At 37.9% G+C, this 119404-nt stretch overlaps 5 protein-coding genes across 7 annotated transcripts; 3 read left to right on the top strand and 2 right to left on the bottom strand.

Moving 5' to 3' along the window:
- Positions 1 to 26934: 26934 nt before the first annotated feature.
- Positions 26935 to 32491, top strand: LOC142611131 (putative galacturonosyltransferase 7). 2 transcript variants are annotated; one of them, XM_075783170.1, is made up of 10 exons: positions 26935 to 27121; positions 27503 to 27534; positions 27622 to 27678; positions 27773 to 27832; positions 28564 to 28645; positions 28750 to 28799; positions 28896 to 29194; positions 30245 to 30602; positions 30695 to 31240; positions 31626 to 32491. In XM_075783170.1, exons 1-10 carry the CDS (start codon positions 26935 to 26937, stop codon positions 31902 to 31904), a joined length of 1950 nt encoding a protein of 649 aa, XP_075639285.1. In that variant the 3' UTR covers positions 31905 to 32491. The 2 variants fall into 2 exon arrangements, with proteins under 2 accessions (XP_075639285.1, XP_075639286.1); XM_075783171.1 differs by having other exon boundaries at positions 26966 to 27121; positions 27773 to 27854.
- Positions 32492 to 36863: 4372 nt separating this feature from the next.
- Positions 36864 to 41154, bottom strand: LOC142609523 (protein SCARECROW-like). The gene is made up of 3 exons (XM_075781120.1): positions 40987 to 41154; positions 38481 to 40459; positions 36864 to 37456 (listed from the first exon to the last, which is right to left on the bottom strand). The coding sequence occupies exons 2-3, from the start codon at positions 40415 to 40417 to the stop codon at positions 37000 to 37002; spliced, it is 2394 nt and encodes a 797-aa protein (XP_075637235.1). The 5' UTR covers positions 40418 to 40459; positions 40987 to 41154; the 3' UTR covers positions 36864 to 36999.
- A 9352-nt stretch (positions 41155 to 50506) lies between these two features.
- On the top strand, positions 50507 to 57361 carry LOC142609413 (bifunctional protein FolD 1, mitochondrial). 2 transcript variants are annotated; one of them, XM_075780997.1, is made up of 6 exons: positions 50507 to 50673; positions 51028 to 51269; positions 55252 to 55568; positions 56112 to 56348; positions 56429 to 56596; positions 57021 to 57157. In XM_075780997.1, the coding sequence occupies exons 2-6, from the start codon at positions 51062 to 51064 to the stop codon at positions 57024 to 57026; spliced, it is 936 nt and encodes a 311-aa protein (XP_075637112.1). In that variant the 5' UTR covers positions 50507 to 50673; positions 51028 to 51061; the 3' UTR covers positions 57027 to 57157. The 2 variants fall into 2 exon arrangements, with proteins under 2 accessions (XP_075637112.1, XP_075637111.1); XM_075780996.1 differs by having other exon boundaries at positions 50509 to 50673; positions 57050 to 57361.
- A 1782-nt stretch (positions 57362 to 59143) lies between these two features.
- Positions 59144 to 76285, bottom strand: LOC142610279 (uncharacterized). Its single transcript, XM_075782058.1, has 15 exons — positions 75748 to 76285; positions 75202 to 75329; positions 74965 to 75097; positions 70988 to 71144; positions 70829 to 70907; positions 70437 to 70477; positions 70172 to 70288; positions 69937 to 70017; positions 66200 to 66262; positions 66068 to 66119; positions 64270 to 64344; positions 60923 to 60970; positions 60699 to 60734; positions 60536 to 60610; positions 59144 to 59513 (listed from the first exon to the last, which is right to left on the bottom strand). The coding sequence occupies exons 1-15, from the start codon at positions 75905 to 75907 to the stop codon at positions 59445 to 59447; spliced, it is 1314 nt and encodes a 437-aa protein (XP_075638173.1). The 5' UTR covers positions 75908 to 76285; the 3' UTR covers positions 59144 to 59444.
- Positions 76286 to 94592: 18307 nt separating this feature from the next.
- On the top strand, positions 94593 to 104225 carry LOC142608877 (zinc finger BED domain-containing protein RICESLEEPER 2-like). The gene is made up of 6 exons (XM_075780536.1): positions 94593 to 94677; positions 101483 to 101676; positions 101823 to 101920; positions 102719 to 103287; positions 103592 to 104005; positions 104125 to 104225. Exons 1-6 carry the CDS (start codon positions 94593 to 94595, stop codon positions 104223 to 104225), a joined length of 1461 nt encoding a protein of 486 aa, XP_075636651.1.
- Positions 104226 to 119404: the final 15179 nt, after the last annotated feature.

Below are 119404 nucleotides of genomic sequence, written 5' to 3'. Positions count from 1 at the left end.
GGAGATGAGAAAAAAAAGAAGAAAAGAAGCAACAGAGATGAGAGAAAAAAAGAAGCAACAGAGAGAATGAAAGAAAAAAAAAATCCGGAGGAGAGAGAGAATTGATATAATAGTAGCTTGTATAATTTTTTAATAAAAAATATTCAATTGCTAATGTACAGTGGCCCATTAGATTTGATGAGCTACTGTTCATAAGCTAAAAAAAAGTTCAGGGTTTAAAGAATCTATTGGAGACCATTTTTTTTGTCTCATTCTCTATTATAGCTATTATTTTGCTTTTAACTACACCATTGGAGATGCTCTTACTTGGTTTAGATTAGCCTTTGTTTTGTTCTTCTAAGTTGGAACAGTATTGTATAAGTGCGGCAAAGTTGGCTATCTTATTTATACGTTTATGTTATTGTCGCACCTACAATTGTGTGCATTCTTTAAAAATTGTGTACATTAAATGTAATCATTGAAACTCTCTCTCAAAAAGAAAAGAAAAATGCAATCATTGAAAAATTATGTATGTTGAACAATTAATTTTATGTATTAAAAAATGTCTAGGTTAAGTATAGATAAGTGTGTACATTCTTTTTAAAATGTGTACAAAAAATGTATAAAATTATGTACATACTTTTAAAAAGAGTGTATGTTTAATGTACATAATGGTGTACAATCTTTAAAAGTTGTGTATGTTAAAGGTACATAATTGTAAACATTCTTTAAAAATTATGTTTGTTGTAAAAACACAATTATATGGATAATGACAGTATCGTTAAATGGTTAATTATGCGCACAATCATGTACATTTTTTTGAATAATGTGTACATTGAGTTTGTGGTAGCAATTGGGTGGGCTAGGATGGGTCCATGTATTTTTTTTTTAAAAATGTGTATGTTGAATACACAATTGTGTAAAAATTATATGTGTTGAAAATACACCAGCCCGTCCAAACTCACCCAACTGCCACTGCAAAGTCAATGTAAACATTTTTCAAAAAAATATACATTTTATGCACATCATTGAGTATTAAACACCCATTTAGCCATTTGTTATCTATTTAACCAAATTGTCATTACTCCTGCCCAATTACCAAATAATCTAAAGAACCATGTAATAATACATAAAATACTATTTTGTAAATTTTACCAAAAGTAGCAAATTTTTATAATACATAAATAACTATTTTGTAAATTTCACCAAAAGTAGCAAATTTTTTATTTAGTCTGTTAGACACGTTAGCAATTTCAGTCCCATACTTAATAGTTAATAGGAAGGACCAAATGGACTCAATTAACATAGCATAAAAAAGTTAAAGACCAAATTGACACAAGGTAATGACCATTTATTTAATTTAGTCTAAAATAAAAATATTCCAGATTGTGTAAACCCCTTTCTGTAAACCTCTCTCTCTCTCTCTCTCAAGTCCCTTCGTCACCACCACCCATCACATTGCCGTAATGGCGCGGTTGCCGGTCCTTGGTTGCTAGTCGTCCGTATGCTCTCTCTCTTTCTTCACTCCCCTCTATCTTCCTTTCTCTCTCTTTCCACCCACTTTCCTGCCCCTGCCATCCTTTATTTCTCTCTCACTTTTCCGCGTGTCGCCTCTCTCTCTCTACTTTTCTCTCTCTTTCAAGCTGACAGCGATTGGCGGTTCACCCAACCTCTAAATTCTCATCTATCTTGCACTCTGGTCAAGTGTCTTACACTCTTTGGCTCTTGTTGTTGAACTTCAAATTCTTGTTTTGGCTCATCAAAGCTTAATTAAGAATAGTCAGTCACATAAAATTGATGAAAATCAACAAAAAAAGGGTCTAACTAGTAAAATCATTACATCCTTCATTTTTAGGCTAAAACTTCTATTGAAATTTAGAGTAGGACAAAATACAGTATCAACACCAAGTGCAACTCCTTTTTCCATTATATTTTTTCTCATGCAAAAGGACACAAAAGAATAACAAAAACACAAAGGGTTAAATATTTTTAAAATAAAAAAAACAATGTCATTTTACAATTTTATTATCTTTGAAGGAAAACCTTTTGTTTTGGCAAATCAAGAAAAAACATTTTTTGTGACCTCAGAGGCCTTTGTGCAATTTTTAAAAATATTTTAGGGTCAAAAAATAAATTTGAAAAAATTTGAGGATCAAAATGTGATTTTTAAAATTTTTATGGTCAAAAGATAATTTTTAAAGTTTTATTATTGAAAGACAATATTGGAAATTGTGTGGGTAAAAATGGTCAGAACACGCATTTGGGCCTTGGGCCTGATTTGGCGGAGTGAGCCAGTCCGAGTAGAGCCTTTGAGGCCCACAAGCCAGTTCTTGCTAGAAAGGTTGATGAGGTTGTCCGAGGAGAGGCATCTCCTAGGCTAAGTCAAGTGAAGATCATGTGACACGTCATGATGTTTGGGGAGAGAATTCTAAAAAGCTTGTTGAGTAAAGATGTCTTCCACACAGTTAGAGAGAGGGGGAATGTATGAGAAATATCAAGGGAAAAGGTTGCTACCACCGCATTAAAGACCCTGCACCTACCTCTTTGGCTGCATTAATGGGGAAATGACCTCTGAACAGTAATGTTCAGCCTTCCAACTATTGTTTGAAGACTTCAAGAAGGTGGTGGATGGGACAAGTATCTAATTAGGTGATCTGTGTTATACGTGGAAGATGAAAGGGAAAGAAAAAAGGGATATAAGAAAGGAAAGAGGCATGAGGAAAGGGGGGATCGGGGAAAAAAGAGAGGAAGAGAGAGAGAGAGCACTGTATATATTATCTTCAGTCTTAATCTTTTATTTAAAGAAGGAAAGGCAATATAAGTGATCATCGGCTTACGTCCGAGGAGAGTTTCCATTATTTTCATCTATTAATTGCGTAGGTAGTGGCGATCTAGCCCACCTATCTGTTGTCCAATATCCGTAAAGCCTAGGTTTCAAGCCCACGCTCTACAAGTTTCATTGTATAAGGCTTTTTGAGCCCGAGCCCATCACTCGTTTGGGTCCAGGTACAATTTGTGCTCCTACAATTGGCGCCGTCTATGGGAAATCTAGTGTGTAAGGAAATGGAACACTATGGCAGGCTCAGTTCCACATTATGCAGAGTCTCAAGGGTCTCAGAGTGAGGATCATTTCCAACGTCTTGAGCGTGAAAAGGATCGAAAGGGCAGTGTACATACGGTGCACACCGGTGTGAGTCATTTGCGGGATGGAAGCAGAATCCCCCATGAGGACGACGTAAAGGCCATGCAAAGGGAGATCGATCACCTTAAGAAGAAGTTGCGTCGTGCTACACAGAGACGAACACCATCTCTTTCTGTTCCTTCCTCTGAGGGCTCCCAAGGCAATAGTTACAGGTCCAGGTTCAGAACTCCTCCTAGTGATACTTTCTCATACGAGAAAGACGATCTTCCTAGTCGTAGGGATAAAAAATCTTCCTCTAGGGGCTTGGGAAACGATGCTATGAGTAGGGCGTTGTACTAGATCTCTAAGTCACCTTTATCACGTAGGATTGAAAAGGAAAAGCTTCCACGACGGTTCACTCAGCCCACGTTCACCATCTATAATGGCAGAACAGACCCAGTGGAGCACATGAGTCATTTCAATCAGAGGATGGTGGTACACTTTAAGAATGAAACCTTAATGTGCAAAGTCTTCCCCTCTAGCTTGGGACCTATTGCTATGAGATGGTTTAACGACCTGAAGGCGAGTTCTATCGATTCTTTCATGGAGCTCACTAGGGCATTTAGGTCTCGATTCATTACATGCAGTAGAGTTCCTCGGCCTTTGGACTTGTTATTGTCCATGGCCATGAGGGAAGGAGAGACCTTGAAAACGTATTCTGATAGATACTGGGAGATGTTTAATGAAATTGATGGCGATTTTGACGAGGTGGAGATTAACACTTTCAAGGTGGGCCTCCTAACTGATCACGACTTAAGGAAACCTCTGACCAAAAGGCCTATACGGAGTGTACGTCGGCTCATGGATCGTATTGACGAGTACAAAAAAGTTGAGGAAGATCAACAGCAAGGTAGGGGGAAGGCGAAGGTTATCCCATAGGAGAGGAGGGATTTCAGGTCGGATAGATACAATAACAACAGGCCGAGGAGAGATTTCACTGGGCAGTCTAGTTCAACCACTCCTCAAGTAGTCAACACCGTATTCCGAGAACCGGTACACTAGTTGCTGGAGAAGATCTGGAAGGAACCGTACTTCAAATGGCCCAACAAGATGGCTGGAGATCCTACGAAGCGGAATCAAAATCTCATTTGTCAATATCATCAGGATGTGGGTCATACTATTGAGAATTGCTGGACGCTATGGAACCATTTGGAGCAGTTGGTTAGTGAAGGAAAGTTGAAGCAATTCTTGTATTAGCCCAATGGACAAGGAAGCCATTCAGGTCTGATTAATCAAAGGAACAACTCATCTCGGCCACCCTTGGGAACGATTAATGTCATTTTCGCTGCTCCTGGCAGGACTGGCTCAGGTCCTACTAGGGTAATGTCTGTGTCACATGTTCTTGCCGAGGAGTTTGGCTTGAAGCCGAACATAAAGGAAGTATTTCATCTATTTTGGGCTTCTCGGATGAAGATAAGGTAGAGACCATTCAACCCCATGATGATGCTCTGGTGGTTACACTGAGGATAGGGGCTATGATGTAAAGAGAGTGATGGTCGATCAGGGTAGTGGTGCGGATATTATGTACCCTGATTTGTTCAAGGGGCTTAATTTAAAGCTCGAAGATCTTACAGCTTATGATTCACCACTAATAAGTTTTGAAGGAAAGACTGTCATACCAAAGGGACAGATTCACTTGCCTGTGCAGTCAAGTCCGGAAACAGTTGATATGGATTTCATTATGATTGATGCTTATTCCCCATACACGGCCATCGTCGCAAGGCCTTGGCTGCATGCTCTGGGTGCTGTTTCCTCAACTCTACATGTCAAGGTGAAGTTCCCATCGGGAGAACTGATTGAAGAAATTCTTGGGAGCCAATCAGTAGCAAGACAATGCATATCGGCTGCAATACTACATCAGGCTGAACTAGAGTCCACGGTCTCGGCTATGGAGGACTTATAGCAATTAACGTCTCTGGATGCGTCCAGTGCGGTGACAACAGAGGAGGCTACATGTGAAGAGTTAGAAAGATTTCTTATAGGTGATAATCCTGAAAAGTTCTTTCAGGTTGGTGTTCGGCTACCACATCAAGAGAAGATGGAGTTGGTTATGTTTTTGAAAAACAACATCGACGTATTTGCCTGGGATCCCTATAAGGCCCCGGGGGTTGATCCGAGTTTCATTTGCCATCATTTGAACATCAATCCTATCGTCGTCCCGAGGAGGCAACCATCTCGGCGTTCTTCTAAAGAACATGCCGAGGCTGTAAAGAAAGAGGTGCTCAAGCTTAAAAGGGCTAGGGCAATTAAAGAAGTCTTTTATTCGAAATGGTTAGCACACACAGTAGTGGTGAAGAAGAAGAACGGAAAGTGGAGAGTGTGTGTGGACTTCATAGACCTGAACAAGGCTTGTCCTAAGGATTCGTTTCCAATGCCTCGCATAGACCAGTTGGTGGATGCTACAGTTGGACATCCTCGGATGAGTTTTTTGGATGCGTTCCAAGGCTATCACCAAATACCTTTGGCACTAGACGATCAGGAGAAAACAACCTTCATTACTCCTATGGGGAATTATCATTACAAGGTGATGCCATTTGGTCTGAAAAACGCAGGGGCTACCTATCAAAGGATGATGACCAGGATGTTTGAGTCACAACTGGGAAAGACTATTGAAGTGTATGTGGATGACATGGTGGTGAAAAGCAAGGTCGTGTCCATGCATGTGAAAGATTTGAATGAAACTTTTCAGACTCTAAGGAGGTACAAGTTGCGCCTTAACGCCTCTAAATGTTCTTTTGGCGTAGGCTCTGGTAAATTCCTAGGCTATATGGTGACTCATAGAGGAATAGAAGTAAATCCGGCACAAGTCAAGGCAATTAACAGCTTGCAACCTCCTCAGAATCCAAAGGAAGTTCAGAAGCTAACGGGGATGACTGCTGCTCTCAACAGGTTTATTTCTCGATCTGCTAATAGGTGTAGGCCTTTCTTTTGCTAAATAAATGGAAGGGATTCGAATGGACCAAGGAGTGTGTCTTAGCTTTTCAACAACTTAAAGAGTATCTTTCTCGACCACCCATCATGTGTCGGCTAGAGGTGGATGAAATCCTATTTGCGTATATAGAGGTGGCTATTCATGCCGTTAACTTGGTTTTAATACGGGATGATAGTGGTATACAAAGACCAGTTTACTATGTGAGTAAATCTCTGCATGAGGCTAAAGTGCATTATTTGCCATTGGAGAAGGCGATTCTGGCTGTAGTGCATGCTACGCATAAGCTTCCTCACTATTTTCAATCCCATACAGTTGTTGTTTTGACCCAGCTCCCTCTTAAGTCGGTATTGCAAAGTGCTGATTACTCGGGAAGGATAGCTAAGTAGGGAACTATCTTGGGGGCTTTTGATATTAAATATATGCCTCGCACTTCTATCAAGGGCCATGTCCTTGATGATTTAGTGGTAGAGTTTGTTGAACCTTCATTAGCGGAGAGTGCAAAGGGGTTGCACATGGATGGAAAATCAGTTGGCATGATTTCGTGTAGGGAACTTTCGATTTGGAAGTGTACGTCGATGGCGCGGCGAACCAAAGAGGATCAGGTGTGGGGCTAGTTTTGGTATCCCCTGAAGGAATTACTTTTAAGAAATCGTTGAGATTGGGGTTCTCGACTACTAATAATGAGGCTGAGTACGAAGCTGTACTGGTTGGGATGGATATGGTTCAGAAAATGGGGGGGAAAGCCAGTTCAAATGTTCTTGGATTCTCAGTTAGTCGTGGGCCAAGTGATGGGGACATTAGAGGCTAGGGATCCAAGAATGCAAGAATATTTGACCCGGGTCAGGTGTTTACAATCCAAACTTGACTCTTTTACCTTGATGCATATATCTAGGAGTGGGAACACACACGCTGATTCATTAGCCACACTTGCAACATCTTCGGCTCAAGATTTGCCCCGAGTCATTCTCGTTGAAGATTTGTTGAAACCTGCTCAGACAACTGTTGATGCTGTCCATATTCATCAAGTTAGGTTCGGACTTAGTTGGATGGACCCCATAGTATCCTTTCTTAAGAGCGATGTCCTGCCCAAGGAGAGATCTGAGGCGGATAAAGTTCGTAGAAAGGCACCCTGCTTCTGGTTGTCTGAGGACCAGAAGCTGTATAAACGCTCCTTTTCTAGGCCGTACTTACTGTGTATACACCCTGAAGCAACGGAGTCACTGTTGGAGGAGTTGTATGAAGGGATTTGTGGAAGTTATATAGGAGGAAGGTCTTTAGCTCATAGAGCTCTGACCCAGGGATATTGGTGGCCCAATATGCAAAGAGAGGCTCAAGATTATGCGAGAAAATGTGACTAATTCCAAAGATTTGCTCCTAACATCCATCAGCCCAGTAGTGTACTTAATCCTTTGTCTAGTCCTTGGCCGTTCACTCAATGGGGATTGGATATAGTAGGCCTTTCCCAAAGGCTGTGGAAAATAAAAGGTGGTTGCTTGTAGGAACCAATTACTTTACCAAATGGGTTGAAGCTGAGCCTTTGTCAAACATTAGAGATGTGGATGCAAAGAAGTTTTTTTGAAAGAATATTATCATTAGGTTTGGGATACCTCATACTCTTGTTTTAGATAATGGCCTGCATTTTGATAGTAAGGCCTTCAGAAAATATTGTTTTGACCTAGGCATCACGAATAGGTACTCCACTCTAGGTTATCCGCAAGGAAATGGGCAGGCCGAGGTAGTTAACAAAGTTATAGTAAGTGGACTCAATAAGAGGCTGAATGATGCAAAGGGAAGGTGGGTGGAAGAATTGCCACATGTTCTGTGGACATATCAGACTACACCACGAAGGTCTACAGGAGAAACGCCTTTCTCCATGACTTATGGGGCCGAGGCCATGATCCCTTTGGAAACGGGATTTCCGACGTTAAGGATAAGCTCTTTCAGCCAAGATAATAATGAGGGTTTACTAGAGAAAAGCCTTGATCTAGTTGAGGAGCGGCGAGAGACCGCTATGGTTCAGCTAGCTTATTATTAGCATAAGCTCAAACGAGAGTATGATGCTCATGTGAAGTTGAGGCCACTTGCACCTAGAGACTTAGTATTGAGAAAGGTCTTGGGCACTGCCAAGAACCCAGCATGGGGAAAGCTAGGACCTACCTGGGAAGGACCATATCGAATCATGTCTGTGACGGGCATAGGGGCATATTATCTAGCAGATTTAGACGAAAAAGTTGTACAACGTCCATGGAATGTAAATAACCTACAAAGGTACTATTATTAATGAAAGACTCTTTTGCCATTCTTTGTTCTATTATTATTGTGTTGTGGTTTGGTTCATTTTTATAAGTATCAAACAAAAACTTGGTCATGCTTGGCTACTTGGACCACATACCTCGTGGAAATTGATATATTATTAAGTGTTAAATAGAACCTTAGTTACGTCTGGTCCTCGGGCCATCTACTTTGGGAAAATTAACATTGCGGTTCATTTTTATAAGTATCAAACAGAAATTTGGTCATGCTTGGCTCCTCGGACCACATACCTCGTGAAAATTGATATATTATTAAGTGTTAAACAGAACCTTAGTTATGTTTGATTCTCGGGCCATCTACTTTGGAGAAATTAACATTGCGGTTCATTTTTATAAGTATCAAACAGAAACTTGGTCATGCTTGGCTCCTCGGACCACATACCTTGTGAAAATTGATATATTATTAAGTGTTAAACAGAACCTTAGTTACGTCTAGTCCTCGGGCTATCTACTTTGGGAAAATTAACATTGCGGTTCATTTTTATAAGTATCAAATAGAAACTTGGTCATGCTTGGCTCCTCAGACCACATACCTTGTGAAAATTGATATATTATTAAGTGTTAAACAGAACCTTAGTTACGTCTGGTCCTTGTGTCATCTACTTTGGAGAAATTAACATTGCGGTTCATATTTATAAGTATCAAACAGAAACTTGGTCATGCTTGGCTCCTCGAACCACATACCTCGTGAAAATTGATATTTTATTAAGTGTTAAACAGAACTTTGGTTACGTCTGGTCTTCAGACCATCTACTTTGGAAAAGTTAACATTTCGTTTTATTTTTCCAAGTATCTAACAGAGGTTTGAATAAGCCTTGATTCTTGGGCCATACACTATAGTAAGTTTACTGGTTTGCTTTATGTCCAAGTTAAACATCAAGTCAAGTCTTAAACTATGTTTCTCTTGTCTTGAGTTCAGATATGTTCATACATATTTAACTATATACTGTTGCACTTCAGATATTACAGTTTCAATACATAGTTTATTTGTTGATAATTTAAGTTGACAAAGTGAGCGTAGTTTCATGTCGGATTATTAGTATTGGCTGAGGCATTAAGAAGATTTCTCTGTACGTTGGGATATTGATTCAATTGTGATATGCATGTAATTGGCATTAAGGTAAAAGAGATAAATACTTCAGTAAAGGAAATTGGTGATACAATAAAGAGCAATCTTTTGAACTTGTCATTAATACTGTCAGTAGGTACATTGAAAATTAAATCTTAGAATAAAAGGATCAAAATAAGAGTCCTGAAACAAAAAAAAACAAAAAACAAAAAAAAGCTACATAAAGAAAAAGTCCTAGATGGCCTATGCCTTAATTTTAGGTGGAGGGTCTTGCTCGGACTTCTTAGCAGTCTCTTTCACTTTACCCTCCTCTCTTGTATGCTTGGGCTCAGCTTCAGACGGGGCTTGGACTCGTGGGAGAACATCTTGTTTAGCGTTCTCTCTCAGGCGCTCCTCAGCCTTGTCACCTTGTTCCCTCTCTTTATCGGAACAAGTAAGTTCTTTAGGAGGTGGAATAGGTTCTTGAATTGGAGATGGCTGTATCGAAGGCGCTGTCTCGGAGGTAGTTGAAATGGGAGGAAGGTCTTCAATCACTCGGATGTCTTGAGGAATCCAGATGTTCTCGGACTTCCTCCATTCAGAAGTTGTAGAGACTCCTGCCACGTTTAGGGCTTCTGCCCAAACTTGTTGACAGTACTCCCTACATAATTCTGCTAGCTCCTCGGTTAGCAGGGTTTCTATTGCCTCAACCCCTTCATTGTAAAAAGCCTTCTTGGCAGCCTCCATGGTTTCCCTGAGGGTACAAGCCTCTTCCTTGGCTTGAGCAAGCTCCTTTTTCAAGTCTAAATTTTCTTGCTGAGCTTTGGATATATCCTCTTATTTTTGGCGCAGAAGTTTGTGTTGCCCCTTCACTTGGGCTTTAGTAGTTTTGAGGCCGGCCTCAGCACTGTTTCTCTCTCTGTTCTTGTCTGCCAATTTTTTTGGCCAGATCCTCGTTGTTTGCCACGACACGGCCTAAGGCCTTCTCGGTCTTGACTCTAATCTGAAGCTCAGCCGTAGCCTGTTTCTGAGAGTCCTCTACCCATTTCTCAGCAACAAAAACTTCTTGGATGGCCTGCGTTGAAATATTGAACAAGCATATTATGACAGAAAAAACATGGAAACACGTATGAAAGACTTTATGTAGAAAGATAATGAAACAGTGAGATAGAAGTAATTAGAGGATACATACCAAAGCCAAGTCTCTTTTTAAGGAGAGGAAAAGGTGGGGTTGGGTCATATTCTCCAAAGCCTCCATATCCTTTGGTAGAAGAAGGAGCTGCTCCAGAGCATTGGCGAGGTGGTGACCATGTCCTCGCTAGAACTCCCTTATGGTGGAGTGGCTGGGAATTGGAGCCCCATCTAGTTCCAATGAAGAAGACCAATTGGCCTGCGTGCGGTGCACCTCGGCCAGATCATGGCTTTCCGCTCTCTCTACAGAGTGGGCGCGCGTTCCACCCTTGGCAACTTTTTATTGTTGTTGTTGCTTGAATTTCTTCTGTTTCACCATTTCAACCTCCTCGGCCAGATCATGGCTTTCCGCTCTCTCTACAGAGTGGGCGCGCGTTCCACCCTTGGCAACTTTTTATTGTTGTTGTTGCTTGAATTTCTTCTGTTTCGCCATTTCAACCTCCTCGGCCTCGTTTTTCCTTTTCTTTTAGGGGTCAGGGGCGTGAATCTTGGGGTCGGAAGGAGGAGGAGGTGGTGGCAGCTTGGGAGGAGGTTGAGATCCAACTGCATCCTTTTTGGGAGCTTGTGTGCCCCTCCTGGTCATCAGTGCTCTTAGGCTGGACATCTCTTCTTCCTTGGCACTGGTATCAACTTGCGTAGTCACTAAGCCCTTTACACCCGAACTCTCGGAAGGTTCGTAATCTTTGTCCGAGATGGTGACAATGTGGCTCTCTATGGGTCTCTCAGCTTCCTCAAGTCGGAACTGATCTATTTCCTCTTCGAGTGACTGTTACGAAGATGTTGACTCATCTCGGATAGCTATTGCCTGAGAGTGCACCGAAAGAGGGACTGCTGTGATCGGGCGTAAGTAGAGGATAACCGAGGGATTGTCCGGTAGTTCGTGGGTAGAAAGAAAGCCAAGTCTCGAAATGTCTATCCTTCTACGTCTCTTGTCACCCGCAATGATCGCGTTGCCGATGTCTTGGAAGTGCTCTGACAATGGGTTGTATACCAATATGAGATGGGCTGCTCTCACTTGCAGGTCTTCGCTCACGAACACCTCAGATCGTAGAACGCGACTGAGGTCCGTGACGCTGCAAAGGCTCAGACGTGGCCGTACGTGTTGTTTGTCTGCAAAAACATCTGAGAATACAAGCATGGTTAGATCAGCAATGAATACTAAATAAAGAAGTAATAACATACAATGTAATCAAAAACGGTAAAGTTAAAACAAGTAAGTTACAGGTTAGGGAATCTAATTCCTTTGGAGTCACACCTGGGGTTCCCCATTTGACTGGGCAATGAGGACCGTCGTGCCATATTCCAGAAGCAATCAGGTAATCGCCCTTTATACCTTTGTTGGATTTGGGAAGACAGGATATGAGCCTAACAATACTAGATCTAGATTTGAGATAGTATCCTACGTCTTTAAGCTTGTGGCACTCGTACATATAAACGAAGTCGTGCCATGTGAGGTTTAGACCCATTTGCTCATTTAGAGCATCGACACAGCCTAAAACTCTAAACACGTTAGGTGTGCATAGGTCTGGGCACATCCTATGGTTGCAAAGGTACTCATTGGTTACATTTTTCATAGGAAGTGTCATCCCGCCCTCTAGAAAGGCGATGATGGGAATGACAACTTCTCCTTCTTCCCTATCGTTAGCTATGGATTCAGGGGGCAATATCTTAAACCTACGTTTTGAGGAATATGATATTTAGCCCGAAAACGCTCCATACCGGCATTGGTATCTACTAGACACTTAAATCTATCCATTTGGTCGGGGCAAGAGTGAAATTTTAGAGAGGGGAAGGATATAATTAATGGCTGAGAACAACAACCGAGGAGAAATGAAATTAAAAGTTTGAGAACTTACGGGAAAGAGGTAGACGATTCTTCACGAGCTTCTTGAGAGGAGAGAGAATAGGAGCTTTTGAGATTTGATAGATTTCTGAAGTGAGAGGTTGAATTTCGGTTTCCTAGATGTTTTGACATATGGGAAGCGGAATTGAATGGGAGTTATCTCGCCCAAATCTGAGTAGAAGACTCGAGCCGTTGGATGTGCATCGCACCGTTGGATGTGGGGGACAGGGCATTACCTACAGCAATTAATGCGCATCTGGCGGATTTCGAAGCATCAGTAGCGGTTTAAAAGAGGCGAGATGATGTTTTCACGCGTGCTGATTTGAAAAGCATGTGAAGGTTGTGGTAATGTGTCAAAACTTCACTTTCCTTCCCAGATGGGAAGAAAAATGAAGTTTTGAGGGGCTATTGTGTGGGTAAAAATGGTAGAACACGCATTTGGGCCTTGGGCCTAATTTGGCGGTGTGAGCCAGTCCGAGCAGAGCCTTTGAGGCCCACAAGCTAGTTCTTGCTAGAAAGGTTGATGAGGTTGTTCGAGGAGAGGCATCTCCTCGACTAAGTCAAGTGAAGGTTGTGTGACACGTCATGATGTTTGGGAAGAGAATTCTGGAAAGCTTGTTGGGTAAAGATGTGTTCCACACAGTTAGAGAGAGGGGGAACGTATGAGAAATATCAAGGAAAAAGGCTGCTACCACCGCATTAAAGACCTTGCACCTACCACTCTGGCTGCATTAATGGAGAAATGACCTCTGAACAGTAATGTTCAGCCTTCCAGCTATTGTTTGAAGACTTCAAGAAGGTGGTGGATGGGATAACTATCTAATTGGGTGATCTATGCTACACGTGGAAGATGAAAGGGAGAGAAAAAGGGATATAAGAAAGGAAAGAGGCATGAGGAAAGGGGGGATCGGGGAAAAAAGAGTGGAAGAGAGAGAGAGAGAGCACTATACATATTATCTTCAGTCTTAATCTTATATTTAAAGAAGGAAAGACAATATAAGTGATCCTCGGCTTACGTCCGAGGAGAGTTTCCGTTATTTTCATCCATTGATTGCGTAGGTAGTGGCGATCTAGCCCACTTATCTGTTGTCTAATATCTGTAAAGCTTAGGTTTCAAGCCCGCGCTCTACAAATTTCATTGTATAAGGTTTTTTGAGCCCAAGCCCATCACTCGTTTGGGTCCGGGTACAAATTGTGCTCCTACAGAAATGTTTTGGGGTTGATAGGTAATTTGTAGAAAAGATTTGTGCTATGGGTGGCGACTCTTAATGGTGAATAACATGGCATATAAGCAATTTATTTTGGAAGAAAAAATTGAAAGTCATAGTTAAACATGTGATTGCATGGCATTAACTTAAAGGTAAATGACTTGATAAATTTAATGAGATTTACTGTTGGATATATTTCAATAATTTACTTTTGTGATAAACAAAATGAACAATACACAGATCTAAGAAAAAATAATAACACAAATAGATGTAAAAGGCAAAAGCAATAAACAAATATTGAATATATATATAAATATATATATATATATATTGTGCGTTCCAAAATAAGGCTACTGGGCCTAAGAGGAGTTTGGGCTCACAATCTATTTGTATGGTGAGCTTTTGGATTTCCTACCACAGGTGGCGCTATGCTTGGCTGCCCCGTTTCTTGAGTCTCCCCTCTTTTCTTACTAACACTCCCTTTTCTTCCTTAGGGATGATTAATATTACTTTCTCTAGTCTTTCCACTTTGGAATTGCCAACCTCCTCAACTGAATCTTCCCTGCCTATTTATAGCCAAACTTAGTAGAACGGTCATGATTATTCCCCTGGTGGGTGGAAGGAGGGGTCCAATACTATTACCCATAAGTGGGGATTTAGTTGGGAGTGGGAGGAAATGAGAGTGGCACTGGAACTGGCTCCACCGCTGGATTTGATACTCGGCAGGGGCGTTCCCTAGGCAATGGAAGGGAGGTCCAATACTGTGTCACCCAAGTGGATCTTTGGTGACGGGAAAGAGAAAATGATAGTGGCATTGGGACCAGCCCCGCCTGTAAGTTTTGTGCTCGGTAAGGGCACGTTGCAGGCTGCTTTGAACACTCTGAGCTCAAACCCCTCGGACGGCACGTGCGTTACCATGTGTGATCAGTGCGGTGCTCTTATAAGAGTTAGTCTTCATGGGCCTTAGGGCGATTGGGCTTGACGGGGGGTGAGGCCTGTACAATAGCCCCCCCTTAATTCATGCTCTGCTTCAGGCGATGAATCAAGGATCCCGGGCAAGTCGTAATGATGGCTTCCCACGGATGTATACTCTTTGCACACGGCCAGGGCGATCGTCATAGCAGATTTCTCAAAAATGGCACAGTATCAGGTCGTCACGTCAGTAATTAATATTTGGTAGTTGGCGAACCGCCCGACGGTTCGTGAACCGTGCCCACGCGTGTGGGGGGTTATCTAAGAAAGGGATTTGGGAGGGTTTTCCCGCTCCTGGCCTCATTGAATGCTTCAAGGTCCTATAAATAGCCCATTCTGGACTCCTTTTTCACTTTTCATGTTCCTCTCGCTCCCAATCCCTCGTTTGCCGAGCATTCTCCTCCTGCGCAAAAACTTCCTCAGTTCTCCACTCCCTAGAGCCCAAAGTAAGTTCTTTCTGTCTCTCTTTCCTTTTCGATTCTCTTCCATTTCATACTTTAGGAATGGGGTTTTCTCACCTACTTACCCCTGGGGCTGCCTTTCAATCCCAGGGGATGTCGACGTTGCGTATTGCAATGTGGGCGACCTCGAACTTCAGAGGGTTGCTGACTCGAACGCGGCGTTCTTTCCACTGATGTCCATACTTGAAGGTGGGGTTAGGTTCCTTGTAGACCCTCTCGTAATAGGTACCCTAGGGTTTTACGGCCTGTGCCTCGACCAGTTTCCCCCCAACTTTTATAGGGTTGTTAGTTGTGTCATCCGGTTAAATCACATGTTCGGGCTGCAGTTGAACCAGCACGACATAAATTTTGTGTATAAACTGTGCGGAAACTTCACACGTGGTTATTACTTGAAAACTAGAGATACATGAGTCCGGCTTATATCCTGCCTGCCCGACTCTAATAGGAACTCGGCTGGAGAGTTCGTTCGGGTGCGTGGTAACTGGCATGCCAGTAAGCTTCTTTGCCCGCTCTCACCACGTGAAGTTGGTCGGTACCAACAATCCCCATTTGATTTGTTCTTGCATCTTATATGTTTTTTTCTTTTATAGCTGATCGGTTTGTTCCCGGACTTGTTGCAAAATCCAAAAGGTTCTTCCCGGACAGTCGAGTTATACACGCGCGAGACCTCAACTTCGTTCTTAGGTCGGAGATCTTCGTGCACGACGACGGGCAACTTAGGGCGTCTTACTTGATCCTCGGCGTCAACCCCGTGTACACCACTTGGCAAAACTTCAGCCAGGCGCTTTTGGTAGACAGCCCACTCCTGTTGTACATCGACGTGTGGTACAAGACATTCCTTCCCCCCGGGCTCACCACAAGCGAGGCTCGAGAACATGGCTTGCGCTATACCACTGCAGACGACATCGTGCCTATAAGGGACGGTTCTGCCGAGCGCGTGTCCTAGAATCGACGGAGGCACGAAGCGATCGGACAACCAGAGGACGCTGCCCCCGTAGCCGAGGAATGAGCTGTAGAGCCAGTAGGTATTCCGAGTGTTACATCCGACCACGCGGAGAGAATGGTGAAGCATAGGGAGATAACCTTTTTTCGGTTCATTCCTGGCACCGGACCTGCGGCTCAAACTCAGTCCCCAAAAGGAACGGGTCAAACTCCTCCCGGGGGCGAAAGCAGGAAGAGAAAGAGGGTTGCCGAGAAGAACCCTCCTGTCCCGGGTGAGACTTTGCCGAAGACCCCTCCCCGTGCAGCAGGCGGTTCCAGGCTTCCAGAGGGGTCGGTGGTCACGCCCCCTGCGGTTCAGGTTGGAACCAACGTGGCATCCTCTTCTAGGTCGGGAGTCGGCTGGTAGCACACCTTCTGGTTAGGTGATGAGTGCTTACCGAAAACCGCCAGCGTCCGGCTATGGGACAGGGGTGCAGGGGAGCGAGTGGCCCGAGGATGTCCATTATTATGTGCAGGGCGATGACAAGACACTTGCTACGCGACTACAATGGCATTCCATTGCGGTAACACTCTATTCCCCTTGGTTGTGTACGTCGTAATAAGTGGTCTTTTTTTTTTTTTTTTTAATTTCACCATTTGGCTACTATCCTATATCTAGGCTGCGCAGATGACCAGCATTGTGAACGGGCGGTTGAAGGATGCGGCTGAGGCCCTGGAGGGGGAAAAGGTGCTAAAGGCTGTTGCTGAGGCCACGGCTAGGGAAAAGGGGAGGCTGCCGCGGCATCGGAGAGGAAAGCGATAGATGCCGAGAACGCCCGGCAGGCCGCCGAGGGAAAGTTGACCGTCTTGGAGGCGAAGCTAAGGGAGACAGAGCTCAAGTTAGCGACAGTGGACAGCTTGAGTCTAGCCCAAGCTAATGAAATCACCGGCCTGAAGGAGTCCCTCGAAGCCTGCGAGGAGAAGTGGTACAATGTCGGCTTCTCGGATGCTGAAAACTCCGCGGAGCCGATCATTCACTAAGCTCGGCGCCATGGATTTGGGGAGGGATGGTTGGCTGCCCTTCAGGCGATAGGAGTAGCCGCGGACTCTCCGCTGTGGGACCCCGAGCAGATCCCTTACCCGGTCCCTCATCCCCCCGTCGTTCAAAGTCGGACCAAGGCTTCAGATGAGGAGGAGACTCCGAGTATGATCGACCTCGTGTGGGATATTGATGCTCACATGGAGGCAGCTGACCCGGAGGTTACAAGCAACATCTGCGTTGGGGCCGAAGCTGCACTAGACCAGGTCCCACCGATAATCCAGACAACTGTGAGTGGAATTGAGCAGCCTGTTCCTCCGCCCGCACCAACCGACCCTGCCGTTTGCAGATCTAGCCTTTCTTTTGTCTCTTTTTTTTTATCACTATTGTTATTGTTATTGTTATTGTTATTGTTGTTGTTGTTGTTGTTGTTGTTCTTGTTCTTTTTATTATTCTTGTTCTTATTATTATTCTTATTCTTATTCTTATTATTATTATTGTTATTATTATTATTATTATTATTGTTGTTGTTGTTGTTATTATTATTATTATTATTGTTGTTGTTCTTATTATTATTGTTATTGTTATTATTATTGTTATTGTTATTGTTATTCTTATTAGTATTATTATTATTATTATTATTAGTATTATTATTATTAGTATTATTATTATTACTATTATTATTATTACTATTATTACTATTATTACTATTATTACTATTATTATTATTATTATTATTATTATTATTATTATTATTATTATTATTATTATTATTATTACTATTACTATTACTATTACTATTACTATTACTATTACTATTATATTATTATTATTATTATTATTATTATTATTATTATTATTATTATTATTATTATTAGTATTACTATTATTATTAGTATTATTATTATTATTATTACTATTATTATTATTATTATTATTATTATTATTATTACTATTATTATTATTATTATTATTATTATTATTATTATTATTATTACTATTATTATTATTATTATTATTACGTTTGATGAGCTTAAATCGCCGGGCTGTGGCGGTGGAACAATTTCCCTGTCTTTATTATTATTACTATTATTATTATTATTATTATTATTATTATTATTATTATTATTATTACGTTTGATGAGCTTAAATCGCCGGGCTGTGGCGGTGGAACAATTTCCCTGTCTTCCGGACAGTTATAATTAATGTTGTTTAAATATCGTTGTTTTAATTAATGCCATTTAAATGTCATTTGTGCTTCCCTGTCGCTTGCTTGGTAACTGTCGATCCTGTACATGATTAAGGTTAGGTTGCCCATCATACCTTACTTTCTCGCTTTTGGGGGCCTGGAGTAGCCCCTTTGAATTCAAGCCGTAGTGGCTTATGTTACTGGACGCTCGGCGTCGCTGGCCATGCTGAGAACGGGTCCTTGTACCTAGGCGAGAATAGCGTAAGGTTTTCACCTGCTCGGTGATAGGAATCGGACCCAGGGCAGGTTTCTGTCCTTAGATGAAATAGCCTAAGGTTTTCACCTTCTTGGTGATAGGAATCGAACCGAGGGCAGGTTTCTGTCCTCAGATAAAATAGCCTAAGGTTTTCACCTTCTCGGTAATAGGAATCGAACCAAGGGTAGATAGCCTAAGGTTTTCACCTTCTTGGTGATAGGAATCGAACCGAGGGCAGGTTTCTGTCCTTAGATAAAATAGCCTAAGGTTTTCACCTTCTCGGTGATACGAATTGAACCGAAGGCAGGTTTTTGTCCTTAAATAAAATAGCCTAAGGTTTTCACCTTCGTGAATGAGTTCTCTTTACCCTCGCGATTCTCTTTATAACTCTTGCTTGGCGATGATAACTTGAAAAAAAAGGGGCATCTAGCTGAATAAATTCCTTCGTATTAAACATGCAATAATGCAAGATTACATTAAGTTTATATCTTTGGAGGGTGTCCAGTCACTGATAAAAAATTTTCAAATTGCGAAAATTCCATGGTCGGTGGAGCGGTTTTTCCTCCAAATCCTCCAGATAGTATGCCCCTGCTCCGGCAATAGCGGTCACACGGTAAGGCCCCTCCCAGGTCGAGGCTAGCTTTCTCGCGCTTGTGTCTCGCGTATTCCCCACGACCTTTCGAAGTACCAGATCTCCTGCAGCGAACTCCCTCCTTCTAACGGCTCTATTGTACCTTTGAGCAAGCTTCTGTTGATACTCTGCCAGCCGAATGGTGGCCACATCTCGGTGCTCCTCCAGCAAGTTCAGCTCCTTGGCCATTAACTTCTCGTTCTCGTCAGAGGCGAATCCGCAACTCGGGCGCTACACAGGTTTACTTTAGCAGGGATGACTGCCTCCACCCCGTAAGTTAGAGAGAATGGTGTTTCTCCCGTGGATATCCTCGGAGTGGTTCGGTATGCCCATAGGACGCTTGGCAACTCCTCGGCCCATCTACCCTTGGCGCCCTCCAATCTTCTTTTCAAACCGCTCACGATAGCCTTATTTGTCGCTTCTGCCTGGCCGTTACTCTGCGGGTAGGCTGGTGTGGAGTATCGATTCCAAATACCGAGGTTCTCGCAGAACTCCCGGAAAGCCCTGCTGTCAAACTGCAGGCCATTGTCCGATATTAAAGATTCCGGCACGCCGAACCTTGTTATAATGTTCCTCCACATGAATCTCTTAACGTCAACGTCTCGGATGTTGGCCAGTGCCTCAGCCTCTGCCCACTTTGTGAAGTAGTCTACTGCCACCAGCACAAACCTTTGGTTGCCCGTTGCTCGGGGAAATGGTCCGACTATATCCAGCCCCAGCGGGCGAATGGCCACGGGCTGTAAACTGGGTTCAAGTTCCCGGCCAGTTGGTAGATCATCGCCGCTTACACCTAACACTGTTCACACCTCTAAGCATACTCAGTAGCTTCCTTCCTCATCTGTGGCCACCAGAACCCCTGGGTCATTGCTCGGTGCGCCAGCGAGCGTCCCCCCACGTGGCTACTGCAGACTCCCTCGTGCAGTTTAGCTAATAGTTCTTTAGCCTGGCTGGGGCAAAGGCACTGCAGGTATGGCCCTTCGAATGATCTGCGATATAGCTTCCGATCGGCAGATAACTAGTACCGAGCGGAAGTTCGCCGTACTCTGGCAGCCTCTTTCTCATCTTCCGGGGCTCGATCTTCTGCAAGAAAGTCGATGATTGGATCCATTCAACACTTCTCGGCTTCAATGACCTGTAGAATCAGTGCCCTAGCAGTAATATTTGGCTCGGGCACCAACTCCACCCTGATCAGCTGAGGTACCTCGTCAGCTATTGATGATGCTAGAGTTGCCAAAGAATCGGCGTGCCGGTTCTGTCCCCGGGCTATCCGCTCGATCTTGACTGTCACAAAGTTACCCATCATCTGCTTTACTAGCCACAGATATTCTATCATCTAGGGATCTTTGGCCTCGAAGTTCCCTTGGACCTGACTTACTACTAGAAGGGAGTCCGAGTACACTTCCACCTCCTTTGCCCCCACATCCATGACAACCCTTAGTCCGGCCAGTAGAGCCTCATATTCGGCCTCATTATTAGAAGCCCTGAAGCCTAATCTGAATGAGTGTTCTAGCTTCAGATCTTCCGGGGTGATGACCACGATCCCTGCCCCCACTCCAGCCGCATTGGACGCTTCGTCCACAAATACCTTCCATGGCTTGACTTCTACTATGTAGGTTATGTCCGTACCTCTCGATGAGAACTCGGCAATAAAATCTGCGAGTACTTGTCCCTTCACTGAGTTCCTCGGCTTGTATCTGATGTCGAAAGAGCCCAGCCGAGTCCCCCACTTGGCTATCCTCCCCGTAAAGTCAGATCTCCTCAACAATGACTAGAGTGGGTACTCGGTCAAGACGTCGACTGTGTGGGCTTGAAAATAATGGGGTAATTTTTGGGTGGAATGCACGAATGCCAACACCAGTTTTTCCAGTGGTAAATACCTGGCCTCCGCGTCGACTAACGTCTTGCTGATGTAATAAACCGGGAGCTGCACACCGCTATCCCTCAGTAGTACGGTGCTCGCTGTGTGCTCGGATACCGAGAGGTACATATACAAGTCTTCTCCTGGTTCTGGGGCTGACAACGTCGGTGCCCACCCAAGGTAATCCTCTAGATCTTGGAAGGCTCCGTCACACTCCTTGTCCCGCTGGAACCCCTTCCACTTCTTCAGAAGTTGGTAAAAGGGCTGGCACCGATTAGTGAACTTGGAAATAAATCGGTTAAGAGCAGCCAGCATACCAGTCAGCTTTTGAACCTCTTTCGAATTGCTCGGGGGTTTGAGACGTTTCACGACTTTAATTTGATCGGGGCTGACTTCAATCCCCCGTTTAGTAATCAAATAACCCAGGAACTTGTCGGATCCAACCCCGAATGCACACTTATCGGAGTTGAGGCGCAGCCGATGTCGTCGGAGTATCTCGAACACTTCTTTCAGGTCGTCAATGTGCTGTCCTTCTTGCTTGCTTTTTATCACCATGTCGTCAATGTACACTTCAACTGTCCGTCCAATCTTATCCCTAAACATCCTCGACATCATTCGTTGATAAGTGGCTCCCGCATTCTTCAAACCGAACGGCATCACGGTATAGTGGTAGTTAGCATTGGGCGTTAAGAATGCCATCTTCTCCTGATCCTCGACGGCTAGGGCAATCTGGTGATAGCCCTGGAAAGCATCGAGGAAACTCATTCTTGGGTGCCCGCACGTAGCGTCCACCAATTGGTCGATTTTCAGCATTGGAAACCGATCCTTCGGACAAGCTCGGTTCAAATTGGTAAAATTAACACATACTCTCCACTTACTGCTCTTCTTTTTCACGACCACCGTGTTTGCGAGCCATTCCAGAAAGAATGTTTCCCTTATGGCCCCCGCCTCTCTCAGCTTCCTAACTTCCTGTCTGACGGGTTCCATATGCTTCTTAGTAGACCTTCTCGGTCTCTATTTCTTGGGAGGGCATAGAGGATCCACATTCAGCTTGTGAACTATGAACTTGGGGTCAACACCGGGCACCTCATATGGATTCCATGCAAACACATCCACGTTTTGTATGAGGAACAGCAGTAGCTGCACCCTTTTCCCATCATTCAAGTTTGCCCCTATTTGAAAACTCCTTTCACTTCTCGATAAGATCTTTACGCTTACCAAATCCTCGGCAGCGTTGGTCCCCTCCACCTGGGGATGGTGTAATTGCTATAGGGGCACCTTCTCGGCAGATTCCCTCTGCTCTGTTTATTTGTTTGCCGCGACTACCAAACATTGTCTGGCCGATTGCTGATCACCCCTTATTACTGTAATCCCTTCGTCAGTTCAGAACTTGACTTTCACATGCAAGGTAGACGATATAGCCCCCATGTCATGTATCCATGGCCTTCCGAATATTGCCGTGTACGGCAAGAAAGAGGCGACCACTATGAATGTCACCATTACCTCCCTGCCTCCCATGATAACCGGGAGCGAAATCTGCCCTTCTAGAGTCACCATATGCTCATCAAATCCCATTAAAGGTGTATCATACTTGGACAAGTCCCCCTTTTTCAGGCTGAGCCCCCTGTATAGGTCCGGTTACATTACGTCTGCGCCACTCCCTTGATCGATCATTATTCTCTTCACTATAAAACCCCTTATTCGGGCCGTGACTATTAAAGCATCGTGGTGGGGTTGAGTAGTACCTTCTAGGTCGTCGTCGTCATTGTCGAACGCTATGGGTTGTCTACTGTACCTCGGCTTCTTCCCCGGGGATTGTTCGCTAGTGCTTCCTTCCGTTGACACCACGGTCAACACCCCTTTTGCTGTGGGTGCTCTAATTGCCCTCGGTGCGGCGTGGATGACCTCTATCACTCCCAAAGGAGGTGGGAGAGGGTTTCGACGCAGCTGATCTACCTGCCCGGTCTCCTGATTCCCTGTCTTCACCATAAACTCTTTCAAATGCCCCACCTTCACCAACTATTCCAGGTGATCTTTCAACACCCTACACTACTCGGTGGTGTGCCCTTTATCTCTGTGATAGGTGCAATACAAATTCTGGTTTCTCCTTGACGGGTCGCCCGCCATCCTGTTTGGCCGCTTAAAATACGACTCATTTTTTATCCTATCAATGATGCGGTGTACAGGCTCCTTGGACGTCGCGTTGACTCCCCCAACCGCCGGGCCTGGCTCTTGAATTCTCAAATCCTTCCTGTGTCCGGGGTTGAAGCCGTTGTTCCGAGGATAACTAATTATCGGCTCCTTCCCTTTGGATTGCAGCCAATCATCTTCTAAGCGCTTGTACCCTTCGATACGCCTCGTCAACTGCCTCATATCCTCGGGAGGCTTTAGGGTCAACGATTCTCTCAGCCCGGATTCTTCGGGTAAGCCCATCCGAAAGGTGTTCGTTATACAACTCCCACTACCGACTAGCGTAGTTGCGAAGGGTCTCTCCAGCCCCCATCTTCATTGATAGTAACACGTCCACGGGCTACGGCACCCGGCTGCAAGTCATGAACCGCACTCCGAACTCCTGGATCAGTTCCGAAAAACTATGGATCGAACCCTTATTCAATCCGTTGAACCACCTCAAAGCAGTAGGGCCAAAGCTTGAGGGGAAAACCTTACACATCAATGCATCGTTATGGGAGTGTAAGGACATCATCTGAATATACTAACTTACATGTTCTACCGGGTCCGTCTTCCGAGTGTAGGAATTGAACGGTGGGCGTGCGAACTGGCTCGGCATAGGTGCGCTCTTGATATCTCTAGAAAATGGAGACTGGGCAGCTTAACGCAATGCTCGGCTCATGGTATCCATGGCCGCATTACGTGGTCACTCCGCGTCAGGGGAAGTCGATTCACGGTCCGCATACTCTCACGAACGGTCGCGGTGCTTACCAGACCCGGATTGATAAGATCCTGCCTCACGACGATTCCCCACACTTACTAACCTTTCCCTTTGTTCTCCCTGGTCCTTTCTCCTGCGTCGACCCCGTGCTTGCAACTCCAAATCCCTGACAGTCCTACGCAGGCGTTCGAGCTCTTGATCCCTCTACTCAAGCTCCTGGTCTCTTCTGTCAAGGTGGCTGCGGCCCGAGGCGTCAGACATTGTCCGGAGGGTTTGGTACAACCCTTCTCTGAGCCTTGATTCTTCTACCTCCTCGTGCCTTCTGTCCTCCTGCCTTTTTTGCCTCCTTTCTCGCCATGTAGACCCCCATGACGACCCTCTAGTGCCGCTCTCTGCATGACTTCCCTGCGCACCTCCAAACATTCTTGCAAGCGTGCCAAGATAGCACTACAGCTACGTAGGAGATTCCCACAGACGGCGCCAATTGTGCGTTCCAAAATAAGGCTACTGGGCCTAAGAGGAGTTTGGGCTCACAATTTACTTGTATGGTGGACTTTTGGATTTCCTACCACGGGTGGCGCTATGCTCGGCTGCCCTGTTTCCTGAGTCTTCCCTCTTTTCTCACTAACACTCCTCTTTCTTCCTTAGGGATGATTAATATTACTTTCTTTAGTCTTTCCACTCTGGAATTGCCAACCTCCTCAACTAAATCTTCCCTGCTTATTTATAGCCAAACTTAGTGGAACGGTCATGATTATTTCCCTGGTGGGTGGAAGGAGGGGTCTAATACTATTACCCATAAGTGGAGGTTTAGTTGGGAGTGGGAGGAAATGAGAGTGGCATTGGAACTGGCTCCACCGCTGGATTTGATGCTCAGCAGGGGCGTTCCCTAGGTAATGGAAGGGAGGTCCAATACTGTTTCACCCAAGTGGATGTTTGGTGACGGGAAGGAGAAAATGATAGTGGCGTTAGGACCAACCCCACCTGTAAGTTCTATGCTCGGCAAGGGCACGCCACAAGCTGCTTTGAGCACTCTGAGCTCAAACCCCTCGGACGGCATGTGCGTTACCATGTGTGATCAGTGCGGTGCTCTTATAAGAGTTAATCTTCATGGGCCTTAGGGAGATTGGGCTTGACGGGGGATGAGGCCCGTACACACACACACATATATAAAGAGAAATCTACAAATAATTAAAAACTCACAGACCAAATGTGTGAAGAATGAATTATTCAGATCAAGTCTTGTATTTGACATAATCTCCTTAAAGCAGATTTCGCTCCTCACACAATCACTTTGGTGCTTTAAGACTTACAGACTTCTGCCTCCCATGATAAAATGATCTACAACATGAAAACGAAACACACAAGGTCGTGCTCTGCGAACTACTCAATGTCTCTTGCTCTCTCTTTAACACAAAATGAAAATGCACAAAAAATTCTCGCAGGGAGAGTTTTTCTTCTAAATTTTTTTTTTTCTATGAATGAGGGACTATGTAAAAATTATACATTATTGAACGGATTCAGATCATCTAGATTTCCTAGGGTACTCTATCAAATAGATTTCCTTAAATCCTAACCACTCTTTAATGATTTAATGGTCAAGATTCTGCCATGTCAGCATTCTACTAACAATAATCTTAATTGTTTTGTTTGCAACATTATTTTATTATTTGAAGAATATTGTTAGTGGATTGCTGACATGGCAGAATCTTGACCATTAAATCATTAAAGAGTGGTTAGGATTTAAGGAAATCTACTGGTAGAGTATCCTAGGAAATCTAGAGGATTTGAATCTGTTATTGAACAGACAATCTGTTTCAGTAATAACTGTTGTGCACAGACTAACTGATTCAAAAAATTAAAATAATAAAATATTATTATTTGGACAAGTAGGCCCGGTCCACATATGCCAAAAGCCCAACCCAATATCCAACTCATGAGCATATAAACCTTATATATTATCTCTTTCCTTTCCTATGCGGGATTTGAGATTTTTACCACTTATAATAACATTTTCAAGTGAACATAAAAAATATTAATTTCTTATTAACCATGCTATGTTTTTCCAACACTTACCTCATTACATGGCATAGCATACCAAGAGCAATTATTTTTCCCAAGTATTTTACCTCATGCAAAAGACAAAGAAATAACAAGGAATACAAAATGAGTAAGTTCCTATAGAATGTGAAAACATAGTCATTTAATAATTTAATTATTTCATTGACCTCAAGGGCTCTTGTGCAATTTTTGAATTTATAAAGGTCACTTTGTAATTTCATGAAAGTTGTGGGGTCAAATTATAATTTTGGAAATTTTAGGGGCCAATTTGTAATTTAGAAAATTTTAGGGCTAAAAATGTGATTTCAAGAAAATTGTTGTGTCAAATGATAATTTTGGAAAAGTTTGGGGTCAATGTTTAATTTTGCAAATTTATGTGCTGATGGGTCCACAGGTTGGGCTTAGGTGAATTTAGTTTGATTTTCAGGTTGGGCTTGTTTGAGGCATGAGTTTGGGCCTAAATGCAAGAGGTTTGGGCTTAAAGGTTGGAAATGATTTTAGTTTTGGGCCCAAATGTTGAAAATGCAAACTCACTTTTTTTTTTTTTTTTTTTATGATAAAGCAAACTCACATGTTGATTGATCCTAAATTTCCCAAAATCTCAACAAAAAAAAAAAAAAAAAATCATGAATTTCTAAAAACAAGAAATCATAAATTTGGTGATATTGATATACTCCATTTGAGGTAAAATAAATCTAATTAGAAAGACGTACAAAAGTGGATTTCACCCAAAGTAAAAATACTCAAAAAGTGATGCGTTTGCAATTGCATTTTGTAGCAAAGTGAAAACTTAAAAATCTAAAAACGGAGCAGAGGGAAAGGGGGGAAAAGAAGAGTGGTTTTAGTGGGTGATGAGACGAGCATTGGCGGTAAATTGGTGGCGGAGGTGGTTGAAATTGTTCGAATATCAATAAACACAGACACGGTGACGGTGGTTGGTTCTTGGGAAAAGAAAGAGAAAAATGAAGGGCGGGGGTGGTTGGGGTGGGGGTGGAGGTGGAGGTGGAGGTGGATTAGGATTAGGGTTGAAAAGCCAAAGGCGATGGAGAGGCCTTGTCATTGGAGTGCTGGGACTCGTTATCCTCTCCATGCTGGTTCCTCTTGCCTTTTTGCTAGGCCTTCACAATGGCTTTCGTCCTGCGCCTCCGGGTACTTTCTACTTTGCTTTTGCTCAATCTAACTTCTTTTAATTTAGATCTGTCTCCTCTTCTTCTTCTTCTTCTTCTTCCTGATTAATTTAGGGCACAATCACAATCTCTCCTTTCTCCATTTCTTTTTTTAGATCGATCCAGATTTCTTTTTCACTTTGCTAGATTCGGGGAAGTCCTAACTTTATTAATTATATTAGCTTCACAATCTTAATTAGTCCCAGATCTCTAATTATCTATTATTATTGTTATTGTTATTATTATCATTATCTGCTGCACTATATATACACTATATGGATGATACTTACTTAGCATGATTATGCTCCATCGCATTACTACATTTTCCCCCATTTTTTATAAAACATTTTCGCATCTGCTGCAGGATATTTGTCTGAACAACAAACTTCAGCTTCAGTAAGTACTTCGCCATAGGGTTTCAAATTTTTTTTGTGCTTTCAATTCTTTTTGGCAATGTTGTTGACTCTCTCTCGTGCAAATCAGAATGGTTTTGGAGAATTTGACCACTACCATGTCAGAAACACTTGGAACGAGTCTGAGGTAATGCATCTTATTCACACCATTACGCCATACTAGCACTTATTTGCAGATTTCATTCGGATGGCTAAAAACACATGCTTTGATTTTTTAACAGGGGGATCAATCCATCCATGTACGTGAACTTATTAGAAAATTGGGACCTACTCTTCCAAAGGTTCATGCATAATGCTCTGATGGTCAATACTTAACTTCTTTCACTGTTAAATCGTTGAAACTGGTATCATTATGCTTAGAAAATTGTCAGACATAAAGCTTGCAGTTTGAATCGTTAGATTGCAACTGGCCTACTTTTACTTTTACTCATTGTTCGATAAGAATTGGAGTTTGTTTTTCCTTACATTAATCTGAAATGTATACATTTTTACAAAGATTAATATTGCTTTTGATGTCATAAGCTACATACATTAACATTAGTCCTGAAAGGCTCTAATTCTGATTTGGGGATATGCTTGATTTGGGGATATATGAGCCACATTCATTCAAGGTGTGGTAGGATGGACGCGACTGCTAAGAGGGACTTCTAGCCATTGCTGGAATTATTCTTAATTTTGATTTTTTTTTTTTTTTTTGGGGTGGGGGTGTTTTGAGTTTCTAGTATTGAATGATATAATGAGAATCATTAAGGTGCATGGACATATGTACAGTAATTATTTCTTTTCTTTTTTTTTGTTGACTTTTTTCTCTTTTTTCCTATGTAATTTTGTTTAGGCGTTCTTATTATTTATGGGAGTGTGTTGCAATTCATTTACTAAAAAAAAAAAAAAAAAAAGAGATTGGCATTCATTCTGATCCCAGAATGTCGATATCTAAGCTTATTGACTTCTATGTTCTGTAATGTAGGCATCTAAAATCATTTTTTTGGTCATCTTCTATTCTGTGTGTCAGGATGTTCTTAGAGACTTTACCAATGACGCAAAGTATAAAACCATTGATAGGGGTTCTGTGAACGATAGTCAGCCAAAAGAAGGTTCTTTTGAACTTCTTATCTGAAAAGTGTTGCTTTCAAAAACCTTTCTTGTTAAAAAGATGTTGATTCAATATTTTCTTGTTTCTATTGTTAATTATCTACAGGCTTTCCAGTGCCTCCACATAACTTTCTGCAATCACCTCCCAGTGCAAATGTAAGAATGCATCACTCTTTCAGTAAACTTCTGTTAAATGCTAATCAATTTCTGGTGCATGTATGGCTTCCTTGATTGATTTGAAATCTGTGACAGAATACTAAAGTTGGTGCTGCAATTGAAGTCCCCTTATATACAAAAGATGTACATGATGTTGGAAAATTATGTGAGTTTAAATTTGGTAGTTATTGCCGTTGGCGTAAAGAACACAGAGAAGATTTGAAGGATTCTATGGTGAAAAAATTGAAGGACCAATTATTTGTAGCTAGAGCATACTATCCTAGTATTGCAAAACTTCCAAGGCAGGACAAGTTGTCTCGTGAATTGAGGCAAAATATTCAAGAACTAGAGCGTGTTCTTAGTGAAAGTTCTACAGATGGTGATCTTCCACCACAGTAAGTGATGGTAACCTTTCATTATTTACCTTATATTTCATCAATAGCAACCAATAAAGCAATGATCATTGCTTTAGCATGGAAAGAAGATTGATTCTTGCCATCTGCAGTCCACTTTCTAAGTGCAAACATCAAATTTACTTAAACAAACTCCTAATTTGTATTAATGTTTTTTTTTTTCTTTTGACACATGTTGTTATCTTTTGTTAGATTCACTTTGTGTTCTTGTAAGACCTTGGAACTGTTTGTCTTTGGGTTTTTGTTAAATATAGACTATAGTGGAAACATATTTGATTAGTGCTTATTCTTTCTCATATGTTCTTTATTTTGATAATATTAGATCTACTTCTGCCAATGCTTTTGGTTTTACTTTCGGTGCTGTTACATCCAACTACAAAGTATACGAGGCCCTTTAAGCCCACTCTGATTATATGTTCTTTTGTGTTATGCTCTATTCTCAACCCCAACAATGTTCTATTGAGCTTCATTTGTTTCTTTTTTTATCATCCTTTTTTCTTTCCAGTTCTACTTGAACTTTTTTATATATAATTGCTTGGTCACTGCAATTTGTAAAACTAAGCTATTTAGATCCCTTTCAAACATATTGCTGACAGTTTCATGCTATGCTAGAGCATGTTGTGGCAGCATTATTTTTTGCACTTTTTTAGATTTTCTGTACTGACCTTGAAATGCTTTGATTTTTGGTCAAGCTGCTGTGACAAGTAACATCTAAAATACTCTGACAGTTATACATAAGAATTGAAAATACTTGCCTGAGAATCTGTATACAAAAACTTCTGTTTAGAACTGTGTCCTAGTAATGCTATGGGATGAGGATAGTCAGACCTTTTAGATTAGCATCTTTATGACTTTGAGATTAATATGACGTAAAATATCTTGTCAATGCAGTAGCTTGTTAGATCTTTTGGCAGATAGTGATCAAAGTTTTCATTCTTTTCATCATTTGTTTCAGCAAGTGCTGCGGATTTCTATTATAAGAAATTTTAACATGGCTTGTTCAACACACTAAGAACAAAATTTTTTTATTAGGATTGCTAAGAAGTTACAGATGATGGAAGCTGCAATAGCCAAAGCCAAATCCTTTCTTGTGGACTGCAACAACGTTGACAAGAAATTGAGACAAATATATGATATGACTGAGGACGAAGCTAACTTCCACATGAAACAGAGTGCCTTCCTCTACCAACTTGCAGTCCAGACTATGCCAAAGAGTCTTCACTGCCTGTCAATGAGATTGACAGTAGAATATTTTGGATCACCTTTAAATGACACAGAACTCCCTTTGGCTGAAAAATATGTAGATCCTACATTGCACCACTATGTCATATTCTCCCATAACGTTCTTGCTTCATCAGTAGTAATCAACTCAACTGTTATGCATGCAAAAGTATGTTTCTGACATTCTACTGAGCACATTTTACTTTTAAATTTTCATCATGTATACTCGCAAAACTGATTGACTATCCTGCTATGTTTCAGGAAAGCAGGAATCAGGTTTTTCATGTGCTTACAGATGGGCAGAATTACTTTGCAATGAAACTATGGTTTCTGAGAAATACCTACAAGGAAGCCACGGTTCAAGTGTTAAACATTGAACATCTTAAGCTGGACAGCCATATCAAGGCAACTCCATCGTATCTTTCCCTGCCTGAGGAATTTCGTGTTTCTTTCCTCAATGTTGATAGTCCACCAATGGCTCCTATTAGAACAGAATACATATCTATTTTTTCTCACTCACACTATCTTCTCCCTGAAATATTCCAGAATTTGAAGAAAGTTGTGGTTCTGGATGATGATGTTATTGTTCAGAAAGACTTGTCAGCACTATGGAGCCTCAACATGGAAGGGAAAGTTAATGGCGCTGTGCAGTTCTGCTCATTGAGGTTGGGTCAACTGAAGAAATATTTGGGTGAAAACAGTTACGATAAAAAATCTTGTGCTTGGATGTCTGGATTGAATGTAATTGATCTGGATAGGTGGAGAGAGCTAGATCTTACTGAAACTTACCGAAAGTTGATGCATGAGGTGAGTGACACTGAATTTATACCTTACAGATTTTGGCGCTTTGAATATGCTGGGAACTATTTGTGGTTTGACAATCCTATAAATTTGACTTAAAAAAATATAAATAAATAATGAAAAAAAGCCAATGGCCCTCAATTTTCTTTAATTGGTCTGGTAAACCCTCGACACCACTGATCTTCTTTTAAATGCTGTGCTTCACTAAGCTACAACAAATCAGGCAAAAGGACTGGTCATTCTGTATTATTTCTGCATGTTCTATTTATTAATAACGTTGAACTTTTCAATTGTTATACAAATAATTATTAGAACAATGGCTGAAGCTACTATACTCTTGAGCAATGTAAATTTTCTGACTCTTTGCCTTCATAATCAACATGAACTGCAGCTGGCCATGCATGAGGGATCAAGTGAAGCTGTTGCATTGCATGCAAGCTTGCTAAGCTTTCAGGACCTAATTTATACCCTTGATGGTACTTGGTTACTGTCTGGGCTAGGACATGACTATGGCATTGATATCCAAGCAATTTCAAAAGCTGCAGTTTTGCACTATAATGGTAATATGAAGCCTTGGCTCGAGCTGGGAATTCCAAAATATAGAGGTTACTGGAAGAAGTATTTGAGTCGAGAAGATCAGTTCTTGAGTCAGTGCAATGTAAATTCATAATGTGCTGATGGTGGGAATTCAATCCTTGAGATTCCTCCAAATATAGTGATCAAGAAGTGGGGATGTCCATTTTCGGGGTGCTGAGAAATTTTCTTTCAGCTAGTTGTTCCAGAGAGTATTGAGTTGAATGGAAGAGAGGGCCATACAAAGACATTGTTCAATTTTTTTGGTAAATAAGAGCACTTGAATATTTTTACTTTTTCCCTGGCAAAGCAGAGGAGATCTAGCTCACTCTTGACAGCTGCAGTTGCTATTATTGGGCATTTAAGGTATGCTATTTGATGGACAATGCGGGGAATGATATGAAGAGCTTTATTCTCTGCTTCTTAGCTTGGTGAAGTGAATGAGTGGAATGGAGGAAGCCATGATAAATTATTTCAACCCAGCAAATGTGTGATTGAGTGTTTGCTCCAAGGGGATTCAATTGTCAGTCATGATGTAAATGATTGTTGGTAGGAAAGCTAGTAGTGTAATGTCTGTCTATCTTTCAGTTTCCACTCATCATTTGAGGCCTTACTTCATCTGATTTGAACGAATCTTTTATTCGGTCATGAGAATGTTAATGGATTAAAAATTTCTTTGCAATATATGTCATGGAGTAACACCCCCCTTCTCCCCCTCAAAAAAAAAAAAAAAAAGGGGGGGGAGGTGTTTGCAACTATCATTACATCTGAATTGGCTATAAGGTTAAGTAAGGTCATTAACAAATTGATCGCATTATAAATAATATGAGGCTTGACTCGGAAAACATGTTTGTTTATATTCAAACTTAAATTTAGACTCAACTATTAAAAGATATGAATTCACACTTAATAATATATTCATGAACAAGCTTATGTATATAAGGATTGATTTAAATATACATGTATAAAAATATATTTACATAAACGTGAAATTATATTTTTCTAAACAAATTCATAAAACATCAAATTATTATTGGTAATTTGAGAACTATAAATATTATATTTTGTTGTAAAAAATATATGAAATTCTTGATAATACAAGCTTGGTGAATCTAGATTTTATAAATTCATAGCGAGAAGCCACTCAATTAAATTAACTTAAATAATATAATTTCATTGCAATTTAGTTATTTATTATTGCATAAGGGTCCATTTGAATATTGTTTATTTTATTGAAAACTGAAAACACTGTAGGAAAATAATTGTTTGTGGGGTGTGGGGGGCAAGAGCCAGGGTTCAAGTTTTCAAAAGGAAGCTTCGTACACATATACACTTAGATTAGGCTAGATTAGAATTCTATCTTGTATCAAAAAAAAGTGTGAATAGTGCCGTGTGACTTATTTTTAATGAAAAAGTTGCTGAAAAAAGAGATTTGTGGGTCTCGTGAACAGTGCACAGGACCTACTGGCAGGTCTGTGTCCCACGTTCATGTGCTTCTCAATAATAAAAAAAAAAAAAGGAAAACGCAAACGCAGTGCACGAAAAATGTAATCCAAACGCTACCTAAATTTGTGAATGGGTGACAAATTTTAGTCATAGTGTTTTCTATATATGAAGGGCAAAAAATAGGTAATCAAGTAGTTTATGAACAAGATGAAGCTTGTTGATTAGAAAATGAATCAAACTTAAATAACTAATCTCATTAAAGTGATGAGATCAAGCATGACTTGTGTTCAAAATAAATTAAATGAACAATCTTAAACTTCTTTTAATTTTTATATTTGAACTTCTAAATTTCAAAGTAAAATGAAATAGTTAGAATTCATTTTCTTACCAAACAATCTCTAACTTATTCGCAAACTAGTTGTTTAACTTTTTCTTTTCCCATATATAGTAAACATCATACTAAAATTTTTACATCTTCACAAATTTATAGTTATAAAATAACGAAATTATATTTAGAATTATATTATTTGATTTAATTAGATAGAAAGGTATTTTTTATAAACTTATAAAATTCATATATAATTTTTTATACAAATTGGACTATATATATATATATATATATATAGTATCAATAAATTAGAAATAATAATTTAATATCTATAAACTTATATACAAACTAATAAAATCTAATCTAAAGTTTATATAAATATATATTTTTTATACATGTTTGCATATAAAAAAATATATTAATATATATTTCACAAATCTGTTCACAAGCATATTATTTTGTTTGAGCAGGACTTGCTTAATAGTTGACACTAACTTAGCTCATTTACCAAATAAAAAAATATGGACAAACTTTTTTCCCGATTCATTTTCGTCTTATGGCCTTTCTCATAGTGTATGTTATGCTTTTATAATAGGCTCTGTGTGAATATTTTGGAGAAGTTACACTTTTCCATCATAAATTATACTTTGCACCATAAACTTTTAAAATGCATGATTAGCACCTTAAACTATAACTCATGTTACACTTTGCACCCCGCCGTTAATTCTACCGTTATTTTGATTGCATTATGTGAAAAGACTAAATTTTCCATCTTCTCAATCCTTAGAAACAAATGAGAAATTACATTTTACTACTCTAAACTATACTCTCAATTACACTTTGCGTTTTTAACTTTGATTTTTCATCCAAGTTAACTGCAAAATTAACGGTAGGGCGCAAAGTGTAATACAGGTTATAGTTTAGGGTGTTAACAGTGCATTCTAAAAGTTTAGGGTGCTAAGTGTAATGTAAGATATAATTTAAAGTGGTCAAGTGTATTTATCTTAAATTTATTTTGTTCTCATGTTGCTATTTTCTTTTGTTCTCTCTTTGTGTACGTGTGGAGTAATCCATTTTGAGTTGAAAGTCAGGTTTTGAAATGAGAAATATTAGTTTTTAAAATGTATTGCATAATTCTATTGTTAGCGATTTTCGTTTTTAACTTAATAATTTGTCTGCTTGAACACGAGGATAAGGTTAGGGAGAAAAAAAAAAAGGGGGGGGGGGGGGGGGGGATGAATAGTAAGACTTGAAGAAATTAGCCCTTTGAAATGAGCGTATTTCATAATATGTAAGACCCCTACTCGACGGATAAACATATGTTGTGAGAAAGAGATTTCTTGAAAGACTCATACTTGAAGGATCAACCATGTTATGAGAAAGAGATTTCATGAGATCATCTCATAAGGAACTTTTTTTTGTTGTTGTTGAAACATAGGCAAATTTAGGGAGTTAGAGAGAGAGTAATAGATAGACAAAGCTACAAACTTAATTATAGTAGTCTAATACTACAACTTCTCTTAACATCTTTTTATTAAATGTGAATTTTAACAAATCTACCATTGGATTACATTTTATTCTTAAATCCACTATGCTTGCAAAATTTCTCAAAAATCAAAGATTAATAGCTGTGTTATCAATGAAATGTTTTAATTTCAAGTTTTTAGTTTAACATTATGCATAAAAAATTAGTTTATGGATCAAATAGTAAATAATATCCGATTGATATGAAATTTGACATGTATGTTAAGAACCTAAAAACATACAATCCAATAGTTACATTTTTAAAATATATAATCATGTTAATTTTTTTAGTAAGAGTTGAGGCTACAACCAAGTTTGGCAAACTTTTTCCGTAATAGATAGTGCTATAAACAAGTCAACCCAAGCTGAATATCAAAAGTTTAAACTTATTTATTTAATTTTATTTCGAACGAGAGCTCATTACCAAACAAGATTACATGTTTGGAACTTGTTTCATTTTCTTGTTAAGCAAACTTGAGCTTGTCCATGAGTTAATTGATTAACTTTTTCCCTTCTATATATGATAATATCATGGTTAAAATGTTTTACTCTTTCATAAATCTCTGAGCTTTTACAATGAATGAACTGTTTATATTATCAATAAACTATACACAATAATTTAATATCATATTAACTTATTTGCAAATTTATACATTCCAATTTCAAGTTTATATAAATATATTTTTAGATAAGTATACGTATAAAAATATACTATAATATATAGTCAAATTGAGCTCTTATATTTACGAGTTTGTTTACTAACAATTATTTGAACTTGGCATATTTCATAACTTGTGATAGAGTTAGGCTTGTTTACTAAACAAATGAACATCAACAAATTTTTCTTGATTCGAGCTCAAGCTTTCCATATACAATTCGTTCATTTATAGCTTAGGCAATATGCTCCCAATTCACCAAAACTAAACAAATTAGTACTTATTAACTTTTACTTTCCGCCCTTCCCGACCACCGCCTAATAATAATTTGAATTTTTTTTTCCTTCTCTTTTGGTTAACTTCTTTTAAGTATATTTCTGTGAATAAATTTCTTTTATATCATAATTAAAATCAAAATGCTATTATCTGTTTTATATTTCAAATTCATTCAAAAAATAAAATCTCCTTAGGTTCAAAAATCTATAAAAGGAAAACAAAGATAAAAACAAACAAAGGAAAATAAAATGTGTGTATTAAAAAGAAAACTAATAGAACCTTAAATCCTTTATGTAATGATTTATTTTCCTTCATAAAAATTTGTATATAATATTAGCAATAAATTTTTGAGAAAATTACATAAACATACCAGTTTAAGTTGAATATTGACATTGAAAAATTTTAAAATATTTTATTCATGAAAAAAAAAAAAAACACCTTATAACATAAAAGAAGTATAATGAATATTATATCTTTCTGTGAGTTTTCTTATATTGGTATATATCATATGTATAAATGTTTTTACCATATTTAAATTTTGCCACTTCCCTAGAATGAAATATTGCTTTGCCACTGCTTTGAAATATGACCATCTCAATTTTACATAAAAAACAGAGACTCATTTCATAGTTTCTTTTTATTGGTTAGAAATTGTCCGACTTCTATCCCCTCCTCACCTTCAACTCCTATGTAGAAATAGAATGAGGTATCACTTGGACCGAATGTCCAGTGATCCATTTCATTATAAAATTATATATATTTTCTTTAAAATTTTAAATAACGGTGACAACGAATACATTTTTAGTGTATAATATTTAATCTAATCTAACAAAAATGAAATCAGTTTGAATTATTAAATCATCAAGGGAGCATAGCTAGTAATAAACTGAACAATGTTGGAAGTAACAAAGAAATAAAGGACAACAGAGCATGAGCATATAGTGAGAATGAGAAAAGTGGAGTCAATAGTGATGGGTAGAGGTAGTAGCAGGAAAAGGAGGCCTCCAGGCAGAAGCAGTGAGCAAGCAAAGGTCTTTCCAACCAAGCTTGAGGGTGCCATTGTCCTCAACCAAGGTGTAACCATCGGAAGGGAACATACCAAGAAGCAGGGTGGCCTGGGTGGCAGCATTCCCAGCCAAAGAGAGGGGCTTGAACCCACACTGCTGCAGCTTCTCCCTCCAGTTATGGAACTTCACCTCTCCACTCCTCGATGGGCCCCCAACAGCCAGCACATTCCGGATCTCCCTCGATAGCAACTGCTGCTCTACCACGTGCCTTTCCTCGCTCTCCTCTCCGTAGCTTGCCCCGAGTGAATCGAACAGTGCCGAGTAGTAGTGTATTGCCTCCACAAACCTTCCCAGGAATGAACCTGCGTGGCTCAGGTCCTGCTCTACCACCGTCACAACTTTTGGTGCCAATCTGTTTAAATTCGTTTCCCCCATATATAAACGTTGTCAAAATCTAACATATACAATCTTTATAAAAGTATTGTGTAGATTTTTTTTGTTTGTTTGTGTGTGTGTGTGTGGATGATATTGAGTGAAAATGACTGCATTACAAGCAAAAGAACTGGGCCTCGGGTCATTTATTGCGTGCATTCAACAAAGGTGTAGATTTTAACATAAAACAAAATATTGTGTAGATTCAATCATAAAACAAAATTTTCTTTTAGTCCCCCAAAAAAAAAAACAAAAAGAGTTAGGATTTTTTAGCAAGAAATTTCTGATAACGTTGTTTAGAAATTACATATAAGTGAAAAAATGTTGTGAAAGTACACGTTGTAATGTTTAAACAATAATATCAAATGGGCCTTAAATTGAACCATCTCCGTGGGAACAGATTAAAATGTCATTTCATAAAACTAGTCAAAATCAATGGGCACGAATATGATGAAAACCATTCTTTTAGTATGTTAAGAAAAATATTAGTGTAGTATAAGCTTAAACATGTGTTTATAAGTGATTGTGTATCGTATTCTTGCAAGCAGATTTTCAAGAATGTATTCTATCTGTACACAGTACCGTCATGCTATATATTTTATTGAAAATGAAACAAAAAACACAATCTATACAGAGACTAAAAGGTCATTCTACTATTGAAACTACTAGGCCAAGAAGCCCACAAAACCAACAAAACCTACCAAAAAGACAAAGTTAACCTGTACATTTAGAAGCACAAGCTAAATAACTATCTGGAACTCTGAACAGGAGAAAACTTATTTAAGCAATCAACCAGCCAATGTAGACAGTAAATGATACAATGTACAGATCTTCCAATGTAACGACAGTAATCCAATGTAAAGATCTTCCACTAGATGTGAATAACGAAAAGGCAAAGATGGAATCGAAAAAGAGGCGATCATCATGATGTGTTTAAAATTAAAAGTAGTTATATATGTAGAACTCGATCATAAGTAGTGTAACTCGTTAGTCATAGTTGTTACCTCTGCAAAAGCCACAGCATATTGGTGTCGGAACCAGTGACATCGTAAAGGGAATGCTGCAACCAGTGAACAGCAACGGCTTCCCTCTTGCTGACATTAAGCCTCTCTGGGTCCAAATTGCCGGGTTTATCTGCGAGAGGAATGAACTCAAAGGGAAGGCCTAATTTCTCGGCGAAATCGGACAAGCGCTTGCCAGTAGCCTCGAGAGCATCCATGGAGGTTCCTAGGCCGGTGAGGCGCACATAAGGTGGTCCGCGGGGTCTAGAAGCAAGGATGTGAAAGAGACCAGGCCACTGGAGACCTTGCATGATGTCTAGATCAATGATGTGAACTCTTTCCTCCCTCTCGAATGCTTCCTGTATAGCCTGATTGGCTGTGAAATGCGAAAACTTGACGAGGGGGCTGATGCCATTGAATACTTGAAAGGCAGAAGCCATCTTTTGGCTATAACTATGGCCTGAATTGGGCAGCGACCCATATATTCCGAGGCACGAGCTCACCAGTCTTGCGGACATGGCCTCGGAGAAATATGCAGCCACACGCTGCGCGGCAGTACCAAAAGGCGTTGAAAGTTCGGAAATCTCCAGAAGCATGTTGTTTGCTTCCTCAAAATTATCAGCGGAAACAGCTTCGGCGCATTGCAAGAGCAAGGTGAGGAGGTGTAAGCCTTGTTCATCCCTCTTCTGCTGACGCATCTCTTCTTTCTTCTCTCTGGTTGTATGGACAATATTAGTTGGGGTGGTCGCACTAGTAGTAGTAGTAGGCGGCATTAATATTGCAGTATCTGGAGGGGGAGAGTTTTCCTGTTGTTGTTGCTCATCTTGCAATTGAACTTGGACGGTAGGGCTAGGGGAAGCGGTAGGGAGGGGTGTAATTCCCCAGTGCAGATACAATTGATTCATTGCTTCAGAAGTCGAAACAGGAAGCTGCAGCGGAGTCTGTTGGCCTGCTTGTTGCTGCACTACAGTAGCCCTTGATCTCCTGAGTTCCGCTGCTGCTGGCACATAATTTGGGATGGGATCGGCTGAAGTTAGGGAGCGAAGCCTGTACTCGAGGACAGCAGCAAGATTAGGATTGCAAGGAAAAATAATCTCTCTCACGTTCTGGATGAGCTGTGGAATAGACACGTTGTTGGAGCTGTGGATTAGATCCTTTATGATGCCGTCGATCCACGCCGAGCCGTCTTCCATGGAAACACCACAAGCACTCGCCTTATTATTATTATTATTAGGAAGGCTTCTGCTGCTGCTGCGGTTGCGGTTGCTGTTGCCGTTGCTGTTGCTGTTGCCGTTGCTGTTGGTTGTAGTATTATTACTAGTATTTTGACTCCTTTCGGAAGGAAACAAGGGCAGGCCTGAGAACCCACACACAGAAACAGAAACAGCAGCAGGGGTAGTGCTTATTTGGGGCTGGGCCGCAGGACTTAAGTTGGGAGGAGTAACACAAGATAAAAACCCACCACCTGACGTCATACTGGTCATATTGGTGGTGGAAGAAGGTAGCATAGTGGAGTAGTTGATGGTCTGACTTGGATTTGGTATAGCGGCTGCAGGGAAGTTGTCCACTGAACCGACATGATTATTATTACCAGCAACTTGAAACGAGCTAGAGCTACCATTCACGGTGGTAGTGTTACTGCCAGCTCGCCGGGAAAACCTAATATAATCATTATTCTTGTTGGTATCAGGGGCTGTACATGTGGAGGATGTCTGAACCTCCATCTCAATCTCAGAAGCCATCCTTTTTCTCAGCATCTTTCCGTTAGACAGCTGATGATGACGATGATTACGTGGTTGTTCCTCGTAGCACCTTGACCTCCTGCTGCTATTATTGTTGTTGTTGGAGGCACTTGTAGTCAAGGGACTATTGTTATCTGTATTTTTGTTGCTATTGTTACCGCCATTGACATCAACATCAAGCCAAGTACAAGCAGTCATGGAGACTCACGGGCTGCTTATCGAATGAGGAAAATAGTGACCCTGGAGATTTTTATGACGAAAGACAAATTAAGGCTCTGTGGTGTAAGTGCTTCCTCATAAGAAGTTACTAGTACTAGTAGTGTATGAGATTTTTAGGAGTACAAATTTGCTAACAATAATGGAGTTTGAAAGAGAGCATTTGTGTGTGTTGCCTGAGATCGATGCAGAGGGCATCCAAGCAGATAACGGTGTGAGGATTGAGACAGCGGCTTTGGGATTCTTTTTTCTCTCTCTTTCTCAAGTCTCAACTTTCAACCTTACCTTTTGGATGCTTCTGTATTTTTTTTCATAACCGAGAAGAAAAGGGTAGGGGGGGTGGGGTGGGGTGGGTGGGTGGGGAAGGCGAGGCTAGCTGGTGTGGTGGTGGTGGTGGTGATGGCAGTTAGCTATGCGTCTTTGTGTGGATGAATTTATTGTAACTGGCAAATAGGAAGTAATGAAATGGTGCACACAGATTGATGTCTTTGTTGGGTTGCATTTGCAAGCGATCCAACTTATACAAACTGATAAGGAAAGAAGTAATTTACCCCGCTAAACGCTGTCTGTGTATATTCCTGTGGGAGATTTGAAATACATAAAAAAATAATGGCCACTTTGTTCCCTGCTTCGTCGTTGAGTGTTTGACGTCTTTTACAATCAGACTTGGAACAATCACAATGAAAAATCCTCAGCTCCAGCGTTTTTGAATGGCCAAACCCGATCTTCCCGTTAATTTAAATAATTACAATTTCATTTATCACCGCTGTCAGCGCACACTGTTCCACACATTTTCCAATACACATCTAAGTATTTAGGCCCAAAAAAAAAAAAAACTGCAGTACAATGCATGAATCAGGATTTAGTGCTTTTACAATGATGCAATCAATCAAGCAATGTTCCAATTACTGTATGACTTGCCTTCCCGCCATAATCGAACACTTCAACGTATCTCTGTTTGCCAGTTGTTTTAAAAATAAAAATAAAAAGCCCTTATTTCTGGCACTCTTTAACTATAGCTCATGACTGGGAGACGTCACGTATTTAGTTGGCAAACCTTATATTACCTTGTGTATGTAACCATTAGGTTTGGACACTGATTTGAAAAAGCCTAACTCATTGCTAACTACTGTTGGATAACCATTGGACTAAGCATTTTTAGCAAATAGAAAATGGATGGACGTACTCATTAGAAAATTGGTTTGAGATTGACAAAGGTCAATCCTTTTGAATGAATAGCATGTGAAACTACTCATGTGTTTAATAGCAGGATAATTTGAGGCGATTTGATTGATGAAACTATTGTGTAACAATTTACTCAAATGACATAATAAAATTCCAAGTCTTCTTATCATCGCCCATCATTCTTTTCTTTTCTTTTCTGTTTTTCCTCTTGTTCTTTTCGGGCGAGGTTGTTTACAATATATGGAAAAACAAATTACTGAGGTTGAACCTTCCAGAACCAGAAGACATAAAATATCAAAGTCTACCTGATTATCACAAATAAATAGTAGACAATAGAAGTGGGTCAATTCTTGGCTGCTGTATAAAAAAAAAAGAAAAAGAAGTTGGTCAGTGAAAATGTAATTCGTGTCATAAGACTGACATGCTGAAGGTAAAATGATCAACCTGTTTCCTTTTTATTTTTACACGGAAGAGATATTCGCAAGTCTGCTATTCTTCAACTAGAATGACATAGCTGGTCAGTTATCACCCCAAAAAAGAAAGGCACATATAGAAGTTCATCAAAAGGAAAGGCGTTGTCCGGAGAATTATTCAACAATTCGCTGGAACAATAAATTGAAAATTATGTAAGATCAATTCATTTTTGGCAACTGCTATTTGAAAACCAGTGTGTTTTGGATGGGGTGAAGCTGTGGGCCAAAAAAACAAATATAGGGTGTGCCTACCCTTCACTTTTTTGCTTGAAGAAAACGATGCGTAATTCAAGCGAAATTTTATGTGTTCGCCTCATAAAGGTCACTTTCGATTTCATTTCCCACACAAACGTTTTAATTTACATTTGGAAGCATATAGCGAAAAACATCTCATGCTAATTCCGAGACGTGGCCCCGTACAACAAAATAATACTATCTGCTCTTTGTTTCTCAAAAATAAAAAATAAAAGATATAATAATATCTTCTCCTTGCTTCGTTATTAGCAAAGTGCAAGACATGTACTAATAGTTCTTTACTTCTCTGTCGTAGAATATTTTCATTTTTGAAAGGGATTATGTTTATTCAAAAAAAAAAAAAAAATTGTGCGATTTGTCCAATAATCCTCGGTCCAACTAAAATTTCTTAAGCTTATCTGCTGTGGTATAAATTTTTCCTCATATCACATGACTCGACTTCAAAAGTAACCAAATCAAATATTTAAAACTTTAGCTTGACTTTAGAATGCCATTAATTGGATCGTCTGCGTAGATCTATGTATATTGACATATTGTTAATATACTACAATATGGTAGGAAATAAAAAAGTGGGTCTAAGAAATGTTGTCAATTTTGTTTTACTTTTTTTTTGGTAATAACGGTGCTCATTTATGTTCTAAAGCTGTCTCACTGGCTAGTCACTACTTTAGAAGCGTTAAAAAGTTGGGAAGTAAAATAAATAGTAAAACAAACAAGAGTGAGTAGAGGAGGCTACAGAAGAAGAAGACAGAAAAGAAATCGGGGGTAGTGCTGTGATCGAGGTAGAGGTAGAGGTATAGGAGGAGAAGGAGGAGATAGGGCTGTCAAACCTCTCTCTCTCAGTTCCCCAAAATTGAAACGTAGTGTTTGACATTTTGCTTTCAGCTGCATCATTACCTGTCAACTTTTTCACCTTGAATATGTACTATGTTTTTTTATTTTATTTTATTTTTTACTAGGTCTTGGGACTTTGTTTGACTCCGGCACACCAGTAGCGATAAAGATATTGCAATAAACAATACTACTGAACTAGAAAAAGTGAGAAGGACAGGTCACATAGGAGACTGAAACTCGCAGAGAACCGGAAAAAGAAACAAAATAATAAAGAGCACACTTTTCAAGAAAAAAGTTGAGTTGAAATATTTATATTATTATTATTTTTTTAATTTTAGGAGTACGAAAAAAAAAGGATACAGTGTAGAAGTTTGGCGTGTAGAAAGTTAGAAGTCTTTTCAACTTTTTTTTTTTTTTTTTTCGCTCTACAGAGAGAGAGGGGTCTGTCAAAGTAAACACGTGAGAGAGAGACACATGGACTGCTCCTCCCAAAATAGGTCCGATCCATCGAGATCAGGAAGATCTCAACCGCATAAATCCTTTTCAGTAATCTTATAAATCTGGCTGATTGTTCTAATTTTTTCCACTCTTCAGAGTGCAAACCTCCCTCGTGTCCACATGGTCCCCGCCCTTTATTCTCTCTCATGAGCTCATCTCTTTTTCTGGATTTTCTTCTTTTTATATATATATATATATATATATATATATATATAATATGTGCTCGTATCATTTATTTTAGCTACAGAATGAGAATGGAGGACTTCTTCGTTTCCAGTTTATTTGTGAACTGGATTATAAAAAAAAAAAAGTTTATTTGTGAACTGTGACGTGTCCTGTGAGCCATTGAAGTGCGGTATGTATGTATGTGCCATGATGTCGCAGTTTTTTATTTTTAGGCAAAGCACATCCACATCCACACCTCACTTTACACAAGTACTTGGTTTATTTTACTGGATCTAATGATAACGATAAAAATCACAGATAGTCTCTATCTCTAAATCAGTATCATCTTTTTTTGATGGATACTCAATCAGGATCATCTAACTGCAAAATAGGTGGAGATTTAGATTATAGACATAGATATTACTCAATCGTCTAAAAAAAAAAATACTCAATCAAGATCATTAAGGGGATAAAATATGAAACTTTTTTTATAAAAATTAAGAATAACAAATATAAGGAGAATTAAAAGATTAAATCACATACCGGACCTTTGGCTGCTAGAGATCATGGAGGTCAATAAGATCAACTTGTTTCTTCTAGACCTTTGGCTGCTAAATAGTCACTCCCTTTTAGATAGGATATGTTCTTTGGAAGTGGCTAGATCTTGAAGGATATTACTTTGATTTATAAAAAATCTATTTGTTAGTATGTCCTTACGTTACTGTTTCTTTTAAGATATAATTGTGTTATTCTAGCTTTTGCTGGTATTGCAAAAGAGAATAAGAAGGTCATTATTGACATTTTTTTCTCTTTCTCGTTGTATAACATGATATTAAATGAATAAAGTCTACTAGCATTTTTTCTCAAAATATAATAAAAATTGGGTTTTAGAAGTTATAAGTGCATCAATTAAATTCTTTATTATTAATTATTAAGATACATTTAAAATAGTTTTTTATTTAATTTATAATATATATTTAATACTTAAAATACATGTTTTTATTTACATATAATTTTTTATTAAAATTTTGCATTGCATATACTGGTATTCTATATACAAAATAAAGCTATTACCCATTCTATTAACAATACATACCAAAGAAAAAGGACACAAAATAATTATTTTTTAATACATTTTCAATTAGTCATTTATTAAAACGAACTTTAGCATTCTTTTAAATTCTAGGAATAATCTATTATTGATTTTATGTATTGAATTTGCAGTAAGTTACCTTTTATGTAAAAAATAAACAGTCCTTTAAAAAAATCATCTTCTCTTTTGTAATTAAAACTAATTTTAATTTTGACAACATTTATGACTAAAAATTTTCAGCTTGTAGTTATAATTAAAACAAGGGTAAATTATGTATTTGGTCCTTATTCTTTACACCATATTTTAATTTGGTCTCTATCCTTTTAATGGTGTCAATTTGGTCCTTAACTTTTCAGTGTTGTGTCAAGTTAGTCCTTATCATTATCTTTTGGATGAAAATTACGACAAAAAAAAATTATTATTTTCCGCTAAAGTGGCAATAAACTAATATTTAGAATTTGCTACCACGTGTCCTTTTTTTAAGAAAATAAAATATTTTGAATTTGTTTATTTTTGTCAAATATGAAAATTTATTTTCTTCATTTTCTTACCTTTGCTTTCTTGAGAACCAAATGGGATTCAAAACCCAGAATTCTAAACTAAATTTCCTTTCTTTTCCCCACGTTTTCCAAGCAACCAAATAAGAAAAAGAAAAAGATCCTCGGAGCCCAGAGAATTCAATTCAAAATCCCCATTCCCACATTAAAAATATTCTTCCTTTTATCGGCTGAATACGAAAATAAAATTCCAAATAAGGTACACAGTCAACCCCAAATTGCTTGCTATTAGCATGAGCACAAGGTTCGATTCGAAGAGTTGCAACTTCAAATCGCAATCACTCTGTAACGTTCCTGACTAAGTCCCCTAAAAATGGCCGGCATCCATTTGATTTTTTTTTTGCTGCCAACAGCTTTACCATTTCATTTTGGTCAAAAGGATTCCGATCTGCTTTGGGTTAGATAGAGAGAAAGAGACAAAAGTGGGGGAAATGGAGAGAGAGGGAGTGGGTTTTGATATTTTATTTTGGGGAAGAAATGAAGAGATTGACGTGATAAGGCTTAGGGAACATGATTTATTTTTGTTTTTTTTAATTATAATAGGAATTTTTTACAGTATGAAATTTTTGAGGAAGGAACTAAACAAACAAAGCGGCAATGCAAATCTAATGAGTGGTACAGTACTAAACCATTTTTTGGTTTGAATTTTTTTGAGCATTGAATTTGGGGATTTTAAGTCCTGTTTGGTTTTGCAGAAAACAAAGAAAAGAAAATGAAACAAAGAAAAAAACTGAATTTTAGTCCATAATAAACTAATTTCAAATATATTATTTTATCTTTTAAAACTAAAGACATGTGGCAGCATATGTGGCTACTGAAGTGGCATAAAAATAGATATTTTGATAATACCGCTAGCCACGTTAGCTTTTTCATTCCACCACTTAACGGCATGAATTATTTTGACACAATACCAAAAGGTTAAGGATTAATCTGACACATTTGAAATGTTAGGAACTATTTTAACATATAGACCAAACGTTAGAGACTAAAAATGTAATTTACCTTTAAAACAAAAAGGTTAAGTATAAGTGCAATCACTCTATAAATAAAGTTGGTATATTGGTAATCTTTTGATCGTTAGTTCGTTACCAAATATTTGGTACCATTCAAAAAGAATTGATCAAGATTTTTTTTAAACGTGAACTTCATCTATTACTGTCTCATCAAATATAGAATGAAAAAAGAGAAGAAAAGAAACAATAGCATGCGTGCACGTTCGCGTGTGCCCACACACACACACACACACACATATATATATATATATATGAATTTTGTTAATGCGTGACAGTTTTTTCAATATTTGAGAAATTTTTTTCAAAAATAATTAATTATTGTGTGCTCTTAAGACATATATTAATCGGACCCTATATATATAAAAGATCAAGAAACCAACCTAGAATTAAAATAAAAGAGAAATTTGTCTTGAAGACTCTTAATCTCTTATCATATCTTAGTTTGCCTTTAATTTTCTACTGATAAAGAAAAGCTTTTTTTTTTTTTTACTTAAGAATTTTAGCTACGTAAAAAAATACACACAAAAACCATAATTAAAACAAAAAAACAATTTTCTACTGATAAAAGATTTTTCTTTTTTTTTTTGCTTTCTGTAATCATCATTCATCATACGAAAATTTTTTAGGAAATCTTCAACTATAGTAAAATTTCGTTTGCCACACAGAAAATGGCATAATTTTTTTGCTGAATATAGTTGTTCAAGCTTTGCATGTTTAGAAAAAGAAATCAGTTTTCCTTTTGTAGGCAACTGCCCCTTGTGTGAGTGATATTCTCAGGGAGGAAGCTAGTTTGCCTTCTGTTTTGTAGCTCTGTGTTTCTCTTTCAATAAAGTCTTTCATTTCATATATATATATATATATATATATTTATAAAAGTCACTTAGTAAGGAGGGGGTGTATATCTATTAAGGGTAGAGAACACATAAATGGTAATGAGTTTTAATATTCACATTTTATCTAGTTAGTGGGTGATATAACAGTTTCTCATTTTAAAAAAAAATTCAATTAAAAAAATAATAAAAGTAAACCAACCCCATTTTATAATAGGGTCTGGTAATAGTATGCCCTAAGGTCACATAATAATTAATTATTTTTTAAAATATTTTTTTCGAGAATTGAAAAAATTATTAATACCTTTTCAATTCTCGAAAAAATATTTTCAAAAATGATTAATTATTGTGTGTCCTAAGGGCATACATTAACAAAATCTTTTATAATATTGAGATTTAGATTTGAAGTTGCATGTTTAATTGCTTTGTCATTGTCAAGATGGCGATTGCACGGGGTTTTGGACCTTTTGGTCTTTGTAGGGTAACTCACCCACCCTGGGAGAATCTAATGGACGGCTTGAGACTTGAGGGTAGTGTTCTTGTTGTTTTAAGCAAACCACACACGCAGTGACGCACTTTTTTCATTTGAAATTTATTAGATTAACTGCTTATTATTAACCAAAGAGAAATGTTTGATCCACATACTTTAACAACATTTTAAAAACAAATTCATTCTAGGCGAGTAAAAAAATGATATTACTCTACCACGTAGAATTTGTTATAAAAATATTGTGAAAGTATTGTGAATTAACATTACTATTAACCAAAACTAGACAAGATATTGAATATCAAATAAAAGTTAAAACCCTTTTGATTCAAAACTGATCTTAAAAAGATGAGTGTATTTATATATTAAGAGTGAATGAGTTTTTGATGTTTGCCAAATATCTTTATTATGTGGGAAATTTTCACAATTTTTTTTTTGAGCAGAAAATTTTCACAATTAATCATGGAGATTAGAAAGAGAGAGACAGGTGGGAAAAGGAGGCAAGAGACAGGCATGGCCAAGTGAGCATGTTGATGTTGGGGCGGTTGGAATTTGGAGGCAGGGTCACATGGAACAAAAATTGAGATTAAGTTAAAACAATTGATGCACAAGCGATCATTTGTATTTGATAGGAAAAAGACGGAATAGGTAGTACCAAACGTTGGAGCTTATATGTAACAAAACAACGGTGTCAATCTAAATTAACAGAGAAAAGTGGAAGAGGCTCACAGCATAGGCCAAAACCATTTCTTAGAACTCCTGTGAAGAAGAATCATGAATGCGTGTAATCCCAATCTCATTACGCCAAACTCCCAGATCCAGATCCAGATCCGCTCCACTTTCTCTCTCTCTCTCTCTCTCTCTCTCTCTCTCTCATATATATATATAAGTTATAACACATGAATTTGCAGACCCTTTTACATATGTTTGATTGATTGATTTGAGTGACACCTGATTGGTTGGATTTTTTGTTTGTAACTACATGATTCCAATCATTTTTGCAATTATTCATCAATGCATTTTCATGTATCTAAAAAAATCATTACGAGGACTCTTCACTCTTATCTTCTCTCCCAAATTTTTCTTTTGCATATTGATATGATGATTTTTTCGCCCCTTCTTCTCAAAAAGTGTCAACTTGTTTTTCAGAATTTCAGGTCACCAAAAAAATACTTCTACTCAATGAATAAGTCTGATGTCACACATTTTGGCACAACAAATGCCACAACTCGCCACATGGTGAGTTGTGGTTGGAGGAGGGGTGTTCCCACATGGACTCACTATCACCCCTCTACTAACCACAACTCGCCATATGAAAAATTGTGATATTTATTGTGTCAAAATGTGTGGCACTAAACTTACTCCTGTTCAATGGACCGGATACATTCTAAACTAGTGCCCACTTGTTACTGTCACTTTCATGCTAGCATTGTCCCCTGGGCGTTAAATATCCAAATCAAATGGATTAGTATTTTTTTTTTTTAATTGATACTTTTAACAAGGAGAATGAAGATTTAAACTTTGGGCATTCCTATTGAAAATAACTAGATGGCCAATTGAGCCACAAGGCTTTTGGTGATCATTTATTTTATTCAATGACTAACATGTAACTACCAGTAAAATTTTATAAATAGTGATTCAAAACATAACAAGAATCATTTGATAGAATATACAGATATTAACTATTTTAAAATTTTAAAAGTTATTCATTATATATGATCTTATAATTTTTTAAAAACCCACAATTTTTTTTTATAGCTAGAATACTCTAAAAATGAACTCTTTTTTGGGATCCCCTGGCAATCCAACTACGTACAATGGAAGTATATATGAGGTATTTTTTTAGTTGCCAAAAATACATGAGTGTTTAAAATAAAAATATTTATTTTTAATAGGGAAAAAAGGGTTCAAAATTGAGGATAAGATGAAAGGTAAATGGATAAATTTTTTTATTTTTAACACATGTATTTTTGGCAACTAAAAAAACACCTCATCTATTAAATTTTTACTAATTACTACAATTAAAATGAACACCTTGAAGATTTGGAGGCACTGGTCCTATAGGCTCATTTAATCTTTACCAAACATGCATCTTACATTTCTTATAGGAAGCTATTCAATTGGAAAATCTACTGAAAAATTGAATCCTAATTTGATTATTTAGCCCGATGAAATCAATTAATTACATCACATGTATAAAAAGTAATGTAGCTTTACTTAGAATGGTGTTTTCCTGATAGTTATAATAGCTGAGAGGGATTTGAACCCTAAACGTCTCCATTGAAAAAACAAAAGTGTCAGTTAGTTGAATTACAAGGTTCTTAGCACTTAGAAATTAAAATAGTGCTTGATGTAATATACCTAAAAGAATATGAAATTTTAATTGATAAATCTAATTAGTATAAATGGTTGAACAATTATGATACATGACATGTTGAATTGTGATTTTAATCATATAAGAGAATTATGAAACAATTTCAAATAATGTAATAAAAAGATTGTGGATCTATATAAAAAAAAAAAAAAAAAACTAACATTTTTGTATAATAAGTTCAAAACCCCCCTATTGAAATTGAAACTATTAACTGTATCCTATAAAAGAGGGAATAGGTGTATTTTTGGGCTAAATAAGTGAGCGAGTGGCCCAATAGAATAGAATAAAGTTAATTAGTGAAAGGGCCTAATCCAGTCTAGTTAGTGAAGCTGAAGAAGTGTTCCACACGCTTGCATTGCAACCTGATCCTTCGAGGGCTTGAGCTTGTGCATAGCTTTTAGTTGCCGCCTGCTGCTTCTTAGTTCTTTCTTTTTCTTTGTTGTTGCAGATTGCAATCGCCCACATACTGGACTGGTATTATTCTATCTTCTCATTCCTCAAGCTCTCGCCAAATTTCTTGTTCTCAATCTCATTTCTGTTGCTACTTTAATTAAACTATTATTATTATTATTATTATTATTATTATTGTGGTAGACTTTTGTTGCTTCTTTCGCTTTTGATAAAATCAATATTCAAAAGACCCAATTCAACATTTAAATTTCACATATTTTTCTTTTCTTTATCTGTGATTGTTTTGTTCCTCGGTGCCAAAACTTGACACAAAAATTCAGTATAGCAGTTGCTTGTACCATGTTTTCCTGTTCCATTACTGTATGTCTTTTGCGCTTATGCCTCAAGTTACTTATGAGTGAAGCTCTGCTCTGGCAGACCGAAATGATGTAGTACTAGGAAAAGGAAGAGAATGATGCTAAGCGTGGCAGTGGCATTGGCATGGCAGAAGAAGAGAGTAGGAGGAATGAGAATGCCATCAACAGCAGCAAGGGCTGTTCATGCCTTAAAGGATGAAAACTGCCCAATTCTGATATCTCCATCTCTTGTCTCATTAGACCTCCCTGATATTTGGGCTTCTAATCCCACCCCACATGACTTTCCTTCCGCTCATAAATGCTGTAAGTACTTTCTTTTACCCATCAATTTGGTTGCTCTGATTTCAGCACTGTGGTATAGCATCAAAGTTGATTGTCATGTATCAGATTCAATGTAAATGACTTTTGGCAGTCTGGTCTTATGAACTGCCCTGGAAACAAATTTATTCTTTTGAATTTTGATTGAAAAAGTTACTTTTTGTTTTGTAGAAATTATCATATTCAATGTTGGTAAAAGCGTCAAGTGCACTTAAGCGCATAGGCCTCTTGGAGCCTAGACACAAAGTGCAAGCGTGCACCTGATTGAAGTAAATCACATATATTTCAAATATAATATCTATTAACCTATAATAGAAATATATGTAACATTTAATTAAAAAATATTAATACTCAAAATTTGTATATTTTACCTATTAGGTAAGAACAATTGTATAATGTTTGTAAGTTCAAATTTTACTTAAGTTATTTCTGTAAGTGCACAATTGCACCTGGCCCCAAGAACAGTTACGGGCTCAGGCCCAATGAGCCTACAGACCCCGATTTGAGACCGTTAAACCATCTCATAGCCACAGGTCCCAAGCTGGAGGGGAAAACTTTACACATTAGAGTCTCGTTGTGAGAGTGCACTGCCATCCTCTGGTTGAAGTGACTCACGTGCTCCACCAGATCAGTCCGGCCATTATAGATGGTAAAGGTGGGCTGGGTGAACCTCCTGGGAAGCCTCCCCCTCTCAATCCTCCGTGAAAACGGAGATTTGGAGAGTTGGTGTAACGCCCTACTCATAGCGTCGTTGCCTAAGCCCCTAGAAGGAAGATTCTTGCGTCTGCGAGCTGGCCGGTCGTCCTCCTCACCGGAGGACACTGAGCTGGCAGGTGAGCACGATCTCGAACTGTAGCCAGCTCGCCTATCCTCTTCCGAGGAAGGATTAGGTGAGGATGATGAAGGCCTACGTTTGGCGCGGCGTAGCTTTCTCTTTAAACGGTTGATCTCCTTCTGCATGGCTTTAGAACCGTCCTCCTGGGGGACGCTACCCCCACCATGAGTATGGCTGGCGCCTGGGTACTCTGTATGGACACTCCCCTCACGATCCCTTCGATGTTCAAGACGCTCGAAATGGTCCTCCGGTTGTGATCCCTGTGACTCTGCATGGTAAGAGCCTAAGCCTGCCATAATATCCCTACCTCTTCTAGACTAAATTTCTCACAGACGGCGCCAATTGTAAGTGCACAATTGCACCTGGCCCCAAGAACAGTTACGGGCTCAGGCCCAATGAGCCTTAAACAATGTGAATTTGTAGAGTGTAGGCTTGAAACCCAGGTTAGAAGGGTCTGAGGATTAAATGACAAACCAAAGCTTGCAAACACTTGAAAACAACAAGGAATACTGTGAATCCACCTACTCGGACGTAAGCCGAGAGCTGTTCTTATATTATCTCTTTCTCTTTTTTCTTTTTCTTTTTGATTACAAAAAAAGGAAGCCTCTCTTTCCTGTTCCAGGTTGCTCCTTAAATACTATTCTTTTTGATACTTTGTACACGTGTTGCCCCAACTCCCCCTTAATCCAGATATTTCTTTTCTCAGTGCCTTTGAATAGTAACCAGAAGTTTCCCTTCCACTGTTCAGGCGTCACTTCCCCATTAATGCGGCCAGGGTGGTAGGTGCAGGGTCTTTAATGTGGAGGTGGCAGCCTTTATCTTTGATATTTCTCTAACATCGGTGCTTCTAGAACATTCGAGGGTTCACCCCCTTTAACCATTGGTCTTGACCGTGTCACTCCCTAACCTTTACCATGAAGTCCCGGGTTCTCCGGTGTCCGTCCGAAGGGAAATTCATCCTCGGCTGGACCCTCGGATCCTCGACATACGGGCCGACCCGTGGTACTAACAAGTTCTGAACCCAAGAGCATGTCGGCCTTCCTTAGCATGGCCCAAAGGCCCACATCCCCATCAGGGCCTTTTTACTCCCCACAATTTCAATTCTTAAAACTTTTATATAGTTGATTGAAAACAATTATCAATGTACAATATCAAAATAATCAAGTTGTAGAAGGTTTAAACATAACATGTTATATAATTCTCGTGTTTTATAAAAATACATAATTATGATGGTTATGATCGAATTGTGTATATGGTTCAATCAACATCTAAAAATTAGAGACCAAAGGGCACAAGAATAGTAAATTATTTTTGTTCGTATCTTTTGACATGTAAACAAATAAATGTTTGCATAATACACCTTAAGAATAGTGTTTGTATAGTAAATCATTGGTCCATGTCATTTCTTCATGACCAAGCAATTAATTTTGATGATTCATATATTTTTTAGCAATAAGATAAAAAAGTGCACCTAGGCATGCTTTGTGCTTCTTCAAAAAGCACCAAAAAAGTGTGCCTAAAGTGCACTTCATCAAAGGAGCCTTTTTTTTTGGCCAGGTGAAGCTCTCAAACCTTGGGGCTTCAAGCTTTGAGCTTTAAGCACTCTTATAACAACACTAGTTGTATTTGATATAACTCTATCACTTCACAGAATCTCAATGTTGAGCTTTGATGCAAATTTGTGACAAGATTCACACAGAATGTTGCCAATGAATGAGTTCTAGTTCAAATGGTATCTGTCTCCCAAAAAAATAGTCAGCAGGTGAACTCACTGCTTGTGTAACTTACCAATCAAAGGAGAAAATATAATTTTTTTTTTTTTAATATTAGGAAGTGCCTATTGAGTTTCTTCATTTGGACAACAGCATTGAGGAAAATTTTAACTGTTGATAATTTGCGGAGGCGGCAAGTGGTTGTTGTGGATTGGTGTTGTATGTGTAAGTAGAATGGGAAGGTAGTGATCACTTACTCCTACATTGCCTTGTAGCTCGAGAGTTATGAAATATGATGTATTCATTATATGGGGATCATTAGGTCATGCCACGTGGTGTATTGGAGTTCTAGCTAGTTGTTCAGGCAAGTTCAACAAACACTGGGCTATGGTGATTTGGAGTATGATCCCTCATTGTCTAATGTGGGGTATTTGGAGGGAAAGAAATGCACGTACTTTTGAAGAGAATGAAAGATCAATTCACGATTTGAAGCTTTCTTCTTTTAAACTCTTTTTGAGCGGGCATATGCTTCAAGTGTTTCTACCTTTAATATTTTGCATGATTTACTTGATTTTTTTTTTACCTTCATTGCTAGTTAGTTTAGACTTTTTTGCTAATACTATAGCACGCTACCTGTGTGCCTTGTTTATTTGATCTTCACATCTATTTTTTAATGAAGTTCTTTACTTCTCAAAAAAAGGAATGAACGCTATTCATTTTGGTCATTGTCATCAGCGACTGATTCAATGTCTCTTTTTCTAGTTCTACATTGACATCCTTCTCCTTTTCTTTTCTTTTTTTAGGTCTCTCTCTCTCTCTCTCTCTCTCTCTCTTTGCTAGTTGGTTATGTAGTAAGTCCCTATAATTCTATGTGACTAGGCAGCATTGGGTTTTAGGGGTTAATAGGGTAAAGAAAAGGACTTTATTTGGAGTTGCAAAAAGGATATTTCCTGTCTAATCATGCTATAGATGTAGCAGTAACTACATGTTTGGTGCTGGCTATCTTTGAGCTTGTACTTGAGTTCATTGATTTTATTCACAAAGTGGTTTACTTGTATCATATTTTCATAGAAACCTGCTGGATTCAATTTAAGGTTGATTGAATCTGGGGTTCTAATAATCCTTTTTCTTGCCTATTATATCTTCTTCACCGAATGACCTTATCGAGCCAAAATAAATAAATCTGTTGTCTGATTCCCCATTCTATTGGTATGGGATATTATTCACATCCTGTTTAACATTTTCAGTTAGTCCTAGGTTCTGGACTGCTACTGAGCTTGGTTTGATTTCTAAATTTGATCATTTGGATTTCCTCTTTCTTTTTTTCTTTTTCTTTTTTGTGCAATCTTTATTCTGAGGGTTCTTGTTATCTTTCTTCTTTGTATGCTATCTGTGGTTTGATACATGACATTCACTACAGCCAATGAGCAGAATGCTGCAATAATTGATGGAAAGTCAATGGCAGAGGAAATTATGTCAAGAATAGCTTTTGAGGTCAAGAGGATGAAGGAATCCATTGGAAAGGTTCCTGGATTGGCTGTCATTATGGTGGGCCAAAGAAGGGACTCACAAACTTATGTCCGCAACAAGATAAAAGCTTGTGGAGAAGCTGGAATCATGTCAACGATGACTGAACTGCCTGACGATTGTAAAGAAGATGAAGTTCTTAATGCTTTGTCAAGATTCAACGAGGATCCATCAGTTCATGGTATTCTTGTGCAACTTCCTCTTCCACAAGTAATTTCTTAAACTGTGTCATAACTTCTTAACCTTGACCTTTAGCTGATCTGAATGTTAACAATGTGAATATCTCAAATTTTTAGAAGATTGTCCATTCCTAGCTTCCCTGTTTATGGGATTTGTAGACCTAATGGTGAAGTCTAAGCATTTTATGAGCATGTTTTAGAATGCTTTGGCTAGAATTTTGCGTTTTCCTTCTCATCTGAGTCTACCATAGAATCTGCCCTATTGTGAACCCGAATTGGCAGTGATTTTGGACTAGTGATATCATATGGTTGCAATTTTAAAAGATCTCCTTTATCCCTTGAAAATGTAGTAAATGATCATCAAGACCCAATATTTGTGGATTTTATGCTAAAAAATTCTAATCTTTGATGGGGCCTGATCAGATTTGAAATCATATACAATGTCTGGATACTTGATGGGTATCGTTAGCTCTTAGCTGTACATTATTAGCAATTATGTATTTGAGGTCTATATACATGATTTCAGAACTTGCTGGTGTTGTATGGATAACTTACAACAATATGTCTGGGACAGCATTTGGATGAGGCAAAAATTTTGGATGTGTTGAGCCTAGAAAAAGATGTGGATGGCTTTCATCCACTAAATATGGGAAATCTTGCCCTGAGAGGAAGGGAGCCTTTGTTCATTCCATGCACTCCAAAAGGTTGCATTGAGTTATTGATTAGGTCTGGTGTGGAAATCATGGGGAAGAGAGCTGTGGTGATTGGAAGAAGTAACACAGTTGGATTGCCTACATCCTTGCTATTGCAGGTGACAACCATTTTTTGACAATTTACTGCATACAGTGGTTCTCCTCCTAGATTTTAAGTAGTTTTCAATTTGTTTCGCAGAGGCATCATGCAACTGTCAGCATCATACATGCATTTACCAAGAATCCAGAACAGATCACCTGTGAAGCTGACATTGTGATTACAGCTGCAGGAGTGCCTAACCTGGTTCGTGGCAATTGGCTAAAGCCTGGTGCAATTGTTATAGATGTGGGGACAAATCCAATTGAGGTAACTATCAGACTTCTCATTTATTTTGCCTATTTTTGGTCACTTCTGTCTTATCATTGCCAGACTAGTGGTATTTTGTGTAAAATGGATATGAAGTCTACTTTAATTGAGTAAAACCACAGGCCTACGTGGCAACCAATAGATCACAAAAAGGGGGGGGGGGGGGGAGTAGAAAAATTAAAACAACACAGCCAAGAATTTGGGACCGAGGCTTTGTTGTTGATGTTGTTTTATTTCTTTTTCCATCGGTTGCCATGTAGGCCTGTGGTTTTACACTTTTACTCAACTAGAGTAGCTTTCTCCATCTCTTTAAGCCCATCCTTAGTAAAGGTGCCATTTGATCACGGGTTTGTTGGTAATGATTATGCCATCCTAATCTTATTATAGGGGTGCGTTTGCCATAAGTTTAAACAATATTTTTCAGATTTAAAGATAGGATTATCAATTGGGCAGGACCCTAGCTGTGAGCACGGTTACCGTCTCAGAGGAGATGTTTTCTATGAAGAAGCAGTGAGGGTAGCATCCTTAATTACCCCTGTGCCTGGAGGAGTTGGACCCATGACAATTGCCATGCTCCTGTCTAACACTCTCGACTCTGCCAAACGTGCATATGATTTTACTTGACCTGTAATGTATTAAACACTACTAAAATTTTATATTTGCAGGACATTTGTCTTAATATTTGTAGTCCTGTTTTTTTTCCTGCTGAATTGCTATGTTTGTAGTCTTTAACTTTTTTTATTGTAACTTATTGATGTTTAACCACGGGGAATTTTGGTGAAAATTGATCACAACTGTCCACTAGATTCAACAAACGTGAGAAATTTATAGGTCTTCACCATCTTAATATAAAGCGTTCGCGTTAGCATGTTCAGTAGCCAAAAAAATGCCGTTGTTAAAGTTGTTGCATCTCCAGGGGTTCATTCTAAAACTATCGGATCTTTTTTTTTTTTTTTTTGGTAGCTGAAAGGATTGTGACTTTGGGAGGAAAAGTGTTGTTTTGAGGGTCTAACTTAACAAAGCAATGAAAATCAGTGCAAAAAAAAAAAAAAAAAATGCCACAGCAGCCAACGAGTAGCAGTGTATTCAGGGAAAGTGGTATCATGTGCAACAGCTACATACATCCTCCTTACGTAGAAGTAGACCCACATGGCGTGGTATCTAAGAGGTATGTTGTATTTAACAGCAACGCAGGATACCACCTCATCTTCAGGACATGGCAATCAACAAGTATTAATGTCTTCAAATATCTGTATGAGAGGCACTAACGGGATTAAGAGCCATTTCTCAGGCATTAATTTACGAGTCTTTCGGATGAATATTGCAAAAAATAAGGAAAGAGAGTACTGTTAAACGTTATTTGGAAAAATGAGGAAAGAGAGTGAATTTCGGCAATAATGTTGCCAAAATTGCAAGAAAAAGTATGAGAGAGAGTAAAAATAAGTGCTGTGATGGAGAAGGGAGAAAAAATTGAATTTCGGTAATGAGATTACTGAAATTCTTGTTGCCCGAAGCTACTGCTCAAGTGAGTGTGAAGTGCCCGAAGTGCTAGTGCTAGGTGGAGTGCCCAAAGGGAAACCAATTGTGGCAACTAAGTTGCCGAAAATGGGAAGGGAAAAAAAAAAAGAATTGTGGCAACCAAGTTGCCGAAATCTTGGGGAGGAATTTAAAAAAAAAAAAAATTGTGGCAATTGATTTGTGGCATTTTATATAACTAAAATTGATTCCCTGATTATTATAACACAATAAATAATTATTATAATGCATTTCACATGGCATGGGACATGGCTAGTAGTTAAAAAATATATATTCATGCATCCCATCAGCTAGTAATTAAAAATATATATATATTCATTCACAAGACAAGCCAGACTATTCTAGGGTCTAAGGCTTAAAAATTAAGATAATATAGAAAAATAATAATTAACAAAATACATTTTTTGCAACAACTATTGTGGCAATGCCATTGCAGAAATCAATTACCACAAATTTTTTTTTTTTAAATTCCTCCCCAAGATTTCGGCAACTTGGTTGCCACAATTCTTTTTTTTTTCCACTCCCATTTTTGGCAACTTAGTTGCCACAATTGATTTCCCTTTAGGCACTCCACCTAGCACTAGCACTTTGGGGACTTCACACTCACTTGGGCAGCAGTTTCGGGCAGCAAGAAGTTCGGTAATCTTATTACCGAAATTCAATTTTTTCTCCCTCCTCCATCACATCACTTATCTTTACTCTCTCTCATACTTTTTCTTGCAATTTCGGCAACACCGTCGCCGAAATTCACTTTCTTTCCTCATTTTTTCAAATAACTTTAAACAATACTGATATCACCAATAAACTCAACTTTTTGCAATATTCAGCCAAAAGACTCTTAATTTACAGGTCCATGCCAACCTGACAAGCCTTATAAAATACATGGTGAGCAAGCTACCATGCCTTAGACCAGACCTAAACTCTTTTTTTTCTTTTGTAATGAACAACTATTGATCAAAATCTAACTGGAAACCTAAAGTCATATTCTATAACAAATATATTAAACCAACATTTTGTGCTGCTTAAAAAATTGTATAGCGCCTCAGTAAATAGTTATTTCTTAGAACATGACATCATCATTTAGTAGTTAAGAATCAACTTTGACAGCTTACCTGATAATATACAAACATTATAAGATTCTTCACCGAAACAATTGTAGCAAATCCTGATGATGGAACTGAGTAACAACCATCCTCAGGAGATGCAATGAAAAGAAATGTTTTAAATATAAGGTAATACAGATGAATGACAGAAATCATTAAGCATCATTAATGAAGGGTAATGATACATCCAAGGAGAGATCCTCTCATCCTCACTCTTCAGTTACAGACTGCACTGGCTCTACGACGGGAGGTATGCAATCCACCTTGTAACGAAGCATCTATGTAACAGAATAATAAATACACTATCAAGATAAAATTAAATAAATGTCAAAAACTCCCGACATCAAGTATATGCCAAAACCCATATGCGAACATTCCTCCAACTCAAATGGACTCAAGCTTCTAGAGTGAAAACATCTAAAGGTTATCCCAGAGGAAGATTTTATTTAGAGAAATGCTATAAACACAACAAATTTCACAATTGTTAAGTTGGCAGGTTATTACAAATTCTCATATGGCCCCCTACTAACACTACTTTATCATCCATCACTCACTACTTTATCATCCACCTACTAACATTACTTTATATTGCGACTCTACACTCTTTGTTTTATTTATTGTATTTAACCATGTACACAGTGCCATGTCTTTTAAAATTTTAGTTGAAATGGAATTATATATACTTCTAGATTTATAATATTCAATCCGAACCATGAAATGTGTGTCTGTTGGGAGGGAGGGGGGGGGGGGGGACTAAAAAAAGTGATTTTTACGTTTATTTTTAAACCTTGACAACTAACTTAAAAGGACTCCCAAAAAATTGAGCAGGGAGAAAAAGTTTTTTATTTTAAATGCTCTTAAGGCAGGTGTGGTAGAATTAGATGTCAAAATAACTCAAATGAACTTCCTACGACCAGTACAATATGAAATGACACAAACGACCTAATCCCAGTGGTATATTGCAGAAATGGTGCCAACAACTAGAAGTGTGTTAATGCCAGGTAAAGAGTTGTCAAAAATGGCAAGCAAAGTTTATGCTTTAATGGAAAATACAGCTTTCAGTGAACTAAATGGTAAGAAAATGTGTATTATCACTACTTCATAATACCCAAAGCTTCATAGCTACGCATGAAACGAAGTAGCAACTCAAGTGGGGAGACCAAAAATCTATGGAAGCAGTATACATTTCTTTATGGGTATATGATTGTTTCATTAAAAAGAGGACAATGCTCCAGTACACAGAAAATATCCTAAAGCAAAGCAACTCCTATTAGTGAAGCAGTAAAACAGGCCTGTGTACCTTCTTAAAAAAGGTTGAATATGAGTTGTCCCAACTCAATTTATAGTTTCCCACCATACACGTGCAGAAGTTTCCCTGCAAGAATATGAATTTGGAGAGAATTACCATCATTATATTCTAAGCCATGTTAAGACTAAGACACATAGCGAAAGGGTAAACTCACTTGGTCAGACTCATAGCGCCGGTAAGGTAATATCAACTGTTGGACATTCATCAACGACACAATGTAAAATATGAGAAGAAAATAATTACAGTTAAAAAGAAAGAAAAGAAAAAAGAAGGGAGAGGAACAAAACAAAATATACTCTAGGAGTGGGAGTAGGAAAATTTATTCACAACATGGCATATTTAATTAACAAGCTATGATAGTTCAACAGTTCAACTTACACTTTTTTCTCCAGAAGAATTTGTAAACTCCACACTAAATCCAATATCCTGAAAACAACAACATAAAAATCAACAATAATGGGAATGATCTGTTAACTGTAATATCAAACATTTTTTTATAAACAAGACAATATTACATTGACCACATCAACAATTAACAATCAGATACCGATATAAACGTCTTTAGTACATCAAAATTCAATACATAGATAATGCTCAGCAATGCAGGACAAAAACAATTAAACAAAATGCTGACATAAAGATGACACTAAAATTTATAGAGAGGGAGAGAGCACCTTCCTTTGTTCCCTCAAAGCACCAATATCAGCAAAAATTCCTCAATCAATAATTTATAATGCCACAAATCCAGGTCAAAAATAGGCAGTAGAGCTTGTGCACAGAAAAATAGCTAACTAATTTCCATAATTTTTAAGGAAAATTCTATGGTAGACTTCTATTTTTTTGGTATGACCCATACCTACCTAATCTTAATCATACATAGGATATTGCGTTATTTAATACATGTTTTATAATAATAGATGGAAGGTTCAGATTAGGTATGTGGTACATACAAAAAAAAAATGTTTATATACCATGCTTGTGTCATCCGCTTAAGTGGATATAAGAAATCACTTTCAAATTCATAATTACAATTTGTACACTGGTTAATCAGTACTTGGTGTGTAAAGGTGCCTATACGGGTGTCTTTCTTTTTATGGGCAGCAACTAGGGATGGGATACTCACCATTGATAATCTTATTAAGAGAGGTCAGTCCTTGGTTAATAGATGCTACTTATGCTGTCGTGATGGGGAATCTGTGGATCATCTATTACTTCATTGTAAGTTTTCTCATGCCTTATGGTGTGCAGCTTTCAAAGTGTTTGGGATTTACTGGGTAATGCTTAAGTCAGTTAGCTCTCTTCTCTTTGCCTAGAGAAATTGGTTTAATAGGCACTTATCAACAATATGGAATATGAAAGGGTTTTCTTCTTATGTACAGCTATTAGGGGTGGGCTTCTTACTATAGACAACCTTGTTAAGAAGAAGATACCTCTTGTGAATTGGTGTTGCCTGTGTCGATGTGAAGAGGAAACTGTAGATCATTTATTGATTCATTGTAAGTATGCTTATACATTGTGGAGTGAAGTCCTTCGTTTGTTTGGGGTTCAGTGGGTGATGCCGAAGAATGTTGTTTCTCTTCTTACTGCATGGTGGAATTGGTTGGGGAGACACACTTCAAAAGTGTGGAATATGATTCTAGCGTGTCTTATGTGATTAGTCTGGAAGGAACGCAATGACCGTACTTTTGAGGAATCTGAGAGACTTGTAGACTCTGTGAAGTTTTTGCTTCTTAGGACTTTGTTTGAGTGGTCCCGGATTTAGGGGTTTGTGCGTTGTCTTTCTTTGCTTGACTTTTTAAATTTTGTTAGTCTCTCTATTTGATTGGTTTGTACTCTTTTCAGTGCAGTGAGTTTACTATCGTAAATTCACTGTGCTTTTTTATCAATAAAGCTGTTATTACCTATCAAAAAAAAAAAAATGGAATATGGGCCTAGCATGTTTAATGTGGATCGTTTGGCAAGTGTTATACTCGCATTTTTGAAGACAACGAGAGACCCTTAGACCTCTTAAAGCCTCTTCTTTTCGGTTCTTTGTTTCTGTGGACTCTTATTTGGGGTTGTACAAGCTGTATTTCAATTTCTGATTTCCTACTTTCTCTTTCTTTTGCCTCTTGATTTGATTGTATTTGCTCCTTGTTCAGAGTCCTTTTTTTTTGGGGTGGGGGGGGGGGGGGGGGGGGGGCAATTTTAGATTATTCAATTTACTTTGTATTCTCATTATTATGAATTTTTATTAAGTCACCTCTAATAAGATAATAGGGTTATTTTGGAAGTATAAATAGTGGATCAAAACTGTTATTCTGACTTGTAATTTTTGTCACATGCTAAAACTACCTTTCTAGTAACTGACTCTAAGATATGGGAATACAAAAGAAATCCTGCAGAGGCATTAATTTAACAGGATATCCACACACATACACACTATCCTCAAACCACAACCACACCATTTGCATGGATGAATTCATTAGTTTTTTACGGAATAGATTACAAAAAGTCCTATGTACATGGGTTGCACCCCTCTTTGCCTCTTACCAATAAAAAGAAGAAGAAGAGATAACAAATAGACCATACCACTAAAATACCAGTCAACTCATTGAGAAAACTGTCTTTTTTTTTTCCCTCCCAAATGGCATAATGTTGGATAGCTTCTTGTTAGTATTTTAGCTTTTGATGAATAAGTCACTTTGTAAGACTTGAACAATGCAAATGCCCATCCATTTTCTAAAAGGATTACAACAACTTGCATCATGTAGTCCTACGACCCTCCTTTCAGTACACACACACACACACACACACACATGCATGTGCATTTGTCAAATGAAAATTTCTGCAACTACAATGATCTCAGTTAAGAACCTAAAAGTAACAACATTATCATTCAACTGTATGTCCCTACAACAGACAACAATTACGCTATTTGTTCAGCACTGTTCAAGACCATTTATTGCTTAAATACCAACTTGATTTTGACATCTAGATTCTAGAATGCAATGAGAGTTTATGATGAAGAAGGAAGAGAAGTCAGCAATGAGAGGCATTAGGTTTGGGTCCAAGTATGACAATAATCAAAGAAAAGGAGAAAGAAATTGCACAAGTACCCTTGGTAAGTTCAGGTATACATTTTAGTGGTAAAAAAAATTGGGATGAGGTTGAATTAGGTGTCAAGTTCAAAACTAGCAAATAAAATTAGAAATTTAAATACATAATAAAGAACAGAGAGATAGTTAACAATTTCCTCTACGTGGGTGTTGTTAATTGTATAATTTTGTTTATATGATCGTGTTGGCATACATTGAGATTTGAGACAGAACAATCTAGAAGTAAAATTGTCCCAATTAATTTTCCAACTCTATACTGTATTAACAATTTTGAATTAAGACACTTAGTTAGAGTTATCTTCAAACTTAGTACAAGCTAATATATTCAAGATCTATCTCATTTCTTTTTTCTTTTTTTCATTTGATAAGATCTATCTAATTTCATTAAGCCAACTCAACATTTTGGTGTACCATATATTCTTAAAAAAAATGAAATGGTACAGCACTTCTTCCCAATAGAATAAAACTAAGTAGATTCATACAATCTAAACCTCTCAATTCATCCACCAGTCTCTTGAATAATCTCCATAACCAATCAAACTCTACATAATATATCACATTTTACAAAAAGAAGGAAGATGATAGAATCAAGTAAACATGACAATCAACATTTAAGAAAAAAAATACCATGTTCATCTTGCCTTGCACCAAAGAGAAATCCCAAGCAATATATGAGTTCACCGAGTCCACTGTCAAAGAAACCTATAAAGGGAGTGATAGTATAAAATGCAATAGATTAGGAAACAGCATATGTAATTAAATAAGAGACATGGAATAACATAAAGATAATATAAGGAAGGTCACAGAACCCAACCCAGCCATCTTCCAATATACACATACAAACTGATCTAACTTGGTGCAACAAAAGAGGAAAGGAAAGTTCTAAAGGTTTTAGATTTTGGCATGATTTGTGGAATGTTGAGACCACTTGATCCCAACTCAAGCCTAAACACATTTTAGATTTAGTGCCATTTCCATAGGAAGCTCAAGTTGGTGACAACGAGGAGAAATTTGCTGAGCAGGGAAGCACATAAAGGCGAAATCTAGTGACCCGTCCATGTCCAAGCCAATATGCAGACGTGGATCAGACACAGACATGCAAAAAAAGAAAGATCTGCACCACCGATATAAGGTTAGACACATATCAGATTTTTTCTTCTCAGCTTCAAGCGCTCTCTCTCTCTCTCTCTCTCTGTCTCTCATGGACCTAAAATTTCTAACCTTAGATCAGTGACCGGCTAGCATCAGCAGCCCATCACAATTCATCTTCAACCAGCGATGGCAACCCTTGGCTAGCTTTTTTTATTTTCTCTGATTCTCTCTCTTCTCTGCACTTTTCTCTTTCTCTCAGGATTTTTTTTAGTACGTAATAATGAATTTTATTCAATCAAAGAAAAGCTTCATCTTCATGATGATAAACACAAAGTATCTTAAGAATTACAAAATATCTAAAGAGAATTTAGGGACTCAACAATGGAAGTACAAAGCGTAAAACCCAGCCCAAGACCAATCAAACAAGGTTCGAAACAACAAGGACTCCAACTGATCAAGAGATATCTCCACATCCTCAAAAAACACGACTATTCCATTCCTTCCATATTAACCACATCAAATATGCAGGCACTAGATTCCACACATCAGAGGTATGTTTCCCAAACCATTTTCTCCAACCAAATAGAGGCACAATTGTCGAATGCATCACCCATTGAATCCTAAACATTTTAAAAACTTCACTCCACAAAATATTAGCAATATCAAAATGGAGCAAAAGATGATTTGCGGCTTCCCCACTTCTAGTCAAAAACTATCTCATCTTGTCAGTTATCACCCCCTCCCCCCTAGGCACCTAAGAATAAATATGATAAAAAAACAAATACACAAACTCCAACTCCCAATCATGAAAATCTGTGTGGAACTGCAAATTCTAACTCCCAACCACCTTGTTGATAATCCAACACAGTAAAGACTAAAGCCTCCCCACCTGCAGCACGCTCAAACAGATCAGTGTACAAATCCTTCAAAGGAATGTGTCCACATCATTTGTCATAGCAATTCTTTTTTCTTTTTTTTTTTATTCTATTCAAGAGCTAATGTAGCGTATTGACCAATATTCTATTTGAGAACTAGTGTTTTGTATTGACAAGTGATAGAAAACTTTATTGAATAAAACTTGTGTACATTATGGCTCGTGATTTCTACTGATATTTTAATGTTTTGTGGATATGAAATAAAATTTTCAATTCATAATGTTGTGGACTAAGAATTATCAAACTCCAGCCCTTCCGGTGCTCAATCGTGAGCAACTTGAGGGGCTATATATATTGACTCTCTCAAAAGGTTAGAGTACCTCAAATATATAAAAAAGAAGCGTAAATATCTTTCTGCATAAGCTCTTCATTAAAGAGTTCACGATCTGAAAACAAACCTCATGAGTTTTTCCAGCTGGAACACTTATCTCTTTGTAGTCATCACCTTTCCTGAACAGAACAAAATAACACCACTTTAGATTGCAAGCTGGTACCAGCACACATGTAACCTGAAAGCTTGAAGAACTTACCCTGCTTCTAATGCACCGGCAACCTCTGCTGATACTAAGAAGGGAGAATTTGCAAAGACCTCACTGATAAAAACATAAATGCAATTAATACATAACTAGCTAAACCTAGCGATAACACAGTCAAAGAAACAATTGTGCCCAATAAAAAAAAATTATGGCTTATCTAACTTTGCAAGAATCATCTTCTTCTTCTTTTTAATTAGTAATAATGCTTTACTGAAAATTAAAAGAAAACTATCCCCAGCTACACAGGCAGTTTACTAAGGATACAACAAATGTTCAACTAAAATTGCATAAATCCAAGAATTCCTATAAGGTAGAAAAATTAATTAAATTTAAAAATTAAATAAAATAAAGGTTCCCTCTAAGGTAGAAAAAGATTGGCGACTTAAAGCACACAACCAATCAAACATGGATAGCAAAATATACAATTTAAGCTTACGATTGCTCAATCCCATCAAAAGTCCAAAGATCTCTCTCCCTCCAAATGGTCCACATAACAAAATGAGGCATGGATCCCCATACATCAACAGTATAATGGTTAGCAAAGCCCTCCTTCCAATACTCCAACAACTCCACTAACTTCTTCCGTATCAGCCAGTGCACTCCAAACAGACAAAACACCAGATCATGCACATAGTCACAATTCCAATTTAGCCTCTAGCATATTTTTGTCTCCTTCCCCAAACAGACAAAACACCATAAAAAGTCGTACTCCTTCCCTTGACCATAAGCCTGGGAATTTGGCCTCTAGCATGTCTCTTCTATAAGCATAACCTTTTCCAATTCCAATCTAATGCTCTCCCTCCTCATTCTCTCATCAAATGGCCACTGCCGCTATTCCTCTACATTTTCTGATACCCAAATCACCTCTACTAGGTTTTTCTTCCTTTCCTCTACAAACACCTCCTTGTTCCTCTTCATCAAATCATTTTTTCGATAATTTGAGTTTGTTGATTAATACAAAACTAGATGAACCACTAAACTGATAGTTGTTCCACACTCTCCCAACTTTTTCAAAAACCCTTACTCTTCAACCACATATTTTTATACTTAAAAGAATCTGTTATGTCATCGATGTCAAGGACACTAGGGAAGTGGTCAGGTACTAACCAAGGGAGAATTTGCTGATTTGAACTGCTAAAATGCTCCTCCCAATTTTATGAAAGCAAGAATCCATTGATCCTTAATGGACAGGTGATCATGGTTGTTGGACCGTGTATGAGTGCCCCTCTTCCAATTGAATATCCACACCAACTCAAGCTCTAAAATGAAATTAAAAAAATCACCTCATTGCTGAAGTTACCCTACTAATACCCACTCCCACTCTAAAAGCTGGTAATATTGAAATCTCCACCTATACACCATGGGTCTACCTATAATGTACACCACTACCAATTCCTCCCATAGGTGAATTCTTTTAGAGTATACATAGGGTCGTAAAACCCGAAAAAAGCCAAACAAAATTATCTACTATATTCTTGAACCTGCAGGAAACTGAATGTTCATTGGTAAGCTTTTTTTCCTCAAGACTTTGTTTGAGTGCATAATGCTTTGGGTTTGTTTTCTTCTGCTATTTTGCCTGACTTGCTTGATCAATGTACTTTTAGTGTTTAATTTTTGTGTACATGTTGTACACATACTGTGTACTTGGGCAGAGCCTTTTGAGCTTCTTTAATGAATTTACTTATTAAAAAGATGTTCATCTGTTGCTTCATTTAATTTGATTATTGCTCTTGTATCCCATAATAGCAAAATGCCCCCTGGAGCTCCAATTCAGAGCAAATGTAAACAATTCACAAACTGACTCCCGAGATATTTCTCATTCATTCCCAAGTTTCATAGACTATCTTGATTGCTGTAATTTTATTTAATTTTCCTGCACTGCTAGTACACTTCCTGTGTAGTGGGTGCTGCTTATATTTTCTTGTCTTTTTATAGATTAATAAAGTTGACTCACTTATTTAATGGGAGGAAAAAAAAGATATCTCACAAAATGGTTCCCTGCAAACATACCACATCTAAATTCCAAACCCTCAGCTTCTTCCCCGATTCATTCAACTCACATACATTCCAAGATATTAATTTGAACTGCATGATTACTTCAAAAACAAACCCCTGCCTTTTCTTGTTGTATTACCCCTATATTCCCCCTTACTTACCTTGTAATTCACTGAATTGGTGAGATTTATCAGCTCCTGTATTCTTTCACCTGTAATGTATCTTTTTTTTATAAGTCTATTGATATCAAAAAAGGAACACCCTAGTACACAGGGAGTGTAAAAAGGGTCAAACAATTCAAGGACAAAAATTACAAGAATCTAGAAAATCAAGAAAAGAAAAAAATGATTGGTTTCAAAAAGCAGCCAACTGTAATGTATCTTTTGTTGCATTTTATTGGCTAAGCAATTGACAAAATTTATCTCCACCTATTTACAATGGCTTGGTGACATTTATCAGTTCCTATGTTTCTTTACCTGTATCTTTTGTTGCATTTTATTGGCAAAACAATTGACTACTTAATCTCCACCTATTTTCAATGGCAGCAAACAAGCACATAGCCTCATCCTCAAGGCTCTCCAACAAAAACTATAGAAATTTACTGAAACACTATGTGTGCTTCATGACCCATGCTGAAACTTCAGGGCTTAAAAGGTCCTTTATCCCCAAGCTAGCGTCAAGTAGGAAATTCAGTGGAACAATCTCAGACAGGCCATCGTACAAGACCAATTCCTTGCCTATCTCCCTCTCAATCTTTTGTTTCCTGATAGTCAATGCATGAGATAATCCAAGATGCTGATTCTTCAACAAATGAGACATAACCTTTGTCATCCATATCGCTGTTTTCTCGACCCTCATAGTGGACATGTGACATGTCCTTGACCCTTAACCAATCCTTTGTTTGATTTGAACTCTCACCCATTTCAAAGTTACTTGGGTTTTTTTCTAGTCCAAGTCCAATTGGTTCCCCCTCACCTAAGTCCAAACCCAACTTGTTAAACCCCATGGGACCCATTTAAATGCAGCCTTTTTTGCTTCATTTCACTCCCACAATATTTGCCTCTTCCCTTTTTCAGAAATAGTTATCTTTAGCCTTATACTTTGAATCTATATCTGTTACTCTCTATCATGCCCGGATTGGATTCTAGCCAAAATCTACCCTCTTTGTATGCAATCTATTTCGAATCTATCACTTTTCCTTTAATATTGGATGGAATTTCTGCTTCGCTTTGCACCTTCCCAATCACCACTGCCACATAGGTTTTATGTGCCTCGCTCCATTAGTATTGTTGATAAGCCCTTATCTCATCTTCTAAAAGTGCTTTGTTCAGACAAGTGAAAGAATATTTAGATGTTTAGGATGACCAAGTGACTAATAATGACCCAAAAGGCCATACTAGAATAACACATCATGAAGCTAAAAATACTAATGCTTTAATGGCATGAAGAAATCTAGAGACCAAATTTAGAACAACCCATACAGTCAGTCATTTAAACACAAAATTTAAAAGAAAGAAATCCCTGGAACTCCAAGATCCTAAGCATAAATAAAGTCAAATGCTTAATAAGGCCAGAAAACCATACTAAGAAGGCAAACATTGATAGGCTAATAATTTTATCAAAAGAAAAAGAATTCAAAGGTAAAGTAAATAGTCTTTAAACACTGCTATTATTAATTAATAACTAACAGAAGTAAATTTAGACGCATATCACACATGAGTGCAGGAAGCAAATACCCCATAAATTTGATGAACCTTTCAAACTCGGACGCATAGACATCAATAGCTTTTTCCAATACAGCTACCTGTTGCCTCTTTCTGCTCAATACAAATACACCAAAGATGTGTTGAGCCAAAAAAAAAAAAGAAGCATCACCCCCTCACAGTGAAAATAAACAATTAAATATGCTAATAATCATAGAAGCTATCAATAAAACTTAACACTGGGATACAAAGATTGCAGAATACTCACGAATTTCCTGCATCAAACCGCCCCCATAATACCAAAAGAAAGAGACGAATAGAGATAATCATTGTTGTAAGACTGTACAAAGGCGGCCCATAACGTTGCCGTTGCTCTTCCATGGGCCTAGTAATGAAAGATTTTCAGTATTCTATTATCATTCAACATAATCATATAAACCATTTTACATAATGATATCTATCATTATTGTAATGGAAAATTACAAAAATCAGGAGAAAAATAACATGCTAGTCCGGAAACAAAAGGCATATACCCATCATCATCATTAATTTGACGAAGAAAATCTAGCAAAACCTGCATGAGGATGAGTAATCAAAAGATTAAAATATGACCATTGATTCATGAACACGAATAAAGTCTAAGGAGAATAAATATTTTTCCCAATGCATCTTAATTTAAGTCATTGATCTAGACTGTATAACTAGTTGCTCTAAACTACCTCCAGTACTTGAAAAGGCTATAGCAGTACATAGGATTACATGAGAGAACCATAAAGGGGGCAGTAAAGTTTACAATCATCCTGCTTTTGCTAGTGAAGCAGGACTGGAGCCACAAGCCCAAACAAGTACTACAACTAGTTGACTACTAGGAAAATCTGACCAAATAAGTGGCTTCAATTTGGGGAAAAGGCCAAGAAAACACAACCTGTGGAACTCCAACCAAGTACTTCACAAGGGTTTTGTAGACACCTGTGGCCGAACCAAGTTGAGCTAACTGTCTCCTCCTGGGGGGGAAAACAATTACATCATAAGGTCATTCAGAGCCTTTGCAAAATTGCCAAAAAAAAAAATCATAAGGCCTCACCTTTCCATCTGTTGCTTCCACAACAGAGCATATCGATCGCGTATACTTGCACCAGAACTTACCAAAGCATCAACCTCTGCTTGTTTATTCCTCTCTGAGCGCTCCCGCTGTTGTCTAATGAGTGTTCCCCGAAAATCTTGAGGCATGTAGGTCATAACTGTAAATACATTCACAAATCCCTTATAAAAAAAAATCATAAAATATTCCAGCAGTAGCTGGAGACACTACTCTCAATACACATTAGTAGAGTATCAGCAAGGATATGCACTGAGAAGCAATTTAGGAATCGGCTGCTAAGTGTATCGCTAGTTGTGCTTTACTGATCAAAAAAAAAAAAAAAGGTGCATTTCTAGGTAGGCATAATTTGAAATAGTATAGCATTATAGTAGCATTGAGATGATCCTCTATAAACTCCAGCATAATCTTTTTTCCTAATTTAAGAGTACCATATGGAAAAATTTAATTTCTTTAGATGTTTTCATTGCCTGTAAGTAAGAAAACAGCTTCAAGAAGAGTACTCCATGTTAAAAGCTAAACTCCCATCTGGTGTCATGGTCCCAGTCCTAGTCTGTTTTCCATCATCCGTTCTAAAAACTATATCAAACTAGAGTCATGACTTTAATACCTATCAGTCCCACTTGACCAATTTAGTCAACATTTCATCACTCGCTAGCTTCCAACCAGCATCAGAATACCTTGAGGCTCTAAAGCCTGACTCATAATTTTGAAAGCTAAAGCTTGACTGACTTTAAAAACACCTAATGTTTCCTATCATACCTACAATTTTGTCTTCAACTAGAGTTAGTAATACTAATCTTAGAAATTAAGTTATAAACATTATCTGTAATGATGAACATAACAACAAAAGAGGGAAAAAAAATTTAACTAACATAGATGCTTAAGAGGGAGGATCAACTATTTGGATTCCTACTCACTCTGTCAAAGAACGCAAAACAGTTGACTAACTTTTCCTTTATTGCTCCTTCTCAAGAGCCATATAATTAGGCTTAGACTTAACCATCAGGACCTCAAAGGTGGAGAATATCTTCCCTGAAGATGTGATTGTCAAAATGGATACTAGATAGAAAGAACTCTCCAAGACACAGCTCTGGTCTCCTAGTGGTCTTTACAATCATTTGGAGCATCTGGTTTCACAGAAATCAAGTGACCTATGAAGGGAAAACTCTGAATGCACATGAAACTCTACTCACATCTACAACTTTGATTGACAGGTGCGACAAGGCCTATGCTGATGCTCAAATGGAACAAAGTCCAAAGAGGAATACAACACTCCCTCTCTCTCTCTCGGACATGGCTAAGAAAATTGCAAATTTTACTCATACCAGATATAGCGTGGAGAAAGGAAGAGAGGTGGTGTGGAATAGCTTCTGTTGGAATATCCAAAGAAGGTGGAAAAAATTGTAGGTTGACACAGCACTAACTATAAGAACAGCAAAGTAACAAGAGTCATAGCTGCTAGGGAATCATTTGTTAAGGCAATAGAGCAAGGATTTCATAGAATCATCCTACTGGTAGGAAGCAAGGAAATAGAAAACTTTTGGAAGCTTCATAACAAAATCCCTTGGCAAATATCAATACTGTTTGAAGACTTAAAGAACCTCCAGCATTAAGGAATCAGACCTGGAGTGATTCTCACTGAAACCAAGACTATAACCACATTAGCTACTAAGTGCTATATGAATTGCTTTTGGCCTTTTTTTTTTGGGATGATGTGGAACCGTACCATGGCAGGGCCCTTTGGATCCACCTTCATGGAGAATAAACCACATATACACTACCCCACCTGCTAGAACCGTGTATCAGGTAATCCAGGGGAACTCCTAGAGGGGATCGAACCCAGGATGTATGACTCTACAGCTCATCCCAAGCCTCCAACCACTAGGCTGCACCTAGATGGGAATGAATTGTTTTCAGACTTGTATTAACAATGTCCATGACTAAACTCTTGTCGTTATCCTTTTCATCTAGTACCAAAAAAAAGGTCTAAAGAAGTTAGGAACCTTTAATCAGGCCTTATTAGCGATCCAAGAGCCTCGTTGCTCAATGGGATCAACTGTTTTCCTTTATGAAGAGAACTAGGGTTCGAATCCCCCCCCCCCCCCCCTGCTTGCAATAACAATTTGACTATTAAAAAATAAGCCTTAATGGGAAAATGGTAATCGCACTTTAGGAAAAAAAAAAAAAAAAAGCAAATTTGTGGAGGCAGACGAAGTGTGATAAGGAATTGTGTAAGGGGGGGGGGGGGGGGGTGGATCTATTTTGAAACCTGTTAAAGGAACCCATTGTTGTAGCCTATGGGAAAAGTATTAGAACAAGATGGACAGACTTCTAAGTTATGTGTCCTTTGATGTCGGTGATGGTAATTGTGTATAAGTTTGGCACAAAAAATGGTGTGAGACTCGTCCTCTAAAGGAGTTGTTCCAGAGTTGTTTGTAAGCCCATTAGATAGCAAAGCATCAATTCACTTAACATTATTATTTTTTTAATAGGTAATAGAAGTTTTACTAAATAAGTACGCCATATTCATGATGATGAACACACTGTACTTCAAACAATTACAAACAAATCAATAAGAAGTGCTAACAGCAATTCACTTAAAATTAATTGGTCAGATAAATGGGGAGGTGTGGAGCTAGGATTTTTTTTGATAAGTAATAATTTTATTGAAAACCAAAAGAGTCACCCAACTATAAAGGATGTATACAAATGGGGACAACACAGTCAATCACTCAAATTACAATGATCTATAAAACCGCAAATCAAACACAAAGAACGACAGCCCACAATTGACATCCAATCCAAGAAAAATAATTTAAGATGAGGCAAAGATCTTTGGAATTCTCAAAGATTTGGGCATTCCACTCTCTCCAAATACACCACATCAGGCAATGCAGCACACCTTCCAAGTAACACCCTTTTGATGATGACCGTGGAGCTAGGATGTTAGACTTCATAGAGACTTTAATGATTGAGAACTAGAGTCTGTAACTTCCTTTCTAAGTCTTCTTTACTCAAATATACCTAGAGGAGAGGGTTGTTATAGATTGAGTTCGAGATTGAATGGGTATAGTAAGTTTGATGTTTGGTCATTCCTTTTTTGATAAGTGAACCTAAGACTTAATACAAACACATTTACCAAAATATTCATTCTAGGTTGTCTGACATGGTAGCAATGCAGTTTCTTTACCATGGAAGAGTATTTGGCATGTTAAGGCTCCAAAGAGGGATCATTTTTTGAATGGACAGCAACTTGGGGTAAGATTCTTACTTGTGACAATTTCATGAAGCAAGGTTTTACTTTAGTGGGATGGTGTTGTATGTGTCAGTGCAGCGGGGAGACAATGGATCACCTATTCGTACATTGCTTTGTAGCTCATGAATTGTAAAAAAAATTATGTTTTTAGATCTTTCAGGATTCAATTGGTGCTACTGAATAAGATCATAAATATCTTGTTTGGTTGGAGGAATTGATTTGGGAAACATTCTTCTAGATATTCGGAATCTAGTTCCTTTATGAATGATGTGGACTTTGTGAAGGGAACAAAATCGCCATAGTGTTGAATATGTTGAAAGTTCGGTGACTCAATTGCAAACATTGATGCTTTGTTCGATAGTTCCTGCGTGTGGTGTTTTACCAATAGTAAATCTATTGTTGATTTTGAATATTTTCTATACTTTTCTACATGATAACTTATTCTTTGTGGTTCTTTAAAATTCATTGTGATCTTCGCACATGTCTTTTCTTAATGAAATATCATTACTTATAAAAAATACTATAAATCATATATGTCTCTAAGTAACTTGTTAGAAGTAGTGTCTGGTGGAGCTTGAAAAGCACTCAAATGCGTGAAATAGTACCAAAAAGATCCCCAAAGAATTAATGAGGAGTAAAAGTAACTGACATAGCCAACAAACAAAAGAGTGCTAGATAGATGGAGAGAGAGAGAGAGTGTAACCAGTATTGAACACACGATCAGAATTCTTATGTTGGAAAAACTCCAAAACCTTCAAAGTGTTTTGAATTTTATCTTTGAGCTGACTGAAAACAGCCGCAAACTCAACATCATCCGGTGTGGACTGCTGCTGAAGCTGCAATCAGATCAGAAACGCAAGATAAAAATGTGCTCAAGCCAATAGAACAAGCACATTGGATGAAGAATGAAATACTGCCATAACAACGATATGTATCTTACCACTGCTGGCCAATTAGAAGTTTCAAGTAAGAAAAGCGTTTCTTCCATATGTTCTCGATTCTTCCACATGTTCTCATCGATTTTATGGGGAGGCTCACGGTCTGCTTCATGTACCAACAAGCTTTCATCTATAATTACAATGACAAACCATGTGAAGTGGCCGAGGATCATAATTCAACACACCAAAAAAAAAATTACAAATAAGAAACGGTTTATTAGATGTGGTATTAGTTATTTGATAGTTCTCTTAAAGATGGCAATGCAGTGAACTAAAGACATGTTATTGTTACTGTAAAATAAAAAAAAAATAAAAAGCAGCAACTAATGTTGCAAGTTTTTTAAGCAACTATGACTATGAGGAGCCCTAGAGAAATAACACAATTGGCATCATGACACTAATAAGTAATTGACGGGGTAGATCTGAAATTCTGAATCGTACAAAAAATGTTAGGAAATTAAAATTCGGTCACGTAAAAATAATAATGATCGATCTATAGTGTTATTAATAAATTAAAAAAAAAAAAGGAGAGAGAGATAGGATGAAACCTTGAGTGGGAGGAAGGTGGTTGAGCAAATCGTTAGCGGAAGAACGAATCTGAGAGGAAATGCGAGAGACGTCATGAGAGAGAGGTGAAAATGGGTATTTGTCGTAATAAGAAGCGAGATAAGCCCTGGTTATTGGGACCAGACCATCTGTAGAAGCCATTGTTTTTCTCTTCTAAAGAATTTGAACTCTAAATAAATACTACTAAGAAAGACTTGATCGATGAGTCAATATTCCCATTTACCAATGGGAACTGGAACGGAACGGAGACAACTGTTTTAGTTTTTGTTTTAGTTTTAGTTTTTGAAATGGAAGAGGAAAGTGAGAGTCGGGACGGCACTGCTTGCGTTGCGTCAAGCGTTTGTAGAGCTCAATTGATGAGACGTGTCCACTTCAAAATTCCTTTTCCGTTAACAAGAAGAGTAAAGTCTAGAGCAACCATTACATTACATTACATTACACCCGGGTTGGGTATCGAATCGATGGAAGGAATATCTGAAAGTATAAGTCAAGCCTCCTATTTACAGATATACCCCCCCTTCTCCCTTCCCCCCCCCCTCTCCCCTTACTTTACACTCACTGTGCAATGTGCCTGCCTTTAGCCACCCACCCCGGGCCCCACTTTTAACCGACATTGATGGGTTGCTTTCGCACGTATTCATTGCTTTAGTTAGTTCGGTTCTGTTTTTATTTATTTATAGTTTGATTCATGTAAATTCATGCTTGGGTTGGTAAAGTCTTCAACCCGAGTAACCCAACTTAGTCCTTACTATTTTTTTTTTTTTTTTGAAGCCGAAAACAAACATCATTCATTCAATATTTAAAAAACAAGAATCCAAATAAAATGTCTCTTAAGGCAGGTGGCGGTGATTCTTCTACCCATATTACATCATTATCAATGGCGGCTTCAAAAATTTTGTTTAGGGGGTCATTAAAAAATTTTAATAAAAAAAAAACTTGAATATATTGAGTTATCGACAAAAAAAATTTATACATGAAGTTTTACAATTTTATTCTATAAATTTTAATTTGTTATATGATAATTCATTATGAGTTTCTATTGTCAATGTGGGTAGATAGGAGCCTATGACCATTTTATTTTGTTAAATTTTTCTAACATTTTTATTTTTATGTAGTTGTTATTATCTATTTGTTATTGTTTTTATAAAAAAATTTAAAACTAAATGACTAAACTAAACTCATTAGCTTTGAATTAATTATTGACACACACAACTACACTCATCATACATAAACTTATACACTATATGTCTACTTAACCAATCAAATGCTTGGAGAATCACTAACTTTACAATTTTTTTTCTTAAATTTTACTAACTTTATAACAAAAAGTTATTATAACATGATAATAATACACACACATGTAACAAACCATCTCTATTTCCTAATTATTAAATTATATAAATTTATATTATATTTATATTGTATACACAAACATCCACACACATCGTAATTTACACAAATAGTATTATAACAAAAAGTAATTCACACAATTAATATTAGACACACTCACACACATAATATAAATTTATAAATAATAGTGATACTTACAATTCACAAACTCTTACACTTTACTCTTAGAGTTGGAAATACTTGTAATAAGGGTGTGCAAAATTTAAGTCAAGGAGTGCAAAAATATTTTTAAAATAAATTAAAATATTAAACTAACAAAAAATAATATTATATATGATGATGCAAGGAAAATCAGTAGGCTAGATGCTCCGGATTTGAAAGGACCACTCGCTCTCTAATGGCCTGAAAAACAAAGGAAAACGATCAAAGGTGACCGGGATCGCTGGCCAAGAACTCTTCGATGGTAAAGTCAGTTTTCTCTCTATAACTTTTGAGTTCCAATTTCTTGGGAAAATGTTCAACGTACCTTCCATTGGTCTGAATGGCTGTTTATATAGTGTCTAGGGGCAGTTATTGAAATTGTAACCTCTCCTGAATTTCTGGAGGTCCGAGGTTCTTGGATAACTCCCATAACCACCTGACAGTTGCATTCTCTCACATAACAGTCATCGGAAGTTATACGTGTATTATGGAGTGGTAAAATGTGCTTAATAATTCTAAGTGTAAAAGCCTCGTCCTTGAGTCTTTACGTGGACGAGTCCTCTCGGGATGGGCTGTGCGCATCCTTTGGACGAGGGATGTAGCTTCGCTATCACCCAAGGACGGCTTTGTGCGTTGTCCTCGTCTTGATGATAACTCCTGGACGGCTGCCGAGGCGATGACCGTCCAGGGACGGTCTGAGCATCTTTATCCCTCATCAGTTGCCCCTTCGTCCAGGGGTTATGCAGCGTATTCACAGACTTTAGGACGAGTCTCTTCTTTTCTTTTTTTTCTTTTTTTTTTTAAACGTTCCACGTGTCACACATCCATAGGGGGTTATGTAGGTTTACTTCTTCGAGGCATGTGCCACGCGTTCCCTTCTGATCAGTTCCGTCACTGCGATTACCGAGACTCTTCTACCTATAAATAGTGGTTTCCCTCTCATGCCCCTTTCACTTTTTCAAATTTTCTACTTTGACACTCTCGTCCGTTGCTTCGTCTAAGAGTATCCTCAGCGTCCTTAGTGTCCCTCGTCTAGAGCCAGGTAATCTCTTTACCCTTACTCCAGCTTTCCTTTTTAAGTGTTAGGACGTTTTCAATGGCCTTCTGTTCGTCTAGCGACAGTGTGGTCAAGGCCATAGATGAGTATCACGACTCCTCTAGTTATAGTACCTCTAGTGATGGCAGTAGTAGTAGTGGCCACACAACCGAGGAATACATATCTGGTGTTCCTGGAGTTCTTGTAGAAACCTTCCAAGAGAGTATTAGGACGAGGACAGCCTCGGGGGCTGATACCTCGACAAGCATCCCATCATCCTCTCCTTTAGATGAAGAAGAAACAGTATATAGTTGTGCCATAGAAATTACTTCAAAGACGGATGAGAAGAGGTTAGACGCTCTTAGGAGTTGGTTCTAGATTCTAGATGATTTGAACCCTAGGTTAGCCGTCAGAGGAGAGTGGTGTTGTCAACCCCGTTTTGGGATAGGTGTGTACAAAGCCTACCTGTTTGGGGGGCTTAGATTTCCTTTAAATGCCTTTACAAGGGAGTTGCTTACCATATTGGGCTTGGGGGTTTGTCAGTTTAACCCCAATGCGTGGAGACTTATTGTCTCTATGCAAGTCTTGTGGAGGGAGGTGTTTGATAGGAACTGTCCTATCACCGTGGACGAGTTCTTGTATTATTATAAACCCTCTGAGATAAGCCAATCTCGAGGCTTTTATCAGTTTACAGCCAGGGGCAATGACTGTAGACTGATTAAGTCCTTACCCTCGTTTGACAGAAACTGGAAGACAAAATTTTTCTTTGTCTCTGGTTGCTGGGCGGGGTCTCCTATTGGGGTTGGTAAAGATACATTCCATCCTTATACCGGGGAATTAGGGAACCTTCATCAAGAAGGTATGTTGTGTTTTTCCTTCACTCCCTTTTTTTTTGTTGATTTTGTTGTGTTTTATTTTTAAACAGTGGTCTAACCTTAATTTTCCTCTTCTTTTTGCAGCTGTTAGGCGTCCTTCTCTAAGTAAATTCCACCGTGATCGTGTCCACAGGGCTCGTCTATACCCCAAAAGAGATTTTCACTCGTTAGTAACGCTTCAACGTCTACATAGGTGGGGGCTTGGTCCTGACCCGTCCATCAAAGCCCTCGCGCACAAACTAATCGTCCGTAGACGTGAGTGTTTTTATTCTTTAAAATGTGTATTATATTTTTTTTTTTATATTTTGTTACTATAATTCATTTATTTGTTTTTATTTTTAGGAATGGCAACCATGAAGGAAAATAAGGGGAAAGAGGTGGTCGAGGAAGTGGCCAGACCTGAAGCTCGTCCTGCTGCTGGGGATAAGAGAAAAAGCTTGTCCAAGCATGTGGACTTGGCTAGCTTGCCCAGTCGTTGGGGGAAGAAAGCCAAGTCTGGGTCGTCCAGGCCCGAGACTGCTAGGCCTGATCCTCCTTCCCAGCCGCCCGTTCCGGTCGTTGATATTGACTCGTCCACGCCTGTCAGCGTCACTCCGTCCAAGTCCCCAGCTCCTGATTCGTCCCAGCCTCCTCGAAGGATTTTTACTAATTTGTTGGAGAATGAAGATCTGGCTTGGGAACGATTTCAAGAGGCTGTGAAAGGCGAAGACGTGGCTGCGTGCTATGACATGTCCTTGAAGGAGTTTGAGCACCCTGGCGTCCACGATCTCTTTAAGGTGACCATCTTGGCCTTGTCTTGGTTTAACCATGCTACCTAAGGTTATTTCTATCTTTTGAACTTTCTGTTCTTCCATGTAGGCAATGTCGAAGTTCATAGCTGCGTCCAAGTAGGCCACAGAGATAGACAGGACGAGGATCCTTCTAGAGAAAAGAATAGAAGAGATCAAGAACGACTGTAGGATGTGGGCCGAGGTGGCGAACAAGGCCAAGGACGAGGCTGAGGAGTTTAAGGCTTTGGTGGGGGAGCTGAAATCCGACGCTGCCAGGAAGGACGACCGTCTCGACCTTCTCCAAAAGAAGAATGACGAGCTGAGTCTTCTTCTTAAGAAAGCTAAGGACGAGGCAGTGGAGGAATTCAAAGCGTCCAAAGAGTTCACTGACCTGCTGGACACGAACTACGCAGCAAGGTTTGAGGATTTTAGGATGGACGCTATAGACAATTTTCCCGGAGTTGACTTTAGCGCCATTAAACTCAACCTTGGAGCTACTATAAGTTCTCTCGTTCACACAGGCTCAGAAGATGTCAACATCGAGGACGACGCTTCCACCAAACCAGCTCAGGACGACCCCAACATTGACGCCCCCCCTCTTGAAGAAAAAATCTTTTTAACTAGTGTTATTGTTGTTTTGGCTTTCTTTTTTTTTTTCCTTTTTTAAAATGTATTCAAGTACAATTACCTCGTCTAGAGTGTTCTGGACGAGTTTATTAACAATTGCTTTTTAATGCTTAATTTATAAGGGTTTTTGGACGGTGGTCGTCTACCCTCTTTGGAGTAAAGAATATTTTATTTATCTGATACCTATTGTATGGATGAGCTTATACATTTGTTGTCATTTATGCAATTGTCTTTTAAGCAATGTTCCAAGTGTTGAATGACCGTCTACACGATTTTTTTTATGGACGACCCACTTAGGCCGATAATGACGACTGCATTACTTTTGCTCGTCCTTTAGGCATTATGACTCGTCTTCTCGCAAGGAGTTCATAACGTTTGTTTTACTCGTCTTGACTAGCTGCTCGTCTTTAGAATGCTATGCCTTAATGCCCACTTTCTTTCTTAGACGAGTGGGCTTTGCCCTTTTCTTTTTGCTTTATACTCAATAAAAGGAAATCTTGGACGAGCATGCCTTAGCTTTTTCTCTTAGCTTTTTCTCTTTGCTTTATCCTTGTCTCAAGGAAAGCCTTGGACGAGTATGCCTTAGCTTATTTTTCTTTGCTTTATCCTTATTTAAAGGAAAGCCTTGGACGAGTATTTCTGCGTCCGAAGATTTCTATTCGTCTTAAGCTTTTGCCCCTTCTGTGGGTATTATTATGGAAACTAGATCCATGCATCAAATACATAAGAAATCCGAACTATATTATTACATGAACATTGTTCACAAGCGTGGCACATGCTTATAAGCTAGTGCCTTATTAAAATACTTAAGAAAAATACATAACCTCGTCTTTCATAAGCTGGTCTGTAAGCGGTGCAAAAGTTTGAGAACTAGTGCACTTTTTATTCACAACACACCATAATAGTAGTAAGAACACAACAGTAAATATAAGCGAACACGCAAATCATAGCTGTAACTTTGCCACCGACTTCCCTCGTCCCTGCTTATCACTGATAGTACCTCCTCAGATGTTCCACGTTCCAGGGATGCTCTAACTTTCGCCCGTCTAGAGCTTCCAGGTAGTAAGACCCCTGCCTCTTGCAGTTGATTACCCTGTAGGGTCCTTCCCAATTGGGTCCCAATTTTCTATGAGCTGGGTTCTTGGTCGCCAAGGAGACTCTTTTGAGGATAAGGTCCCCCACACTGAACCGTCTGGGTTTCACCATGACATCATGTTGTCTGGCCATAAGGTTTTTGTACCTTGCTGTCCTTTGCTCCGCATCCATTCTTACCTCGTCAATAAGATCGAGGTCAAGACGAAGTTGTTCCCCATTCTCTTTTTCCTAGTACTCTATCACTCGGTGACTAGCCATATGAACTTCCGCCAGTCAGACAGCTTCACTTCCATAGGCTAGTTTAAAGGGGGTCTCTCCCGTCGGAGTTCGTACAGCTGTCCTATAGGCCCAAAGAACACCTGGTAGCTCGTCTGGCCATATCCCTTTTGCCCCCTCGAGCCGAGTCTTGATGATTTTCAGCAGGGATCGGTTTGCTACTTCTGCTTGTCCATTTGCCTGCGGATGGGAGGGTGAGAAATACTGATTCTTGATCCCAAAATGATTGCAAAAGTCCCTAAAGGGCGTGTTGTCGAATTGACGTCTGTTGTCCGATACTAATACCCTGGGTACTCCGAACCTACATAAAATATTTTTCCATACAAAATTTTTCATGTTTTGCTGAGTGATTGCTGCAAGAGGCTCGGTTTCGACCCACTTGGTAAAGTAATCGATTCCTACCACCAAAAACTTCATTTGCCGGGTTCCCATGGGGAAAGGGCCTAAGATATCCAGTCCCCACTGTGCGAAGGGTCATGGGGCCATCATTGGGGTCTGGTACTCTGACGGCTGTCTAGGTACATTGCTGTAGCCCTGACACTGGTCACATACCTTGACATAGGCTTTAGCATCTGCCTGCATTGTAGACCAGTAGTAGCCGGCACGGACGATCTTATGGACCAGCGACCTCGCTCCTGAATGATTTCCACATGCTCCTTCATGAACTTCCCTTAGAACATAGTTTGACTCGTCAGGAGCCAAGCACCTTAAGTAAGGTTGGGAAAAACCTCGCTTGTACAATACTTCATTTATGAGGACGTACTTGGCTGCCCTGACCCTTAACTTTCTCGCTTCATCATTTTCTTCGGGAAGCCTTCCATCTTTGAGATAAATTATTATTGGACTCATCCAATTTTCTTCTCCTTCTATCTGCTGTATGTCAGGGATATCTATGCTCGGCATATATTGGATGTTGTTGTACTCGTCTGTAACCCCTGCCGAAGCTGCTTTTGCCAAGGCGTCCGCTTCCGTATTTTCCTCCCTGGGTAGTTGAACAAAACTTACAGCCGAAAATTTTCGTGCAAGTCGATTCACTTTGTTGAGGTATTTCTTCATTCGATCTTCCTTAGTATCACACATTCCATTTACTTGGTTAATGACCAGCTGAGAATCTCCTCTGATTGTTACCGACTCTGCCCCTAAGGACTTAGCCAATTCCAATCCCTTAAGCAGAGCCTCGTACTCAGCCTCATTGTTGGTAGTTTGATACTGCAGACGGGCTGCATACTCCAGCCTGTCACCCTTAGGGGACTTCAATATAACCCCAATTCCTCCTGCATATAGTGTGGACGACCCATCGACATTGATCACCCATTTCTCAACACTTTCATCCTTATCCAGCTCATCCTGGCTAGGGGTGAACTCTGCGATGAAATCTGTCAATGCCTGCGCCTTTATCGCAATCCTCAGGAGGTATCTGATATCAAACTCGCTAAGCTCAACAACCCACTGTACTAGCCGTCCAGCAGCTTCTAACTTGCTCATTGCCTTCTTTATGGGATGGTCTGTTAGGACGTTGATGATGTGAGCCTGAAAGTAATGCCTCAGCTTCCTGGAAGCCGTGATCAGTGCAAAGGCTAGCTTCTCCATCATCGGGTATCGTCCTTCGGCTTCTCTCATTGCACGGCTCGTATAATAAACCGGTTTCTGGATTCTCCCTTCTTCTCTGACCAACGCTGAACTTACTGCGTGTGAGGACACTGCCAAATACAAATACAATACTTACCCAGGTACAGACGGACTCAATAGCGGCGCTGTCATGAGATACGTCTTCAAGTCTTGGAAGGCCCTTTGACACTCGTCCGTCCATTCAAATGCCTTCCTTAGGACTTTAAAGAAAGGCAAGCACTTATCAGTAGCTTTCAAGACAAACCTGTTAAGGGCAACGACCCGTCCGGTAAGAGACTGGACTTCCTTGATATTTTTTGGTGGTTCCATGTTCAGTATCGCCTGGATTTTGTCCGGATTTGCTTCAATTCCTCTGTGCGACACCATGAACCCTAAAAATTTTCCTGACGAAACTCCGAAAGCGCACTTGCTTGGATTTAATTTCATGTTGTACCGCCGCAATGTATCGAAAGTCTCTTGAAGGTCGTCTAGATGTTTGCCTTCGTCCTGGCTCTTTACCAGCATGTCGTCTACATAAACCTCCAAATTTCGCCCGATTTGAGGACGGAACATATGGTTAACCAGCCTTTGGTAAGTTGCCCCTGCGTTCTTCAAACCAAAGGGCATTACCTTGTAACAATACAACCCTTGGCTCGTAATGAATGAGGTCTTCTCCTGATCCGCTTCATCCATCTGAATCTGGTTGTAACTTGAGAAAGCGTCCATGAAGCTAAGCACTCTATGACCTGCCGTCGAGTCAACCAATTGGTCAATGTGTGGCAATGGGTAACTATCCTTGGGGCAAGCTTTGTTTAAATCAGTGAAGTCCATACACATTCGCCACTTGCCGTTAGCTTTCTTGACCATGACCACGTTCGCCAACCAATCTGGATAATAAACCTCTCGGATGAACTCTGCGGCGACCAACTTCTGTACTTCTTCCTTAATGGCGTTGTCTCGCTCAGGAACGAAAATCCTTTTCTTCTGACGCACTGGTTTTGAGTAGGGACACACGTTCAGGCTATGGGTAATGACGCTCGGATCAATGCCAGGCATGTCCTCATGACTCCATGCAAAGACATCGAGGCTTTTCTTCAGAAACTGAATCAAAGCGTGCTTTGCCTCCTCTTCCATGCTCGCCCCAATTCTAGTAGACTTCTCAGGCTGGTTATCGTCTAAATGGACGTCTTCTAATGCTTCAGTGGGCTCCGCTGCGATCCTTCTCCCGTCTATACTTATTGCCTGCATATGCTCGTCCATGGCCAGCATAGCTAAGTAGCATTCTCTGGCGGCCAGCTGGTCTCCTTGTACTTGGCCTACTCCGTGCTCGGTTGGTAATTTGATGGACAAGTGGTAGGTAGAGGTTACCGCCTTCCAGCTATTCAAAGTTGGCCTTCCAATAATTGCATTATATGACAATGCACAATCAACAACGAGGAAACTTACCTCCTTGGTTATCTGCTGTGGATATGTTCCAACGACCACTAGTAATGTGATGGTGCCCACAGGTTGCACCTTCATTCCTCCGAATCCTACCAACGGCGAGTTCACTGGTCGAAGCTGATCTCGTCCTAGCCTCATTTGCTGGAATGCGGGGTAGTAGAGAATGTCTGCAGAGCTGCCGTTGTCTATCAACACCCTCCTGGTCATGTAGTCAGAGATGAGTAGGGTGATGACTATCGCGTCATCGTGTGGGTGGTGAAGTCGTCCTGCTTCCTCGTCCGTGAACGTAACAGCCTGCTGGTTTACTTCCCTCGTCCTGGGAGGTCGTCCAGACAGCTGGATGTTCTGCACCACCTTCAGGTACGTCTTCCTTGACTTGGATGACTGCGCTATCGAGTTTCCTCCTATAATTACCCTTATTTCTCCTAGTGGGGGACGTGATGATTCTTCCACCTTGGCCTTCATTTTCTCATCTCTTTGGTCTCGTCCAAGGAAGTTCCTCAGTTTTCCTTGTCTAATGAGATTTTCTATCTGCTGCTTCAAGTCAAAACACTCGTCCGTATCATGCCCATGGTCCCTGTGACAGCGACAGTACTTGCTCCTATTACGCTTGTTGGGGTCTCCCTTCATTTTATCCAGCCACTTCAAGGACGGATCATCCTTGATCTGCATAAGAACCTGCTCTAGTGGCATAGTCAAGGGCGTGTATTGCTGATTCCTCGCGGAGGAACTGGCCTTCTTACCATCCTTATCTTTCCTCTTGTCTGCCCGAGCTTTCTTTGGACGAGGTCCTTGATCTGAATAACGATGGTGACCCGCTTCCGAGCGTTCTGCCCTTTTTCTTTTCTTGGCTATGATAGCGTCATCAGCATTCATAAAATTCTGGGCCGAATGGATGAGATCGGCCATGGTCTGTGGTTCCTGCTCGTAGAGCTTATGAATGAACAAGTCAGAATTGACCCCATTGTGGAAAGCGGCCAGTAATAACTTGTCATCCATCTCGTCCACCGTCAAGGCCTCCCAATTAAACCGAGTGATAAAGGATTGCAAACTCTCATTTTCCCCTTGCTCTATGGTCAGTAGACTAGAGGAGGAACGCTTGTGACGCTATCCTCCAATGAAATTGTTGACAAACAACTTACTCAACTCTTCAAATGATCCCACCGAGTTTGGGGGTATCTTACCGAACCACACTCGCACTGGTCCTTTAAGCATGGTGGGAAAAGCTTTGCACATAATCTCATCCGGGACTCCTTGCAGGTGCATGGTCGTCTTGAAAGTTGCAATATGATCGCAAGGGTCGCGATTTCCATCATACAAGTCCAAAGAAGGCATTTTGAATTTTGGAGGTAGGGGGTGACTGCTGATGGAAGCCGTGAAAGGAGAGTCTGTTTGGTGAACCATATCATCCACTGGGTTTGCTCGCCTTATGTTTTCCCTCATTTCATCCATGGCATTTCTCATCTGGTCCATCTTTTTTTCCAAGTGTGGCACCCTCCTTGAAGCGGTACCCCTTATTTGATCTTCGGACTCGACGTTTTCTCCTCCACCTTCTTGACTCTGTGCCCGTCTATCCGCGTGCCCATCTTGGCACTGCCTCCTGAGGTTGATCTCCCTATTCAACTCCTGGTTTTGACGTGTCAGTTTTGCCATAGCGACGACCATGGATTGTATATGTTGAATGGAAGGCGGTTGCATGACAGGCGCTGACCTGCGATCGTGAAGGGGGTTGCTAGAAGCATCCCTACTCTCCTGGTGGCCTGGGCTTGTAGCCCTTGATCTTGTTCGAACCATTCAGCCTTTTTTCTGGGAAAGACTAATCCTTGACAACAAAAACACAGTCGAATGAATAGAACAGTGAACAGTGCTCGTTTGTTTTTTTTTTTGTTTTTTTTTATCTTACTTTTCCCACAGACGGCGCTAACTGATGATGCAAGAAAAATTAGTAGGCTGGATGCTCCGGATTTGAAAGGACCACTCGCTCTCTAATGGCCTGAAAAACAAAGGAAAACGATCAAAGGTGACCAGGATCACCGGCCAAGAACCCTCCGATGGTAAAGTCAGTTTTCTCTCTATAACTTTTGAGTTCCAATTTCTTGGGAAAATGTTCAACGTACCTTCCATTGGTCTAAATGGCTGTTTATATAGTGTCCAGGGGGCAGTTATTGAAATTGTAACCTCTCCTGAATTTCTAGAGGTCCGGAGTTCTTGGATAACTCCCATAACCACCTGACAGTTGCATTCTCTCACACAACGATCATCGGAAGTTATGCGTGTATTATGGAGTGGTAAAATGTGCTTAATAATTCTAAGTGTAAAAGCCTCGTCCATGAGTCTTTACGTGGACGAGTCCTCTCGGGATGGGCTGTGCGCATCCTTTGGACGAGGGATGTAGCTCCGCTATCACCCAAGGACAGCCTTGTGCGTTATCCTCGTCTTGATGATAACCCCTGGACGGCTACCGAAGCGATGACCGTCCAGGGACGGTCTGAGCGTCTTTATCCCTCATCAATATCTATATATATATATATATATATATATATATATATATATATATATTTGAAGTCAGGGGGTTTTGAACCCCCTAAATATAGAGTAGAGCCGCCCCTAATCATCATCTATTTGGCAAGCATAGCGAGCCAGAGAATGGGCTATAGAGTTTGCACTACAATAAACACAACCAACAGAGAAGCTTCTAAGATCTATAGCTAAACATCGAATATCTTCATATATCAGACCTAGGCGAGACAAATTGACTGGGGGGGATGAAATTGCTTTCATAACATTTACATTATCTCCCTCAAAAATAATCTCTGAAAAGCCTGCATCCACCACAAACTCTATTGTTTTCCGACATGCCATTGCCTCTGCCTCCTCGCTATCCATTACTAGGATCCTTTAGCCGATAGAGCAGCCATCACCAAACCCATCTCGTTTTGAACCATTACACCACAACCTAATGCAACCATCTGTGTAAATATAGCGGCATCAAAATTTAATTTGTAAACAAACCCCAAGGGTGGCCTCCACAACTACCTAGGCTCTACATGTGCCAAAATAGCAAGATGGTTTTGAGCCTCCTTATGCTCCTATAAGCAGTCCCTTGCTCTTATATTTAGCTAATTCGGGTCCTGTAGCATACCTTCATGGACAGTCGTATTTCTTTGGTTCCAAATTGGCCAACTTTGGACCAGAAAAAGTTCAAACTCCTCAATGGACAGCTTGTTCAACATAGTTATAGACAGCTGCAATATATCATCTTGACCATTTTCACACTTCTGTATTTGAGTCGAACATCCAGCCAAGACATCTTGTGCCGCACCACATTCCCGAACAACTAATTCAGGAACTTGTTGACATATCCTACAATTCCCATCTTCTATGACCCTTCTTTTGACCAAGTTCTCTCATGTTGGTAAGATATCTTGGCAAGCTCTCCAACCAAAGACCTTTATATTATTTGGCACATGAAGCTTCCACGATTTTCTCCAAACCTGACCTCCTGCCATTGGTTCTGAGCTCTCTCCCATCCCATTTTCTTCCCTTGAGATCAATCTAGCTATATGATAACCTGACTTCACCGAGTGAACCCTATTTTTATTATGCAACCATAAGACTGAATCATAAACATGTCTTTTGCTTAGAGAGATCCAAAGAATGGCTCATGCATCAGTCTAGTGAAAATTCGATTCATTCAATTCACAATCCCACCAATGAATTCTCCAATCAATTAGATCTAACACTCGCCACTCCCATTCCTTTTGTGCTGGTGGATGAATCACCATGTTTGTTGGATGATTCGAAATCCACTTGTCCTACATAACTCGAATAGATGAGTCATTTCCCACCCTCCAGTAGCTCCCTTTCCTCATGATTGGTTGTACTATCATGAAGCTTTTCCATACAAAATAGCTATTTGGAACGTTAGAAGCCTCCAAAAAATTACCCCTTGGGAAATACTTTGCTTTAAGACATCTATAGATAATAGACCCATCCTCTTATAATAATCTCCAACCTTGCTTTGCCAACATAGCTAAATTGAAATTCCATAAATCACGAAAACCCAGTCCACCCTCCTTCTTAGATTTTGTTAGCATATCCCAACTTTTCCAATGGATTTTCCTCTCTTCACCAATCTACCCCCACCAAAATCTTGCACACATAGAATTAAGTTCATCACAATGTGAGTGACCGCGACCCCGACCCTCAAATTTTTTCTCAAACTAGGCCTAACCCATGTGAACGAGTGGAATTGTGATGCTCAAAGTGTCGAATTCACTGTAAAATGTACTCCCCCCTAGATCGAGGTTTTACATGAAGTCGCCACTTATTTAATTTAAATGGAAAAATAAGAAAACCTTCTCCATAAAAAAAGTTTTATTAATATATATGATAATTTACATCAATATTGTAACAAAATTTACAATGCTTTTTTGGTCCTAGATATAATTCAAGAAAGTAAATTACATTGCTTTATTTCCTAATTACATTCTAAAAATGCAAAATCGCATATACAAGAGCCTAGTCTAGAACCCTTGATCTTGGTTCGGAGGCTAATTTACTAGATGGGAAGGGATTAAGTATCCATCTCGACCGGAAAAACCGGTCTCCTAGGTTAAGGTGGTCAATATCATGTCATGTCAAACAAATATAAACAATATATCATGTAAAGATGTTAATTTGCAAGAATTGTAAACAAATATGTGTTGGAGAATTTTTTTTTTTTTTTTGATAATCCTCATTGTCAAACTTTTCATTAACTTGAAATCAAAATACATTGAGGTACATCATATTGAATTTGCTTAGCTATCATGGGCGGAGTCTCCTCTACCCAGATATTACAATCACTCAAAAACTTGGCTTGTCTAGCCATGATATGGGCAGCACAATTGCCACTCCTACGAGTGTGGGACACTTCCCATGCGTTGAAACATCTCAAACCCAACATGATTCCTTCAATTATTTAACAAATAGAACTCGGTGGCTCACCTTGGCTCCCCAGAGATACCACCACCTGTTGTGCGTCAGTTTCTACAATTATGTCTTTAAGCCCCAGGTCCCACGCTAGCAAAACTCCTTCCTCCACAGCTTTTGCTTCAGTTTCTAGCACTTCCAAAGGCAGCTCCACCTTCTTGCTCATAGCTCCCATTAATTGACCCCACTCATTTCTAATGACCACACCTATACTGCAGCACCTAATGTCCTCAAAGATTGCTCCGTCTGTGTTCACTTTATACCACCCCTATTTGGGTGGCTTCCAAGGGGGTTCATCAGGTGCAGGAGAGGTAGCATGGAGCCGGTTTTCAAACTGCACTTCTTTCCAGTACTCCACGGCTTCCTTGGCAATTACTTCATGGTTTTTACATTGACCCCCATGTCTTACAATGTTCCTATTATTCCAAATGCTCCACGCAGTAATAGAAAACAAATTCCAATTAACCTCACCATGGTTGTCTTTCAATGCCCAAACAATATCAATAAAATCACCTGGGGGGTCACGAAAGTGGGGAAGTTTAAATTTTGTGCAACTCCATACTGCCTCCGCATGCTGGCAGCTCCAAAGTGCATGCCCCGAGGACTCACCCAGCCCACACATATCGCATCTATCGTCCTCACCAACTCCTCGAGACTTCAGCTGTAGTTTTGTGGGGAGAATATTTTTACAGGCTCTCCACAGCAGGTGCTTAATTTTATTTGGGCAGTTCAGACTCCACAAGATCTTCCAGATAGCTTTCATCCCCAAATTATCAGAGCTACCCCCTTCTTCAGCTCACCTCGAATTCACCTTCATTACCTTTTAGGCTACCTTATAAACATTCTTCATAGTGAACTTCCCATCCGTAGTTTCTGCCCATACAATGGAGTCCGCTGGCAGCCCAGCGCTAATGGGAATGCTCAGTATTGCCTCAGCCTCATGAGGGAGGAAAATGTTTTTGACCTTTGCCACATTCCACCCCCTCCTTTCTGTATCCAGCAGACATGATACCCTTTCCAACCCCGAATGGGCCCCTACCAAGCTAATAACTCTAAAAGAGTCCGGATTAGGGATCCACCTATCCTTTCATATTTGGACACTCTCTCCATTGCCAATACACCACCTAGACACTCTCTTGACCACAATTCTTGCTGCTAAGATGCTTCTCCACACATAAGAAGGCCTTCTTCCCAGCTCTGCCTCTTTGAACCCACTATTCGAAAAGTATTTCGCCTTGAGAACTCGATGAACCAACGAGCTTGGGTTATGCTGAATTCTCCACCCTTACTTGGCGAGTAGCGCTAGATTAAAAGTTATTAGGTCCCTAAACCCCATGCCTCCTTCCTCCTTAGGGGTGCACAACTTTTCCCATGCTACCCATGCCAATTTCCTCTCCTTCTCCTTTTAGCCCCACCAAAAATTACTCATCATAGCATTCAACTCCTTACACAAAGCATAGGGGATTTTAAAGCAACTCATCGTGTATGTAGGTGTTGCTTGAGCAACGGCCTTGATAAGAATCTCTCTCCCGGCGTGTGAGAGAAGCTTGCCCTTCCAACCCGCTATCTTCCTCCCAACTTGTTCTTTAATCTGATTGAAAGCCTTTCTTTTCCCTTTTCCCACAAGCGGAGGCAGCCTAAATACTTTTCATGATGCTGAATAATTCTTGCCCCAAATTTCTCCTTAACATAATCCTTAGTCTCCCTACTTGTATTTTTGCTGAAGTAGAGGGAGGCCTTTTCTTTATTAAGTTTTTGCCCCAAATCCACTTCATAGTCTTCAAGTACTTTGATTACCCTATTGCATTCATCAGTTGTAGCTCTGCAAAATACGATACTATCATCGGCAAACAACAAGTGGGAAATGCTTGGGGCTCCCTTGCTGGCTGCTACCCCTTTTATGTTCCATTCCCTTTCCTCCTTTTTCAGCATAGCTGATAGGCCTTCAACACACAATAGAAACAAGTAGGAGGAGATTGGGTCACCTTGGCGAAGCCCCCTTGTTGGGTTTGTCTTTCCTTTTGGCACCCCATTGATCAGCACTGAGTAGGACACTGTACTAACGCACATCATAATTAAGGAAATCCATTTTTCATGAAACCCCAACTTTCTCATCATTGCCTCCAAGTACACCCATTCGACCCTATCGTAGGCCTTACTCATATCGAGCTTTATAGCCATAAATGCCTCCTTTCCCTTCTTCTTTTGGTCAATACAATGCATGGTTTCAAAGGCTACCATAACATTGTTAGAAATGAGCCTCCCAGGGACAAAGGCACTTTGGGAATCATCAATCACTGCTGCAAGAACACATTTCAGTCTGTTTGCAAGAATTTTTTAGATTAATTTTTATAGGACGTTGCAAAGACTTATCGGCCTATAATTAATTTTTTTGGGGGATTTCACCATTGGGATTAGGCATATATATGTTTCATTGATTTCATTCAACATCCTACCTGAATTGAGTGTAGTTAGTACACAGTTTACTACCTCAGGCCCCACAATATCCCAAAAGTGTTTAAAGAAAATAGGTGACATACCATCCGGTCCGGGTGCTTTTGTTGGATGCATTTGTTTAAGAGCACACCATACTTCCTCAGCCTTGAACTCCCCAATCAGCTCCTCGTTCATTTCCGGGGTGACCTGGGTTGTGATTGCATTCAGGCTAGCCTCAAAATTGGTTGGCTAGTTTGACTTGTATATGGCCTCAAAATAGTCCAAGATGATGCTTTCCATGCCCTCCATATCTTCTTGCCACACACCCCTAGAGTCTTGGAGCCCCACAATCCGATTCTTCCTTCGTCTTTGGCTAGCCGTTGCATGAAAAAACTTTGTGTTTCTATTGCCCCATTTTAGCCAGAGAGCTTTGGACCTCTGATTCCACATTATCTCCTCCCTAACCTGAATTTTGTTAATCTCCTTCTTCACCATCTTAATTTCCTCCATTTTACCATTAAGGCTGTCCCACAATTTCAATTGCTGGAGCCTCTCCTGTTTTTGTTTCAGCAGCTTGTAGACATTCCCAAACTCTATCCAATTCCAACTCTGTAAGTGATCTTGGCAGCGCTTAATTCTGTTCAAGATTCCTTCCCTTGCCTCTAGCCTACTCGACTCCCACGCCCCTTCCACAATCTCCCTACATCTCTCCTTTCTAATCCACATAGCTTCAAACAAAAATCTTTCTTCCCTTGCCTTTGGGGCCGTTTGTGCTTGAGCAAAAGAGCCAATAGACAATGATCTGATATAGGCATAGCCACATGCCGCACTCTAGCTTCAGGGAAAATTCTCAGCCACTCCTTATTCACCACCATTCTGTCCAACCTGACCTTAGTTCTCTGCCCACCCCATGACCATTACACCATGTAAATTTCTGACCAATGAAACCTATATCAAACAATCCACACCTATTTAAACAATTTCTAAAATCCTCCATTTGTTTCACATCTCTATCCATCCACCCCATTTTTTCATTAGAGTGTGTGATTTCATTGAAATTGCCAAACACAACCCACAACATTGATTATTGATGTTTAAGGAAATCTAGCAATTGCCAAGAAATGAACCGTTTACCTGCATCAGGATGTCCGTAAAAACCCGTGGCTCTCCAAGAAGTTGGTGCTGAACTGTCGTGAACTTCCACATCTATGTAGGAGTTTGAGCAGCTTCTAAGCCTGATGTCCAAGCCTTCCTTCCACATCATCGCCAGTCCTCCACTTTTTTCGTCACTAGGAACCGTAATTCCCTGCGTGTACTCCAAGTTATTCCTAATCCCCTTCAACCTGCTTTCCCCTGCTTTGGTCTCAATAAGGAAGATCAACAACGGGTCCCTGGTTCTCACCTCGTCGGCGAGAGTTCAAACCGCCAAGGACGACCCCATACCTTGGCAGTTCCAGGCCAAGATCATCATAAGGCTCAGCGGCGCTGCTCCGCAGCAACCGCCACTCCGCCAACCATTTGTGCTTCCTCATCATGCTTAAGACCCGTAGGTTTCCCTCGTAAGTCAGCGCCAAAGGGCCCAGATCGTCCACCAGCCCATTTGGGTCTAAATTTTCACTCAGTGTCACTAGGTTTGGTGCCGAAACCATTTTGAACCGAAACTCCTCCTCTAGGTCCGTGCTTACATCACATTGCATACCCTCTGCTTCGTCTGTCTGCACTTTGGCTTGGTCCGAGACGTTTTCTTCTATCTTCGACATCTTGTCCTCTTGTTTTTCATTCAACCCATTGACCTTCCCATTTGTGTGCAACGCCTCTGCCTCCTTTTTCGAAACCCCATTCTTTTCTATTTCTTGTGTTAGAGCGCGGATCTCAATGCTCGTTTGTCTTGGGGTGTGAGCCCCTTCCACTCCCCCCGACGCCTTCTGCCTCCTGCTCGATTCCGATCTCCCTGCCGATTCACTACTGGTATTCCACTGCCTTGTTTCAGCTTCCTCGCCTCTCCCCATACCATACTTCGTTTGTTCTTGCATATTTCTTCTTATGATGTCTCCTCTTAACCATGCCCCATACTGTAGTTCCACGTACTCCATCTAATGGTTGCAGTTGATGTTTTCTGGGCAGTCTTTTAACGCATGACTAAGGAGGCCACACTGGTAACAAAAGTTGGGGAGCCTTTCATACCTAAGGTTAACCCATTTGGACTCTCCTCCTTCTACGGTAATCTATTTGCCCCAGACCAGTTTTTTAGTCACATCTAGGCGCACCCTTACCCTTAAGCACCTACCCCATTAAACTCCAGCATCCAAGACATCCACATCCAAGACCTCTCCCAGTTTTGACCCGATTGCCCAGCCAATTTCCTTCGTCCTACAATTTAGAGGGAGATTGAAAATCTGCACCCAAAAAGGAGACCACTTCATCTCAATTTCTTTCGAGGTCAGCTTTCCCTCGAACTCCTACATTAAGATCAGTTGCTTTTCATAACTCCATGGGCACATGTCAAGCACCTTCCTCTTATCCTTTCCATCCCCGAATTCTACCACAAACAGATCCTCTTCAACCTCAGAAATTTGGACTTCCTTGTTTGGCTTCCATAGTATCTCAGGTTTTTCCTCAATGCATCAATATTAATACATTTATTGGACATAATCTTCATCACCACACAGGTCTTCCCGAGTTCCCTTGGAGCTCTTGTGCTATTGGTATCCAGCTCTATACCTTCATCTTCTTCTTCCGTAAATGATAGTTTTTGCCATAGCGCTTCGAGTTCCTCTGCCATGATTCCCCCCCACCAAGCCTTCCCCCTGGACAAGAAACACCCCTCACAAAGGAGAGGACTATCTCCAGCCCTCACAGGATGGAGGACACACTAACTCTTGCAAGAAGACTGCAAGACGCCTTACTACATCTATGCTAAGGAGCATGAGAGCACCACCAATCCGTATGTGTTGGAGAATTTAATGTAAAGAGAAACAAAAAGTGAAATTTGTTAGATAACAATGTAAATGTAAAGAAAACATGAAACTAATGGCATGTTCATCCTATAAATTAATATAAACAAAGAATTCCTAGCCTAGACATGTTAATTGAAGCATGTGAAGGAAAACAAAATTGTCATGTTATTTGTCATCAACATAATTGCAAAAAAAGAAAATTTATTTTTAGGCATACCAATCATCCAAGAAATCATGAGAAGAACAAAGGAATCACTCAGACATGTTCATCCAAGTATTTAAGCAAAAACCATAATCTTAATTAGACTTGTTCGTCTAAGCATTCAAAAAAGAGAGAAACAACTACCTAAACATGTTTATCTAAGCATGTTATGATCTGTAAATAATAACTTAGAAGTGTTCATCCAAGCATGTGAAGGAAAAAGAGGAAATCAAGCATATGACTGAAAACAAAACTATAAACATGTTAGAAGAAAATGAAAATCAAGCATGTAATAGCAGACAAAAGTTTAAGCATGTTGGAGGAAAATAAAACTCAAGCAAAGGATAACAAACCAACAGTGTAAGCAAACTTAACATTTAAGCATGAATATCAAACTAAAGGCTGAATATAAAAAGAAATTAGATCATAAACTCAGGCCAATGCAATACATAGTTTATCGTGTATATCATATAGTTTATTAATATATTATATCATATAAACAAGATTAAAAGGAAAAGAACCAAGTAATGAAAAGAAAGCTTAATAAAAAAATCTACATACATTTATGAGAACAAGGAAATCAATTCAGTAATTTGAGATAGATGAATCTTAATATTTTCTATACAAAAAAAACTAGAGAGAAAGCAAGAAATATAAGGAACAATAAACTAGTGTAGAAATTTAACACATGAAAGATAAAGAAGATAGCATGAACAAAGTGCATAAATTTAACAAGCATGGAATAATAAACTAGTGCAAAACTTAAAGAACATAATTAACTACTTACGAGCATAGAGCATAAAATAAAGGGGGAAATGATCACTTAAAGGGCTAGGGAGAAAGCAAGGAAGTATTAAACTACGACCAAAGTAAGAACAACGGTTGCCCACAGCTTTTCTTTTCTGCTTTCTCACTAGCTCTCCCGAGGGAATGGGGTCTCGAAAATGGAAGAGGTATTCTCTATCTATAGGGGAAGGGATGGCTTAGATTTAAAACTAAGTTATTAGCTTTCTTCTGAAGCTAAGGGAGGAGATAAAACTATTTAGATAAGCTAGAAAGGATTTGGTGTTGATTCCCATTTGAATTTTGAAAGGAAGTTGAAGATGATGCTGAACTTGTGTTATCTTCTGCACTTATTTGGTGTTTTGGCTATAACTTTCAGCTCAAAAGGAATTGATGTCTTTTGAAAGGAAATTTAATTTTCTACGACTTTTCCAGAAATAGAGAAAACCAAATTTCAATGTTTTCCAGGCCAAAACTGAGAATTAAGTTACCTCTGAAAATAGTAACGTTTTTTGAAATTTTTTTTTTTTTGAAATTTTTCGTAGAATGTATCTATTTTCTCTATCCAACTTGTTTTTCAAAAGCTTTCTTTTGAAGCTAAGGGAGGGGATAAGCCTATTAGATAAGCATGAACAGATTTGGTGTTGATCCCCATTTGAAATTTTGAAAGAAAGTTGAAGATGATGCTGAATTTGTCTTATCTTCTGCACTTATTTCATATTTTGGCTATGAATTTCTACTCAAAATTCCAATTAATTTAAGATTGGTATTTTTTTAAAGGAAATTCAATTTTCTACAACCCTTCCAGAAATAGAGAAAACCATATTTCAATGTTTTCTAGGTCAAAAATGCGATTCAAGTTGCTGCTGAAAATAATAACGTTTTTTTAGCATTTTTAGTTATTTTTTAAAATTTTCATGGATCATATCTTTTTCTCTGTCCAAATTATTTTTCAAAAGAGCAGATAAAATGCCAAAAAGGAAAACTTTTTTTTTTATTTCTTAAAGAATAATAAAATAAAATGAAATCCAATCAAAATTCACATTTAATTAATTTTAAATTAATTCTTGTTAGAATCAATCAAAATTAAGTGTTAAAATAGAACATGATCGGGCCCATTGTGTAGATGAGCCACGATTTTTAAAAATTGTTTGTATGATAACTTTTGAGCAGGTGGTCCGATCAAGGCCCATGACATACCATTTTGATCGTTAGAGTATCAAGATTTGTTTTGTATCACAAATCTAAAGATCTTAACTGTTGCAATTATGATCATGCCCTTAGTGCAACATTACTGTTTTGCCCTTAATATTAGTTAAATGCAAGTTGTAAAATGAGGTGTCTACAGAATGCCCCTCATTAACAGAGCTTGAAAAACGAATGTCAATGTAAAAGAAAGACACCAAATTTTACAACTTGAAATTTAGCCAACGTGTGATGAAAATTTGTGAAAGTAAGTGATTTTCATGGCAAAGTTTTGGAAACTTGTTGGTTTCTGAAAATTTCTGATCTAGAATGTGTTGGCTATTTTCTTAAAGAATCTTGTTATTTTTTTTTCAAAAATTTTGAACTTGTATATTATTTTAAAAACCTTGTTGTTTTTTTTTTTTTGGAGGAAAATATTTTGTTTTATATATATGTTTGAAAACTTTGTTGGGTTTTCTTGTGAAAATCTTGGCAAATTTTCTAAAAACTTGTCTTTTTTTTTGAAAATTTTTGAACTTAAAACTTGTTGAAAATCTTGTGGTATTTTATTTTTATTATATATATATATATAAACTTTGTGGTATTTTATGAAAGTTTTGATAATCTTGTCAAAATTTTGTATTTGTGAAAACATGTTGGGAATTCTTGGAAGGGTCTTGTCATGTCTTTTGGAAATTGGATAAATACCTTGTTGGGTTTTTGTAAAAACTGTGTAATCATTTTAAAAAACATTGTCGAGCATTCTTTTTCTGAGAGATGATTAAAAATCTTGTAGGATTTTCCCCAATTTTTGAAAAAGGTGTCGAAATTTTCTAAAAATCTTGTTTGATTTTTTGAGAAAGTCATGAAAACCTTGTTTTGAAAAATTGTTGAAAATCCTTGCTGGGTTTTTTGAAAATTTTGTTTACAAACCTTGTCGGGTTTTGAAAATTTTATTAGAAAACCTTGTTTAGTTTTTTGAGAATTTTTTGAAAAACCTTGTCAATTTAGTTTTGAAATTTTTTTGCATGAATTGTGAAAACCTTGTTGAGTTTTGTTGAAATTTGTTGGACTTCCTGAGTTTTGCGAAAATGTAGAAGTCTTGTAGAATATATTTTAAATTTGTGTGAAAATCATATTCAATTTTATGATTTTCTAAAAACATTTTATTTCAAAAATCATGTTGAATATTTTGGAATTTTGTGAAGACATTGTTGATATTTTTTTTCTTGAAAGTTTTTTGAAAAACTTGTTTGGGTTTTTTTAAATTTTGTTAAAAAAAAAAACCTAGTCAGGCTTTTGAGGCTTTGTTGAAAAACCTTGTCTTTTTTTTTTTTTTTTGAAAATTTGTTAATTAAATTATGAAAATCTTGATGGGTTTTTTTTTGAAAATTTGTATGAATTTTGAAAAAAAAAAAAATTCAGGTTTCCTTGAAAAAAGTTATGAAATTTCTGAAAATCTTGTTGGATTTTTTGAAAACTTTTTGTGACTCTCAAGACAAAACTTTTGTTAAGCCCTAGAGTCTGAGATGCTGGAAAATATTAGTCAATCTTAGTGAATCCAAGAGTTGGTAAGCGTTGTGTGACGTAGGAGACTTCTCAGTTGATCCATGTGAGATGTGAGACTTCTTAGTTGATTTGGTGATCTGGACTTGAAGTTGATGTTGAATGCCGAAATGAATGAGAGATCTTTGCTTAATTCCTGCAAAGATGAAACTTTTCATTTCTCAGGCTTGTTAGAGACCAATTAATTTGAACCAATGCCCCTAGTATAAACATGCTTGCATAGAAAAATAGATGAAAAACTTGCATATGAAAACTAATGGGCCAATGCTCATAATTTAAGCATGCTTAATGCAAAGAACATGTGCAAATAAAAAGGCAAATGGGCCAATGCCCCTAGTTTAAAGCTATTTGCTAACAACTTCTTTTGATTTGGTGCCTATTGTTTACCCAAATTTGTTTGGGTAATTGGGACTGAGCCATTAAAAGGTTGCCTATGAACCTCTCTTCAAGAGGACTAAGTCAGACATAGTTCAAGTCTGTAGGGAAGACATTTAGTCCACCCAAAAGATGATCATGACATCTAGCCAAACCTTGCACGGTCTTTCAAAATGGACTTGTCCATGAAAAAATTTAGTTTTTAAAAGAAATTGATTTTTTTTTTGTTTTGAAAAACCATTTGGTGCAAAGTGGTGTTTTTTGAGAAACTTCTTTTTTCTTTTCCAAATTATCACGAGATAATCCTTTCAACAACTATTTTAGCATATCATACTATTTAAGAGTCAAGTCAATCTTTTTGACTAAAAAGGGTCAAAGCCATTAAATACATGTAATCAAATTTGCTTCTTTTTTTTAAACATTATTGGATTAGGTCTTCAAAGACAACCAAAGAAATGAAATGTAGAGATGTTTGAGAGTCATTTTTTTTAAGAGTGCTACAAGTTTGGGAGAGACTTTTTTTTGGGAAAGAAACAAAGAGTGCCCCGAATTTGGGAATCACATTTGTTGGAAAGAAATAAAAGGGAGTGCCCTTAGTTGGAGAATTCTTTCATGTCATTTGAGAATTTAAGAAATTGTGTCATAGAGATTACTTGCCAGTGGGGCTTGATAACCTCAAGCATTTTTTCTTTTTAGTCCAAGAGAAAATATTGCCAGAGTTATGGGTGTGCCTATGACTAGCAGAACTTCAAAGAGGTCTTTATGCATGGGTTGTAATGTAGGCTAGGTTTAGGTTATGAAAGAAATGATATAAAAAGGCTCAAAATCTCTTGTAGATATTCCCCTTAAGTGTGCAATAGGGATAACAATTGTTGCCCGACCCGCGGGTACCCAACCTGATAAGGAATAAGGTCGGGTATGGGTTAAAAAAAAAAAAAACTCAAAGCGGGTCCGGGTTTTTGATAAAACCCGACCCAAACCCTAACCCAGACTAGACCCGGTTACTCTGAAATTACAAATATATATATATATATATATATATCTATAAACAAACCCTTACCCTCATTTCAGCTCACGCCTCACCCCTACAGAAGCACACTCACACTCACCCTCATAGAAGCACACTCAGTTATAGCATAGCTACACCAGCCTCACTCACTCTCAGTCTCACACCTCAGACACTCACACGGCCTCCGTCTCACTCACTCTCAAGCACTGCTAGTCCAATCTCTCACTCACTCTCAATCTCATCACTGGCCCGAGCATTCACCACCGGTCCAAGGTCTCACCGCCGTCCCCAGCTGTCACCGCCGGTCTGTTCTCTACTTCGCTTTAATTTTTTTTTCTGAAGTATTTCATAATTTTTTTTTTGTTTGTTTTTCTTTTGTTTTCTCTACTTAAGAAAACTATAGACTTCAACCATTTTGTCCTACTTCTAGTTATTGTAGTTTAAAGACTTGAAATTCTGAGATTTTGTGGTGTAACTGTAATATATTGTAGTCTAACCTCTCAATTTCTTGGTAGAAGGGGATGACGTGTTTGTTCCTGTTTTCTTTACAATGTGAAATTTATTAATGAGTTTTGCTGCCTAGCAAAGTCTTTTTATGCATGAAATGATTACAACTATGAGAGTTGTGAGAAATTCTACATAATTCTATAGGGTGATTGAATTCAATTTAGTGCGCAATGTTTTTTTAGCTCCCTTATTTACAAAAAAGAGAAACTGTGTGATGCTAAATTTTGGGTGTATAGTTTGGTTTGTCAATATATGTTAAACTGTTAAAGCCTTGTTATGTTAGCTATAAAACAGTGAGTGGGACATTTCATTTTTGATGAGTGAATAATTGAGTGTAGTTTAATGGAAAAATAAATTCTATGGGAAATTGCTTTTCAAAGAAAGTGTAATTGTTTAATGGAAGAATTTGTTCATTGTTTTTTGTGTTTGTTGTGAATGTAGTGCCTAAAACGGAGATGGGAGACAGAAACAAATCTGGTTCTCCCTCGCCAAGTGGCTCTCCCTTAAGAATCGAACGTTGTCCGACTCCCTTGCCAGCTACGCGGTCTCTTTCACCATTTTCACGATCACCCTCGCCAGTGTTGCCTTTTGGCAGCTCACCCTCTAGGTCACCATCACCTTTATGTCCACAACAAGTAAGTGTTTGAATTTGTAGTTAATCATGTTTAATTATGATTGGGTTGATAGAATTTATGAATCAATGAGTATGTGTAATAATGAATTTGTGAATATTTGTTTTGATTGATAGAATTTCTAACTCCCAAACTTTTGAACCAATTAGGAGTCTGAAATCTCCAATGGTGGACTTAGTGGGAGAGGACTTAGAGGTAGAGGAACAAGAAGAAAGTCAAGGGACAGGGGAAGAGGGAGAGCAAGAGGGTACAAATGAGGATGAGGATACAAGTAGAAAAAGAAAGATTACCTTAGATGTTTGAGAGCATTTTACAAGGAAGAAAGTTGATGGGAAATTTAAAGCACAATGTCATCATTGTAACAAGCTTTACTTGGGTGACTCTAACCAAGGTACATCCCATTTGCGTAATCATTTAGCAAGATGTCCGCGGTTAAAGTTTAAAGATATAAGGGATATGCGACAACAAGTGTTAATTAGAAAACAAAATAAGGTGGATGGAATAATGGGTTTAAATGCTTACCAATTTGGTCAAGTCAAAGTGAGGAATAATCTTGCTCGTATGGTCATCCTACATGAATACCCACTTTCAATGGTTGACCACATTGGGTTTAGAGAATTTGTGAACTCTCTTCAACCTTTGTTTAAGCTTATCTCAAGAAACACTCTGAAGAGTGACATTCTTGAAATTTATGATAATGAGAGAGAGAAAGTTTTGAAGATGACGGACAATAATGGAAGTAGGATGACAATTACAACTGATATGTGAACTTTGAGTAACAAAAATAGAGGGTTCATGGTCATTACCGCTCACTTTATCGATCAAACTTGGACGTTGCAAAGCCGGGTTTTAAGGTAATTTTTTTATCTATGAATGTTAAATCTATTAAACCATATGAATTGAGTTTATGATATTTGGTTAACTTGAATGTTAAAAGCTTTATGTTTAGAATGTTTATTGAGTTATGTTAAATTGAATGTTTAGACTTTATGTTAAATTGAATGTTTATTGAGTTATGTTATTATTATTCCTATCATTTTTCTAGGTTTGTTTATGTTCCTTCTCCACACACGAAAGATGTCCTTGCTGAAGTCCTTGTTGATTGTTTTTTAGAGTGGAACACTGATAGGAAGTTGTCCACAATAACTGTTGATAATTGTAGTACTAATGATGCTATGATAAGACTTCTCTTAAATAAGCTGGATAATAGTTCTCTTATGTTGAGTGGGTCAATGTTGTATATGAGGTGTGTTGCACATATTTTGAATTTGATTGTTCAAGATTGGTTGTCTCTTATTGGTGATGGTATTGAAAGGATTTGTGATAGTGTGATTTATTGGACTAGATCACCAAAAAGGAGGCAGAAATTTGATGAAAATGCATGTCAATTGCGTGTTCAATGCACCAAAGAGTTGGTCTTAGATTGTGAGACATGTTCGAATTCAACTTATTTAATGATTTCTACTGCATTGATTTATAAAGATGTTTTCTCTTGTTTGGCTAAACTTGAAGCATTTTATACTTGTTTGCCACATGACTATGATTGGGAGGTAGCCAAAGATATTTGTGGGAGGTTGGAGTTGTTTCATAGTGTGACTGAGTTTTTCTCTGGTCGTAAGTACCCCACAACTAATATGTATTTTACTTTGGTGTGTGAGTTGAAAATTGCATTAAATGAATGAAGTTTGTCTTCAAATGAGATGATAAGTACGATGGTAGAAAACATGCTTGATAAAATTAATTCTTATTGGGCTAATGTTAATGTTGTTATGGCTGTTATTGCTATCTTGGATTCAAGATATAAGATGAAGTTATTGGAGTTTTATTATCCTAACATTTATGGTGATAATTCTGATTTGGAGATTAAAAAAAATTAAGAATCTTTGTTATGATTTACTCGATGAGTATGGAGTTATAGATGAGTCTCCTGTAGATAATGAAGGAAGTTCTCATATGCCTGCAAGTATTTTAAATCATGTGGCACAAATTAAATTTAGGTTGAGTGGGGCAATATCATCTTTTGATTTGTTTGTGAACAATAGTTCAAGTAGTTCAAAGAAACATAGGAGTGCTAGAATGAAATTTGATCATTTCATTGATGAGGGAGTGTTGAAAAGGAGTGAAGACTTTGATATTTTGGCATGGTGGAAAAGTAATGGTCTCAAGTATCATATTTTACAAAGGATTGCAAGAGATATTTTAGTCATTCTTATCACAACTGTTGCTTCAGAATCTGCATTTAGCACTAGTGGGAGACTGTTAAATTCACACCATAGTAGGCTTCATCCCAAGACTAGAAAGGCAATGATGTGTGCTCAGAATTGGTTACAGAGTGAAATCAACGATTAGCAATTGACTAATTTGTATTTATAAAATCAAAATTGTATTTTTATATTTGCTAGTTATAATTTGATGAAGTTTATTCCATTTTTTAATTCATTGTTGTTGTAGGGTCTTCAACTATGCCTGGAGATTATACACTTCAATCAATTCTTGATGATGGGGAACTTAATGAAGAGGATGGGAGTTGGGTCACAACTGTGGAGGATTAGACTTTTTTGTATTAATTTAGTAGCCTTTTAAATATCTTAGACTTGTAAAATTAATTAGTTGGTTTGTAATTATTCTAAACTTGTCACTTGTGGGATTTATTTTGTAGCTTTTTAGTTTCTTGGACTTGTGATACTTATTTCTTGCACTTGTTAGATTTATTTTATTTTTATGTTTAGTAGGTGATTTTAGCTATGATTTATTGATTTATAATTAACAAGTAATTTATATTGATTTATGATATTAGCTATGATTTATTAATTTATAAATTTATAATTAACATGTGATTTATATTGATTTATGATATTAGTTATGGTTTATTGATTTATAGATTTATAATTAACAGATGATTTATATTGATTTATGATATTAGTTATTTTATTGATTTATAGATTTATAATTAACAGGTGATTTATTGATTTATGATTAATAGCCTATGATTTGGACTGATTTGGCATTTGGGCCACGTTATCTAGGCATGAATCTGCATGTCATAGGGCTTGAATCTAGGCAAAAATGAATTTGGGCTTCAATTCTTTTTTTTTTTTTTGGCCACGGATTGGGCCCAAATTTGTTAGGGCTAAATTGGGCCTGGCGGGGCAGGTCTAGGCCTTGCATAAAAAACCCGTTTATTAAATGGGCCGGGTCCAGGCCACTAGTCCAGGCCTGCGAGACGGGTACGGGTATGAAAAAACTCGGCCCGAACGCGGCCCGTTGCCATTCCTTGTGTGCAATACTCAAAAAGTTAGGCATTAGAAGGATTTTCTTCTTTCTCCATTTCTTGACATTGTGCTGAAATTCTCATTATTCTTGTCATCTGCTCACTGGTCATCATGGATCATTTGTATCAATGTTATATCATGCTTGTTCACCTTGTATTCTTCTTAGGTAATACTTTTTTGATCTTTCAAATTTTCTTCTTTGATTTGAATTTGTGCTGAAGTCTTTGCTGTGATTGAATTCTTCTAACTTTCTCTTCATTGATCTATTGCATGAATGTTCTTTCATACTTGTTTTTCAAACCTCTAGACTTTCATCTTGAAAAATCTTTCATCTTCTTTTGCAACTTGTGACTAGGTCTCCTTTTCAGTTTTCAACTTCTTTTTTCTCTTCTTTTGAAACCTATGACAGTCGAAAATGGGCAAATGCCCATTTCACACAAAAAAAATGGCCAAATGCCCCATTTCCTAAACTAATTAGGGAAATGCCCCTCTTTTGAAACTCGATTTTCTCAAAATCAAGTTTAAAAAAATAAATTCTAGAGCCCTATAGCGACGTTTTAAGGAGCCTATAGTGACGTTTTAAGGATCTATAACGGCGTTTTGTAACTCGGCCTCCATGAAATCGAGTTACATGCAACTTTTTCTCTTTTTTTAATTTAAATTTTTTTTTTAATTATCTATAACTCAACTTCATGGAGCTCGAGTTACAAAACGCTGCTATAGGTCCGTAAAAACGTCACTATAGGCTCCTTAAAATGTCGCTATAGGGCTTAACTCGATTTTGAGAAAATCGAGTTTCAAAAGAGGGGCATTTCCCTAATTAGTTTGGGAAATGGGGCAACATGCTAATTTTTTTTCGCGAAAAGGGCAAAAGCCCATTTTGGCCCCTATGACAAGGTCACCTTTTCTTTTTCTCTTCTTTTGGCACTTGTGACTAGGCCGCCTCTTCGATTTTCGACCAATTGGACTTCTTTTGTTCTTTTTTTTTTATTCCTCTTTCTTTGATAGCAAATGAATGAATGAATTTTTTTGATATGACCGTGCTTGAAAAAGCTGCCTACATACCTCTTTTAAAACAAGGATCAGGTCATTCGTAGTTCAAAATAATTTTTTACTCCTTAATTTTTTACTAGACTCCCCTTTCCAGTTTTCAATCTAGCAGGCTCTCTCACACTCTTTTTTTTTGTCTTTCCTTTTGCGTAGACCGCCCTTTCAGGTTTTCAATCTACCATTGTTTTTTGTATCCCTAATTTTTGCTTAGACTGTTCTTTTAGGTTTTCAATCTAGCGGGATTTTTTTTTTTGTTGCTTCATGCTTTCTGACTTGATGAGCTCTCATCTTTATCAGCATGATGGAATCTCTTAGCTTTCAACTTGATGAATTCTTGTCTTCTCACCTTGATGGAGTATTATCATCTTTGCCTCAATGCACTATCATTATTTTTCTTAGATCACTTTATCGAACCCTTGTATCTTTCTCCATAACATAAAATTTGAGTATGCATACTCGAATTTTCCCACCCTAGGTTTAGGTTGTTATGGGTTCATAAAAAAAAGGTTAACTGTTTAATAACTCAAATGGGCTAGCAATGGATACTATTTGTAATGGGTGTCAAGGAATAATGTGGCTAAACTAAAGATGGCCTCCTATCCCTAGTAAGGCTTGTTTATAGGCACAGTAAGTTGAGCTCTTTTAGTAGATTCCTCTTGGAATAAAAATTATGAATGCTCCAATATTGTGATACAAAAAATGTTCTGAGATTTGGATTGAGTGTACATTGTTTGAGAATTTTTGATCAATGGAATCTCCTTTTGTTGAGATTTTCTAATAATTGGATTTTCTTTGATTGCCTTTTAGGACCTTCTCTTCTTATGTTCTAAGTGATTCAGCAAAGATCCTTACATGAATAAGATGAAATTAATTCTCTCCTGGTGCACATTGATTGGTTGGCCCATTAAGCATTATGATTTGCAAAAGTTTTGCGAAATGAATTCTCACGTAGTACTTGAAGAAAATAACGTTTGAAAATTTTGACATCTCACACTCTTTCCAAGTGAATTAGGCTTTGATGAGAAGGTTAAGCCTTACATGATTTTTGAAAATCCACTAAAGGGCCCAATGCCCCTAGTTAGAAGATTTTTTTTTTGAAAGTTTTCCTTGATTTTATTTTATTATTTTTTCTTTATGAAGAAAATTATTTTTGTAATTTTTGAAGGATTATTATGAACAAGTTTATTTTGATAGAAATTGTAGGTCTCAAGGAAACCATTTTCAATTGGGCTTTAAAGGGAGTCGGAAATGTCACTAAAGATCCCAATGCCCCTAGTCGAAAGTATTCTTTAATTTTTAGTATTTTTTGAGCTTTTGATTTTTTATTTTATTTTATTATTATTATTTTTGCATCAAACAAAGCATGAATAACAAAATGCATCAAACAAGAAATGAAATTAAGGTATAAGAAAAAGGGAAACAAGTAATGAATAGACAAGCTTTGTAACAAAAACAAGTTCTTGAAAAACCCATTATGGCTTGGCAACTCATGAAGTAGAGTTGGATTGATTGGTAGATGCTGGTGCAGCAATGATTTGTTGGTCCATGAGATCTTGGATAATCACACTGTTATTGATGTCATCTTCAATTTGGGTTCCAGCAGCAATTAGGGTCTTGAAGTTGGAAAAGTATCGAGCAAATAGATACATGTTGTAGGTTGGGACAAGATTCTTCACAATCATGTTCAATTGTTCTTCCTCATTGGGCCTAATAGTCATTTGGGCTACTTTTGTCCTCCACCTTTTAATGAATGCATAAAAAGATTCATTGGAATCTTGCTTGGTTGTCTCAAGGTCTCGCCAAGTGATGTCTGAAGGAAAAATTCTGGTTTTGTATCTCATACAAAACACATAGCGGAAGCAACAAACAAGGATCTATTTCATTCATGATTGATAATATGCACTATGTAAATTTCAGAATTTAAGAACAAGATAGCGTACCTTGGTGTTGAGAAATTCAAAACAAATATTAGAAGCACTTGGGAACACTTTTAATCTTCACTCCAATTCCACTTTATGCCCAAGATGTGTGGTCTCTCAATCAGTTTTTAAAGGGAGAATGAAAGTGTGTCTCACACTCTCTCACACACCGTTTCTTATTTCACTAATAAAAATTCTGTACGTTTCTCCCTTTATAAGTAACTGATTATCTAATTGAACTGGCCTATTGGGCTTTTCCAATTGGGCTTTAGTGTGTGGCTTGGAGTGGGACCAAAAGGGACCAATAAGACACTAGCTCCAATGGGCCTTGGGCTTTTCCGTCAACTCTTGACAAGTCCAAAGTTACCATTAATTATATTTAATATCACTATATAAAAATAATTGCACTCTAGGCCTTATTAATAAATTATATCCCAAGACTTTATTATGCATGCAACCCCTTCATTAAAATATTCGTAGTAATCCAAAGTCATGAATATAGACTGCCACTTTGAAGATTACTACATCTTAATCCTTGAGTACCCAGTTTAATCATTTATGTTATTCGTCATATATTTATGAAATCCAATTTCATAAATATATACTTTAGTAACTCCTTACTAAAGTGGTTGGACCCAACACTCTGAATAACTATATCCATTAAACTTATCTCAAGGGAATATTTTGTATCTCCATTAAGAGACTATGAATTCCATCTTGAGAATATATGTTCCATCAACACTAAATGCGGATGCCCAACATACTGAGGTTTTGACCGTAACTAATAGATCTCACTCCAGATATATCAAAGCAACATATATCTTATGATCAGGTCCATTATTCTCTCAGTATTTAGAGTTGATGTAAATAGAAGTCGTGAGATTTATTATTCATTTGACAGTCGTTAGGAGAATAATAAATCTCAGAGCGGTTCAGTTCAATATGTTTTAACTCTTAAAACATATCAACATACCAACTAGAAGTCTCCACTTCCATGATCAAGACAAATCATTTTAGTTGATATGTTATAGTCTTAGTCTTTGCAGATGAAACGCCCAATTTCATCACCGACTACGAACTAAACTTTGAGTTTACAAAAAACTTGTGATTTATATCTTCTGTGACTTTTCACATAAATCACATACAATGCATCTCATGGACTATGATAATGTCTTAGTTCATTTATAGATAGTCTCATATAATTAAACAATTTAATTATTAAATACATGCCAATAAATTGGGTTTTAGGGCATAAACCCCAACAATCTCCCACTTGCCCTCAAAGACAATTTATCATATATCTGACACTTAATTCCCTTTAGAGTAATTCATAATCACTCTAAGGCAAGGCTTGGAAACAAGTTACAGCCAAATTTATTGCATAAATTATCTTCTCATATCTCTCTAATGAGAAGATATCATTTACACTTAATGTGTATCTTCACCACCTAGAGTGAACACATATCTTGAAGTTCAACTTCATAATGTGTATCTTCACTACCAAGGATGAACACATATCTTGAAGTCCAACTTCATGAATCACAATCAAACTACAAATCAGTATTTGCACATCCAGTAATGATCAAAACTTCACTTCTATGGACAAGCATATAACACCTTATTCCCATAAGATATTTGGGTATATGATTTACTCCCACTAAATTAAATGATCTTTGATTCAATTGATATTTGCTTACTATGCCCACCGTAAAATAGATATTTAGCCTAGCATGTAGCATAGTATAAAGACTTCCTATCTATTTGATATAAGGGACCGTCTTAATATGCTCTTCCTTTTATATGTCTTAGGACCACAATCCTATATAAAGGAACTTCAAACTTAAAAGGAAAGAATCCTTTCTTGAAGTATTATATGCTATACTTGGCTAGAATCTAATCTATTTAAGCAGTTTGAGATAGACCTAACATCCTAATTTCTGAATTATAACAAAGTTTAATTCTTAGGATGTGACCAGTCTTTCCCAAGTACTTTATATCAAACAGGACTAGACAACCAAAAACACATTGATAACAATAAATCAACATCATTCTAAATGATTAGAATGTCATCAACATACATTAAGAAATTTATTATTCTATATAGCTATACACACATAAGGCCTTTTAATATTTGATCAAAATCAAACAATTTGATTTCTTGATCAAAGATAATATTTTATGATTTAAATGCTTGCTTTAATCTTTAAATGGAATTTAAGGAACTTGCAATCTAAATACTACCGTTTCTTTGCTATGTACAAGTCTAGTTACATCATATAGATGTCTTCCTTAAGATTGCTACTAAAAGAAGCTTTCTTGATATCCATTGTCATATTTCATCCAAATGAAATATAATAGATAAGAGAATCTAGATAAAGTCAAACTTGACTATTGGTGATTCATAGTCGAACCATTTCGTTCTGAATAAATATTTTCACCATTAGTCTTGACTTTGAAGGTTTGCACCTTCAAATTTATCAATCTCAATTTTTCTTGTAGACCTATTTGAGAACGATAGGCTTAATGCCATTAGGCTCCTCTACAAGTTCTAGGCTTTAAATAGAATCTAATTCTATTTACATAACCTTGATCCAGTAATCCATATTTGTATCATCTATTGCCTCAACGTAGGACCGAGGATCAAATTCATATCCTTGTGGAATGACTTCAAAAGTTTATTCAAAAAGTATGAATTTATTTGATAATTGATAATCCTCCCACTACGATATTGTATTGGTGTATTAGCTATATATCTAGAATAATTCCTTGTGATGTATCTAATACAACCATCTCATTTCTAAATGTATTTCATAGTTGTCTTACAACAAATTCTGACATTTTTCTTCTAGAACGATTCTATGTATAGCTTTAAGATTATTCACAGAGTCATCATCAAGAACTTTGTGTTTGTACTTTACAAACATCTTATCTTCTTTATGACTACCAAAACAATCTTTTGAAATTCCTTTTGGATACCCAACATAAACAACACACATTTTTCTACCTTTTGATTTCATTTTGTTAGACTTCCTTTCTAGCACAAGTACTGAACATCCCCAAAAGTGGAAGTATCATATACTAGGTTTTTACCTAATCCACAATTTGACAAATGTCTTAGGAACAAACTTTTGAAATCAATTTTAGAAAATGTATAGTAATACATAGAGTATATCTCCAAAAGAAATAAGGAAATGGAAATACTTATCATGTACTTTACTATTTCTAAAATAGTCTTATTCCTCCTTTATGTATGCACTGACTTAAAGAAGTCATTGATATTATATTCATTTACAATAAAGGAACCCTAGATCATATTATTCTCTAAATAGAATTCATAGATTGAAAATTTAACAAATAATGGTTCTAAAAGCCCATCTTTCACCAATCTTGAATATCATTTAGATTAACAAGATCTAGACATAAGTGCCAAAAACATACAATACCAAAGGATGAAAACTTTCTCTTTAAAAAGTAAAACATGTAAATCTCCATCTAGAAAACAATCATGGACAAAACTTAGCTCTACCAAAACGGAAACACTTTCCTTTTGGTCATACTTTTGAGTCTAATTTCTTTTTGGCAACTACTAGGGCAAATAGCTTGCCCAACTGTTTGGTATTTTAATTCCTCTTCTTACCACCTTTTCCTTTCGGTCTAGGCTAAGAATTTGAATTAAATCATATTGATCCTAGCCTTAGCTTTTAGGATGTCTTCCGTTGTGTAGAACTCACTCATCAATTCAGATAATATAAAAGAAATTTATTTTCAAAACAATCTGAATTGGTCAAATGATTCTAACATGGACTTATGGATCATATCCATATGAGATTAACATTTAATCTCTACATCCAAGAATTCCAATTCATTTTAAAATGAAAATATTTTCATAAAATGATATAGAATTGGAACTACTTAAGCTTTTCTTGGCACTCAATATGACTTATATTAAATATCGTCTAGTAGCACGATATTTCATACCAAACATCTCATTTAGACTTAATACAAAGTCTAAGTCTAGTACTAACTCTTGCATCTCATGCTGTAGCACATTTGAGATAAAAGCCAATGTAACATATTAACATTTCAATGGAGATTATGATCATATCATAAGCCATCTTCCATCAATGCATCATGCATAGGAAATTATGATAATGCTGAATTGAAACATATATATGTACTTCAGCTCCTTAAGCACCATGTCCAAAATTATATCTTAATTAATGTGATTCAATAAAAAAAAATAGTTAGAGAACAAAAATTTATGGCAACTTCAATCCGAGACTATGAACATAATTACAGGGACATTATATTTTGCATCCATAACCATATAGTATAAAACCCGAAAAACATACTATACTAGGTGCAACGACAACCTAATCCCGCAATTAATATTCCTCAGCATAAAGTGAATACCAACCACTACGATCAAACAAGAATTACTCTCATTATTAATGCTATCATGGTAACTCTTACCAAACAAAATAATTTGCCGCTATTTCTTTGGCCTCTAAGTGATAATAGCAAGAACTCAGCATAGAGGATACTATCAAACTTAGTCTAGTGTACACCATTGCCTAGAATCATGTGTAGCCACATTTCATCCCTTTAAACAGGCTTATTATGTAGTGCCATGATACAAAACACCATTCGCATGGAATGCAAAGCTCGAGGCTAAGACAAGGTGTTTGATCAAACTACTATAAACCAAGAAATTCAATCCTGTAGTACCATGAAATAAATACTCTCCGCATGAAATGCTAAGCTCGAAGCAAAGACAAAGTATATATTTCACACTACTATGAACCAACAATGGAGGACGTGAGATCCAACCCTTGTATCTCTCTCCCACTAGAAATTTTAAAACAAGTGGATTGTCCTAAAAACATTGTGATCTAATCACAAATTTAACCCTACACATCAAATGTGTTTAATTGTTTAAATTCGATGTGATGTTACTAAGTCACGTCACTTTAGTGTAACGAACATTCGCTTAATCACAAAGAAGTTTAACCTTGTAATCCGTGAAGTAAATACCCTCCGCATGGAATGCAAGACTCGAAGTCAAGACAAGGTATTTATTCACATTACAATAAACTTAATAAAAGGGTTATTTAAGCACTCCCACTCGTTATTTGGGTTTTTCTTAAATAATTGTGATCCCATCACAACTAATAACCTTGCACTTGTTTAAGACTCTAATCTCATTAGAATCACTAACTAAAATGGAAGTCCTAAACTATTTAGGATTCCTTAAATACTAATGAATCAAAAATTAGTTATATAAAACTCTTTCCTTAATTTACTAAATAAAATATTCTAATCTCATTAGAAACTATATAACTTTTTAATTAGAATTTTAATCTCATTAAAACCCTCAATTAAAATATATTAAGGACTTTTAATCATAAAACAATTTAGGACTAAGAGTTCTATTTAACTAACATCTTTGATCTCGGTAGGTCTTTTAGTTAGATAATGATTAATAAATATCCTTAACTTTTAAGGACTATAAAATTAATCATATAGCCTTGCTTTTATTAAAGTTTTAACACTTACTCAAAAACAAGTGAAAATTCAAAATTCAGTGCCTTTGATCGGTCGAAAGGAATTCTCGATCGATCGAAAGGAATTCTCGATCGATCGAGACTCGCAAAACTTATTTTTTCAGAATTTTCAGGTAACCGTTTTTGACATCTTTATTGTTCTGCCATCAAAAACACTTTTTGATTTTATCAACGAAGATTAATAGATCAAGAATCATAATAATGCTAGACACGTGAAAAAATATAATCCTAATCTCATTAGGAATAAATTTCATTAAACTAGCATTAACAAATATAAATATATATAACGTAATAAAAACCCTTATTACATATAAAAATCCATATTATATTATATATAATATAATATACAAATTAATATATGTAATATATAATTATTACATTATATATATATATATAATCTACCTATATAACTTTACATATACCTTACAATTGGTCAATGTAAAGTACATATATATATATATATATATATATATATATATATATATATATGTATGTATATATATATATATTATGGCCCACGGTTGAAAACTTGGTGTGCAAAATCAAGATTTTGAATAGTCAACCCACATTCAAACCATGCAAGCCATATAAACCAAGAACCCATCCGTAGAACACATGCAAGATATTTATTCCATGCAAAGCCATGCACCAATTCCAAGCAATCACTCCAAGCCAAACGGTGCAAGACAATTCAGGGTTTTTTTTTTTTTGACAAAAGCATAACTGCCAATCAATAACTACCATGCTATTGTACCGCCATGTTGAATCACATGGTAGATGACAACCAATTCAATCCATGGGACAAGAAGACAATTACCATCCCACTTGACAGTTATTCTTTTATTCAAAAACTATATCCTTGTAAAGATTCTCTTCATTATATCCAAATGATGCAGAAAATTGAAAGACAAAGATGTCGGTTTTCTCAAATTCTAAAATTCAATCACACGCTATACAATCATGATATGAAAACCTGGCTCTGATACCAATTGAAGGAAAAATTCTAGTTTTGTATCTCATACAAAACACATAGCGGAAGCAACAAATAAGGATCTATTTCATTCATGATTGATAACATGCACTATGTAAATTTCAGAATTTAAGAACAAGATAGCGTACCTTGGTGTGGAGAAATTCAAAACAAATATTAGAAGCACTTGGGAACACTTTTAATCTTCACTCCAATTCCACTTTATGCCCAAGATGTGTGGTCTCTCAATCAGTTTTTAAAGGGAGAATGAAAGTGTGTCTCACACTCTCTCACACACCGTTTCTTATTTCACTAATAAAAATTCTGTATGTTTCTCCCTTTATAAGTAACTGATTATCTAATTGAACTGGCCTATTGGGCTTTTCCAATTGGGCTTTTCCAATTGGGCTTTAGTGTGTGGCTTGGAGTGGGACCAAAAGGGACAAATAAGACACTAGCTCCAATGGGCCTTGGGTTTTTCCGTCAACTCTTAACAAGTCCAAAGTTACTATTAATTATATTTACTATCACTATATAAAAATAATTGCACTCTAGGCCTTATTAATAAATTATATCCCAAGACTTTATTATGCATGCAACCCCTTCATTAAAATATTCGTAGTAATCCAAAGTCATGAATATAGACTGCCACTTTGAAGATTACTACATCTTAATCCTTGAGTACCCGGTTTAATCATTTATGTTATTCGTCATATATTTATGAAATCCAATTTCATAAATATATACTTTAGTAACTCCTTACTAAAGTGGTTGGACCCAACACTCTGAATAACTATATCCATTAAACTTATCTCAAGGGAATATTTTGTACCTCCATTAAGAGATTATGAATTCCATCTTGAGAATATATGTTCCATCAACACTAAATGCGGATGCCCAACATACTGAGGTTTTGACCGTAACTAATAGATCTCACTCCTGATACATCAAAGCAGCATACATCTCATGATCAGGTCCATTATTCTCTCAGTATTTAGAGTTGATGTAAATAGAAGTCGTGAGATTTATTATTCATTTGACAGTCGTTAGGAGAATAATAAATCTCAGAGCGGTCCAGTTCAATATGTCTTAACTCTTAAAATATATCAACATACCAACTAGAAGTCTTCACTTCCATGATCAAGACAAATCATCTTAGTTGATATGTTATAGTCTTTGGAGATGAAACGCCCAATTTCATCACCGACTACGAACTAAACTTCTGAGTTTACAAAGAACTTGTGATTTATATTTTCTATGACTTTTCACATAAATCACATACAATGCATCTCATGGACTATGATAATGTCTTAGTTCATTTATAGATAGTCTCATATAATTAAACAATTTAATTATTAAATACATGCCAATAAATTGGGTTTTAGGGCATAAACCCCAACAATGTCCACCTCAGTATTGTACTTCTATTGCTTGTAAAATTCATGGCACATATCTTCTCAAGTCCGAGTTCGAGAATCCTCCAAATTTAGGAACCAACGTAGGGCAGTTCCGATGAGTGTATTTTGAAACATTTGGGCTAGTGACTCTTTATTAGCTCTCAAGGGTTGCAATGTTCTTATGTACATTTTCAAATGGGCTTTAGGGCAGCCTTTGCCATCAAACTTGTCCAATGTTGGCATTTCAAACTTTGGTGGGGCCTTTGCTTGAGGAACAGCAAAAGTGAATACAGATCTATAGCTTCTTCAACCCTTCTAGATCTTATTAGGAGCTTTTCCATTTGGTTCATTCATTCAACCATCTTCTTCTCATTTTCAATCAACACCAAGCCATAGCTTTCTTTAGAATTTCTGGGTCCATTATCATTTTTTGCCCTAGAGGATTCATGAGAGTTCTTGTTCCCTATCTGTTGGATCAATGCTTGGATGTCTTTTTCGAGTTAGGCTTGATCGCTACCAAAGTGTTGAGTAAATCTTGAGTGGTAAGAGGTGGTTGTTCCTCATGGTCATTCATGTGTCGATCTTCTTGGTTATTGTTCTTATTGGCCATTTCTTAATTGGAAGCCTTGGTTTTGATGTGTACTTGAGCATTGCACTTTAAAATTGGTGGCTTTAAGCTTGATGTCTTTAAGCTTGATGATCTTGAGCTTTTAGTTATGCTTTGAACTTGGTGGGCTTGAACTCTGATTGAGATTCTTTAGTCTCAACCAAAATGCATAAGTTATATTTTTATTTTTTTTAAGAAGTCTCAAACAATTATAATAGGCCTAAGCATTGGACTAAGGCTCATCAACAACCATACACATTCATGGGATGCAATGTTTTTTATGGGATTAACCTAAAGATTAGTTCTATGGCTTCTTACATGAAGGTAAAAGGTAGGCTAATGGGTTCCCCAAAAGCTAGGACGTTGTACCTCCCAACTTGTAACGTACAAATGCCGCGTTGGTCCAAACGGTAGAGTTTGTCCTACAAAATGCAAAAAAGATCAAGCAAGTCTTAGGCAAAGGGGTGGTAAGTTCATCACTAGGTACACGAATCCAAGAAGACAACGATCTATGGCTACAATTATCGTGGCAACATGCACAATTCATACCACAATTCCAATCATGCAAATGACGTTATGGCAAGCAAATATGACATATTATTAAAAGTAATAAATAAACAAATGACATGGTTGGCCACTATAACCTAAACTAGAGTCTTGCCTTCAAAATTCCCAGTGGAGTTGCCACTGTGAGCGACCGCAACCCCGGCCCACCAATTTTTTCTCAAACTGGGCCTAACCAGCATGAACGAGTGGGATTGTGATGCTTAAAGTGTCGAATTCATTGTAAAATGTACTCCCCCTAGATCAAGGGTTTTACATGGAGTCACCACTTATTTCATTGTAAAATGTACTCCCCCTTAAGTGTTGAAATGGGATGTGATCGGACCCATTGTGTAGGTGAGCCACGATCTTTAAAAATTGTTTGTATGATAACTTTTGATCAGGTGGTCTGATCAAGGCCCATGACATACTATTGTGATTGTTAGAGCATCAAGATTTGTTTTATATCACAAATTTGAAGATCTAACTGTTGAAATTACGATCATGCCCTTGGTGCAACATTACTGTTTTACCCTTAATATTGGTTAAATGCAAGTTGTAAAATGGGGTGTCTACACACAAAGCTTAACCGGTAATTGAAAGACACCTATCGTATATGTAGGAATGGATTGTGTCACTGCTTTTATTAATACGTCTTTTCCAGGTCTAGATAGTAATTTTCATTTCCATCCTTGGATTTTTTTTTCCAAACCCTTTCCTTAATAAAAGAGAAGGTTTGGTATTCTGACCTTTCAACCAATGTAGGAAGCCCCAAGTAGGTATCAAACCGATCCATCTTTAACTCCCAAGGTACTCTTTATCCAATTTTTTTTTCCAATTGCTACTGAAGAAAATTGAAGACTTCTCAAAATTGATACATTGACGTGAAGCCGCTGCATATAGCTGCAAAGTATCATTAATGACTTGGACTTCTTGTTGATTCGCTTGGCAAAAAAGCAAAGAGTCATTAGCAAATAATAGATGGGATATACTAGGAGCTCTTCTACATATCAAAACACCATGGAGCCACCCATCCTCCTCTGCCTTTGCTAATAAAGATGTGAAACCTTTTGCACATAAAAGAAATAAATAAGGCGATAGGGATCCCCTTGACGAAACCCTCTAGATGGGAGGGTATTGCCATAAACTTTACCATTGATACGAACAGAAAAAGAATATGTAGTGACACAACTCATGACCCAATCAATCCATACTATTGGGAAACTCATCTTGGTCATCATACCCTTGAGGAAAGGCCATTCAACCCTTTTATAACCCTTACCATTGTTTTAGATTTCTTTTTTGGAGAAAGTACTATTATCTATACTACTATTTAAGGGGTTTCTCCTATTTAGGATACTCATTTTCATGGTTCAAAAATACCATAAACCCCTAGATTTAAACAGATACAAAACTAAGGCTCCGCTTGGGAGTTCATAAGGGAAGATAATGGAATGGAATGGAATGATCATAAATGAATGTAAAGGAATGGAATGGAATGTGTTTAAGTAAGGGAAATGAATGGAAAAGAATGGACTGGAAAGGAATTAAGTATCCTTGATTGGATGTTTTAAAATAAAGGAATGGAAATGAATGAAAATGAATGGAATGTAAGTGATCTTGTTTGGGAGTAACATGGAGGGAATGGAATGGAATCATTTTATGACAATATTACTATTAGACCCCTATTTTAAAATAAAGGGTTGAATATATAGGGGTATTTTGGGAGTTTTAGTAAAAAATTCATTAAATCTAATTCCATTCCCTCTCATTCCTCCCAATTTCGGAGGGAATGAAAATTTGAGGTTTTAAGGGAATAGAGAGGAATGAGTGTTCCCTCTTATCCATTCCATTCCCTCCCACTTAAACTCCCAAACAAAGGAATGGACTTTCCATTCTCTCCATTAAAACTCCCAAACAACGGAAGGGAAGAATATTCTAAAATTATTCTTTTCATTCCATTCCATTCCCTCCTCCCAAACGAAGCCTAAAAGGACATCTTGGTAAAAATATATCAATAATAATAATAATCTCACTTTCTTTTTTCAAATCTCTTCTTTATTTGGGGAAAAAATATTCCTACTATAAAACCATTGCTATAACTTCTCCTTCCATATCCTTAAATTTAGGCACTAATGTATGTTCTTATTTTTCTCTCAATGATAAGCCAGTTGCTCTCTTTTTCATTGAGACATAAGCAGAGGTACGTAATTTTCTTAGTACTGATTCTTTTCTTTTCTTTTTCTTTTTATAAATGTTTTTTGCTTGCATGTTTGTACGTGTCTTTATTTTCTACAAATTTATAATCCTAAAAAGATTTTTCTCTAATTCCCTTTAGACGTTCAAACTTTGAAACACTGTTCTATATTAAAATTGGCGTATTTGTTGTTCTACACTATAGAAACACAA

Source organism: Castanea sativa, chromosome 9 (assembly GCF_040712315.1).
Source record: "Castanea sativa cultivar Marrone di Chiusa Pesio chromosome 9, ASM4071231v1".
NCBI classification, from domain to species: domain Eukaryota; kingdom Viridiplantae; phylum Streptophyta; class Magnoliopsida; order Fagales; family Fagaceae; genus Castanea; species Castanea sativa.
Note: the sequence above shows the minus strand (reverse complement) of the source record. Positions and strands in the feature narration are given on the sequence as shown.

Excerpts from the sequence above, each read along its gene's own strand:
- LOC142611131 (XM_075783170.1), top strand. The coding sequence starts at position 26,935 with ATGAAGGGCGGGGGTGGTTGGGGTGGGGGTGGAGGTGGAGGTGGAGGT. Across the intron at positions 27,833-28,563 it reads TGGGACCTACTCTTCCAAAG|GATGTTCTTAGAGACTTTAC; the intron begins GTTCATGCATAA and ends TCTGTGTGTCAG. Across the intron at positions 31,241-31,625 it reads ACCGAAAGTTGATGCATGAG|CTGGCCATGCATGAGGGATC; the intron begins GTGAGTGACACT and ends CATGAACTGCAG.
- LOC142609413 (XM_075780996.1), top strand. The coding sequence starts at position 51,062 with ATGATGCTAAGCGTGGCAGTGGCATTGGCATGGCAGAAGAAGAGAGTA. Across the intron at positions 55,569-56,111 it reads TGCAACTTCCTCTTCCACAA|CATTTGGATGAGGCAAAAAT; the intron begins GTAATTTCTTAA and ends TGTCTGGGACAG. Across the intron at positions 56,597-57,049 it reads TGGGGACAAATCCAATTGAG|GACCCTAGCTGTGAGCACGG; the intron begins GTAACTATCAGA and ends TCAATTGGGCAG.
- LOC142610279 (XM_075782058.1), bottom strand. The coding sequence starts at position 75,907 with ATGGCTTCTACAGATGGTCTGGTCCCAATAACCAGGGCTTATCTCGCT. Across the intron at positions 60,611-60,698 it reads GGCGCTATGAGTCTGACCAA|GGAAACTTCTGCACGTGTAT; the intron begins GTGAGTTTACCC and ends ATATTCTTGCAG. Across the intron at positions 59,514-60,535 it reads ATTCAACCTTTTTTAAGAAG|ATGCTTCGTTACAAGGTGGA; the intron begins GTACACAGGCCT and ends TCTGTTACATAG.
- LOC142608877 (XM_075780536.1), top strand. The coding sequence starts at position 94,593 with ATGACTAAGGAGGCCACACTGGTAACAAAAGTTGGGGAGCCTTTCATA. Across the intron at positions 94,678-101,482 it reads TGGACTCTCCTCCTTCTACG|TGCCTAAAACGGAGATGGGA; the intron begins GTAATCTATTTG and ends TTGTGAATGTAG. Across the intron at positions 101,921-102,718 it reads GGAAGAGGGAGAGCAAGAGG|GTTTGTTTATGTTCCTTCTC; the intron begins GTACAAATGAGG and ends TCATTTTTCTAG.
- LOC142609523 (XM_075781120.1), bottom strand. The coding sequence starts at position 40,417 with ATGACTGCTTGTACTTGGCTTGATGTTGATGTCAATGGCGGTAACAAT. Across the intron at positions 37,457-38,480 it reads ATGCTGTGGCTTTTGCAGAG|ATTGGCACCAAAAGTTGTGA; the intron begins GTAACAACTATG and ends GAATTTAAACAG.